This window comes from Typha latifolia, chromosome 10 (assembly GCF_019914945.1).
Source record: "Typha latifolia isolate L0001 chromosome 10, TyphaL0001v2, whole genome shotgun sequence".
In the NCBI taxonomy this organism is placed as follows: domain Eukaryota; kingdom Viridiplantae; phylum Streptophyta; class Magnoliopsida; order Poales; family Typhaceae; genus Typha; species Typha latifolia.
Genome location: NC_133095.1, coordinates 6,906,701 through 7,050,879, shown reverse-complemented (window position 1 = coordinate 7,050,879; position 144,179 = coordinate 6,906,701). Strand labels below are relative to the sequence as shown.

Sequence of the window (144,179 nt, the reverse complement as noted above, 5' to 3'; positions counted from 1 at the left end):
TATGATATTGAGGACGCTATAATTTAAAAGAATCAATAAGCTGTCAAATACAATTATCACAATATTGCCTTGAATTTTAAACACATTGATGTCCCTAAGATCAGTGAAGAGAGAGAGTTCTCTATTGCAGTAACAAAGAGGGAGAGGAACCGAGGATGAGAAAGCGAGGAAGAGAAACATTTGGCTAAAAAACAAAGAAATATAGTATCTTGCAAAGGGTTAAAAAAAATCAAAAAAGCATATTGATAGCGATATTTTTAAATTTTTATTCTACAATCATATTTCTTTCAATATAGCTAATAGTTTTTATTATCATACTATGGTGGATGCTATAAAATTAGTAAAATCTAGTGTTTTGCCTCCTAGTTCAAATAATATTGCTATTAAATATCTTCAATCGGAGGTAGATAAGCTTCACAATTATATTAAGATATTTAAAAAATATTGGGATAAATTTGGTTGTACACCAATGTGCGATGGGTGGAACACATAATAGGAGAAATATAGTTAATATTTTAGTGTACTTGGGAATGGGAATTGTATTCTTTAAGTCTGTGAATGCTACTACTTATTTCAAATGTATAGATTATATATTTTGGTCAATTAATAATATAATAGAAAAAACAAGTGAAAAAATAGTAGTCCAAGTGGTTACTGATAATGGGACAAATTATAAAACTATTAGACAATTAGTTATATTGAAGAGACAACATTTCCATTGAACATCACAAATTACACATTGTCTTGATATGATGTTAGAGAATATTGCCAAAGATATAGATATCAATATGGTGACACATAAAGATTAGAGATTGATAAACTATACATATAACTATTGTTGAGTTATTCATTTACTTAAATAAATGACTAATGATAGGGAAATCATAAAATTAGGTATTGCTAAATTTGTCACTAATTTTTTATCATTGAAAAGCATCATCTGCTACAAGGATGACATGATGTGAATACTTGCATTATATGAATCGTCTATAAAAATTAAGAACAAGAAATCTAAAATTCAAAGATTAAAATGAGCATAATTCTTAGAAATGCATTTAAGGATAGTATTAATTTTGCATTGTAATATTTAGCCACTTGTTAAGGTATTACGACTTGTAGATGATAACGATAAATCTAAGATGAGTTTCTTGTATGAGGCTATGGACATTGAAAAAATCAATAAAAGAATATAGACAGGATTTATATAGCAAGTGGTGGACTGACTTTCAAATGGAACAAACAACTGCATTAAGATATACATGCTAGTGATAGGCATGCTTTTAATTTACTAATTTTATTTTACTTATAAATACTTTGAAATTTGAATGCTTTCAAGTTTCAAATGACAATTTCTATAAGGTATTTCCTTAATCCATATAGTCCAAATATGGACTCATATGGTCCAAGATACTTCATCACCTTTATTGATAATTATTTATGATATATGTATTTTTACTTGCTTCATAAAAATGACAAAACATTAGATGTCTTTAAGATATTTAGGCTGAAGTTAAGAAATAATGCAAAAAGCAAATTAAGATTGTGAGATCAGATAGAGGTAGAGAGTACTACGATAGATACACTGAGGATAGACAAGCACTTGATTCGTTCACTAAGTTTCTTCAAGAGCATGAGATAGTAGCACAATACAACCATGCTTGGTTCACCGAATCATAATTGTATGGCAAAAAAAAAAAAACAAACATTTTTGGACATAAAGTATGTTTAGCAACTCCGATCTTCCTAAATCCTTGTAGACCGAAGCACTAAAGACGACATTGTATATATTAAACCGAGTTCCAATCAAGGCTGTCTCAAAGACACTTTGAATTATTTGAAAGGTTGAAAACTAAGTTTGCGACATATGCACATTTGGGAAAGCCCATATGAAGTAAGGATCTATAATCCACAAGAGAAGAAGCTGGACCCAAGGACCATTAGTGGGTATTTTGTTGGATGTGCCAAAATGTCTAAAGGTTAAAAATTCATTGTTCATCTCATAGCAGTAGGATTGTGGAATCAAGAAATGCAAAATTTCTTGAATATGACTTGATATCTATCACCTGAAGTGAAGGTTGAGACTCTGAATAATCAGTATCAGAAACAATATTTTTGATTTGATCGCTCCCACTGAGATATAGGTCACGACTCAATTAAATAATTTCCTCTTTGAACCACACGAAAACATGTAATCGATTGATAATTGAGAGATTAATTAAATTTTATGTCACTACAATATGAGATTAGAGGAGAAAAATTTAAAGCAGAAAATGATCAACTAATTAATTTAAATAATATTTTTGATGAAAAATATCTCTGATAATGAGTTAGAGAACTAGAGAATGGATTATTAACTTTTCGTTGGAGAAGCCATTATAAGAGGGGAAGAGTGCGATGAGGGAAGAGACTGATTGAGTCTTTTAGCAAGAACACATAATACAGCTATCAGTACTAGAGATAACCCTTATAATCCGAATGATGATATCGTCTCTTCCGCATTTGCTGAAAAAATGTCAAGGAGGTATAGCAATTGAAAATAGATAAACTGATGATGTATGTATAAATATATATATATATATAAGTGGAATCGCTCTGAGGATGTTGCTCCCTATAATTATAGTTCATTGAATATTTATTGTGCGCAACAAGATCCATATACAAATTATTATCCTTAGGCACAACAATATTCACATGCTAGTTTTTTTTCTTCCTCAGTCACAATAAAATTCATTTGATATTACTAGTATAATGCAATCACTCTTTCAAATATCAACCCTTTATTATTTATAAATTTATGGTGATCATAAAAAATATCGAAAGGAATTTATAAAATCTAACTTAGTATTCATCAAAGTTGAGTTAGTGAATACTATTTTTAGTTTTCAAGCTTCATATATAAGTAATTATCTTTTTATTTTGGTCACTTTCTAAAAAATTTCAAAAAATTTCATGCATTTTAAATAATATTTAGAATTTTACATAATTAAAAAATAGTTTGATCTTATATGTGTTGTTCTTTTTGAGCTGATAATCCCAATTTCGAGTTTCGAAACCTTGATTATTACCTTTTATGTGACATAAAAATTTGGAAAAGTGCTAATTTTGGAGAGCGTAGTCTCAACTAGTTATGCTCAGCCTAATTCATTTTACTAGTTGTTTAGACAAAGTACAATAGATTGCCAATCCTCAGTTGTCGCATGGCCATCTTAAGTTCTTAACAACTTTCGTTCATCAAACTTGCTCATTTCACTTTCCAATTAGCATGTTGATGGTTTGTATCATGGATGGCCGTGCCGACTGGCACATGGCACGAAGTGTGCCGCACGGCACCCCTCCTAATAACTTCGCCATCGATCACGTCATCGAGCTTGTCGTCGCCTGAGCTCGCGTCGGGTGCCCTAGCCCGAGGGAGGGGAAGAAAGAGATCGAGAGAGAGAGAGAGAGAGAGAGAGAGAAAGAGAGAGAAAGAGAGAGTTTATCAGTTTAAACTTAAGTTTCGAATCCGGATCACTTAAGTTTCGGATCCGAAACTTAAGTTTAAATTGATAAACTCTCTCTCTCTCTCTCTCTCTCTCTCTTCCCCTCCCTCGAGCTAGGGCACCCGACACGAGCAAGAGCAAGCGGCGACGGCGAAGGTGTTACCTTTTTCTCCCAGCATGTGGCATGTTATGCCATGCCGGCCGGCGGTTGGCACAGGCCGTGCCTGTGGCACGACCATCGTTGGTTTGTATAACTCCGGTTTTATTTTGCGCAAAAAAAACTATTAAATTAAATTAAATTAAATTTTAGACAAATTGTGAAAACCTCCTCTATTTTACATATTTGCAAATCGACTCATCCTTTTATAGATATATTCAGTGATGGCCGTGCCAGTGGCAGGCACGGCACGTGCCGAGCGGCACGCCTCGGCACGCCCCCCGTGCCAGTGGCACACATTTATAATATTTTTAATAAATTTTTTATGATATTTAGATATATTTTTTGGTCTTTGGTATGTCAATATTTAATTTTTTTTGTCTAAATATATGTATTAAAATTTAAAATCTAAATTACAATATTTTATCTTCAGATTATTTTTGTAAATAACCTATTATATCAAAGATAAAACAACAATTGAATATAAATATTATTCAACACATAATATGATTGAACACATTCATTAAAATTAATATTAATGATTAAACACTCCATAATATGATTGAATACTCCATAGTATAATTGAACACATAATAACATTCCATATATAATTGATAATAGTTCAATAATTAAAACTAATATCTAGTTGAACGTAGAATGACGAGGAGGATCAAAGACTTCATTTGCTGGCACAAAAATAACACTAGAATGTTGCATTAAATACTGTCGATATTCTTCAAAACTCATCTACTGATAATATTGTTCGTTATAACATCTCACATAGTCTTCATACAAATAAGAATTTTGTAATTCTTCGATGATATAATATGAATATTGAATATGCACGGAAACGACCGGCACCGGCACAGGCACAAACACACCATAAGCATATACAGATTATGGATATGGAGTATAATAAGGGTGTTGCGGCTCTGGTAGGTGTGATTGATATGATGGTAATGATGATGAACTCATATCATCATGTGGGCGCACCTCTTTTGATGTCCTGCTACCTATAAACTCAAGTCATTCCCTCATCTGACTGTAATCATATTGAGCTTGAGATGGTCCCTTTTTTTTCTTCTGTCTCTAGTAAATTCGGTTTTGTGGTTGTCTAGGTCTAGCAAATGAGTTGTTATTCCAATTTTAAAAAATAACAAATAAGTTGTCATTTCAAAAATGACAAATGACAAAAGTTAATTGATGAAAATAAGAAAAAGTTTAAAAAAATAGGTATCACATGTCATATCATGGTTGTTAAGAAAATAAGTAAAATTAATTTAATAAAAATTGATAGAAATAAAAAAATAAAAAAAAAATGTCTTTACATTGGCACATGACCGACACGAGGCCGTGCCAGACCGGCACCAGGCTAAGCCGGATGGCACATGGTCGTGCCAGACCGGCACGGCAAATGTGCTGATCGGCACGGCTCGGCACGGGGGTGTGCCACTAGCACACCCCGTGCCAAGTGTCGTGCCTCTACTGGCACGGGGCGTGCCGATCGGCACGGCCATCCTTGGATATATTTACAAGGACCACCTCTTTTTCAATATTTGAAAATATTCTAATTTTTTGACAAAATTATCTTTTAAGAGATAACCACTTCCTACTATTACAAATATCAAATCCAGGGACAACGAGAATTCAATATCCCAATTTTTTTTCAAGTTTTGACATCCTAAGGAAAGAACAATATTGGTTGGTAGGATAGGAGGGATAAGCCCCTTCTATCAAACCTTATCCCAGGCTAGATGTTGTCTAACCAGATGGATGTCAAGTGATCCGAAAAGAAAGATATTTAGGTTTTGGCAGTTTTGCAACAAAAGGGGTAAAGCCCCAGAGTATTTCAAGTTTTTCCTTTCATAATTTCATTCTTTTTTTTTCTTTTAACCTAGTAGATAAAACAATATGAGTTGTTTAGAGGCATACATCCACTCTATAGCATGTTGTTTTTTGGATAAATAAAATAACTAAAATCTCTTTTTCCACCGGCCACCTCATTTTGGCTTCTTCTAATCTACGGCAAAGATCTAGTATAGTAGATAAGGAGGATACAATTTCCTTCCTCTATTCTAATGGCATGTACTCTCGTTTGCTTGTTTTCCTCAAGGTTTCGAAACTCGGTATCGATCATATCAACTGTATCAACTGTATCGGCCGCTCGTATTGAATTAGACTATTTTTAATTACGTAAAATTCTAAACATTATTTAAATGCAAAAATATTTCTAAAAGTTTATAGAAAATCAAGAAAATTTAGTCATATATGAAACCTAAAAACTATAAAAAAAAAACTCACTCAAAACTATAATAAATTTCAACTTTAATTAGATAAAATTTTATACTCATAGATTACTAGTGCAGAACAACATAAAGAGAGATCTCTCTTCATTGTTGTTCTATAGTAGTAAGAAAAGATAAGTTAAAAGGTGGATAAGAATGAGGAAAATGAGAAATGAGAAAAGGAAATTCACCCGAATTAACCAAAGTGTGGACTAGCTGAAGGAGCTCACCAGATTGGTCGCCAAAGGAGCTCATCGGATTGGCCGCCGAATGTGCTCAGTGAAGTGTAAGAGTAGGAGGAGAGTGCGTGTGAGAGATAGAGAGTAAAAATTAAAATTTAAAAAGAAGGTAGTTTATGATATCAATTACTAATATCTCCTAAGTTAGACACATTTTAAATTCACCACACTGGTTTCAGGTCCGGATCAGGATCAGCTGATTTTGGGATCCATGGTTTTCATATTCCTTAGTGTAGAAGTCCGTACCTACCCACAAATTTGTCGAACCTACTATAACCATCTATAAATTGCTAAGGTATCACATTACCTATGATAATCCACAAATTTCTATCAAAAAAACTCCTAATGCTCCAATTTAAAGTTACCATGACTGCATACTATGGCAATCCCTCATATGAAGGTGACTAATAATCAAGTATATCAAGGTTCCAATTATCAGATCTGTCATTTGAAAAAACGATATGTATAAGCCATCTCAGCGGTACCGGTCGTTCATATCAACCTGTATTTTAAAATAACTTTTAAAATACAAAAAAATTATAAAAGTTTTAGAAAAAATAATAATAAGACATAAATATAAATTATTCATATATGAAGTCTAAAAAACAAACATGAAAATATTATTTTCTCAATCTTAATCTCTCTCCCATTCTACTACTCACACACTCTCCCCCTCACACAAATAAAAAAAATTTCTTATCATCTCTCCACTAACACTATCTCCCACTAATTATCTCTCACATTAACTCTCCCATCTCCTCCTTATCTCTAATCTCACTCTCACTTCAAAAGAGAAAATTGATCTCTCTCCCCCTCTTGACTCCCTCTCTCTCTCTCTCTCGCACACTCACTCCACCTCTCCTACTCCTTTCTCCTAAGTTGATGCTTCTCCGACATAGTTTCGGCCTCTTTCAATGTCTGGCGAACTCCTCCAATATAGATTCGGCTCCACCATCCTCTAACAACCTTAGATATCCAATTTTTTTCCTTCATTTTTTCTCTCCCTCTATCTCCGACAAGCTCCCTACCCTCTATTTCTCTCTCTCACTCTCCTCTTTCTTTCTCCCTTTCTTTCTTAATGTCCTCCCTCTCTTTCTCCATTTCTTTTTCCCGATTTCAGTTCGCTTATACCGAAATGTACTCAATACAAATCAGGTATCGGTCAAATCGGCCGATACACCACCAAAACTAGTTTGACTATCTCGAGATGCAATCAGGATTGGCTATAGCCGATACTAATCCATTTTGACCGATACGGATCAATATCGGCCGAAACTAGGAACCTTGAGTACATTCTTTAATTAACTAATCTTGGGATTGACACAGTTTACAAATACAATACAATGATAAGGAACAATTCTTTTAATTCAAGAAGCACAATTCAACATAGGTATAATGGAATTTTTCGATGGGATTAATTGTTTTCAAGAGAATAAGATTAATTAAAATCAATAAAACAAGAACAAAAGAGAAGGAAATAGAAAACCAACCTTAACGGTGTCAAAGGGATGGCCCGTGACAACGGTGGCGAGTCCTGCAACGAATCCCGCCATGTATTCTTTGGCGGCGTCGTCACCGCCAACCATTGCGTTTGAATTGGTTGCTTTTAGTCTAGTCCTCACCACTTTTACCCTTTTTTATGCTTCCTGTGAAAGAATTGTAGTTAAACTTCCAAAAAAATACCAAGAATAAATAATAGAGTTTTTGATCAAACTAGCCTTCTTCTGAACTTTATTTATAAAAATGGACCACACCTCAAACTTAATACTAGAAGAGATTTGTTTTACTATAGTTATTATCAACATTTTATCTAAAAGATAAATCGCTAATAAGTTTCAGTGTCCGTTTAATAGCGATTCATGTGCGGCAACCAAAAAGAGAACTAAGACAACGACTTAGTTAAATTAGTTTGTGTTTCATCTGAAAATTAAAAGATTTTAAACCCACTAATAAGTCAGCAGTTTACATAAATAGATCACTGATAAGATCTATATTTATTTCGTTAACTTACGAATGTAAATGCTGAACTAGTTAGTATTTTCGTGTAAAAGTAAAATGTTGAATTCTTCAGCATTTTATTGACAGCTTGATGTGGGCATCATCTTCAATTTGATCAAAATAAAGTTGCTTGAGTCCAATTTTGGTCTAATTGATCTAATTAGGCTCAACTTATTTTTATATTTAATTTGTTGAGTTGATTGTTAATTCAAATGATCAATTGAATTAGTCAATTGATAGATATGATAAGCCTATATGCGAGGGATGTCCGTATTGAGTTATTACCTAAATTGGATTAGTCAATTTAGATAAGACCTAATCAATTAGGATCCTATTAGAAAATAAATTCCTATTAGAATCTCAATTGATAGTTATGGTAAGCTTATATGTGGGGGATATTCACATTAATTTATTACCTAAATTGGGTTAGTCAATTTAGGTAAGATGATCAATTGAAATCCTATTAGGAAATAAATTCCTATTAGAATCAGTTAAAATCAAAGTTGTTAACCTATTTAAGGATTATTGCATGAGAAACAAGATACGATTGAGTAAGATTTATTTGAATCTCTCATTTTCTCTCCTGTGGTCTTCTTCTCTCTCCCTCTCTCTTCCTTTCTCCTACTCTATCTTACGATTCTTCTATAATCTCGTCTACTTCCTCTCTAAACCTCTCTCTTTCTTCCATCTCTATTTTTCATTGGTTACTATTGCTATCCAAAGATTCCATTAATGAAAAAGCATTTTGGTGCCCAGACGTGAAGAGAAAGACTTGATTCCAAAGTAAAAACATTACTATTCCATTTATTGGTAAATCTAAACTCTATAGTCTTTCTTTACACCATATTTCAGGCCTTTCTACCGTCAACGTACATATTTGAGAGTTAAGGAAATTACTGCCTTATCTGAATAGTTTTCTCTTACTTGTTTGGATCGATTGTTTTCCAAAACATTGCATTCATACTAGATTTGCATTACAGCTATAGTAAAGCAAATCTCTTTTATTGTATTAAATTTGAGGTATTGTCTATTTTGGTAAATAAAGTTTAGGAGAGTGCTAGTTTGGTCAAAAACTCGAATAGGAGACCCCAAACTTAATATCCATATAAACTTTCTTTTGCCAGTTGCCAACTCATTCACTTAGAAAAGAATTACTAACATACAATAAATGAAATTGCGTAGTATTAATGTACATCTCTAAATCTAATATACTCTATCTTATACTAAATAAGTAAATATTTCCTAAGAAAGTATTGAGTGCTATAGGCCTCGATGAGGTTAACCTTCCTAAACATGATTGGGCACGCCCGACTAGCAGCAGCTGACTAATTTCTCCGTGAAAGCTCCACAACAAGGAAGGGACCAAAATAGTAAACACTATTCGACCTAACTTAACAAGAGTGGGAATAAGGGGCTAACAAGAGTGCTCCAGAATGAGGTGAAAAGGGGAAAGAAGAAGAGAAGAAAAGAAGAATAAAGGGAGAAATGAGTGGTGTACAATGAGATAAGTGGCGCTTGAACAGCATGTGTAGAATAGCAAAAGAAAATTTTGAATCATAATTGAAACTTAGAGTTTCTTTTAGTGGATTCTCGTAGTACAAAGTATAAGTATTTCTCATCTCTATATAAGTGATTTAGAAGCTTAGAGGGAGTCATCCAACTCATGGGAGCTGAAAGCAAATCATCAATAAATTCTAGGATCCCTCATAGATAAGGGTGAAAATGAATCAGATAGTGCTCAACCCATATTCCGATTCATATCTTTTCTTTGTATGTGGATTCGAATACAGATATTAGACGGATAGCAAATTTTAAAATTGTATTCTAACAAAATGGATACGAATCGGATCTTAAACAGATAGCGATACAGATCGAATACGGATCCAATCACAACTAGATACGAATTGGATCTTTCAAAAGTCTACATGTTCCTCATTCTACTCATACAATGTAGTTTCATAAGAGGGCGTATGTGATATGAAGTGTTCTTCTTTGTATTTATTGCAGAGATTTACATGTGCTGCAACAAAAGAATAATGTAAGTTCCTTTACTTGTGGCTGCTTAGGAGAGACATGCATATAGAAATAACAAAAAATACAAGAGATAAGCAAACGACTTTAAATAGCAAACAGATGTAGAGATGCAATTAAGCAGAGGACAAAATCAAACATAGAAAATTAAAAATGAAAAAATTTTGGTTTCCTCTAAGGAATTACCACTTTATTGAACTCACTTCCAATCCCTACAATGGTATGACAGGTTTCCACCATATCATTTTTAATAGCCCACTGGAGAATTCATGGTTCTCTACCTTTAAGCAAGATCACAAGTCACCTTTAATCTATCCTCTTTCATAAATGAATGGTCAAAGATGGAACGAGAGTTTACCTGGCATAAAATTCCAATAACAGAATGAATAATGTCAAAAACCTCTGTTCTTCTGTCAAACAATATCAAGGAATATAGAAGTTTGGAGCCCAGACTGAAAATTGTGGACAAAATAAATGCAGAAAATCATCAGTAAATTGAAAATCATGAAGTTAGACACAAGAAGAGAGAACAAAAATTGCCAGGTTTTCCATTTCCCACAACTCCAAATCTTAGTTAGGCAAAATCATTTCCCAATAATCATGAAATTCAATTCTTACAGTCAACAAATTCTTCCTCGTCTCTCCATTAGCCGCAACACTCTGCAGAAAAGTAAACTTACTTACAAGAACAGTTATCATGAAAGAGAAAGCAAACATGAAGTTTAAAATAAAGCTTACCTGAAAGACGGTCAGAAAATTTCTATAGCAGTCCCTCAGAGCTTCTTCTCCCCAATGCAGTCCCTTAAAGCTTTAGCACTTAGGCTTGCTTCCACCTAATCCAAGCACATCAAAACAATTAGACATCACAAGTTAAGATAGAATCCTAAACATTGAAGTAAGAATACAAACCTGGCATATATCCAAGAGATTCTTCAATCCATTCGCAAGATCAAAGATTGATTGTTTGGACTACCAGCATCAAGGCAGAAGAAACCATCAAGACACAAACGTTGAAAGAGAGGAGGGTTCGGGGATTCGAAGGACGACGAAAAGAGAGATGGCGAAAGGAGGTAGAGATCGGGGTGGCCGCCGGTGAAGATCTAAAGAGACGGAGGTGGTGGCGGATGAAGAGGGAGAGAGATGGAGGCCACCGACGCCCCGGTGATGGAGGCCGCCTTTCCAATTTATTGATCGAACCGGGGAGATTTGACGGAGGCTTGTCACCTTCTTAAATTATTATCCTAAGCAGGTAACCGGATATGGATCCAAATCCGACTTGCTAATGTATAAGAATCCGGAACCGGTAGCAAATATGCACCCGGTCGGATTCGGGTACGGAATTGAGTTGGGTCAGAGTTAATCAGACATATTTTCATCCCAATAGGACAAGAACGGAAGAGATAGGAATTGAAAACCAACCTTGACCACCTAGAAGGGATGGCACACGATGACGGTGGCAACTCTTGCAGCGACAGGCATCGCCACCGCCAACCATCATATTTGAGTAGATCACTTTTGGTCTAGTTCTCGCTACTTAGCCCCTTCTTTATAACTTCATGAAAAACTATGATTAGGCTTCTAAAAAAATACCGAGAATAGAGAATAGAGTTTTTGGCCAAACTAGCTATCTTTCGAACTTTATTTATCAAATTGGACCTCATCCCAAACTTAATACTAAAAGGGGATTATTTTACTATAGTTGTTGCCAACATTTATCTAGAAGAGAAATTGTTAATAAATTTCAACGTCTTATATGATATGAAGTCTTTGATTAGCATTTCGTATGTAATGCCCCCGCCCGATATAGGCACATACACGCCCACATGGCCACAGAGCATGAGCAACGCACACGACAGGTTAAGTGGAGCCGCCTTGCATAAATACACCAATGTGCTCACATAATCCGTCATAAAATAAATTATAATATAATCAAATTAAACATGTTAACATATCCATATTCATATCTATATCCACAACAATTATACTAGGTAGTTACATAATCTAGCAAGGCCCAAATAGGTCATAACAAACCATCAATATACAACTAAAACCACTAATACACAAATATAATATAATCCGACATGTATTATATAATTCATCGTCTAATACAATGGAGCACAATATATCCAATAATGGTAAAACTCAATATTTATATAAACTATCTTCTATACCATCTCACATTTATAGCTTGTCTTATCTTTGCTCTAAGACATCTTTTTAAGATATCTCAATCGTTATCATGTATCACAAATCTAAGGGGATAGAAAAAAAATAAAGAGAGCCATGAGCTAATGGCTTAGTGAATAGATCTTACTTTGAATTAATGATACCAAATAGAGAGTAAATCATATATTAGATAATGTGAATCAGAAAAAAGCATGATGTCATATGTGAGCATGTATATATGTATCATCGATAATATATATATAAATAAAATTAATAATATCTCATGAATAGGTATATTATATCATTCACTAAAAATATATCTCATGATGAAATTATAATAAAACATTATCGAATATAACAATATATGATGTATAACGATCATAATCTAGTGATACTAGTCACATTAATGATGCATAATGCATGTCAATCACTCGATCTCATATATATCAAAGTCAGATATAATCTACATATCTCTCACTATCATAGTCATATGTCTTAACTCTAAACATCATCCACCATCCTAGACCACGGTACCTAGCCCCAAACTTAATACAAATCATGCTATAACCTCAAAGCATACCCTGTCATATGCTAAGGGTATCTCTAAAGATATACTCTGTCATACGCCAAGATATCTTAGTAAATAATTATACATTGTCATACACTAAAAGTATATCAAAGATAATTGTACTCTATTATACGCTAAGAGTACAATCATTATTCATCACTATACTCTGTCATACGTTAAGAATATATTCAGTATCAGTCCGGACCAGATACCGTTACAACCATCATACTATATATGCATAATGTATTTTCATGATTTCTTAATACATAATAGATCATATGCATATATCTAGTACTATAATAGATCATGCAACTCAAGAATTTATTTGGTAAAGAAGCTCAGACAAAAAGGATGTAATACAATCTCCAACCATATAATATCATCTTTATATATCATTAGCATACTCATATTCCTAAACAGTCTAATCAAATGCATGATAGAATATGCTCAACTAAAATCATCTCTAGATAAAATCATATAATCATATTGGAGGCGAAAACATATATATACATAATTATAATATATATATATATATATATATTCTAATTTGAGAAAGACATCTAGGAGATAAGACTACTCACATCTGATCAAAAGACACGAACCACATATCTCTCATATCCATCAATCGAGTGTCAACTCATTGCTAGCAGGGTCTACGAGGTCTCAAATAAGAGGGTTAAAATCAGAAAATATTTAGGTAACATGAAGTTAGTCATTTATCCAATTTAGAATTCATTAGTGTAAAATATAGTAATTTATTAGATTTTATTAAATAACTGAGTTATATATATATATATATATATGATAACCTTATTCTAACTATATATTAAGCATATAATAATTAATCTCTTTTTGATATAAAACTATTAAAGAATCAAATATTCAATAATATAATTAAAAGTACATGTTTCTATCCCTCTCCTTTTCTTCCTCTTTCTATCTCAAGTTCACTAAAACTAAGCCACCGGCGAGAGGCTGGCCGCCTGCTGGCCAGTAGCAGCCGAGCCCCTCCCCGGTGACCTAGCTCCTCCTCTCTTCCCTTCCTTTCTTCTTCTTTTCTCTTCTTCTTCTTCTTCTTCTTCTTCTTCTTCTTCTTCTTCTTCTTCTTCTTCTTCTTCTTCTTCTTTCCTTTTTCTTCTTCTTCCTTTCTTCTTCTTCTTCCTTAGCTTCTTCTCCTTCTCTTTCTATAATAGTGCTAGGCTCGACCCAGCATCGGTGGCAATGCCCTTCCTTTTTATTTTATTGTATTTCTCTCTTAATTAATGCAAATATATTTTTAAATATTAATTATTTTAATAATATATATTCATCAATATGATTATCATTAATTATAGTTAGTATAATTAATGATTAATTATGTTACAAGCCATTACACATAAAAATAGGTAATATTCATATTTATTTATTTACATTTCTATTAGATTAATAGATAGATTCGTAAATTATAATCATTAAATTTATAGATGTATACTAATATTCATATGATATACATTTTAAGCAATTATAGTAATTTATTGTATATTATTTTGTAACAAATGAGATACTAGGCTTATTTATTTATTTATTTTTATAAAGTAAAGAATGCATAATCCCTAATTAATCAAAGTCGAGTGAGAACCACAATTTAATTATAGTTAGATATATATATATATATATATTTATATATTTATTTATAATTATAATTATATATATCTATTCATATATTCAATATTTTATTTTATATTGTCATAATTAGACTATTTTTATTTATTTAAAAAGGAGCAACCCTTTTATTCTTATTTTATAACTGACCTTTTATAATAATAGTATATTCTTAACATTTAAAAGTCTATTTATAATGTAAATCTAACTAGTTATAAAAATAAGTAGAAACTTTAAAACTTAATAAATTATCATATTTTACACGAATGAAATTTAATTAGATAAATGACTAATTTTATATTACTTAAACATTTTTAGATCTCGAACCCTTATTTGAGATCCCGTGGACCCTACTAGCGATGAATTAACACTCGGTTGACGGATGTATAGATTACGTTGTTTGTGTCTTCTAATTAGATGTGAGTAGTCTTATCCTCTAGATATTTTTTTCAAATTATAATATATTATAAAATTATATATATGTATATTTTGGCCACCAGCAAGATTATATGACTTTATTTAGAGATAATTTTAGTTAAACATATTTTATTATGTATTTTGTTAAACTAATCTAGGATATGAGTATGTTGGTGATATGTAGAAATGATTGGAGATGACTATATTGTTATGGTTTTATGTCGAGATGATCTTTAGCATAAGTATGCATGTGATAGATTAGTATGAAGATGCATTTGTTAGATATAGGGTTGGAGACTGCATTATATCATTTTTCTCTTAGCTTTTTACCACCTAAATTTCTGAGTTGCATGATCTGTCATAGTACTGAATATATGCATATGATCTATCATGCATTAGAAAATTATGAAAATACATGCATATGTGATGTGATGGCTGAAACGGCATCTGGTCCGGACTGGTACTAGACATACTCTTAGCATATGACAAAGTATGATGATGGCTGATGATTGTACTCTTAGCATATGACAAGGTAAAACTATCATTGATATATCCTTAGTGTATAACAAGGTATGATTATCTTCAGAGATACCCTTAGCGTATGGCACGATATGATTATCTTCAAAGATACCCTTAGCGCATGGCAGTGTATGCTTTAAACTCGTGACATGATGAGTATCGAGTTTGGGGCCGAGTACTATAGTCCAGTATGGTGGATGATATTCAGAGTTAAGACGGATGGCTGTGATAGTGAGAGATATGTGGATTGTATTTGACTCTGACATATATGACATCGAATAATTGGCATGCATCATGCGTACATTACTAGTGTGACTATTATCATTGGATCATGATTGTTATACATCATATTTTGTTTTATTCGGTGATGTTATATTATAATTTTATCATGAATATATTTTTGGTAGATGATATAATGCTCATTCATGAGATAATATTGATTTTATTTATATGTTATCGATGATACATATATACATGCTCATACATGACATCATATTTTTGTCTCATTCATTATTATTCGGTACATGATTTACTCTCTATTTGACATCACTGATTCAGGATAATGTCTATTCACTGAGTTTTTAGCTCATGACTCTCTTTATTTCTTTTCTAAGCTCTCATATATATGGTACGTGATAGCGACTTGAGATATCCTAAGAATATATTTTAAAGTAAATAGGAGGTGAGCTATAGACGCGAGACAGTATAGAAGATAATTTATATAAATATTTAATTGCACCATTATTGAATATATGTACTCTATTATATCGGACGATGAATTGTATAATATATATCGGTTTATAATATACTCACATATTAGTTATTTTAATTATATCTTGATAGTTTGTCGTGACCTATGTGGGCCCTGCTAGATTATGTAGTTGTCTAATATAGTTGTTATGAATTTAAATAAAAATATGTTGACAAGTTTAACTTGATGATTTCTTGATTTACTTTGTGATAGATTATGTGAGCATATGGGTGTATCTGTGCGTGACGGGCCCCGCTCATCCTGTTGTGTGCGTTGCACATGCTTGTGTCGGGCGGGGCGTTAGAATATATATTAATTAAATAATAATTACTTATCTAATTTATCTACTTTGCATTAATAAATAAGACAAAAACGGAAAAAAAAAAGCTCTCCATTTTGGTTAGTAGAGAGGGGAAAACGAATAGAGGAAAGAAAAAGAAGTAGAAGAAGAGAAGAAAGAGAAGAAGAAAAAGGGAAGGAGAAGGAGAAAGAAGGGAAGGGAAGGGAAGGAAGGTCGGATTTGTGTCGACGAGCCCGAGCCTAGGTGTGAGAGAGAAAGAGAGAGAGAAGAGAAGAGAAGAAGGAAGAAGAGAGAGAGGAGGTGGGAGGATGCTCACCGGCACTCGATAGAGGTGGCGGTGGTGGGTTCTAGGGACGACAGCAGACCGACATTCGCAATGGAGAGAGAGTGTGAGAGAGAGGAGAGTGAGATAGACAGAGAGTCAGTGGGGGGGTGTGCGACGATAGGGGTCCACTACGGCCAGACAATGCATGGCATGAGGTCGGCCACAGCGTGGCCGGCTATGACGTCCCATGCACATTTAGTTAATTCTTTTAATAATTTTTAATTTTAATTTATTTCATATATTATTATTATGATATATTATTGTGGTAATTATTTTATTATCACTAAATAATAATAATAATAATAATAATAATAATAATAATTATTATTATTATTATTAGGTTTGAGTTATTACATCATATGCGTTAAACAAAAAGTTAGTTGAATCAGTTAGTGTTTCATCTAAAAAAATTAAAGTGATTTATCTAAACTCATTAATGAGTTTAGCAGTTTACATAAATATATCTCTGATAAGATCAGTATTTTAGTTTATTAACTTACGGATGTAAATGCTAAACTAGTTTGTATTTCCATGTAAAAATAAAATATTGAGTTCTTCAGCATTTTATTGACAGCTATAATAAAATAGGGCATTTTTGTATTAAGTTTGAGGTGTTTTCAATGGGTGAATAAAACTTGGAAGAGGGTTAGTTTGCTCAAAAACTTGAATACTCAACCCCCAAACTTTATATCTGAATAAACATTTTTTGGCCAGTTGCCAACACTTTCGCTTAGAAAAAATTACTAATGTATAGTAAATAAAACTGAGTAGTATTAATGTACATCTCTAAATCTAATATATTATATCTTATACTAAATATTTCCTAAGAAAGTATTGAGTGCTATAGGTCTCAACAAGGTTAACCTTCCTAGACGTGTGGCATGCCCAACCAGCGGCGGTCGACTAATTTCTTCGTGAAAGCTTCATGATGAGAAATGGACCAAAATAGTAAACACTATATGAGGCCTAAATTACCTGGAGCAAAACTAAGTGGCTAACGGAGAGTGCTAATGAGGTGAAGAGGGAAGAAGAGAAGAATGAGGGGGAAAATGTGAGGTGTACAAAGGGATAAGTTGCGTTTGAACGACGTTAACAGAAATAGAACATTTGCCCAACATAGTTTTTCTGAAATTGTTATTTGCTGAATTATGGAAATAGGATAAGTGGAGAAATCTGAAAATTATATGAAATTACTATTTGCTGAATTTTTGAAAATCTGAAATCTGTTTTTAAAACTTTCTAAAAGAATTTGATTTGTTTTTGGGCGTATTTTATTGATCTTATTATTTTAGCCCTTAATTGAATTTTGTTAATTTCATCATTTGGACTTGGCCAATTTTATTGCCATATGTGATGGTTGAGATATTTTGTTCCTTTTCTTTTCAGAGTTTCTCCCATTTTTGAGTTCTTATTTCATAAAAGTAAAAAATTGTAGAACCTGAAAAATAAAAAAAATACTAAATTTTTTTTGATAAAAAGTTGAATTTTGATTCGTATTTGTTACCCATCTATTTGATCTCTAAATTCTAGTCCAAATATGTTACATATTGTCATATAGAAATTGTCATATTTGATTATTTCATGTTAGTTTGAGCGCACATATTCTATAATTGTAACCCCCCTTGCCCCCAAAAAAACAATCGCGCCCTTCGTCTTCCTCACCAGGCTGAGGTGGAGCAGTGCGACCACACCGTTCACTGCAGACTAGGGGAGAGGAGGGGTCCTCTCCTCTCTTCAAAACCCCTTCCTCTGTTCTCCTTTTCTTCTTCTTCTTCTTCTTCTTCTTCTTCTTCTTCTTCTTCTTCTTCTTCTTCTTCTTCTTCTTCTTCTACTACTATCTCTCATTCTTCTCTTTATTCCTCTATCTTTGCTGCCACCCTCGCCGACTATTCGATGATCTGGGTTGACCGTCAAAGCCTCGCCGAAGCAAGGAAACGGGTCCATCTGAATCACCGTTTAGTCATCTATATACTCGCAAATCTAATTTCATTTTAATGCCATAACTAGACATAATTAGCCGATTCCTCTTTTCGGCTCGGTAGGAGAAATACTCTGGCCGGTGACCTCGAGCCATCACCTTGCCGATACGAGGAGCTTCCTCAAGTGAAGATCTTCTCGTCAGTTCCCACCTTTGGGTTACCAGGGCCTCTAGGGAGGTTGTACCATGTGGCCTTCTGCCGCCGACTGCCAAATTCAATTTCGGTCGCCTCCAACGTTCTCAACCAAGACTTATTAGCCTAGAACATTTCCCTCTGTTGTGCAAATACTCAAATGAGTGAGGGAAGCGGAAACAAAACCTTTCACCCTCAAACAAATCTAAATAGAATAATAATAATTTGGGGCAAATTAAATATTAGCAAAGCTAATATCAATATCAATGTGAGAACTCCAAATGCAAGATGCTAGTTGTAGAGAACTTCAAATACCCAAGGTAATCACAAATATGAACACCAAATCAATGCAAACCATAAAGAGAAAAGAGGGAGAGACATGATTTACGTGGTTCGACGATGTGCCTACATCCACGGGCGCTGTAATCTTCAATCCACTATGCAAATCTTCAAATACAAAGAGATTACAACTCTAATCTCTCTCTAAATAATGGTGGCTCTCCCCTATAAGCTTTTCTCTCTTGCAAAATGCCCACATAAAACCCCAAAATCCAACATTTCTATTTATAGGGCCGGTTCAGATTGGGTTTTTTCGCGTCGCGTTCGAACGCTCTTGGGGGCACGTTTGAACGCACCTATATCAAAGCAGCAGAAACAAAGGGGCATTCGAACGCCCGCTGGGCACGTTCAAATGCGCCTAGTGCAAATGCAGATTGGCGTTCGAATACCTGCAAAAATAGTTGCTCTCGGGTTGGCTCGTGTTCGAACGCGGCTAGGGCCGTTCGAACGCCTGCATCATAGATTGCTCTCTGTTTGGAGCTCGCGTTCAAACACCCCCAAGGCCCGTTCGAACGCGTGGTACAGAAATGCTGATACTTGCTAAATTTTTAACTGAAACTGAATTTGAGCCAATTTTTAATACCCTCTTCACGAGGACTCTTCTAAAAAATAGCTTAAGTCTCTTTACTTGGCGTTTTGCCAAAAGAGAGGTGGCCACGACCACGGGCCTTGAGGGTGGTGACACGACACCCTCCGGCTGGCGACGTTGAAGGGTTGACGAGCTTCACCACTTCAAGCTCGTCGATTTCGACCAACCATACACCGTTGGTGAGGGGGGACGAGTCTTCGGCGAGACTCGATTCCACCCCTCCCCTATTATTCCTCGTCACATTCATGAGGAAGATGAGATGGAGTGGATCCGTGGCCCACTCCACCCTCTTTTAGTCTGTTTAGATCACCACAATATCCACAACCCAATAACCTGTTAACCCATTAAACAAATTAATTAGTAGAAAGAATGTATATTCATAACTATTAATTATTAGATAAATAATTGATTTAACAGAGATTAATTATCAGGAAACCTAGTTATTTATTTTAGAAATTAAGGAATTAAATATTAATTGAATTAAAATAATGTTATAACTTATAAAATATTTCTTCTGCCACTAAATTATTCAACACTATTAAATAATTATTTTAACTAAATTATGAGATTATAAATTTTGAATGACCCATGAAATAATGTATATAATAATTAGAGAAATAATATAAATGATTTAAGATTGATCAAAAAATATATATAAGTATAATAATTTAAGGAGATAATTCTATTCGGAAATACCAAATAAGTTGTGACAACTTATAGCCTAAAACATTATGTTCAAGGAAAATAGATAAATAACTTATGTTTCGATATTACTACTTGGTAGATCTATTATTATCTAGAGAGGATCTCGAGACACAAGAGGAGATCGACGTTTGAGGAGAGTGAATCTTCCATAGTTTAGAAATGATGTGAATCTTAGTTTGTTACTAATAAGTGTTATATTAATTCAGTTATAATTATCATACGTAGTATTTACTTCACTATTATTTTTATTTACAATATGCTATCACTATATTTTGCTCATACAATTTATGCATTTTAGAGACATGTGATAATGATTAAATTAATGATGATATGAGCCATTGTATGTGAGGTTGAGATATTAGTACTAGTGGTACCTAATGACGTAGTGTTAGGATGTCTTTTGAGCTACGTGCTTCTTATTCTGCTATGTTCGATGATATAATTATATGGTTATGGTGTAATAACCTAGATAAAAAAATAAATAATAATAATAATAATAAATAATGATAATAATAATAATAATAATAATGTATCTTTGGATATGTGTGATCTCTTATATTGATTTGTTTAGTAATGGTTTAAACATTTGAACAACGTATCTTTGGATAAGAGAATTTCTAGTAATGTCTAGGATCAGAATAATTCCTAGGTATTTGATGATACTAAAGTAGTTATGAGTGAAAATTGGGATAAAGGAGAAATGTATTTTGGAAAAGAAATTAGAATTTAGTATTCGATCATTCCATGGTATAGTGTATATTTACCGTTATACCCAGTATTAGTGATAGTATTGAGGGATAATAGTTTAAACATGTTTGAGATCAGAGTATACATTCTGTAGATCTTGGAGATAATTTATTTAAATAAGTTGTATTGTATTATTATAGATAATTATGTCAATTTATTGTTATATAATACAATCTCCCCTTAGGCTAAGTTTCGATCTCTTCCAATTCTCTGATCTGGACTAGATCTGGCACGGAACTTTAAAATAAGATCGTAAAAGATGCATCAGATTGATGTGAAATTTGGATAAGTTGTAGCTCCAGAAAAAATGTTTCCAACAAATCAAATTTCAGGCAAATCGGATATGGGGATCTCGAGATATCATCCAATTAGTGGACAAACGTCAAGGTGGTCTGTTTAGGATCAGTGGATGAAGACACGAGATCCTAGAATAATGGTGGTTGGAGGTGGACCGGTGTTTGTGGGGTGGCACCGGTGAAAAGTGGTGATGAAAAGGTTATGGCTGTTGGATAGATTAGAAGAAGGGGAAGAAGAGGGCTGCCCCTAAGGGTCTAGAGTGATTGGCCGGTCAAAGGAGGTTAGAAGCGGCGTCAGTGGGGATTGAGAGAACGAGAGTGAAGAAGACGAAAGAGGCAAGGCAAAACTTAATTCTTTAATAATCTTTTGGTTGCCATCCATATCCATTTTAGAGGCTAACCCAAACAACTCAAAATGAACCCTAAACAATAAAATTTCCTCGACCGCGTTCGAACGCGCCTGACCGTGTTCGAACGCACCGAGTTCGCTATTCTCTGGATTTGCGAACGCGATGTAGGTGTCTGAACGCGCCTGTTTCCCACTTCTCTATATTTGCGAACGTGATGTAAGTGTTCATAGTGCGTTCGAATGGGGCATTTGAATGCACAATGCACACTCTCACAACCCGCTCACAATCGCATTCGAACTCACTCCACCCGCGTTCGAACGCGACTTATAGAAAACTTATTTTTTTATAAATTAAATATTAAAACAAGAAACAAAGACACTCCTAACATAAATCCATGCTCAAGATGACATCGGTGAAGTCCAAATCGTATCAATCCCCCACGTTTCCGCAACCTTGTCCTCAAGGTTAGAAATTAGGGAAGCGATCCAGGATATATGACTCTAGCTCCCATGTAGACTCGTCAGTAGGTTTGCCCAGCCACTCAATTAGCACTTCAGTCTCCAATCTGGATCCATGACGTCTTCTCCTACGGCCTCTGACTCGGACCGGTTTAGTGGGGCCATCTTTCTGCATTGGTTCGGGTAAGGCCGAACCCACCACATGGTTAGGCCCGATCTGGGCCTTCAATGCCGATACATGGAAGACCGGATGTATTCTGGTTCCTTCAAGTACGTCCAACGGTAAGCTTACTGGACCAATTCGTTGTAGCACTCGATACGGACCAAAGTACTTGTGACCCAACTTCTGGTTCAAAATTGGCCTCAATGTGGATTGCCGGTACGGTTGAGCTTGAACAAACACCAATTGATCCACCTCAAACTCTTGCTCATGCCGGCCTTTGTCATGAGTCTGCTTCATGCAATTTTGGGCTGTTGCTAGGTGCATCTTGAGCCATCTCAAGGTTTAATCTCGATCAGCAAGTTCCAAGTCAAGCTCGGTCCTATCCTCCGTCGCAAGTCTATCGTAGGCACGCAAGACAGGAGGAGTGCGCCCATAAATTGCTTCAAAGGGGGTCATGCCGATGTTAGAGTGATGAGCGATATTGTACGACCACTCGGCCCATGGAAGGAATTTGACCCAATCCTTTGGTCAATCCGCCATAAAGCATCACAAGTTTTACTCTAGTCTGCGATTCACCACCTCGGTTTGGCCATCCGTCTCGGGGTGATATGCTGAACTAAGATTGATTTGAGTCCCTTACAATCTGAAGAACTTGGACCAAAACTCGCTGATGAAGATGCGATCCCGGTCTGACACAATTGTCGTAGGCATCCCATGCAAGCCCGCCACTTCCCGAACAAAAATTTCAGCAACCTTTTTCGCTGAAAATAGGTATGTCAATGCTATAAAATGAGCATATTTACTCAGTCTATCCACCACAATGAACACCACCGATTGTCCTCGAACTTCTGGCAACCCGTCGATGAAGTCTGTGGAAATGTCCTCCCAAATACGCTCCAGTATAGGCAATGGTTGCAGCAACCCGCTGGGCTTGAGTGCCTCCGATTTGACTCATTGGCAAATTTGACTCGTTGGTAGATTTGATATTCACGCACATACTTCTTCATGTCCATCTTCATCGCTTGTCCATGTACGTTTTGGGCTAGCCACTTGTAGGTACGTAATACCACTTCATGACTTGCTATAGGAGTATCATGGAAATGTGCTATCAATAGTCTCCGTAGCTCCTCGTTTCGGGGTGCCTTGATCCGCCTGCGCTCTAGTACTAACCCATCGCGCTCCTCATGCTTGGGGTGGCTTGAGGTGTTCTCTCTCAGCTCCTCCATGAGTCGTACTAGATCACTATCCTCTACACTGGCTCTCCGCAGATCTGAGAAAAAAAGGAAAGGTGGGTGCCGAGAAAGAAGCGAGCTCCCTTGCGTCCCCTTCGTTTGGAAGTTCCAGCAGTGGTAGACTTCCATCCAGCAACACTCTCTAGTCATTCCTCCAAAATATCAATGTGAGGCTTGTAAAATTAAATGTCACAGGTCCCAAGCTTTGAAGCCATTAAGTCCCCAAAATAATGTCGGCACCTCACAAGGCCAACGGATAAAGGTCCAATGTGAAGAATTGGCCTTGCACCTTCAACTCCACACCTCCACAAATAAAATTTGCCCGTAATGTGGTGCCGTCTCCAATTGTCACGTCGAACCCTTCTGTGGGTTTCGATTCAAGCCCAATCTGCTTAAGGAGCCTCTTATCAATGAAGTTGTGGGTGGACCCGGTGTCGATCAAGATTCTCACTATAGATGTCAAGTCCACCCTCAAAGTCCTTGGTGTGGCTGTCCCGGAATAGACATGGAGGGAGATCTCGGCCATCATGTCCTTCGTAGGTCGCTCCTCAACGACTCCTCCTTGCTGCCTAGCCACGCTCTCACCTTCATATGCAATCTCGTTCTCAGCCTCCTCGAATCCGTCAATTAGCATCACCAATCCCATTGGTTTAGCGCAGGGATGCCCGAGTACAAACTTCTCATCACAACGAAAGCATAGGCCTTTGGCCTTTCGTTCCTCCACTTGAGTAGGTGTGAGTGCTCGTCCCGGACCTCTAGGTGCGTACTTCACATCTTGGGATGGCTTCAAGGGCGCTCGAGGAGATACCACATTTATCCCATTTAGAATTCATTAGTATAAAATATAATAATTTATTAGATTTTGTTACATAATTGGGTTTATTATCTATATATACTCAGGACGATTTTGTTACATAACTGGCACCTCCCCACGCTGTGCCCCATTGCATGGGCACGAGGCCGGCCATAGTCCATTTAGAATTCATTAGTATAAAATATAATAATTTACTAGATTTTGTTACATAACTGGGTTTATTATCTATATATATTTAGGACGATTTTGTTACATAGCTGGCACCTCCCCACGCTGTGCCCCCATTGCATGGGCACGAGGCCGGCCACGTCGTGCCCATGCAAAGATTAAATTTTTTTAAGGCTAGGTTGTTATATTTTCCTTCCCCCCTTATAAAAATTTTGACCCCGAAATTTAAATCACACTGGTATTGTAAGAAAATGCACATATCTAGTTTCACCACCTTCTACTCAAATCGACAATTGTACAATCTTACTTTTTTCAAATCTATAACTTATATCACCACAAGTAACTCCCTTACAAAATTAAAATTTCTAGATCTAGGTCAGTCAGGTAATCATATCATGTCTATACACATCAATAATACCACTAGTCTGCTAGACAAATGATCTCACTAATCTAAATATACTCAGTATCATTCGATATCCTAATAAAATTTAGGCGATAGCACAAACTCTCTTATTTAAAGTGCACTGCTCATATGCTTAAACCATTATACAAATTACTAGATAAATTAATATAAGAGATCATACCTTTCTATATCAGACTATAATATCAATGTGTATTCATAATACATTCTTTAGAATAACATACAATGCATCAAATTCAACCAATCAATATAAATCCTAATACAAACTCAATCGAAATTTATATCTTCGCCTAATTCTCCACATTATCTTCCTTCTTAATCTGCAATATCTAAAATGTTAAATCCAAACTATCTCAAGAAACATACATGAAAAACTTTATAATAATCCTTCTATCAATCACTTCTGTATCCAAACTATTCATTCCTCGATTCCCATAATTCTATTTTGATCATTATCTATTTAATTACTATCACTACTAGTATATCCACGAAAATATCACTTAATGATATCGATATTCAAATCCAAAGACTATCCACTGAGTTCTATTAAGTAATCCAATAATCTCTTCCATATCTCGACAGATATAGTATTCAATTCATAATATTAATCTTTAATCCATCATACTTAATCTTTAAGAATACATAAACATATTTTAGACAAATCCACAAAATCATTATACATGAACTAAAGCTATTAAGATTAATCTCCCGAATTGGTAAAGCTATCATGATCTGCTAATAAAATAACTGACACTAACTGCTTCATGTAGATTAGAACACATCCAAAAATATAAATTACATCCTTACTAATATATCTTCCATTTTACTTTAGATCAACTCACAACCTTAACTTTGCTATTCATTAAAAGATCAAATTTCGACAAACTATAATGGAATCAATCATGAAATCATTATATCCCAATTATGAAATCATTATCTCTAATCAAATATCTTTATCTTAAGACTTAAATGTAAACCTGCAAGTCTTTACAATCATTAAGATCAATCTTATCATTCTAGAGGCTCGCTCAATAATCTTCAGTAATAATCGAACATGTAAGCCAATGGTTAAACAAATATTAATATAATCATTTTCCTATACATTATTATCTGTTTATCATATAGCAATATAATAAACATCCATCGATACACTGAATATGATTCCTTCTATGAATAACCATATCTATAGGCCCTATGAATAACTCTATCAAATTATCTCTCCAATTAGTATCAGCAAAACAACTAACCTGTAAAAGCACATAATACCTCAATTTAACATGTACGATTAAAAACCAGCATATTTTATTTCTAATTAAATCACTTAAAATTTTATATTTCTTCAAAAGTCTTAATTTAATATTCTATCACATCCTCTATATAAGGTGCACCACATATACTGAACAATTTAATCTTATAGCATCATTAAAATCCTTCTATAACATTATTAATATCACCTAATAATCACGAATAATATGTATGTATATTTATAATGAAAATTCATCACCCAAAACACACGATCATCATACTATAATATTCTTATCCTCTAAATCGATGTCCAAAACTAAACCAATAATCGACATATATCTTCAATATCATACAAGATAGGTCATGAGGCTATCAACTTAGTATTTTCATCACCTTATATAACTCATTCCACTATTATTCCTTCCATCTAATCATATTCACATCATTAGCAACTTCTAACCAAACCTATTATCATGTCATCCAAAACTATATGCATTACGTCTCAACTAGGGACATCACTCACAATCCATGTCATATTTCCTATACTCATTACACTATTTGGTAATCAACTCACATATTTAAGCGAGACGTTAATCCTCTAACAATATTGTTAGATACACATATCCCTACTAAATCACCTATCTTATCGATATAATCAAAATTTCATACCTAGTAACACAAGTATCTTGCAAACATAATTTATCATACTAGTCATCCAAAAATTCTTTTCTATATACAATTTACAATCATCTATATCTGTAACAAACCAATCTAAAAAAAAATATGGGCACGATGCGACTGGCCACACTATAGTCGGCCTCGTGCCCATGCAAGCTACGCATGCAGCTTGCGTGGTGGGGGTGCCACGTGTCCGCTGCCGCTGTCGCTGCCAATGGGCTGCGGCCAGCTGGCCGCGACAGGCCGCGGCAGGCCCCGATGCCACCGCAACCCCCTCCATCGCCTCCTCTCTCTCTCTTTCTCTCTCTCTCTCTCACTCCACTCTCTCTCCACTATCTTTCGCACTCCTCGTCGCCGACGTCGGCCCACCGCCACCTTCCCAAAGCCGCCGCCACCAGTGAGAAGCTCTCTCTCCCTCTCCCTCTCTCTCTCTCTCTCTCTCTCTCTCTCTCTCTCTCTCTCTTTCTCTCTTGCCCGAGCTCGTCGGAGCCGAGCCGCCGGCGAGAGGCCGGCCGCTGGCTGGCCAGCAGCGGCCGATGCCCTCCCCCCGCCGCCCGGGTCCGTAAGCTCCTCCCTCACCTTCTCTCTTTCTTCTCTTCCTCTTCTCTTCGTCTTCTTCTTCTTCCTCTTTCTTCTTCTTATTTCTTATTTCTATTTCTTCTTCCTTCTTCTTCTCCTTCTCCTTCTCCTTCTCCTCCCCTTCTTTTCTTCTTCTTCTTCTTCTTCTTCTTCTTCTTCTTCTTCTTCTTCTCCTCCTCCTCCTCCTTCTTCTTCGCTTTCCTTCTTTTTCGTCTTCCTCCTCGGCTTCTACTTCTTCTTTTTTTTTCTTCTCTACACGGTGCTCGGCCGAGCCCAGCACTTATGGCATATTTAATTAAGTTATAATTAATTATTTTATTTATGTTATTTATTTAGGTATTTTTCTTCTTAATTAATGCAAATAGAGTATTTAGACATTAACTATTTTAATAATATTATATATTCTTCAATATAATTTTATTAATGATAATTTTATAATTAATGATTAATTAGGTATAAATATAGGTAATACTTATATTTATTTATTTATTTATTTATCTATTAGATTAATATATAGATTTATAAATTATAATTATTAGATTTATATTCTAATACCCTCATCATTATCTATTTTTCACTTATGTATTATTGATGAATATTCATATACTCATTCATAGCATGATGCTTTTCATGATTCATATTATCCAGTACATGATTTACTCTCTGTTTGACATCACTGATTCGGGGTAAGGTTTATTCACTAAGTCTTTTGCTCATGACTCTCTTTATTTCTTTTCTAACCCCTCATATACGTAGTATGTGATAGTGACTTGAGATATCTTGAGAAGATATTTTAGAGCGATGATGAGGTGAGCTATAGATGCGAGACAGTATAGATAATAATTTATATAGAAATTGAGTTGTATTAGTATTTGATATTTGTACTCTATTGTATTAGACGATGAATTGTATAATATAGGTCGAATCATAGTGTACTCTTATATTAGTCATTTTAGTTGTATTTTGATGGTTTGTTGTGGCCCGTGTGGGTCCTACCAGATTATGTAGTGGTTTAATGTATATTATTGTGGATTAGAATATTTATATGTTAATAGGTTTATTTGGTTAATAATATGATTTGATTGCTGATGGGTTATGTGATTATGGATATGTTAGCAGGTAGTATTTAATGATGGCATGATTGTATGTGTACAGGAGAGTATCTGTGCGTGACGGGTCCCTGTCGCGTGCGGCCGCGCGTGCCGTGTGGGTGCATGGGCGTGCATGTGCCCGTGTCGGGCGAGGGCGTTACAATATCACAACACATAATTTTTTTTCCACTATACAAAATCATTATATGTCTTACTCATCCATCCACAATCCATAATTATAACCCTCATAAAGATTAAAATAGTCTCTATGTGCATATATCTCTTTACATCAATCTCCTAATATCAAATATATCCATAAAAGATCAATAATCCAAAAATATACTATATTTGCTCAGGATAACTTCAAATCTACTTATAATAATCCTTCTGTACAAAATATATATCTCCACATATTTACAAATTTCTACACTTTATCGCAACATATAAACAAGTCTATATATCCAGTATTACGTTCCATAGACTATGACACCTCAATATCTATAACATCAATCCATGATTTTAGTAATACCTCTTCATATTCATTAGTCTCTTAGATAAATTGTTAGTACACCAACATCTCAAATTATTTCAATCCATATCACCAATATCTCAAATTATTTCTATCAATATCACCAACGTCTCAAATTATTTCCATCAATATCGTCAAATATCAAAACATAATAATCACAACATCATAACCTAGACTTCTATCACAACCAATTAATATCAAACTCATTGAGATGGACTACTAACATAACCCTAAACCAAATCGACAACTAGTGTACTTGATGGTTTGCCAGATCATCATTAAACCTAAGCTCTAATACCACATGAATTGTAACGCCCCTACCCAGCATGAGCACGTGCACGCCCACGCGACAAGTCAGGCGCACGCGACAAGTCGGGCGGGGCCTATCACGCACATATATTCTCCTGTGCACATATAATCATGACATCATCAAATAAAACCTGCTAACCTATCCCTAATCACATAATCCATTACCAGATAAATCATACTATTAACCAAATAAACATGTTATCATATGTATATCCCAGTCCACAATAATATACATTAAACCACTACATAATCTGGCAGGACCCACACAGGCCATAACAACCCATCAAGATACAACTAAAACAACTAATACAAGAGTACGCCATAATTCGACCTGTATCATACAAATCATCGTCTAATATAAAATAGTACAAATATCAAAATACTAATACAACTCAATTTCTATATAAACTATCATCTATACCGTCTCGCATTTATAGCTTACCTCATCTTTGCTCTAAAATATCTGATTATGGTATCTCAAGGCGGTATCACTTGATAAAATCATGTAACCCGGCCCCAAACTCGATACACATCATGCACAAGCTCAGAGCAATGCCGACTCTAACCATGTATCTAACAAATGTATACTCTTGCTAGTCTATCACATGTATACTCATGATAGAGATCATTCCGCATAAAAACTATAAACAGTATAATCATCTCTATATATCATCAATGTACTCATATATGAGATCAGCTTAATCAAATGTATGATAAAATATGCTTGACTGAAATCATCTCTAGATAAAATCATATAATCATGCTGGAGGCCAAAACATGCGTGTACATAAGATATAATATATCCTAATTTGAAAAAGGCGTATAGGGGATAAGACTACTCACAGTCTGATCAGAAGACACCAAGCATGCATCTCTCACGTCCGTTAGATAACTGAGTGACACTCATCGCTAGCAAGGTCCACGGGGTCACAAATAAGGGGGTTCGGGATCTAAAAATATTCAAGTAATATTAATTAGTCGTTTATCCAATTAAAATTAATTCAAGTAGAATATAAAGGTTTATTTGGTTTAAAATCACTTCTTTTACTTTGTACATAACTAGATTCACATTATAGGTATTTTCAAATATTATGACATACTAATTATGCCGGAGGCCAAAATATTATGACATTATCTCTATATAAAGTCATATAATCATGCTGGAGGCCAAAACATGCGTGTACATAAGACTACTCACTCTCTAGGGGATAAGACTACTCACTGTCTGATCAGAAGACACAAACTATGTATCTGTCACGTCCGTCAGTCAAATATTAACTCATCGTCATGGTCCACAGGGTCTCACATAAGGGGGTTCGAGGTCTAAAAATATTTAAGTAGCATGAAGTTACCCGTTCATCTAATTAAAATCCGTTCATGTAATATATGATGATTTACAAGGTTTTAGAATTTCTACTTATCTTTATAACTAGCTAAAATTTTAATTATAGATAAAAATATAAATATAAATATAGATGAAAACCTAACTATAATTATATCTTGATTAATTAGAGATTACTTTATAAAATAATAAATAAATACATAAGCCTAGTATTTTATTTGTTACAAAAATAATAATATATAATAAATTAATAGAATTACTTAAAATATATATCATAAGAATATTAGAATATAAATCTAATAATTATAATTTAAAAATCTATCTATTAATTTAATAGACATATAAATAACTAAATATAAGTATTACCTATATTTATACCTAATTAATCATTAATTTTAAAAATTATCATTAATAAATTATATTAAAGAATATATAATATTATTAAAATAGTTAATGTCTAAATAATCTATTTGCATTAATTAAGAAGAAAATTACTTAAATAAATAACATAAATAAAATAAATAATTCATTCATTCATTCATTTTGCCATCAGTGCTGGGCTCGGCCTAGCACTATGCAGAAAGAAGGAGAAGAAGCCGAGGAAGAAGAAGAAAAAGAAAAAGAAAGAAAGAAAGAAGAAGAAGAAGAAGAAGAAGAAGAAGAAGAAGAAGAAGAAGAAGAAGAAGAAGAAGAAGAAGAAGAAGAAGAAGAAGAAGAAGAAGAAGAAGAAGAAGAAGAAGAAGAAGAAGAAGAAGAAGAGAAGAGAAGAGAAGAAGGGTAGGAAGAGGAGGTAGGTGCGAACCCGGGCCGATGGGGAGGGCATCGGCCGTTGCTGGCCAGCCAACGGCCGGCCTATCGCCGGCGGCTCGGCTCCGACGAGCCCGAGCTCGGGGCAAGAAAGAGAGAGGGAGAGAGAGAAAGAGAGAGAGGAAGAAAAGGAAAGAGAAGGGGAAATAAGGGAGGTGGCGACTTCAATGGAGGTGGCGGTGGGCCGACGTTAGCAACGAGGAGAGGAAGCAGTGCGAAAGAGAGTGGAGAGAGAGTAGAGTGAGAGAGAGACCGAGAGAGAGATAGATAAAGAGAGAGGGAAGGTGGTGGAAGAGGGGTAGCGACGGCGCCAGGGCCGCCGGTTGGCTGTGGTAGCGGCAGTGGGCGCATAGCGCCCCACCACGTCGTGCCCAATTTTTTTTTTTAAGGTTGGGTTGTTACATGTTGGCTAGCCTCTATAAATATGTGGATGCAACCAACTTCATAATGCTATTGGATTATTGATTTTTGTCTCATATCTTCTCTCTAGACTCCTCCCTCTTCACCATCTTTCTACATCTACCGTTGGCAAGGTTTCTCCTCGCTTCTAATGACCCCTCTTCTTTGGGTCTCGACCACTTCGTTCCCTTCATCTACTTCTCTTAATCACTTCCATAATCCACCCTCATCTCCATACCCATCCATAACCCTAACATCCACTTCACCCGTCACCACCATCATCACCATCATCACCCACGTTATTCCGTATTTTAGTCCCTGCTACAATTCGAATATGCGAAGGGCGTAAATACGAAAGTTGTAGATCCGAAAGTTAGGGATCCAACCCAATTAGTTGCGTAATTTTCTAACTACTGGAGAATATCTGACGAATAGTTTCCCATAGTTGTGAGGAGTGCTTCCTACAATAAATTCAAATCTTAAGGAATTGTTCCGTAGCCGATCTTTTGGTTCCAGATCTCATCATTTGGTACAAGAACCTATAAATTAGTATCGGAGCCTATTAATACTCAGTACCCGATCTCAACATTATGCCCGAAAGCTCAGAGCATACTCTACCATCCGCAAAGAGTATCTCAAATATAATCATACTTTGCTATCCGCTAAGGGTATCAACATCCATCCAGATCGGGCACTCTTCTAGCTGATAGAAATCTCATGATAATAACTCAAAATATATAACCTAGCGAATGACATGTGTCCGAATGTCTACTGTGCACATAGACTAACGACCTCGGACATAAGGCCAATAGGATTGCGACTATGTCAAGCGAACTATCATCCACCAAGCGCGTCCTAACCCTCGCGCCCACTCGAGTATCCTCATGCTTTTTATCAACTATCTTATTAATCATATTTTATGATTTCTTTCTAAATGACAGATTATATGCATATATATAGTACGATAATAAGTCAATGCATAATAGAAATTTAGGTAGAATAGGAATCAAGAGAAAAATAATGCAATGTAGTCTCCGATCATGTAGTCGACACATGCATACTCATGCTAATCTATCACAACATGCATACTCATATTACAAATCAACTGGACATAAAATTATAATAGTATAGTAATATCTAATCATCTCTAGATAAAGTTATATAACAATGCTGGAGGCCAAAATATGCATGTATATAATATATAATATAATATAATTTGAAAAAGACGTCTAGGGGATCAGATTACTCATAGTCTGATTAGAAGACATGAACCACGCATCTCTCACGTCTGTCAGTCAAATATCAACTCATTGTGAGGGTCCACAGGGTCTCATATAAGGAGGTTTAGGGTTTGAAAATATTTAAGTATCATGAAGTTAGTCATTTATCTAATTAGAATTAATTCAAGTAAAATATAACTGTTTAATAGGTTTAGAATCACTCGTCTTTTATTTTTTATTACATAACTAGGTCTATATTATAGATACGATTCAAATACAATAATTATATTATTATCATAAAATGCTAGTTATAACATAAGAAGAAAGGTTTGTTTCTTTTTATTTATAATATTCTAAATATATAATTATAAAGTAAAAGCTAAATAATTATAAATGAGATATAAGTATAGATAAGATCTATTTATAATAAATTTATAATTCTGAGTCTATTTTGATTAATTAGAAGTTATATAGTATTTACAAAATTATGCAAAATAATTAATTAATTAATAAGACTAGTATCTTATTCTACACACGATATTATATAATAAATTGTTAAGATTACTTAAAATGCATATATTATGAATATCAGTTTATAAATCTAATAATTATAATTTACAACACTATCTATTAATCTAATAGAAATATAAATACATAATTAAATAAAAATAAGTATTACCTATATTTATGCATAATAGTTTATAACCTAGTTAATCATTAATTATACTAATTATAATTAATAATCATCATGTTGAATAATATACATTATTATTAAAATAATTAATGTCTAAATAATTTATCTGTATTAGTTAAGAAAGTAATACCTAAATAAATAAATAAATATAAAATAAAGTAGATAATAAAAATAATGTCACCAGTGCTGGGCAGCAGTGGGCTGGGCCCAGCACTGTTGCAGAAGCATAAGAAGGAGCTAAGAGAGAAGAAGAATGGAAGAAGAAGGAAGAAAGAAAAAGAAGAAAGAAAAAGAAGAAAGAGAAAGAAGAAAGAAGGAAGAAGAAGAAGAGGAGAGGAAGAAAGGAAGGGAAGATGAGGACTTGGTGCCGGCGGGAAGGGCACCAACCGCTAGTGGCTAGCCGCGGTCGGCCTCTCCGCCGGCGGCTCGGCTCTAGCGAGCCCGAGCCCAAGAGTGCAAGCGAGTGGGAGAGAGAGATAAAGAGAGAAGAGAGAAGAGGAAGGAGGAGGCTCATCGCGTCAGTGGAGGCGGCGGCTGCTGCAGGCTGACGTCGGCAGGGGGAAAGAGAGAGAGAGAGAGAGACCGAGAAGAGAGAGAGAGAGAAAGAAGGAGAGATTTAGAGAGGGGGAGAGAGGCAGTGGGGAGTTGGTGGCGGCGCTGGGGCCCGCCGTGGCCAGTTGCCGCAACCAGATGGCTGCGGCGATGCTAGGGGGTGCGTGGCGCCACCAGGCAACTCCCATTTTGCGTGGGCACGAGGCCGGCCATAGTGTGGCCGGCCACGTCATGCTCATAACAATTTTTTTTTTTAGTTCTAGGTTGTTACAAAAAGTGATAATTTCTTTTATGTAATGTGAGAAAAAGAAGATGAGGAGTCGTGGCTCACGAGTAGGATTAGTCAATTGATATATCTAATACTTATTAGTTATAACTCAGACATATAATTAAATATTATATTAAATATACTATTTTACTCTAGCCCACATGCTTGGTCCAAATATAGATCAGGCCTTTATAAACGAAGCCCCACCCCACCCATACTTAAATTGACTTGAATTGAAATCAAATAAGCCACGCTTTATTATACCTAAAATACATGAAAATACTCTCTATAGCGGCGCAAGAATAGCCTTGATAAAGGTAAAACTGTAATAAAAAACTGAAAAGTTTATAGATACTGACCAATTATTTTTTATGCCTATTATTATTATTGAGCGGCTCGTTAAAGGTTACAATATGCTTAAAGTTCACTTGAATTAAAATTAAATAGGCCACTCTCGATTATAAACTCTACATTCAAAATCAATTTCAAGCTAAACATCATCGCATCTACTAGGCCTGGACAGAGCTCGACTCCAAAATCCACTCACTACACTCACTACACTCACTGCACTCACAGTTGAAAATCAAGTGCAGCGCACGTGCCTGCAACCATCCTCCAATCTCCATAGCGGCAGGAGCACGATAAAACCCAAAACCCACACCATCCAACCCGTATCTCCGCTCCATCCTCTCGGACTGAGAAATGGAGCTCGCGGCAATCCCTTCCACACTATCCCCTCCATTTTCTTCTGCTTCCCTCTTCTCGAAATCGTTCCCTTCTCTTCCGACCCAAAGAAGAAGAAGGAAGCTTTCCTGCAGGAGGAGGTATCCTCCCCAAGCTTCCGCTTCGGGAGCGGGAGATGGCCCGGCACGGTTCTCGTGGCGAAACTTCTCCGAGTCCATTCGCCTCGGGTCGGAGCGGTTCCGGTCAAGATTCGGCGAGTACCTACGTGAGGAGACCGGAATTGATCTCGACGCCGCGAATCTCAAGGCCGGCGAGATGCTCGGCGGTGTTCGGGATGCCGTGGAGAAGAGCCAGGCGGCGGTGGATCGGTTCAGGTCGGAAGTGTTTCCGGAGTTCATAGAATGGAATAAGTGGGAGAATTGGAAGGTGCGTTTCTTTTTGGTGGCAGTTTTAATTCCTCTTGAAAAGATAAGTTTTTTGGATATTAATATGGAAAATGGAATGAGATTTTATGAGTCTGTCATGTTAGCTCCATTCTCATTCTTGTCTGAGAAATAGTTCGCGCATTTCCAGCGCATATCTGAGGGCAAGATAAACTATTGGTTTAAGTCGGGCGATGGTAATATGATTTACTATTAGATTGCATTGAAACATTTTTGCAAAAGAAGCACATATACCAGTCTATACAATGCATAAGTTGCACTTGTCTCTTAAAAGTAGATATTATCCAATCAAGGAAGGCAAATATATCAGCAAGGAGATCTGGAGCATGTATATACCTCCTACACAGGCACAATTGATCAGCTTAATATATTTTGTACCGCATCAGTAATTGATGAGCCATAACCAAATAACCAGCTACTTATATTTTTCAAAATCCTAGTTGTTCTCTATTCATGGGTATGAATTATCAATCTCCTCAATAAGATCTTCTTGACCCTTACTCAAATGGTCCAGTAGCATAAAGCAAAGGTTAGGGGTGAAAACAGATCTAATACAAATCAGATAGTGCTCAACTCACATCTGAATCTATATTTTTATTTCAGATACAAATTGAATAGTGCTCAACCCACATCCGAATCCATATTTTTGGTCCTAATACTTGTATCTTTTCATGGCTCATTTTTGCTATCGATTATCAAATTAAAAGACTAATTTTGCAATCTAATCGTTATCATATCTAGGAACTCTCCCCTACTATTACCAAAAGAACAAATCACACCCTTGTACAGTGCAAATCCACAACCAATTTTGGACTTCAAAGAACTTTGAGTTAACCAAACCATGTTAAAATGGAAATTGTGCTTAACAACAACACTTGCATCAAAGCAAAACTTAACTCTTAGGTACAAAATAAGGTGATCAAACATAGGTTCAATACATTAATTGTAACACCCAAATCGATCACAACAAGTCCTCACTTCTTAAGCTACAAGCAAATGGGCCAGGTGCTCTTCTAACTCTATTTTAAAAATTTGAACTTAAACAAACACCTCTCAAGGCCTGAATATGAGAAAAGAGGTCATGGTCTGAATATGTAGTGACAGCATGCTTTTATTTTTGTAAATGCCAATATCACTTAGTAAATGCAACTGGCTTGAGAAGTGAAAGAAAATGGTAGTACAACTTAATAATATACATACCTGGGAAGTACTTTTCAAATGAAAAAAAAACAGTGAATCTCCTATCCAAGTGAATTGGTGGTGTGGATGGTGAATTAAAGATAAAACTTCCTCTGTTAAAATTAAAACAAAATCTGAAAAAAAAGAAAATAAACATTACTTAATAAGGAAGCAAAGCTAAATGAAAACTCCTAAAATTGAAAACTACAAGGAACCTCTCAAATCTTTTTAGGCTAGAGAAGAGATCTTGAACAAGTAAAATACTAACTTAACAATCAAGCTACTGAATTAACAAGGATTCACTATTGTGATGAAAACTAGGCCAATTTAAATAGAATCAAGCTACCGACTTAACAATCGAGCTACAAAAGTAAATTGCATTAAGTTGGAGGCAATCATATAGGTGGAGAGGTTGGAGAGGTGATGGCGACGGAGGAGTTCAAGACAATGATGGCGATAGAGGAGGAGTTGAAGACGGTGATGCCGACGGAGAAAGAGTTGAAGATGATGATGGTGACAGAAAAGGAGTTGAAGATGATGATGGCAACGATGGAGGAGTTAAAGATGGTGAACGACCGATCGAGTAATGGCGAGGAGAGATTTCTGTGGAGGTGGCTGTCGATTTGGGAAAGAGATGGAGAGAGTTAGGTTATAATCAGTGAGTTGAGGGTTAGGTAACTTAGATTATTGAATTGGTAGGGGTATTTATATTAGCGGTTAATCGGATATCCGCTATCTGAATCCAAATCTGAATATATTAGTTATACTCGTATCCGTATCCAGATCCAACTTTTTCTAAAAAGACTTATGTATCTGGATCCAGATCCAGATATTTAACTAAAAGCCTATCCATATCTGGATCCGGATCAAAAAAGATTTTTTCATCCATATCCGATCCAATTCGGATTGGGTAATGGGTTGGGTCGAACTTAAACTGACCCATGTTCACCGCTAGCAAAGATGGATTCTAAGAAAGATAAATGTTTTGAATGGCGCTTGAGGCGGCCACCTTGGCGGGGCGATGCATTGTCCACCTCGCAAACATGAGTTTGCAGCCAAGAAATGGTAGATAGGTTGGGGAGAAGGTAGGCAGAGGAGATGAAAGGGCCTACGATGCTGAGGTTGGTGAGGTCAGGGGAAGTTGAGGGCTTATTCTGCCTGCAACAAGTGGAAATCTTGGTTTAGAGAGGAATGAAGTGGAAAAGGAGGAAGAGTGGAAGGATATGAAGAGTTCTCTCATGGTGATTTTTGGCGAGGAAGAGAGAAAATGGAGATGTGAGAGTGTCTAATCATTAGTGGATAAGAGATTAGGTAATTGTTTTACTTTTGAAAAGAAAAGAGTAATGAGACATGAGGGGAAAGGAGAGAGAGCAAGTGGGGAGATTATTTTGAATTTTTGTATACTATATTAGTATATATTAAAACATATTCTATATTAGTAGTTTTCTATGTGAAAGTATTTAGTGTTAAAGAAGTATTGTTTCCATTCCTTCACATATCATATTGTTGATGATTTTTCTGAACCATCTTAATTACTTCTGGATTTTTCTGTCGGTTGAAGCAAGTTCTCAACCACTTGCACCCTGTTTGGACCAGTAGAATTTAATTGCTTCGGAATTCCAGTTTCACCAATTTGCTTTCTCAGGGATTCTAGGATATTTTGCATTGAATGCAGAATGTATATTATGCAGTATGTTCTCAATGACTATTTGCTGGTTTGACAACCAAAGATTGTGCCTCTGCTATTCATATTTTCAAATAATATAATGTAAATTCACCAAACATAGCTTGACATAATAGTTTGTTTGCATCGCCCGTAATCTTCATGATTCTGGTTGTCTGCCAAAATGGATCAATTTCAGGGACAGATGGAAACTAGTCTGGATCCAGGAAAAGGCTAGGTTTGATTCTAACTCGAGTTTAATACTGAGTTTCACTGGTTTTAGCTTGTTTAGGGTGAGCTTCGTCTTGTTTAGGTTGTGTTTCAGCTTGTTTTGACCAAACGAAGATAAAGTATAGAAGATAGTGTATTGGTCAAAATTTAGTTGTTTTAGGTCAGGCGATATGCTAATGTGTCACAGTTTCGACTTTCGAATAATTATAGTCCACGGCCAATACTTTAGCTATAGAACCCATCTTTCCTAACCTATGAGTCATTCTCTCAGTCTCTCTGAAATGATCAGATTTACTTTTGGAATAGAAATGTTACAATCCTAGGCAAGTAAGTGTCCTTCAAAATCACAAGCTCCACTGAAATAAACTGTTGATTTTACAGGATTTTGTGTTTGCAGATAACTACTGAGAATGTTTAACCATTCAGAAAACTGCTGATATTATAGTGATTTTGAGAGATGTTAGAATGGTAATATTTAAGAACTACCTCTTTGCATATGCATTTTTCTGTAATGTTTATAAAAGAACTTCCTAAAATCTTTGATTGCTGCCCAATTCACCTCCTGGCTTGGGTCTATGCATTATGGTTGGCAATTGAGAAGCTATTGATGTTGATCATGCAGGAATTGACATACCATAATGCTAGGTACATAATTTTCTGATTTTTCACAATTTTATTCCTTTTTCTCTCATCTTTCTATCTTTTTTGTTCTTTTGTTCTTTTTTTTTCTCCTGAGTTTTGGTGGATCTCTGCGCCCAGTGCTAAAGCCATTGCCTGCTACACAGCTACTGCCTACTGCAGCCACCTCCATTGTGAGACAACTGAGCAGTCATCTCCTCCTTTTTGTAGATGTCCTTGATCACATCCATCTATTTTCTGAACGCTTCTTTTTTAATGCCAATATGTATTATCTGGTCAAACCTGATGTTTTTTCTACACTTTTTTTTTTTTTCAGAAATCTACTTACAACCAACCTATGAGTTTCCTTTGTTTCGACTAGTACAAGCCTTAATATTTACTTTTTGTACATGTCCTTGATCATAGCCATCTATGGAGATTTCTTTATTAATGCCAATATGTATTATAGGATCAAACCTGAGGGTTTTCCTACAAAATTCCTTCTCTACTAACAAAAGTATGAGTTTTCTTTGTTTTCAGTCTTTTGACTAATACAAAGCTTATCAGATAACCCTTTATTATCATTATTTTATCTATTTACTTCTTCATCCTTCATTCATGAGATAAATGCAGTAGTAAAGTATAGGTGGTTAACATCTCTTACAGTTTTCTTAATTTTTAAGTCTACATTTTTTTTCCTTGTTATTTTAATATGTATATATGTCCAATTTTGTTATTCTTAGGACTTTGAGAAATTGGAACCAAGACGAGTTGGGGCCTTGGCATTGTATCTTACTGTTATTGCTATCGCATTTTGGAAAAGCTATGCAGCTTTTACTTCAATAATGGGTCATCAGCGCAGAAGGGAATTAACAGAGGCATACATGGAGGCATTGATTCCTGAGCCATCTCCGACTAATGTTAGGAAGTAAGTGCATAAGAAATTATTTGAACTCAGCCTTCTCATCTTTCTTCTGTTGTTACTTCTTACTTGCAATTTCTTTTTACTGAAAATAAAGAAATTAGTGAATTGCTGCAGTCTTTTTTGAGTTTAGACTCTTGTGTGGTTCGCTATGAGAAGATGGGGCATACAACTGAAATGCACACTGTTTCATTTATGATTTCAATTATAAATCAATATTGAGAGCTTTTTTTAGAAGAAGCTAGAATTCATTGGGAGGTTTGATAAAATTTAAGGTGTTCATCAAATTATATCTTGTGTTTTCCATGAATGAGTGGTGGATTCTCAAACAATTTGATAGCTTCTCTCACGCAGAAACTTAGCACAGAGAATAAGGGACTATACCATGGTTCTAAGTTGGGATCAGCTGAAATGGATCGGGATCCAGGGCAGGAACCAGTTTAGTGACTGGTTTCAGCTAGGTATCGGCCAGATTGGCTGATCTCGCCCGATACGGCTCTCCTTCTCTCTTCTCTCTTCTCTCTTTTCTTTCTCCCTCTCTTTTCTCTATTCTCTCTATTTTTTTTTTCATTTCTTCTCTCTATAGCCTTTCCCTCTCTCTTTTTCTTCCTCTCTTTCGTTCTATCCTTTCTCTCTCGCTTTGGATCTTTGTTACTGCAGCAGATTTTAACAGAGAGTTAGATAGAGAGACGAGAGAGAGTATATAAAGAGAGAGGGAGTATAGAGAGAGAGAGGGAGTATAAGAGAGAGTGGGAGGAAGAGAGAGAGAAAAAGAGTAGGGAGAAAGAGACAAAAAGAAAAAAATGAGAGACAAAAAATTGCCCTCAGGCAATAAGAGAGGAAGAGAGAGAGAGAAAGAGGAGGGAGAGAGAAGAAATGGAAAAATAAAATCAGAAAAACAAAATTTGCCTTGCATAAGAGAGAGAGAGAGAGAGAGAGAGAGAGAGAGAGAGAGAGAGAGAAGGGAGAGAGAAGGGAGAGAGAAGGAAGGAAAAAATTAGATTTTTTTTTGCCTTGGTAGTAATAGAGAGAGGGAAGAAAAGAAAGAGAGAGGGGAAGAGAAAGGAGAGCTAACTCAGTATTCATTAAAATTAGTAAGTAAATATATTTTTTAATTTTTAGGCTTCATATGTGAGTAATTATTATTTTCTTATTTTTTGTCATTTTTTCTAAATTTTTAAAATTTTTTCTGTATTTTAAAATAATATTTAATTTTTTTGTAATTTAAAAATAGTCCGATCTGATACTGATGGCTGATACGTTTTGTTTTTTCGGAGGCTGATCCCAATCCCGATACCGAGTTTTGGAGTCTTTGATTGTATTAAACTATGAAACCTAAATTGGGGATGAAGATAAAGTCAGGCTTCAAAGCCTGTACTTAGTTAAACAGAAGGTAAATACCTGCTGCAACTTCTTTTAGCAAGTGTATCAGTCATGGTCCTGTGAATCTGGAATCATTTATGGAGACTGGGAAGAAAGATGATCCTTCAATACTACAATATACCTAGTCCTTTGGAGTAGATATAGATAATACAGAAACTAGAGTAAACATAAAAATCAAATAGTATAAAATCAATATGAAAGGATTGGAGTAGATATAGATAATACAGAAAGTAGAGTAAACATAACAATCAAATAGTATGAAATCAATATGAAAGGGATAGCACCATGGGCTACTAGAGATGCCTTGGCATCAAGACTCATACAAATGAATTGGTCTCATACCTTCTTCAGGGGAACACACTAGGTGGAAGCATGAATTCTTTATTGTTCTTTCGATTTAAAGAACCTTCTTTATTTCCATTTAAGGACAAGTAGTAGTTCATTGAGGTTTACTGTTCTCTAAGATTGCGTTCTTAACAATTTAGTCTTTACATGCTTAACTTTTGATTGGATATTCGTGGCCATCCTAGATATTCATTTGCAGGAGTAAGTTATCTTGCAGTGTTCCCTATGTAGAATTTATTTTCTGCAACCCAATTGTAACAATTAATATGCACTATTATTAGTTCTTTTTAAGCACACTAATCTTGCTGGGGTTCCTAAGTTGGATGTATGCAGTTGGATCTGGTTCTCTAATGAGTTTCTATTTATATCCATATACCATGTTGCCTTAGACGATAAGATAGATGGCTCACAATGTGTACTATAGTAGGAGTAGGTTGTTGTGCTAAAAGCCAGAATTGATTGGTGGTGGAAGCATTTAAAAACAAAGCAAACTAGCATAGAAGGAAATAAAGATGATTGAAAAGAAATTACAAGACTGTCGAAAGAAAAGAAGAATACCATGCCTATGACATGACAAACACCAAGTTGTCTTGCAAGACATGAGATCCAACATATGATCTTTGTGTCAGATCTATCTCCTGGAGCCTAGGAAGTATGAACACTTAAAATAGCATGCCATATCTGTGTCTGACTGTTGTCAGATATTGACACTCATTGGACACGAGATTTATCATATGCTGCAGAATTTAAAGCAGAAAACAGAACTCATCTATTTCAGAATTTTCTGCATATGCTGCTGAAATGCAATGCAGAAATCACAAATAGTGCATCCGAGAAAATTAATGTTAGTTTAGATTAGTGCAAAAATCACAGATCTGTAATTTGTCCATTATATTAATAATTTGCAATCTTACAAGTTACAACCTGTAAATGTAATGTGCAAAGAGAAAAATGATGCTACTCAATACTCATTTATTCTCATAAATCATTATATTGAATTGTATTGTCATGCATTAGCATTATGATATGTCATTTGTTATGAGATCTTTGTGGTATTGTGCAAACTTTGATTCTCTCTCATTAGTAGATTATGCATGCCAGTGTGTGTACATTATAATAGCAAAGTATTTCTGTAGATGTATATATATAAACTTATATTTTTAATTATTTATTTTGTCGTGTCATAATTTGTCATGTTTTATTTTTTTAAGATTTGCAATATTATCATGTCCTTATCATGTTGTATCCGTGTCCCATGCCTGTGTGCTTCTTAGGATGAAGCTAAAACTATAATGACAGGTTTTCTTTGAGAGGTGACTTCTCATGATAGATTATCCTGGAAGACCATTTGCTAATGGTAGATCGTCCCATAGAGGTGGTCTGTTAGGAGTCTTGGTGATACCATGATTGGCGTGCCTGAGCGAGTTGGCTCCGGCTCAGGCTCGGCTCGAAAATAATTTTGAGCCTTAGAATTGGGCTCAGGCTCGGCTCAGCTCAACTCGAGCCAGGTCAGACTGAGCCCGAGCCTGAAATGAGCCTATTATCAAGCCTCATTCAAGTCAAGCCGGATTGAGTTGGACTGAGCAAGATCGAGCCCAAGCCGAGCCACAACCTATTTTAGTTGAAATAAGCTTGAAATGAGCCTATCTCTCACCTCTGTCTCTTTCTCTATCATGGCGTCCAGAAGACTCTTCGTGCCAAATAATACACTAAATCCTTCCTTTATCTCCTCTGAACCCTTGCGATCTCAATTCCGTTAGGAGCCTCATTTCTCACCCTCCCTTCCCACCATCGCAAGACTCTCTTGGTGACCCCCGCCTCAGCAGGGGAAGGAGAGAAGCCAACAGTCTTGATCTCGGAGAAGCTCGATGACACGGGATTGGCCGTGCTGCACGAGTTCACTATAGTGGATTGCGCCTACGGTCTCTGCCCTGCCGAACTCTGCTCCAAGATCGCCCTCTACGATGCCCTAATCGTGAGGGGCAGGATGAAGGTGACGAGGGAGGTGTTCAAGGCTGGGAGGGGGAGGCTTAATGTAACAATCCAAAATTTTAAAACATAAATAAATAAATAAATAAAATATAATTAAACATTTAGATAATGAGGAATTTTATTTTATCTCTTATATTTTAGGATTTAGATTAAATTAAATTAAATTTTTAGGTATATTTTTAAGATATTAGAATCCTTAGGACTCTTATTATATTTTTTTTAACTATAAAAAGGGGGCTTAGAAGAAAACCCTAGAGGGGTCTTTTTAAGAGAAAAGTTAGGGGCAGTACTGTAGCAGTACCGAGAAAAGAAAAAGAGATTATTCTTGAGAGAGATTAGAGAGAAAAAAAGAATAGAAAATAGATGAAAAAAAATCTTATTATAGCAAAGAGAAGAAAAGAAAAAAGAAGTCACCTAACTTTTCTTATTATATGACTGGAAACTTACTTTGATCGCTCAATCCAAAATAATTTGATTTTCGCATCTTAATCGTATCTGCACGAATTCCAATGCGCTCCATTATTGACTTCTTTTTTCTTTTCTTCTCTTTGGTATGATAAGATCTTTTTCCATCTATTTTCTATTCTTTTTTTTTCTCTAATATCTCTCAAGAATAATCTTTTTTTTTCTCGTACTGTAGCACTGCTACAGTACCTCACCTAACTTTTCTCTTAAAAAATCCCTCTAGGGTTTTCTTCTAGGCCCCTTTTTTATAGTAAAAAAAAAATATAGTAAGAGTCCTATTAGAATAAGGATTCTAATATCTAAAAGATATACCTAAAAATTTAATTTAATTTAATCTAAATCCTAAAAATATAAGACATAACCTCATTATCTAAATGTTTATTTATATTTTATTTATTTATTTATGTTTTAAAATTTTGGGTTGTTACACTTAAGGTGGTGGGGAGAGCAGGGTTGGGGATCGACAACGTGGATCTCTAGTCGGCAACGGAGTTTGGATGCCTTGTCGTGAACGCACCTACTGCGAACACCGTCACAGCAGCGGAGCACGGGATCGCGCTTCTTGCTGCCATGGCGAGGAATGCAGGCGGATGTGTCCATAAAGGAAGGTGAGGATGTGTTCTATTTTTCCACGAAGGAAGGCAAATGCATCCACGAAGGAAGACGAGGCGGCACTGCGGCAGCGAGCATGGGTGCCAAAGGAGGAGGAGGAGGCAGGGATATGGGATATGGGAGTTAGGGTTTTCTCACCCCTTTTATATCGAGCCTATCAAGTCGAGCTTGAGCAAGTCGGCTCTAGCTCATGCTTGACCCGATATTAATTTAGAGTCGGTTTCAATGGCTTGGGCTTGGCTCATCTCTAGCTGAGTCGAGCTGAGCTTGAGCTTCAGCCGCGCTGAGCCCGAGCTGAGCCGAGCCGAGCCGCTTGTTTCTTTTGACAGCCCTACTAATCGACATAGCTATCCATGACCACTCAATTACCTATGAAAGAAAGTTTTCCTCTATACTGGATGCAAGTCTGCGTACATCTCTGAGTTTTTGGTGTGGTTTTTAACTTTTTGTCATTTACATTTTGGTTATTTTGAGGATATGTGAATTCAAAATAGTCTAGAAACTAAAAGGGAAAGAAATATTGATAGAGGCTCTATTGTTATGGACCTCGTGTACAACCTACTATAGTGACTTGATGAAGAAAGATACTGGAAATCCCAATAGTTAGAAGACAGTGCAGAGGGTGTAGCAAAGGTTTAAATTTGACCATCACCATGTATTCTTTTGTCCTGAGGTTACTGTACGTCCATATAGACCTCATAAATTGTTATGGACCTCGTGTACAACCTACTATAGTGACTTGATGAAGAAAGATACTGGAAATCCCAATAGTTAGAAGACAGTGCAGAGGGTGTAGCAAAGGTTTAAATTTGACCATCACCATGTATTCTTTTGTCCTGAGGTTACTGTACTGTATGTCCATATCCACCGATTCATCATAAATTCATAACCATATAGATACATTGTCGAGGAGCTAGGAGAATGTTGCTGTATGGGCTATGGAGCATGTGGAATCCTTTTGCATAAGTCTAGTCTTATCAAGGAAGAGTACAGATGTTTTCAGAAATTTGATCATTATTTTTGTTTTGTGATTTTGTTCAATGGTCATTTCACCTTTAATTTTTTTCTGCAATAATTTTCCTCTCTATATATTTCTATTGTTCTACAGTTAGCTTCCTGTGGATGTACATTTTAAGTATGTTGAGTTTGTACCTTGTTTTGTACGCCAAAGGAGTAAAGCATACTAGCTTTTCTGTTGGCTAGTCTTATTAGACTACTTGTTTTTGTCATCTTGTTACCTGTGAAGAAGTTGTACATCAGAACATGCTCCTAATCTGTCTTAAGTTCTTAACATATCTTTGTCTTTGTTTATGAAGATTCAAGAAAAGCATATGGAGGAAGACAATGCCTAAGGGACTGAAAATGAAAAAGTTTGTTGAAGGGCCGGGGGGAACACTCGTTCAGGATACTTCTTATGTCGGAGAAGATGCATGGGAGGATGATCAAGAAACTTCTGAGAATACTGTGAATAAAATGATTGAAAATGACACAAGGTTGAGCATTGAACAAAAGAAAGAACTACAAGGAAGCTTAGGTATCTCAGCTTGGGCCACTATCTTCAAGTAACAAATGCTTAATTTTAGTGATGGAAATTTTGGAAACAGTTCTTTTGTTCTGACAAATAATATGTAGATCAATGCGTGTCTTGATATGCTATGGAATTGAGAATAATAAATAGTTAAGAACTTTTTCTGAAATTCTTGAGCAAGCATTGCAATTAAACCATGTAAGACTCTATGTATGTGATAGTTAAGAACCTTCCCTTGTCATAGTTGGTACACTTACAATCAATTATGGAAAAACTGGTTTTGCTTGGCAGAAGGATAATAGAACTTTTGTTCTTGTTCCCCTCTGCATATGCATCAACTTTTATTTGTGTTATAATTTGTTTTGATAGCCCCAGATTTATGCAGAATATTCCTTGGCGAGAAACAATCTAGTTAGGAAAGTGATTCTAGCTTGTGGAAAATGTGGTATGCTACTTATCAAAGAGCATTCTCTAACTATTCCACCTTATGGAAAATCCTCCATTTGCAATGCAAGGGTTTTTTCTAATGGGGAAACCTCATGAGGCGTTCTTGATTTGCAATTTTTCTCATGTGACCACTCAAAAAATGATCTTGTACATGGCATGCTTAAGACATCTTATAAAGTAAAAAATGTAGAATAAGTAGTGGTAGGTTGGATATGTAATGACTAGAGTTTTGAAATATGATATCCACATTATGAAATTTTTTGTCTCTGGTAGTAGTGGGGAAATATGGAATTTTGAGGTTCAAAGAGGAGAAATCGAAACATCCCAACAATCTTCAATTGGTACTTTATCATTAATCAATTTTAATATTATTCTTGTGCTGGCAAATGAAGCCATCATCATCAATATGATTGAAGATTATCAGTAATATTTAACACAACATTCTTATGTTAGTGTTAGTACATTAAGTCTTTGATCCTCCCATCATTCTACATTCAACTAGATATAATTTTTAATTATTTAAATTATTAATAATTAATATTATGTGTTTAATTATATTATGGAGTATTCAATCATTAATATTAGTTTTAACAAATATATTCAATCATATTATGTGTTGAATAATATTAATATTTGACTATTGCTATATCTTTAATAAAATATGTCATTTATAAAAATAATCTAAAAGTAAAAGACTGTAATGTAGGTTTTAATATATATATTCAAATAAAAAATAAAAAATTGACGTGTCGAAGGCCTAAAACCATCTTTAAATATTCTATTTTTTTTATTAAAATTATGTTAATGGTGTGCTAGTGGCACGTAGGGATGTGCCGATAGTGGTACGGCACGACTATCATTGTCATAAACTATATTAGTCAACACTATCCTTTCTCGCAACTCTTTTAGTTTATTTTGTTTTAATAAATTAGTGGCCTTATTTCACTTCATGAGTTTTTTTCTTTTTTATGTTAGTTTGTCGAGAGATGTCAATCAGGCTGCAGCTTTAGTGGCTCTCCAGTTAATTCATTTTGCATTTATTCAATTATCCCTCCATTTCATTCAAGTTTGGATTCTATCACTTGATGAAACCAGGCTGAGATGCCAAGCAATTTAGCCCTGAAATCTATTGTGCATATCTGAAAGCATTACTGGTTTGGGGCATGGATCAGTTCATATGTTGCCGAAGCCTATCCTTTTGGCTGAAGTGGGCTGGTTTCAGCTGATTTTATACACCACTCTAGTGGGCCTTTACATTGAGTACTTATCCTTCGTGTCAGCTTTTCTTGTCCTTTTCTTATTAACGAACACTGTCATTGGCAATTTACTTGCCAGTGGTTAACTATATATATATATATATTGTCATTATATATTTATAGTTGGTTTGTGCATTATTTGAATTGTTTATTCTTTGTGCACATCCGTGGTAATATAGTCATGTGTATTATTGGGAGTTATTGTTTATAGACTCTTTTATCATTTCATATATGGATGGATGTCCAGGAGTTGCTAATGTCAATGTAGCAAAACAAGAAAGTGGAACAAACTGGCGTGAACGACTAGGAAAGTGGAAAGAAATTTTGCGAAAGGATAAATTGGCTGAGCAGATCGAATCAGCTAGTGCTAAATATGTAGTTGACTTTGATATGCATGAAGTGGAGAAAAGTTTACGGGAAGATGTATTAGTGAAAGCGTCAAACTCTAAAGGTGGCAGAGCACAGTGGATTTCAAAGAGATGGTGGCGCTATCGTCCAAAATTACCTTATACATATTTTCTTGATAAACTAGACTGCTGTGAGGTATGTATTTTGCATATCAACTTCCTTTGTGAGTTATTTTCTTTTGGCAGAATTTGGTGAAGTACCTTTCAAGTCCTGTTTCTTTTATTTCACATCATATTTCAAGCCCTTAGTACTTAAGTTAGTGGAGGGCAAAAGTGATGGTCTCTTGTATAATTTGTTATTTCAGATAATAATTTAGAATCTTTCCTTATCTCATCTTTCAAAAATGAGAAGCGGTAGGACAGCAGTAACAGTGTAACATTCCCTGATGAATCTGATTCACCCTTTCAAGCTGTTTACCATATTAGGGTCTGATTGAATAAGTAAAATGGAATTCAAATCATGCTTCAGTCAGTAAGCTTTCAAACAATGATGCTACTTTTGAACCTACAGTAGCACTACTGATTCTTCAAATTTACTCTTTGAGAAAAGTTTTATCAAGGATTGGTGTGCTGCTAGCATGACCATGCAACCATAGGTTCCAAATCATTGGATAGCAACACATTGACTTTGTGCATGGAGGGAGGGGGAAGGGAGGGAAGATAATGAAGAGGATGTGGGTGGCTATTTCCTCTCTAAGATCACAAAAAATCATGTAGTGGAAGCGATTTGATAATAATGCATGAGGCTCCTGCCTAACAACAGGGCAAACATCATTATCACACCAAATGACACCCTCTAGTGGAAGAAGTTTCATGTGACATGACATTTGAAAGGATGTGGAGTCATTGTATTGTTATATGATGTAGTGTTAGAGATGAGGTCAAAACTCTAGAAGTTTGATAGGATGACTTCTACTCATGGAAATCAAGTTTGTCAGCTTAGTTTATTTAACTAAAGTGAAATTAGATCAAAAGAGGTCAAAGAAGAATGACAAAGAGGAGAAGGGCAGACTTAGATCATGATGATAGCTTGACCACTATCCCTTCATCATCTCCTCCTCTTTTGAGGAGATGGTGAAGGGATAGTTACGATAGCTTGACTCTAAATAATGACGTCTCTTGTATTTGGTACAGATGTAATTTTTTGGCTAAATGTGGAGAGAGTAGAAAGAGGAAATCTCTAATGAAAATGAGAGAATGGATTGATTGATGGGAAATTCCCAAAGGTAATTAGTAAAGAATAATACTTGGGATATCCTAAAAAAATTGTATCATATAAAATTTTCAATATTAAAAATAAGGAATTTTTTAATTTTTAGGCTTAATGTGTGAGTAATTTTTAATTTTTTTATCATTTTTTCTAAATTAAACTTTTAGAATTTTCTAAATTTGTAAATAATTTTTAATAATTTTATATAATTAAAAATAGTTGATACTGTATCGGCCGAAATATAGCATTTTTTCAAGCGGCCCATCCCGAACTCGATTTCAATACTCAAATCTTGTTTTAAATAATATGTAGTTTTAGAATTTAAACTTGGGGTTTCTATTCTAATACCATATTAACTCATCAGCTATTCTAAAAGCTTGAGCTGTTAGAGAAAGATGACTTTTATATTTTATATTTTAACAACAATTTTCCTTTAGTGCATGTCTTTATTCATGTGTTTGTATGCATGCGGACCCATGCATACGCGTGCATGCAAATATGCATCTATGTATGCATGCGGGCAATGTGTATGGCAGGCACAAAGTGTCTAGATTGTCCTAGTTTCTCTCCGCCGTCACTATATGCAAATTTGTCATTTCATAGAGTAGAAGAAGATTCTGATCTCACCTTACAATTAATTTTGTTCATCATTGCTACTTCAAATTTTAAGTCTGTTTTATTTTGCAAATTCACATATTAGCTGTCTTTGATTCCATGATACTTGTCCAATTAACACTATCATTCATTGTTTCTGGTAGTACATGCAACTTGCACGGCATGGTTATAGCTATTCAGATGCAGAATGTGATAAACTGCAAAACAGGAATTAAGCTTATTTCTTCAGTTCCATTCAGCAACACTTAGCTAGTCACTGTTTATCTCTAAGTTCTCTTGAAAAATCTTTCTGATAAAACAGGTTGCTGCTGTTGTCTTTTCTGAGGACCTGAAGAAAATATACGTGACTATGAAAGAAGGATTCCCATCGGAATATATTGTAAGTCCTAAATGTTCATCTTTCACTATCTGGGTATATGATGCCTGATGCCAGACACAAAGAATGGCCAAATATGAATAATTGCTATCTTCCCGTTGGATATATAAGAAAACATGATCATCAACAAAATTTTGTTTTGTAGGTCAATATCCCTCTCGATCCCTACTTATTTGAGATTATCTCAAGTTCTGGTGTTGAAGTGGATCTTCTTCAAAAACGACAAATCCATTATTTCCTCAAAGTTGTGGTTGCATTAGCACCAGGATTGCTTATTTTGTATCTCATACGAGAATCTGTGATGCTTTTGCATGTAACATCACGGCGCTATCTCTACAAGAAGTACAACCAGCTTTTTGACATGGCTTATGCAGAAAATTTTATCCTCGTGAGCATTGCAATCTCAACTTTATTTCTTCATTAGAGTTGGTGTATTTATGCTGTAATATAAGACTTCTTGTCTCTAAATTGGTTCATCTGATACAAGTGCATATGTTCAGCCTGTTGAAAGTTCTGATGAAACAAAATCCTCATACAAGGAAGTTATATTAGGGGGTGATGTTTGGGATCTTCTGGATGAGATAATGATTTATATGAATAATCCAATGCAATATTATGAAAAGCAGGTGGCATTTGTTCGGGTAATCTATTCCAAATTTTATTTTCATATTAATCTACTCATATCTTTCTTTACTTACTATAATCACCTAACTGTTGGAATTATAAAGTATCCCATGCTGATCAGTACCTGCTTGTGTGCTAGGGTGTACTTCTCTCTGGACCACCAGGAACTGGAAAGACACTATTTGCACGTACTCTTTCGAAGGAAAGTGGCATGCCATTTGTCTTTGCTTCTGGTGCTGAATTTACAGATAGCGAAAAAAGTGGAGCAGCAAGGATTAATGAGATTTTCTCAATTGCCCGAAGAAATGTATGAATTCTATTTTCTTTTGTTCCCAACAACTGCATTTTGTTTAAGCCTTTGAAGTTAGTACTTAGTAGTGAACTTATATTTCACTGTCACTCTTTTGTGTCAACCTAGTGTATTGTATACGAGTTCCATAAGACATGATACAATGTAGTACATTTTGCTAAATGGTGTTATGAATGCTCATCAATGCATTATGGATCCATTTGGTTTTGATGTTTTGGTTACTTGTATTTAACAAATGCTTAAATTCAGGGGACCGATGGTTTGTCTTTTGCATGCTATAGCCAATCAATTGCTTAGAACATATGCAAAAACTGTATTAATTGGAACTGATAATATCATAATACCACTGTACTAGTTCCCGATACCATTGATGAACTGATGAAAATTTTGTGAAACCAGTATTCCAATGGCCCTCTTCTAGTTTTAAAGTTTTTATTTCTTTTTCTTTTTGTAAATAAATCATTGACCATTTTTGTAGGCACCCTCCTTTGTCTTTGTGGATGAGATTGATGCTATTGCAGGAAGACATGCAAGGAAAGATCCCCGGAGGAGGGCAACATTTGAAGCTCTGATAACACAGCTTGATGGAGAGTATGTATCCTTTCTTATTCTTATCTTTTAAATTTTCTCTAATATGACAGTAAGGCATAATTCTCGTGTTCATATGCTTTTGGTGAATTCGGATCAGTTTTTTGTTCTCATTTTTTTCCTCCTTTCTCGCCCACTTTTTAACTCATCTTTTCTTACTACTATCTCTTCATGTTGTTCTGTAGTAATAATTTATGAGTAAAAATTTGTTTAATTCAAGTCGAAATTCATTATAGTTTTGAGTGAGTTTTTTCTTTAGTTTTCAAATTCATATGTGACTAATTTTTAATTCTCATTTTTTTGTTATTTTTTATAAATTTTTAGAAAGTTTTCTGCATTTTAAATAATATTTAGAATTTTGGGTAATTAAAAATAGTCTGATCCGATACGGGTGACCGATACGACCGATACGACCGATACTACTGATGCTATCGTTTTTCTAGCGGTCGATCTCGATTCTGATACCGAGTTTCAGAATCTTGGCTTGAATACTCTACTTGTAAATGCATCTAATGTTTTAGTGAATGAAATAGAAGTGATGACTTCATCAAGAAAGCTTGTCTTTTCTAAGTTATTGAAATCTCTTTAATTTTTTTTAACTTTTACACAATTTTTACTCTGAGGCTATTTCATCTTGCCAAGAAGGTAAAGTGTTGCGCGGACCAGCAAACTGATAAAAAAAGGTTAAGTCTGTGACAATGTGCCTCATTGAGCTAGGCCCGCATGCCTCATGTCACTAGCACTAAAGTTTTTGATTGTACTTATAGAGTAGATAGAAACAATGCTCATAAGTTCTTTGATAGTTTTTCACCCTAGTTGTGTCAATAGTTATGTGTTAGACAGCCTTACACTCACTATAAGAGAAGTTTGTTCATGGTATTGTCTATGCAAATTTGGATAACGCTCACTCAAGATTCCTGTCCCAATTGTTAAATTTCTGAGGTAAAATCTCTGCCTTAAGCTAACCAACCTTTATTTCCATTATTCTGTGGAAATGTTTGTCAGCTCTACTCTGATTATCTAAAGGATCAACTAATTCTTTCAATGTAATTGATATATGGTATATTATGATATTTTTTAAAGGGAAGAGTAATATTCTATTTCTTTGAGCTGATGAAATTGAACTTTTCGTTTACGATTGTCACCATCTATAACAGTTTTTGTATTTATGTACTTACGTATAGTAGAAGTATATAACCCTATTTTTCCAAATATCTTGTCCGAGTCATGGTGGAAAGAAGAAAAATGGTATACTCCATAATTTGTTTGAGCTCATTGTTTCTTAAATGGTAAATGGGCCGCAGTTTGGCTTCGGGAATACAAGCAAGGAGATTCTATGGTTGTGTTAACCACAATTTTTTGGTTATCAAGTTTTAAGGTCTTGAAAAAAGAGATGTTTACCATCCATATCAGCCTCATTGTCACGACCCAAAATAGGAATCATGACCGGCCATGCATCTCAATATGCTTGAGATGCACGAAGCCTTATTAATACTCTCTACGTTTACGATGGCAAAATAAATAAACCAAATGAGAATGTGCTTCATTAAATTGTATAACTAATTGCAATAAAGATAAAACAATGTTAAAGTTTTTGAGTCTCTAAACTAAATGAATAAAACTTCTAATTTAAAGCATAAAATCTAAAAGAGCGGAAAGGTAAATAGGTGAATCCTAAGTGGAGGTGGAGTCCGGGTACATCTCGCTCAGTCACCCTGCTAACTATTACCTGAAATAGATAAACAAATACAAAAACAATAGAATCCATGAGCCAACAACTATAGCTCAGTGAGTGGAATCCACTCACTAACCAAAATTTTTTTAAATCATATTAATACTGAATAAATTAAACTAAAAGCAACAATATTCATAACGATATGCAAAATGCATGCTCTCTAAATAATAACAATGATAACAATGGAGAGATGTCACAACTTGTAACATTGTACGGTTTCAATATTTATGCTGTCATATGTCTCAATGGGTCTAAACCCTGTGGATCCACATCAACTAGAAGTCACCTCGAGATGACGCTCGGGATTTTTCTTCATAGCTGATCCGGTTAGGGTCATCAGAGGGTATCACCCTGTGATCAATACACTCTGTCTTTTCCTCTAACCGTTGAGAGAAGTTAGAGTCACCTAGGAAATTTTCTCATTCATCCTAAGACTGTTCCCTAACTCCGCCAGAGTCACCTAAGAAAGTCACCGCAGTGATCTAATTTAGGACTTTCCCCTGGACTTCCAGATAGACTTGAGTCACCACGGAAAATCGCAAGCGATTTATACCGGGACTATTCTCTAAGTCGTACCAATACTAGTCTCATTTTTTTCTTTTCACAAATTTCAATATTTGCACGAAGTATGGTGATGCACTGAATATAATAATTAAATGCACACAGAAAATATAACAATTAAATTTTCGCATGTACGGAAGAAATAAATAGATTTGCGCACAGAAATTGCAATAATTTAAATTTTTTTTACACGTAGGGGTGAAATAAATAAATTGCACACAGAAAATTTACATGGTCTGACTAAGATACGAAATACAATAAAATAAACATGTGAGTGAACCCACTCACCTGAGTCTAGGTAAGACAACCGAAATCTCAAATCTCTAGCTCACGTGTTAAAAATCACCATCTTAAATAATAAATAATAATCAAATTTTTAATTAAAACAAATATTAAAATCTTTCTATAATTTATCCCAAAAAAATAATTAATTTGGGCTAAAATAAGCCAAATCAATTAGGCTGGGCTGCAGTTGGCCCGCACGCAGCCCACCCAACTAACACCTAAATGGATTGGGCCAAGGCCCAATCCAATTAGTTAATGAAACCGGGTCGGGTTCTTTGGATTCGGATCCAACTCAACCCAAATCCAAACACTAAAAGAGAGAAGATCAGACTCGGGTTGCCCGAGTCTGTCTTCTCCAAACCGAAGAAGAGAGAGAGAGAGAGAGAGAGAGAGAGAGCGAAAGGAAAAGAGAGAGAGAGAAAGGCGCCGGCGGCCACCGCGGCGACGGTTCGCCGGCCGCACCCTCAGCTCCCCAACACCCATACGGTGCCGCCATCATCGCGAGGTGGGGGGAAAACCTGCATACGGTGGTCGATCCCATGACCGACGGCGACCGGAGCCACGAGGGCTCCAACGGCGAATGCCCACGGCACAAGGCCAACGGCAAGATGCTTCCAGACGGAATGGTGCGACCCGAAGCCGGCCGGCTGGCTAGATTTGCCGGTGGAGCCGAAATCCCAAATTAGGTATTTTCACTAAACCCTATTATTCTTTAATTAACTTTGATGGGTGGGAGAAGGCTTACGAAGGAGTCACGTAGTGATTTCTGATGGCTCCGACGACGCTTCGGCAGGCCGATTCCACGGCGTGACTCTGTTGGTAAAGGAGGAAGAAAGCGAAAGAAAGGAGGAAGAAGAGAGAGGAGAGGGCTGAGATGGTTAAGCAGAGAGAGAGAGAAGAGATTAGGGTTTTAATTTATAGATTAGAAAATAATCAAATCTAATCCGATTCGGATTAGATGAAATCCATCCTTATCTGCGCTCCGTCGCGTGCCGGAGAAGGAGAGGGGAGGGGTTGCACGTGCAGAGCACGTGCACCCTCCTCTCTCAACCCCAATTTTTTTTTTTCGATTCTGACACTCATAGTTATTTTTCAATGTTTAAACTTCAAACAAGCATGAAGTAAAACATATTCAGACAATGCTCAGATATTATAGATGTTTCATTCCCTCTGAAGCACCTGTTATTGAAAGATTTGGACCTTGACACCTTGTGATTTAGAGAAATGTATAGCATTGAAAATCTGCGCGTCTGTTGATAACTTCATGGCAAAGAAAATCTGAGTGTTCATGGTCTTCTAGGAATTCATTAAGTTGATGATGTTGTGGCTTTTAGCTAACCCCTTAGTTTTTCCTTTTACTATTCTATAGAAAATATAAGTTCTTAAAATACATATATGATCATAGCAAAGATGCCATGTCAAAGCCCTAATATTTAGTGTTGTTTGATGTTTATTGTTGCTTGGTAATAATTTTTATTGAAGATGGATGTGGGTCTAAAATTATACATATAGAAAATGAACATATAAGAACTTTTGTTACCTATGTCTTACCAAAAGTAGTTGGCTTAAGAATGATATAAAGCAATACAAAAGTTAGAGCATCTTATTAGGTTGATGGTATCTAATGTTCACTGCAAAGAATTATATGGTACTGCTATATGGTTTTAACAATTATTGTGACATACATACCTACTCCAGAAACTCAAGTAGTAGCTCAATGATAGAAGCCTTCATACCATTTGCGTTATTTTAATCTCTCCAAACGAAATAAACACAGAATGGAACCTTAACTTTAATGTCATTAAGAGATACTTATCTTGAAACGCAACAGCTGCTTTCTTAGAGGATTGTGACCTCCGGCTTCAGATTCGTAACCAAGAGTCTGATAACTATCCAGTGTCTCCATGTCCAACTTCCAATTTGTGTTGAGAATTGAGATGGTCATGGTAATCTGTGAATCGGTAAGTTCATCTACAGATCAGATATGACATATCCACAACGCCAACAGATAGCTTAAGTAAAATTTCTTACCATGAACATAATCATCAATTCATCACCATCACCATCACCATCACCATCATCAATTGGTTGTGAAACATTTGATGTTCTTATTGCATGCCACTACTAGTTTGCAGTGGATTCATTTAGTTCAAAATTATTACAAAATCATTCCGTGCCTAAGCACAGAGAGTGCAGGTGCAAAGTTTCATGGCTGTATTGTTCTCTCCTCATCATTCCATTTGTTCAAAATTGTCCGGAATGGTTGTGTTTGTATTGGAAACAATAAGGGTTTTCTATTGACATTCTCTTGTTCTAAACATTTTATTGTCTGCAGGAAAGAGAAAACTGGTGTTGATCGTTTTTCTCTCAGACAAGCTGTAATATTCATCTGCGCAACAAATCGACCAGATGAATTAGATCCTGAATTTGTCCTCCCAGGACGTATTGATCGCCGCTTGTATATTGGTTTACCTGATGCTAAACAGCGTGTTCAAATATTTGGTGTGCATAGTCATGGTAAGAGACTTGGAGAAGATGTTGACTTCAGAAAGGTACCTAACTACCTATGTATTTCCTGCTATTCTGATTTGCAGTAGGACATGAAGTACATAATGTACTGTAGAACTTGCATTTTTCTGCTATAGCAGAACTAGAATGGAGAGATGTATAAAAACTGTGTATCTTAAATCTTGATTCTTTACCTGTATCTAACATTGTTAACGTCAATGACTTTAGGCAGGTATTGTTTAAAGACCAGGTCTTATATCATAAGAAAGTACTTGAGTAATAATAAGTGCAGGAACTAGGAAGATTATTCACACTCCATTCAGCTTCACAAGTTTAATCTTTCTTCCCAATAAATATGATTCTTCAAGAGAATTCAGTATTAATCAAAGAAAATAATATATATTTTTGTCAGTCCTTCAAGAACTTGATTGAGTTTAGTATAAGAAACATAATTAAGAAGAAATACACAAATTACAAAGAAGATTCTTCTATTAGTATTTCTTAGTAGCAACTATTGTACATCCTTTTGAAATTCGGAAGTAACAAGGAAATACTTTATTCTTGATACCTTGAAATTGTTTAAGGATTGATAAGAAAATACTCTTTATTAACTTGTTTACATTATTGATGATTGCCATGGTGGCCACTATGAAAGTCTTTCATGTTTCACGAGCCAAAAGCAGGTGGATCTGAGTCAGTCATGTCACTATAGGTGTGTCACATCTTGGTTATCTTTCATATTCTTTAACGGATAGTATCTTGTGGAATTTTTAACTGCAGATCCGCTGGATATTCTTTTAGTATTTTTGGTTAGGGACGTAGAGGAGGAAGAGAGGAAGATAGGAAGAGTTTGAGCTATAGAAGAGGGGGATCGGAGGTGGGACGAAGACGGCTGGTAGAGAGGGATGTGGGAGAAGAGCAAATGGCTAGAGGAGAAGGGAGAGGAGAGTTAGGGTTTGCTCTAATTAACTTAGGATTCCAAATTAGGGCTGCACTCCGTATTTATACGCAGGCTAACTGAACTGACTTGACCCTAGTCTACATGGACTCAACTGAAATAATTGCAATAAGCAAATCTAATTGAGCCCCTACATAGGTCCTATATGGCTATACCCATGCGCCTAAGTCACCCTCTACTTATTTGGTTCGCATCAATCCACCACGCTTCCGTTTATCTTGTTCTTAAGGTGTCAAATCCGAATAGTGGTCCATAAAGTCGCTTCATCAATTGCGCTCCCGTACCATTCCACTTATATCTCATTCACTAGTTTTCCTTGGACCCATGTGTGCCTCCTCGCAAGGATTCGAGCTAGAATAAGGTCAATTGGTTCAACCCTAGGCTCGGGTGGGACTGCACCTGCCGACTCAATTGAAGGGATCTGAGCCTTCAGATTGGACACATGGAACACCAGGTAAATGTGAGCCTCCTCAAATAGTGCTAGCCAATAGGCTATAGGTTAGAGTCGTTCTGTCATTTAGTATGACCGAAGAACTTAGGCACCAACTTTTGGTTAAGGATGGGGTCTCATCGTACTTTGTCGATATGGTTGAAGTTTCACGTAAACCCAATCCTCATCCGGTATTGGGCTGCAGTCAAGTGCACTTTGAGCCCTCAAAGAACCTCGTCTCGGTCGCACAAGATCTTGTCCTCCTTGGTTCAATCAGCACCGGCTGAAGGTAAGTAAGCCTATAGAGTCGGCAGCGGGCGTTTGCATGGCCTCAAACATAGTCATGCTAATGGTTGAGTGATGTGTGGTGTTGTACGACCATTCCACTTAAGGCAAATAGGTCAACCATTGCCGTGGATGCTCACCCACGAAGCATCTCAAGTATCGCCCAAGCAACAGATTAGCACTTCGGACTGGCCGTCTGTCTAGGGATGATAAGCGAAACTCATCTAGAAGTTGGTCCCTTAAAGTGCGAAAAATTTCTGCCAAAATTGACTAATACAAATGTGATCTCGGTTAGAAACAATCGACTTGGGTATACCGTGCAACTTGGCCACATCGCACACGTAGACCTCTGCCACCTTCTTTTGCCATGTATGGATGGGCCACCACCATGACCACCATGTGCCCATGGACTGATGGTAGACCGTCGATGAAGTCCACTACAACATCCTCTCACATGCGCTCAAGGATCAGTAGCAGCTGGATCAATGTGGCAGATTTGCTTGAGTCGCTCTTTGCTTTGGTACACTTTGCAAGCTTGCACATAGGCCTGTACATCCATCTTCATTCTAGTCCAAGTGCAGCTTTGGGACAACCGTTTATATGTGTGAAATGACCCCTCATGTCTAGCCATTAGCGTGTCGTGAAAATGTCGCATCATCTCTGACTGCAATTTGGTGTTGGCTGGAACTACCACCCTTCCATAGTCAGATTCTTTCCGTAAGGCCTTTCATTCGTGGTAAGGTTATCAGGCTCATCCCGTGGCACTAAGACACTACTGTGTGTTCTATTTTACATGTCCATTTTCCCTACTTTCGATTTCTCGTATTATGATGTTAGAGATCACCTTTTGGGATTTAGCACGATCATATGTGCTTGGAATTTCAATAGGATTATATTCTAGCTTGTTCCAGCGGTATGCCTAGCTTGCTGCTTAGATTAGTGGTCTACCCTCTTGCATCAATATCGCATCGATGCTGACCCTCGCGGTGTCTCACTCGATGATGAATGTTTTCTCGAAGTTAGGCAAGGCCAAAACAGGGGCCTCAAAGGCAGCTTATTCGTCCATATGAACTCTTCCTTTTGCAACAAGGCCGTGAGTGAAGCCCTAGGAACCCGCGTAACTCCTTTGTCGTCTTTGGCATAGTTGTCTTTGAATCGATGGTAGTAACCAGAGAGCCTAGGAACTCGCGTAACTCTGTCATCTTCGGCAGCAGCCATTGCACCATGCTTTGCACTTTGTTTGGATCGGCTTTCGCTTCGTCTTTGGATATAATGTGGCCTAAGTATTCCATCCTTTGCTGCTCCCACGAGCACTTTGAGTCTTTCACCTTCAACTGGTGCGGTCGCAAAAGATCAAGGACGATGTGGATTTGTCACAAATACTCCTCCCATGAGTAGTTGTAGATCAATATGTCGTCAAAAAATATCAGCACATACCAACCATAGTAAGGGCCTAAAAATGTCATCCATTAGGCTCTAAAAGGTGGCCGGGGCATTGATGAGACCGAAGGGCATAACGGGAAACTTGTAGTGCTTATTATGAGTTCGATACACTATTTTGTGCATCTCGAATGGATCCACCCTCATTTGACGATATCTCATCTATAAGTCTAGCTTGGAGAAGTAGTATGCACTTGCCAATTTGTTTAGCAACTCTTTAATAAGCTGTATTGGGTACCAATTTTTGACGATGATGGCATTTAATGCTCGATAGTCTACACAAAAAATGCCATGCTTTGTCCTTCCTCATGAGCAAGACAAGTGAAGAGTAGGCGCTCGATAACATCTTGTTCACCATCTTAGTTATGGCTTCCTTTTGGATGAAGGGGTATCCATAAAGTTGTACATTCTTTGGACTTGCTTCTGACATAATCTCAATTCGATGGTCTTGCATCCTAGGAGGAGGCAAGCCATGCGACAATTAAAGTACATCTGCGAATTCCTACAAAACAGCTTTCAAGTCAGCTAGTAAAGGATATGTAACATTATTACCAGTGGGCCTCCTGATTATTTGCATGAGAAAATTGCGACACACCACCTGTGATATCCTCTCTAGTGACCGCAAGCAGCCCTCGGCTTCCATGGGCTGTGCTCCTACCAGCTGGACCCACTCGTCTCCTCGGTTGAACTCTATCACCATGGTAGCAAAGTCAAAGATGATCAAACCTAGTCCACAAAGTTACTACACGCCTAGCACCAAATCGGCTCCTCGAAGGGCCAACAGATAGAGATTGATCCGGAAGAGATGCCCTTGGATTTGTAGCTAGACTTGGCGGCACATTTCTTCCTCAGCACCATGCCATCTCCTATGGCTACTCGAAGCCCGCGGAAGGCTCCGGCTCTAAACCCAATCGCGACACCATTCGCAAGTCTAGAAAATTGTGTATGCTCCTTGAATCAATAAGGCTCCTTGAATCATACCTTCCAGCTGAAGGGTGTTTGGAGTGGTCTCACCGGCGAAGGTGTGCATGGACAGCTCCACATGGGCATCAATGTCACTGTCCTCTTCGGCTTGGTAATGATCCTCTATTGGGCAATCCTCCATATTGCCTTTGGTTTCATCATCGGCTGCCTCCTCTATCAACATGACGGCTTTGTTTGGCGACAATTATGCCCCGGGACAAAGCATTTGTCGCAATAAAAGCAAAGACTCTTATAGCGCCATTCTTCCAATTATGCTGGAGTAAGGCATCGACCCATCATCCTCCACTGCCTCTTTGGGAACAAAATAAAAGAACATTTTTTAGCTTTATCTAGCTGAATGAGAAATAAGGTAATTCTCATTCCTAGCTTGCTAGAGTGCAATTAGTAATATTACCTTCAAAAAATCACATTAGAGAGCATCTTATATCTACAGTAGTCTCCTAACAATGATATAAGAACTTAAAATCTGCATAAAATAGTTTAGAAGATAACCCTAAAAATAATTCTAGTTGGAGTATTCTTTCTCTATATTTCATCTATGAAACACTACTATCAAATTTAGTCTTCTAAATCCACATAGAAAGCAATAACATAAAAGCCCCAAATTCTAGTTCAAGTTCTTTTTTCCTATACTAATCACTGAAAACAACATATTGAGATTAAGAGAACATAGAAATGCATACCTTTACTAGTAAGAAGTCTTAGCTCCTAAATATTTCAAAAGAGAGTTTGTTTCTTTTCTTTCTCTTCTCCTTTCTCCCTTCTCTCTTTTTTTTCTTCTTAACTATTGGCAAATTTCAAGATTGGATGTCTGCCAAGTGTTCTTATCCTCTTCTAAGCAAAATAGCATGAGGTGTTCATTATTCCACATACCAATTAAGCAACTTAGTTCTGTTAAAAATATTAAACACTAATACAAATAGAGTTCTAAATTAATGAGACACTCACTCTCATAAACATCAAATCAATTAGCTCACTAATAAGATCATTAGTGCTAATCAAGTCATTAACCAAGAAATCTAGTTTAGCAGAACATAATATCCTTGAAAAATATTAGAATTTCTTTTAGTTTTGTCATGATAATTAATTATTTAGAATCATATAGCAAGATTATTTCAATTAGAAGATGACCTTCTCCTTTTTTTTCTTTTTTTTAAATCCAAGTAATATGAACTACAGAAGTTAATTCATAAATTCCCCAAGAGACCAAATAAAATTTTATGTAATGTTTGACTATCACAATGGTCCCCGAGTATGTGTGTGACGATACTCCGCTCGTACGTCCTCCTTGTACTGGTCCATGATTTGCTCGTAAGTCTCCTGAACACTCTCCTCCTTGTACTCCCCGTCGTCTTCGCATACTAGTGATCGGGTGTCAAGCGCTTGTCACATAAAAAGTGAACACTCTTTGCCCATTGCTCCTCCTCCACCTGCATAGGTGTGAGTCCGGACAATAGGTGGATGATCTTTCATGTCAGCTGAATGCCGTAGTGGAGCTCTCAGACCTAGAAAAGCCGCTGCTGATCTTGGTATTGCAGCAGAAACCGCCCGTCGTTGCGGTCGGCTGAGCCGAATAGCAGCTGTCCTATCCAGTCCATAGTGCCTTGTGTTGGCTTTTCAGCTCTCTATGCTTCCTCTCCATCAAGATGGCATGCTGAAAAATGTGCCATCCAAGGTTGCTGGTCAAAGTGCCTACTTGACGTCTACTTGGATGTCTCCCTGCCGTCCTGGTACAAAAGTGTTCCGGAAGCTCCTTTACAACCCTTGACCCTAGAGGAGTGGGTATTAGAGATTCATGTGCAGGTCCTAAATGCTTGGCTGGGGTACTCGTTGGTGGAGGGCTTAGTAGTGGAGGCTCCCGGCGTGGGGACTTGGCGGCAATCGCCTCAGCTAGGAGTTCAAACATTCTTTCTTGCGATGCTCGGGCTGCCTCTTGTGCTTGCCTCACGGTCCGCACACATCTCCTCTAGCATTTGAAGGAGGAGTAGGTCAGTGGGGATGGAACTAGCCTTCGGTTGGTCTAGTCCAACTGATGATGGTTTCGACCAGCTTGGGATGACCAAGGTTGGTTCCGACCTTCCTCCAGCGTGGCTTGGAGTTTCATTGAAGAGGTCTTTCTCCGGTCCCACATGATCTTTGGTCCTCTTGCAGCTATTGACCTTGTGTTAGCCATAAATGGTGGTTTGAGGTTGGCGTGCTCTGATACCACCGGTACGGTCACGTCCCATCTAGCGATCTAAAGATATATTTCGTTTTCCAAGATCGAGAAGAGTTTGAATATACCTTCGGATCTGAGTTTCGATGTTTGTGGTGTAAATCAAGTTTATCACATATACTTGAGACCAGAAGATCTTAAGATTTGACAGTTATAACGTCTTGGTATTTTAAAGGGTGGTAGATCGAGGGCAAAGGTATGAATCTACTGGAGTGAATGGTGTAATGGAGGCCGATAGGGTGGTGGTGGTCGGCCTTAGTAGAGGTGCAATGATGGTGGAGGCGGTGGCGGTGGAAGGTAGGGCGTATCTATAGAGAAAGTGAAAGGAAGGAGTAGGGGCTGTCTCTCTAGGTCGAGAGCCGTTGGCCAGACGTAGCGGTAGGCAGCAATGGGCCCTAGGTGGTGCTTGATCGGCTAAGCTTGGTCTAGTCGAACAAGGGAGGAAGAAGATGATCTCAGTAATTGATTAATCCAAGATAGGTTTATTAGTTGTGGACCACAAGTATTTATAGTGGCTACCTAACTGGACTCCAATTGGCCTAGCTTGATGACCGCAGGTCCGACTAACCTAATGAGCAAATAGGTGCAGAAATTAATTAGACTCTAGGGTCCAATCTGAATTATAACTTAAATAAGCAAATGCAAAGCTAAAAACAAAGAATAAGTCCAGGGTCTTTATTGCATTTTCTAGATTTGACTTTGGGTGCTGAACCCAAATGTCTCCTTGCCCCTGACATGGCTTGGCCTGGTTGAACCGTATCATCGATTACATAATTTGTTGTATCAAAATTATCTATAAATGGTCAATAAAATAGTCTGTGACAGACCTCGTACATTTTACTTCAATGAACTATACATCTGTCTGGCACTAAACAACATGTATTGAATATGAATGGATACTGAACCTTTTCATTTCAAATTTTATTCCTCAAAATTCATGTGTTATACAATTTTTTTTTCTTTTGTTCTGCTATATTTATCTGGAGTGTTGTATTAGTTGCCTACAATTTTATCTTTCACATCATCTTATATAAACCAGCTGGTGTTTCGTACTGTTGGCTATTCTGGAGCTGATATCAGGAATCTTGTCAATGAATCTGCAATTATGGCTGTAAGTAGCAGTTTCTAACTTCGTGCAATTATGATCATATTTTTACGTTAATTGATTGTAGAATTTTTTTGAAAACTAATGACCTTTTTTGCTTACTTTGGTCCATCTCTTTTACCACTTGAAGCAATCAGTATTAAACCCTAATTCCTTGATCCACTGCCTTTTGATCAAGCACTGAAGATAAATGAGCATCACTTTTCTGTCGTTCATGAAATTTTGCAAGAAGCATCTCTTCCTTTTCAAGTCCATTATTTAGTTTTGTCCTACCATGCTGGGTAAACTACATACAAACTACATGCATAAAGATACTTCCCAAAATAACTTGCAGCAAATATTCTTTTTTTTTGGATTCAATGCTGAATTATGATTAAATGCTACCATATAGCTTAAAAGTGTTTTGAAAGGCATCTAGGCGGTTACCTTATCGGGGGCAGCCTATGGACTGCCCAGCATAGGGCATACGCGGCTGGCCTAGCTAGGCAGCTAGACTGCATACACGGTTTTTGCCGGATTGCTAAGGTGGCTTGGCCGCCATATGCTTGTTTAGGTAGCCATTTGGTGGTTAGGTAGATCATGTTAGATGCTAGTGTGTTCTTTACTTCTTTGTTACTTGATTAATTACCATTTGTATGTTGTAGTTTTATATATTTATTAAAAACATGATGCTACAATGTTATAATATTGTTCCGGACAGTGGATATATCATTTAGTAGATTTATACATATATTATTTTATTTAACCAAATTATATAATATATATTAACTAAATATAATCTTTTTATATACTAAAACACTAGACCCCATTGGCGCTTGCATATTACCTATGCGCTATGTGGTGCAGTGGCTGCTCGCATACCGTGGGTGCTTTTCACAACATATTGCTCACGTACTGCAGGTGCTTGTCACAACATATTAGCTTTGTTTTATACATAAACCTATACATGTAAACTGTAAACTTTGAGCTCTACAGCTGTTAAGGCTCGTCAACATTGGCTCATGATTCTTCTTAGCCTCTAGATTTCTTAATAAACAGTTTCTTAATAAAAATGTGAGCCTTGGCGAGCTATTGCTTGCCTTTTGCCTTCAACCACGGTGGAGATGTTCTAGGCCCAGATCAATGCATGAGCTCCTTGATGTAGGATGGATATAGGGCAGGATATGTTCAACAAAAAAATGTTCTAGGACATCAAATTGTACAAATAATGGATATGAAACCATGGCTGCTTTTAATGAGCACAGGTGTAAGGTTCTTTGCTTGGTTGTAGGGTTTCATTTCAGTCATGGAGGACAAGGATTTAATGGCTGGTAATTGTAGACTTTAAACTATGGCCGACCTAAGATTCCTGCAGTTAATTATTTTTGTACAGCAAATATGGTTTTTCCATTTAAATGGTGATGGCTAATTGGCTTCTATTGTTGAGGATATGTTTCAAATGTGAGGAAAAAATGTTGGTACTTAGGACTTTCCAGGAGAGGATCTAAATGGATCTTCGTCATCGAGGAGTGGTCAGCATGATAACAAGCAAAAGAGGGACCACTATTCCACCTTTCTTGAAAGCAAAGAAACTATTTTCAACAGAAACATCTGTGAAACATATGCAAAAAGTACTTGTCGTACATCAAATAATGCAGACTTGCTCAATATGTGGAATATATTATTTAGGTTGTCCTTTTAGTTATGAAAACATTATGTGGTGAGTTAGAAGAAGACACTTAATTTTTACATATCATTGAGATAATAGAGACAGACTGTCCAGTTTATAATATATATACTGGAAAAGCTAGGTACTATTGTTGGTGAAGGTCTGAGTTTCGACATGACTATTACATTGTCATATTGAATATAGTTTGTACGTATATGTTGCATATGCATGCCAAAAGTTACATATTTGTCTTTTTATAGGATAGTGGCACTTGTGTGATCAATTTGAAAGATTGTTTGTCATTTTTCATCTAATCCAAATGACATGAACTGCAAGTTTCTTCAAATGGTATAATGTTATGTCTATCATGTCAAGGATTGTTGTGTCAGCACAGGACACAGATGGCCATGTGGGGAATCTATTGAACTGCTCAAGCCTCTGGAGGTTTCTGCAGATTTAGTTGGCATTCTACTTTGAGTAGACAGTATGTTAGTAACATAAGAGTGAAGTGCAGAATTCTTCTATATCTTTTTAAATGGCCAGAACTAGTTTCATCTTTTAGGTGCTCAACATGCAAGATGAGATGCTTCCTAGTTTCTATGTCACGGCGTTATGACCTGACTTGAAGGGGACTAGTTAGTTAGATTGAGTCATTTTATTTTATTTCCTGCATTGTTATTTTCTGTATTAGTCTGAGTTGAGTTATGAGATATTTGGTTGGGTTGAGTGATGTGAAATGTTTGGATCGTTAGCATTTTAGTAACGATGATGGTGAAAGAAAGAGAAAAAGAATGGAGTTTTACACTTACATTTTCAACAAGGGTTTCATATCTAAAACTCACATTGGAGATCTCAAAAATTTTTTATTTCTTTATTGATCTCGATTGAGTAAATAGTTGGCTCATATATAGACTTTACAAATGACAATAAGCAAATAACATCCTAAACAATTATGAAAAAAGCAAATATAACCTTAAACACTATAAATAACAAATGTATAATAAAAATAATTGACTTAAGACTAATTTTCTGAAATAGGAACTGTATTGATACATGTGCATGCGCCTGTGTAATATGTTCGCATCATACTCCCCGAGTGGAAGAGAATTCGACTTTGTCGAGTGTGTCCCCTGCAGCATTTAGATTGCTCAAGTCTAACAATTTCCTGACACTCCAAGTCACTTTGATCAAGTCAAATATCATCAGTTTCAAGAATAGGTTTCACACCTCCACCCTTAAGCAAGGGTTTCACATCCAAGTTTTTCTAATGATAAGACTTGTCCTTAGTGACTTCGAGTAGTTGAGACTTTCCTCGTACTGCTCTAGCCTGTTGGGTTCTTACCGTTCTTAGTCAAGTCAAATATCATCATGCTTAGGGATATGTTTCACACCTTCACCCTCAAGCTAGGGTTCCACACCCAAATCTTTATGATGTTAAGACTTGTTCTTAGTTTCAGAAAGGATACCGATCATGGGGACGATAGAAGAAGTCGATGGGGATGCGACATTGATGGATAGGGGTTGGCGGCTACAAGCAGGTGATGATAGGAGGCGGAGTTAAGAGAAGATGGCATTGGCGGTGACGGAGAATGGGGCTAGTGATGTCAGCGTCGGTGGAGAGACTTACTGGTAATGACGGCATTAGTGGAGAGCACTACTAGCAGCGACATCGTCGATGGAGAAGTTGCTGGCTATTGGGAGTCTAGTAAAGGAAGGAATTGGATTAGGATTAAGGTAGGTTTAGATATGTTGAGGTTGAAGATGACTTAAGGCTAAGGTGGTGAAAGTGAGAATTTTGGTATTTTTGGGGGAAGTTAAAATTCAAAATTTTGGTAGATATGGTAAGAAAGAAAAGAAAGGGAATTTTGATATTTTGGCAGGAAAATTTTAAATTCGAACTTTGAAATAGGCTTGGTTAGTTTTTGGATAGTTAAGATTTGTTGAGAAGGGTAGGAAAAAAAGAAGATTTGTTGAAATCTCAAGGAAAGGATAAGCAACTAGAATTTAAAATTTTGAAAAATTAAAAATTGAAATTCTTCAAATTTGAAATTTAAAATTCTTTGGGATGTGAATTTTTTTTCTTTTGCTCACCTATGGCAAAGAAGAAGGTTGATTTAAGTCATGATAGACTATTGGATGATGCACGAACCATGGTTAGTCGGATCTGTCGAACCCGATCCCAATCGAGGCTCGATCCGAACTCTCTCCCTCTCTTTTTCTCTTTCACTCTTTCTTCTCACTCTCTCTCTTACTCTATTTCTTTCTTTCACTCTTCCTTTCTTTTTTTCTCTTCTTATCATATAATCATTATTTATCTTACGGAGAGATCTAGCTCTGCCGATCACTATCGAACTCTAGCCAACTCCGACGAACTGCAAGATATAATTTTTAAATTTTTTTCTTTATTTTTCTCTCAAATTTTTTAATTTCTTCCACTCTCTCCCTTTCCTTCTTTGTTCTTGTTCTTGTTCTTCACTGTACCATGGTTTTTCTTTCTTTTGTTTGAGTTTCTTCCACCCACTATCTTTCTAATCTCTTCTTTTCAATTTTTATTGCACCATAGTTTTTCTTATTTTTGGTAAACTTTTTTTCTAAATTTTTAGAAGTTTTCCTGCATTTTTAAATAATATTTAGAATTTTACATAATTAAAAAGTCCGATCCGATCTAAACGACCGATATGGCCGATTCGGTCGATACGTATCATTTTTTTGGGAGGTCAATTCAGGCAACCGATATGTATCGTTTTTTTGGGAGGCCAATTCTGATCCGAATCCCGATCCGAATTTTCAAACCATAGAATGAACACGCTATGTTGGGTCGGACCTTGCTTCACAATTCCGGAATGATAACTGATTCTTCTCGTTCCTCCACAACAGTGATCTCATATGATAATGATCCGATATTCATGATGCAAGTGTCGAATGAAGGAGAAGTGTAGAGCGGCATAGAACCTAGAAGGCGAGCTATCTATACATTGTGGAACTAATGATAAAGGTTGGGGAAGATGGGTAGCACGGGTTAATTAATGGGTGAAGGAGATAGAAAATATGGTTTGGAGGAAATTTGAATCCCAAAAAACCATTGCTCTGATACCAAAATGATGTGAAATGATTGGATCGTTAGGATTTTAGAAACAATGATGGTGAAAAAAAAAGAGAATGGGGTTTCATACCTCCATTCTTAACGAGGGTTTCACATCCAAAACTCACGTTGGAGATCTCAAAAGAATTTCATTTCTTTATTGATCTCAATTGAGTAAACAGTTGGCTTATATATAAGCCTTACAAAATGACAATAAGCAAATAACACCCTAAATAATTGTGAAAAAGTAAATATAACTCTAAACACCATAAATAACAAATGCATAATAAAATTAATCGACTTAAAAATAATTGACTTAAGACTAATTTCTTGAAAGTGAAACTGCGTTGATACATGCGCCTGTGTAATATGTCACTGATGTCCGCATTATTGTGCGGAGCCATGTTATATTTTGCACTATGTAATTGGGCTCCTTAGTCATGGGCCCACTTGACTTGGGTGTAGGGTAACCATTAAATAGTGTGATGAGCGTACATTGGGATATTGGAGAATTATCTAATTTAGCTTTTACTAATTAGCTCTCTCACCGCCTTTCTCTCTTATCCCCTCTCCTCTATTCGAGGCGCCGCCTCCCTCCCTCGTCAGTTCGGGCCCCGTCCCCCCCCTCGAGGACTAAACCCCATCTCTCCCTTCTTCCTCCTCATTTTTCCCCTAAACCTTCGTTCTACTACTTCCATCAATGAAATCCTCAAAGAACACTAGAGATCACCTCGAGCTGGTCTGCCATCATCTGACCGGTGTCCATTTTTTGATCAATATCTCACTATCTAACCGTCTGATTCTCACGATCTTGGGTTCAACGGAAAGCTCTCTTTGAGAGTGACAACATACCCAAATTTCACGTCCATCCAACGACTAGATCGTCTAGAATCGACTCCAAATTTTTGCCTAAAATCTGTAACGGCCTCAAACTGATTCCACCATTGCCAAGCCCCTTCCACCTTCCTCGCCAAGTTCAGATCGTGACACATGGATACTTCATGGTGCGTATTTCTGTTTCCAATAATAATCCAATCCTTTTCACTGGAGTATTAACATATGTGCTGATCGGTATGCAAAATTCTGTAACATCAAGTTTGCTTCAAGGACTCCAATATTGGTGCTTACAAATTTAAATTTTGGTAGATGAAGAAAGAGTGGAATTTTTTTCTGTTTTCTTAAGCAATGAATTGTGATTGCCCTAGAAATACATCTATTAAATATGTGCTTTTGTCTTTATTGATCTTCCCCTATTTAGAAATCTAACTCATTCATCCTGACTCAGGTTAGGAAAGGGCATTCAGTGATCAGCCAGCAAGACATTATGGATGTGCTAGATAAACAATTGTTAGAGGGTATGGGTGTATTGCTTACTGAAGAAGAGCAACAAAAATGTGAAGCAAATGTATGTTGTTATGTTACTACAGTTTTATCTTTTATTGAAGAAATTTTATCGTATCACTCAAGGTTTGTTTGACACAAATCCAATATGATAGGTTTCTGTGGAGAAGAGAAGATTACTAGCTGTGCATGAAGCTGGTCATGTCTTGTTAGCTCATATATTTCCTCGATTTGATTGGCATGCATTCTCTCAGCTACTTCCTGGCGGCAAGGTATGTGGTTTGAGATACTTCCCACAAGCTTTCTACTGGGAACACTCGGATCTTCTACTGATTCCTTTTTCTTAATCAAGCTTATGTGTTGAAACTCCTGCTGACATATTTGTCAAAATGTGGTCAGGAAACAGCCATTTCTGTATTTTATCCTAGGGAAGATATGGTAGATCAAGGTTACACAACTTTTGGATATATGAAAATGCAAATGGTAGTAGCACATGGAGGACGTTGTGCGGAACGAATTATCTTTGGCCATGACATTACTGACGGAGGAAGAGACGACCTAAAGAAGATCACTAGAGTATGTATAACTTTGTTGCTTTTAGGAAATTTTCGTAAAACGTCACATTTGCCTTTTCTTGCATGAAGTATAAGAGTTATAGGTGTAAATTTGAACTAGCTATCATTAGTTATCACTTTGAAGTTATTGTGTTCAAGGTTCTAAAACTCGATATCGGAATTGAGATTTGCCGTTAGTAAAATGATATATATCGGCCGTATCGGCTGTATTGGTTCATCGGCCGCGGGTATCTGATCAGACTATTTTTAATTATATAAAATTTTAAATATTATTTAAATGCAGAATTTTTTTAAATAATATAAAAATAAGAAAATAAAAATTATTCACATATGAAGTCTAAAAACTGAAGAAAAAACTCACTCAAAAGTCAAAAGTTGAAACTATAATGAATTTCGACTTGAATTTGATAAATTTTTATATTCATAATTATTGCTATAGAATAATAGTAAAGAGAGATCTAGGAGTTAAAAAGTGGGTGAGAAAAGGGAAAAAAGGAAATGAGAAAGAAAAAAAAATCACCTGGCTCACCAAATTGACTGCTAAATGAGTTCGATGAAATGAGAGGAGAGTATATGTGAGATATATAGGGTAAAAATACGAAAAAAAAGACAAGTTGAGGACATCAGTTGTTAATGTCTTCTAAGTTAAATACATTTTAGATTCGACCAATACGCCGAGACGGATGGGCTGATCCGACTGATACAGCCAAAACTACATTTTAGATTTGAGTCCAGATCGGATTGGCTAATTTTAGGATCCATGATTGTATTGTATTTTGATCATAGCTTATTTTTCTCTCTAGTCTAGAAACTTTTTCTTAATTAATTTTTATCTGTTATTTTGCTAAACAAAATTTTCTAGGTTACCCAAGATTGTTGTGTTAGTGGCATCCTCCTGTGCAGAACCTTGATTGGCACGACACGTGTGTTGTTGGCAGCTGACACGAGAATAAGCGGGTTGGCACTGCTATAACACCCATTTTTTCCCATTACTTTCTATGTGTTGAACCTCTAAACTAACTAAATTGTATCTACTATATATTGTTTTTTTCCTCATCCACTAAAATGGCAACAATTTTTTGGGTTTAGGGATATACAAATTAAGAATATATCATACAACAATAAAATTACATTAGAGCATTACGTAAGTACACTAATATAAGAGATATTTCCATAGATCTATGGTGCAGATCTATTTCAATTATGGTAGATATACTTAAGTTTTTTATAGTTTTCTAGCATTTTGGAATTTTGAACAAGAAATTTGGGGGCAAAACCAATCTCAAGTTACACTAATTTAAGGTATATTTCTCATAGAGCCAGCATGAAATTGGTTGATCTGTGGAAGATATACTATTTTATTAGTGTAGATCTACCTAAATGATGGTAGATTGACCCCAATTTTGCTCTTAATTTTTGGAATTTTGAGAATTTGGGCAAGATGTTTCAGGCAAAACCAACTTATCCAAAAAGTTCACTAATATAATGTATACTTTCTATGGAAGATAAACCTTTTTAAGTGTAGATCTATATCAAGGGGTAATAAAATTGATAAAATGTGCTATGTTGCCTTTAATAGACAGTGCAGGTGAGTTTCTTATTGGCTTGGATAGCAGACGTTCTAAAAAACTCAATCAGAGGGTGCACCTGTTTCATTGTCAGTGCAAATAAGAGACTAATCGGGGGTTGACAGAAAGTGGCTTTTTACTGCAGTGTATGGTCCTTGTCAGTTGGGGGACAATTTCTTTTGGCAAAATCTTAGGAACATCAGAAATTCCTGTCAAGGAAGTTGGGTTCTAGGAGGAGAGTTTAACTCTTAAGGTTTGCTGAGGAAGACCTCAAAGACCTTGCAACTCTTCGCGCTTATCCAATAGAGCAAATCTCATTTGCTTAAAGTTTGAGAATAATGTAAGAGGATTGGACCTGCATTAGTGTTTTAGAAATTATGTTTTTTCCCTTATTAATAAAATTTAACACTTTTGTGCTTTTGATATAATTGTTACTTATGTTGGAGTATTTAGGAAACTGAGTAATCTGCTTTTACAACTTTCTTTTTCAATTTTCTTGCACACTAGGAATCAGCATCTGAGACAATTGGAATTCCTTTTAAATGATAAACATATTAACATGAACATATATCATTAGCTAATATGTGAATATATAACAGATTGCTAGAGAGATGGTAATTAGCCCCAGAAATTCAAGATTAGGCCTTACAAATCTTTTGAAAAGAGTCGGGATGATGGATCGACCAGACAATCCTGACGGCGAATTGATCAAATATAAGGTTGGCTTCCTTTTGATGCATCTACGTATGACAATTGTAGTTTGTTCCCTCCTGATTAACATTTTCCTTCTCCAGTGGGATGATCCTCAAGTGGTTCCTGCTGATATGACTATTGAAGTTTCTGAGCTATTTACACGAGAACTTACAAGGGTAATTTCTTCTGATAAACTATGCTAATATGATATATCATTAATAGTAGAAGTCATACCGTCCAACCAATGAAGCACAGACACGGACTTGGACATGGGACACGGACACGACATGATATGGACACGGTGACATGGCAAATTTTGAAAATATAGGACACGAACACGGCATAGGACACGGCGAAATAAAAAAATAAAAAAATAAAAAAATATATATTATTGATACATCTAAAGTAAAAGTTTGCAATCTAATAATGTTAAATACACATACATCAAGCTATAAGAACTAAGAAGTATCATTCAAAAAACTAAGAAGTATACATCAAGCTGTAAGAACTAATGTAAAGATAAGAACAAAATTGAAAGACAATCAAAAGTGTACAAAATTCTAAAAAAGGTATCAGATTATTATTACAGGCCCCAAAATTGCAAAACATGTCCAATTGTTCAAGTAACTGAGTTTCACAGAAGTTTAAAAACTAACAATTATTACAAAATAGCAACATAAGGTAGATCATTCATCTTCAACTGCCTCATTGCCTTCATCAACAAATATTATAGTCTCCAAATCTAGTTCATCAATTGAGAGATCAGAAAACTCCAACATTCCTGCACCATTAAAGGAATCATAAGAATCTCCTCCGACATCCCACATCTTGGTCTTCTCTCTCAAATGATCTGGAGACCTCCTTGATAGAAGGCGAAGATTAGTATGCACATATACTAAATCTTTAGCTCTCTGTGGAATTATCTTGTTCCTTTTCAATAAATGGATGAAAGAATAGGTGCTCCAGTTCCTTTCACAACCTAAAGAAGAGCAAGGTTGCCCAAGTAACCTAAGTGCTAAATTCTGAAGAATAGGAGCAGAAGCATAATGAGCAACCCACCACATGTTTGGATCAAATTCATTTCTATCTGCTATCAAATCGTACTCAATAAAACTTTTGGTTGATGTGGAGAAACTAGTATACTCTTGGTATGCCATTTTTCATTTTTCTGCATTGGAAATAACCTTTTTAAGCATTTATTTCTCATATTAGAAATTTCCAAATCCTTACGCAGTGGTACACGATTTGGATCCTCTTGAATCCATGATAGAGCTATAATACCTATTAACATAATCATCTAATTAGTAAACAATAGCAATGAAAGAACAATAAAGTTTTTAATCATAAGGAAGAGGATTATAGAAATTAAAATTAACCTTGGATTCAAAGAATGTGCTAAGCAATGTAATGGTGTATTGCTTTTGTCCTATCTATCCACTAGGATCTTGTGCACCACTGAATAAAAATAGATTCTTCGCCTTCTTTCTTGTTTTCATGCATAAATATGACTGTCTTCACCTTTTCAATCATTGTATCTCATATTTCATATATCAAATGTAAGCATGGTTTATCTGTGTCTGCAACCCGTAGCATACTTTATATAGGCTCTGTGAAGGCAAGTATATATTCAATTTTATCCCACTAAATGTCTTCGAGGACTTTATCTTTGCCAAATTGTGCTTTGCCATTATCATCTTCCCTATAAGAACTCTATTTATCACTGATTACCATTGATTGAAGACCCTTCTTGATCTTTCTGAATCTTTTCTACATTATAATCACCGAAGCAAAGCGAGTCTCCACAATAGCAAGCAATTTTAAGTTGACAAATTCATTAAAATTAGCCAACCTCATTGAATGTTGCATGATGAAATTTTTTATGCACATTACATCCTCTGGCAATTCTGAAATCTAGCTACACTCATCAAATATAATCTCATTTGCCTCAGTGTTTTTTGCTACACATATGAGATAGGGAGAAAGGGAGGAAGAGATAGAGAATGAGAGAGGAAGGGATAGAGGAAGAGACAGGGAGAGAGAGACAGAGACAGGGAGGGAGGGAGGGAGGAAGAGACAGAGAGAGAGAGAGACAGAGACAGAGAGAGAACCTACGTCCTCGCCGTGCTCAGCTCGCCGTGCTCGCTCAGTAGCCCGTCGCGCCTTGGATCGTCGCTTAGTAATTGCTCAAGGGTTTTAGGGCTTCGATCGGACGATTCGTCACTCAACAGTGAAGGTGAGAAAACAATGATTTGAGTTTTAGGTTTTATTATCGGGTTTGGATCTGGGTTAATAACATTTGATCGAACCCGACTCGACCGTTAAACATTATCTAAAATATCGCCCGTGTCCCCGCCCATGTCCCAACAATGCTCGATATATATTTTTTTTTTGGAAACTCTAGACACGTGTCTGACGCGTGTCCGTGTCCGACATGTGTCAGACACGGACACCTCCTCCTAGGAGAGGTGTTCGTGCTTCATTGTGTCCAACTATTGTTTATTGTTTAGCATTTTGTATTATATGCAATTGTTGGTTATAGAAAGTTGAACTTAGGAAAATGCATTCCAAGCTTATTGTGGTACATAAATTATGGACTAATCTTCATTTAACAATTTGCATGAAAGAGATATCTTTCTCCGTCCCTTAGATGATTTGCATGTTAAGAGGAAGTTTGGAAGGGTTGTTTTTGAATTTCATTAGTCTAATAGAAACTAAGTATATACACCCTTGCCAATGACCCATCTGCACGAGATATGCGAGGTGACATGGCTAGTGTCTTCTGACAATAGCCTAAAGGATAGATAGAGGGATTGAATGAGTGATGTTGTGAGTAGATTCATAGAGGGAGGGGGACTATTGATGTTGAAGGGAGAACAGTCGACGCATGATCAAACCATAAGAATAAAAAAGAGAGGAGCAAACACTTTCCATACTTCATGGGTGCAACATCAACAAATTCGCTCACGATCAAGTTACAACGTAAGATCTATGACCATATTATGGATTGAGATTAACGTCTCCAGAAGACCAATGGCTGGAGAGATTCGAAATGGAGGGGTAGAGAAGATCAGACACCTTACCATGGAAGAAGCTAGTTGATGAAGCATAGGAAAACGGAGCCAGAAGGTCTGCCGGTTTGAAGGAAAAAACTGTCCGCTCGACTCATTTCCATTAGATAACTTATGAACCCGGTTGAGCAAAGGGTTTCTTTTTCTTTACTCAACTCAGCCTGACCTATTTAACTAATCTTCTTTGTATCCTCCATCCAACAAAACCCTAGTCCATCGGCGGTAGCAATTACTCTTTCTCTCTCTCGGCTCCCCACCCTCTCCCTCCTCCCCGTGATGTGTCTAACTTACTGAGCTGGCAGTATTGACATGAGATGGATTGCCTAATATGCACAATGCGTTATGACACAACTTGGAGGGGACTAGTTAGTTGGATCGAGTCCTTTTATTTTATTTCCTGCATTGGGCTGGGTTAAGTCATGAGATATTTGATTGGGTTGAGCCACGTTAAATTCTGCACTATGTAATTTAGCTCCTTAGTTATGGGCCTACCTGACTTGGGTCTAGGGTAGCTATCAAATAGTGTGATGAGTACCTACATTGGGATATTAGAGAATCACCTAATTTAGCTTTTACTAGTTAGCTCTCTCACCCCCTCCCTCTTATCCCTCCATCCTAGCCGCCGCCGCCAGCCACCATTGAGGCATTGCCCTCCCTTCTTGTCAGTCCAAGCCCCCTCCCCCTCCTCGAGGACCGGACCCCACCAACCCCATCTTTCTTCTTTCTCCCCTAAACCTACCTTTTACTAGCTCCACCCGCGGAATACCTAAAGAACTCTAGAGATTACCTCGAGCTGGTCTATCATCTTTGACCAGCATCCACTTTTTGATCAATATCTCACTATCTAACCATTCGATTCTTGCGATCTTGGATTCGTTGGAAAGCTCTCTTCGAGAGTGACAATGTCCTATGCCGCCGCATTTCTTTTAGTGCTTCGATCCAAAGCGATAGCTTGACGCGTTTTCAGTGGATAAGATACCCAAATTTTAGATTCATCCAACGGCAAAATTGTCCAGAATCAACCTCTAAAGTTCCACCCAAAATTTGTCTCAACCCCAAACTGATTCCACCATTACCAGGCCCCTTCCACCTTCCTCACCAAGTCTGAATCACAACAGTGGTATCAGAGCTCTCCTTTTTTGGACCATGACCACCACGAGGGGAGTGGCCAGCCAATAGGTTGTTGCAAAGGTTCTTGTCGAGGGTGGACCACCGATAGGTGCTGCAACATTGATGGAGGCCAAAGCCACTGCGAGTATGCCGGGTTCAATGCAAGTTGGAGGAGCTCCACCATCGAAAGCCCCTGAATGCACCACCACCCTCCTTCAGAAACTTCTGTAGCTGTAAGAGAAAATCTATGAGGAGATAAGAGGATTGCGAGAAGATATCTGGGCCCTCGTGTTCGGTGGGCACGCGTTGGACTAGAGGCCACCAGCCACGACCAAGGTGACCGCCGACCAACCGAAAATCCTCTTTCCTCCTAGTCATCTGCACAGGGGGGCGATGGAGTTGTGGCCATGTCACGGCCCTGGAAGCGCATAGGAGCCATGCAGGGCGACGGAGCCTTCGCGGCCACCTGTCGTGGTCAGGACTGCCATCAACCATGCTGAACCACTCCTCCACCTTCTATGCCGTAGGGTGTTGTACCAGCCCATAGTTGGACAATAAGAAAGGGAAGATGGTTGGGGGGCCGCATGGCACCATGGGCATGCATAGAAGGTGTGGCATGGGCCGCCACCACCCCGACTAGACCACCCCTACCTCACCCTTCTAGCCTGAGACCACCTCACTAGCAATCGGGGATAGGCTAGGAGGACCCAAGTGTTGGCCCCGATTGGACTCGGGACATGAGCTGGAGCAGTGCACAATACCGAGGCCGCCGCGGCCACTAGTAGGGGTAGGAGTTGTAGTTGCCCAACCAGTGGAGCCCCCACCTCCCTTGACGGCGATTGGAGCCACAACAGTTATGAGGATAAATGTGGAAGAGATTTCGATCGCCAAGCGGCCTTCTATCCAAACCCAGCTCGCCCCCCTCGTCGAGCAGCCTCCCCCTCCAATACTATATCCATCGACCACTCTCTTGCTTCAGCACCATGCCTACACCAGGCTGAAGTTATGCCCAGCTCAGCTCTTCTCTCTGTTTCCCGGCTGCACCACGTTGTGCGCTCGAGCTCCTCTATCCACGTTGCCAGCCACCACACTCACGCTATGCAATCATTGCCTTGTTCCAGCCATCACACTCATGCCGCGCAGCCACTGCCTCTTCTAGCTACTCATGCAGCCAAGCTTGCGCAGCAGCTTCGCCTAACCTCCCAACCACCACCAAGTGTTGGAGTGGTCATGTTAGAGCATTTGACTGAGCCCAAAGCCTTTGACACCTCAATAACACGTCCTGAGCATTCATTGCTTAATTGGGACACTCAACTGCACTACATGGATTCATTAGCCTTGATGGATGATCCAGCTCTCAGGAGACTAGACTGATACCCTTATGAGCAAGGGGAGAGCAAATTGGCTCGGCTACACGAAGAGTCGCATGGCAAACCTCCCGATGGGGGAGATAACGGGACTCAAACTTAACCATGTCAGCTGCTTTTATAATTGAGTAGCTTCAGGACAAGGTGACAGAAACGTGGTGAACTCTTATGACCCGACTTGGAGGGGACTAATTAGTTAGATTGAGTCCTTTATTTTATTTCCTGCATTGTTATTTTCTGTATTAGGCTGGGTTGAGTCATGATATATTTGGTTGGGTTGAGCATGTTAAATTCTGCACTATGTAATTAGGCTCATTAGTCATGGGCCCACCTGACTTGGGTCTAGGGTAGCTATCAAATAGTGTGATGAGCACCCACTAGTTAGCTCTCTCACCCCTTTTCTCTCTTATCCTTCCTGTTTCATCCTAGCTGCCACCGTTGGCCACCACCGAGGCGCCACCCTCCCTCCTCATTAGTCCGAGTCTCCTCCCCCCCTTGAGTACTGGACCCCATCTCCTAGTTCTTCTTCCTTCTTTCTCTCCTAAACCTACCTTCTACTACCTTTACCCACAGAATCCCCAAAGAACTCTAGAGATCACCTCGAGCTGGTCTACCATCTCCGACCAGCGTCCACTTTTTGATAAATATCTCACTATCTACCCATCTGATTCTCATATCTTGGGTTTGTTGGAAAGCTCTCTTTGAGAGCGACAATATACCCAAATTTCAGGTCCATTCAGTGGCTAGATTATCCAGAATCGACCTTTAATGTTCTGCCCAAAATCAGACTCGGCCCAAACCGATTCTACCATTGCCAAGCCCCTTCCACCTTTCTCACCAAATTCATATCACAACACAATGTCAGACAGCATTAATTCACTGCTCTCTACTACTGTTACTACTTTGGCAGATGGGATTGGGCGACCATAACCCCACTGAGACTGTCACTTATTGGAATAAAAGAATTAAAGAAAAAAGCAACTTGCCATATTAAGCTATATATTAGACAATATTACAGAGTAATCTGCAATTTTACATCTATGTGAACATTAAAATAAAAAAAAATTACATATATTATTTACAACAACATCAATAGCACTATGAAATGCCTTGGTTTTAAATGGAAATGCAACCCACTAGGGTCTAGTAGGTTGTAGGTGCTTTTTGTAAGGTAGGGTATGAGAAGTAACAAACTAGTAAGTTACACAAAATTACATCTAGATTCTATGTCCTCATATTTTTAAGAGCTATCTGGAATTGAAAGGGGATAAAAATGATTAGCTCATGGTGATAGCCCAACCCAACAAGTAACATCTTAAGCATAGTTTCTAGTTTTGGCCGATCCCGAGTGGGATCGGCCGAAACGGATCGGGATTGGCTATAGCCGATCCCGATCCACCCGGTTTCGGCCTGTACAGGTGGCAGCAGCTGACAGCTGCTGCTGTCAGCAGTAGCTAGAGAGAGAGGGAGAGAGAGAGAGAAAGAGGAAGAGATTGAGGGAGAGAAAGGGAGAGAGAGAGAGGAAAAAAAGGAAGAGAGAGTGAGGGAGAGGGAAAGATAAAGAAAAAGAGGGTATGAGAGAGAGAGAGGGGGAAAAAGGAAGAGAGAGTGAGGGAGAGGGAAAGATAAAAAAAAAGAGGGTGAGAAAGAGAGAGAGAGAAAGATAGAAAAAAATGAGTGTGGGAGAGAATGGATACTTCAGACTAACAGTTAGAGAGATAGGAAAGAAGAGGGGGAGGAAAAGAGATTTTTATTTTTTAGGCTTTATATGTGAGTAATTATTATTTCTTATTTTTTTATAATTTTTTCTAAATTTTTAGAAATTTCTCAACATTTTTAATAATATTTAGAATTTTATTTAATTAAAATAGTCTGATCCGATACAGGCGGCCGATATGGCCGATACAGCCGATATGTATTATTTTTCCGGACGGCCGATTCCGATCCCGATACGGATTTTTGGAACCTTGATCTTAAGAACTTCATACATGAGTGAAACCATGTCAAAACTTTTTGAATTTTCAAAATGAAGTTTCAAAGCATACAATATAAAATCATTCAACTATTTTTAGATCATCCAAATCTCATAAGAGAAAAAATCCATGCATACAAGTCAATTCAGGCACTATGGCCCGACAAACTCAATTCACTTTAATTCTTATCTTTAGCAAACCTAGCCACCGGTAAGGTCCACCCTTACTTTACCATATGGTAACGAGGTTCATCTTGTTTATACTCCTATAGTTTGTAGATTTTATTCCAATTTGATCTTATTTTACTCTTTGCACCTAACCAAGCCCATATAACTTAACAAATGATTCTTGTTTTACCATACTACTGTTGACTTTAGAGCCTATTTTCCATCATATAGTTCGTTTAGAAGCTTTTATTTCTCATTTAGAAAATCAGAACAATGTTGAATCCTAAAACCAAACTCCCGCATAAATTACATGTGACAACATTCGTAGCGAGCAACAAGGACCACATAGAGCAGCTCATCACAAATCTGAATCTCATAGTTGCGAAACATGTTTCACATAATGAACACCTAAGTATTGTGAGATCCAATTCAACTCTTTGGAGAGTAGATTAGACAAACAGATTTAACCTATACTCTCGATACAAAGCTCTACTTACAAAAGCCTTTAAATCTTAACTTGAAAAACTAAAACAATAATACTTATACCAAGGATGGCCATGCCGGCCGGCACGGGGCGTGTTGGTTGGCACTTGCCGTGCCGGCGGTGTACCAGCATGTGGCACGAGGGTGCCGCACGGCACCCCTCCTAATGCATCGTCGCTCACCATCAACCACGTCGCCGATCGCCGTCTGCTGCCTGCCATTGTAGTCGTCGTTGTCATCGCCATCGCTCGCCGATCGCCAATTGCCGCTCGCTTCGTGCCCTAGCCCCCGAGAGAGAAGAGAGATCGAGAGAGAAGTGGGCGGCGATCGGCGAGCGATGGCGACGGCGACGACGATGGCGACTATAATGGCAAAGGTGAGTATCCCTTACCTCTTTCTCTCATTCTCTTACCGCACGGTCGGCAGGTGCCACGGCACGTGCCGTGCCAGCCGGTGGTCAACACGGTCCGTGCCTGTGGCACGACCATCGTTGACTTATACTACTGCTTGAACACTTCAGCATCATCAAACTTTATCCATGAAAAATTTTGGGGGAGAGATAGGAGTGATACGAACCGTTTTAAGGGACCAAATTAGGAAATGTCAAATCTGGAGTTGATACTTGCGAAACTAGGGCAGAGTGTAACTTTTGATTTCGGAGGCAGATTTGGATATGTAAGTAGTCAAAATTGATGAGAAAAACGAGAAGAAGATGGTGGTCGTGATTAGGTGTAAAGAGGTGGATATGTAGATGATAACTTAGGGTGAGGTTACGTGGTAGATGATGGTATATTGCGAAAGGATTGGTAATGGAGTGTGTAGTGATACAATTAACTATTGTGAGGTAAAGGTTGAAGAGAGAGAAGTGGGTTGGCCTTAGGGACGAGGGGAACAATCAGATGAAAGAGATCTAGAAGTTAGACGAGAGAAGAGGGAGAAAAACATGTGAAGATAAAAGTCTGAGTCATACTCAGCCTTGGGCATTCGAACAACCCCATAGGTTTTGAACGGCTGAGGTAGCCTTCTAGCCTCAAGAATTTACATTCGAACGCCCTATTAGGCATTCAAATGCCAATTCTAGAGTACCCTTTTTTCGTGATGGTTTGGGTATGTATCATTTCACCATGCTTTCTTTCAACTTGGCGTCAAGGTGTCAATGCTGGAGAGCGCTCCATGAAATGCCAGCCTCCTCAAGAGCATCCAAGTCGCTTCATCTGTAGTACATCCCCACCACTGCACCAATACTTCAGTCACTAGTTGTCTTTGGACTTGAATGCGTCTCCTCACCACAATTCGTGCTCGCGAATAGGTTCACTTGGCTCAGCTCTTGGCTTAGGTGAAACAGCTCTCGTTGGCTCGGTAGGAGGAATTCGAGCCTTAAGACTTCAAACATGAAAGACTAGATGAATGCGAGCCTCCTCGGGTAAGTCCAATCGATACGCCATGGGGTCCAACTTGCTCGATCACCTGATATGGTCCAAAAGATTTGAGGGTTAATTTCTAATTGAGAAAAGGTCTAACTAAGCTTTATCGATAGGGTTAAAGCTTGACATAGACACAATCTTCAACCGCAAAAGACCTATCTTGATGCTTTTGGCTGTAGATCTATTTCATGTGATTTTGGGCAGCGACTAGATGAACCTTGAGACTTCGCAATGCCTCATCTCGATCATGTAACACCTCGTCCACCTTCCTTTGGTCGGCTTGGCTCGATGGAAGGTAAATGGACAATGTGGGTGGCGATTGGCCATACATGACCTCGAATGATGTCATACCAATGGCCGAGTGATGTGTCGTATTGTATGACCACTCAGCCCATGACAAGTAAGACAACCATTGTAGTGGTTTGTCTCCCACGAAATATCATAGGTATTGCTCTAAGCAACTATTTAGCACCTCGGATTGGCCATCCATTTGTGGATAATATGCTAAGCTCATGCAGAAGTGCATATCTTGGAGAGCAAAGATTTTTTGTCAAAATTGACTAACAAATATAGGGTTACAGCCAGAAACAATTGATTTTAGCATACCAGGCAATTTGGCCACGTTGCGCATGTAAATATTTGCAACCTTCTTTGTCGTGTACAGATGTATTAAAGCCGAGAAGTGCGCATAGTTGCTGACAAGATCTACCATGACCATGATCTTTGTGTGACCTCTCACCATGGGTAGACCTTCAATGAAGTCCATGCCTACGTCTTCCTGAACTTACTCGGGGTATTGGTAGTGGTTGTAACAAGCCGGCGGGCTTTGTTGATTCAGTTTTGGCTCTTTGGCACACTTCACAAGGCCATTCATATCCCTGCACATTTTTATTTATACCTGACCATATGTAGCTCTGGGAAAGTCATTTATAGATGTGTAACACCCCTTCATGACCAGTTGATGGTGTGTCGTGGAAGTAGCTCATCAACTCTACTTGCAAGTCAGTATCCGCTGGAACAACTACTCTATTGTAGTCTAAAATGAGTCCATCTCTCACTATAACCCCTAGCTTACTATTTAGTTCTTCAATAAGGTCGGTCATCATCTTCATGGTGTTAGGATCTTGCTTATATGCCTCATGCAGCCGCTAGAAGAAACGAAAAATTGATGCTGAAATCGCAGCTAGCTCGGCCGAATTTGGTTGGCAGGAAAGAGTGTCAGTGGGCACTGTTTTCGATCCCCTTTTTAAACACTAATTCATAGTCATAACTAAGAAGTTTGATAGACTTTGTTGATCGGTGCATGTAGTAAAGTGACATCCAATGAGATATGGTCTCCACTTGGTTATTACATGAATGATAGCGAGTATCTCCCTTTCATAAGTAGATAATAGCTGTAAACTCTTTGAAAGGGCCTTGCTCATATATGCTACGGTCTGCCCTCTTGCATTAGAACATCCAATGAGATGCCAATTCATTTGTACTCAATAACAAAGAGTTTAATGAAATCGGCCAATGCTAGGATCAAGGCTGAGGTCATAGTTTTCTTCAATTCATCAAATGCTACATTTGCCTTGTTCATCCATATGAAATCACCCTTTCATAACAGGGCCATGAGTGGGGCCGCTATCTTGTCATAGTTCGCATGAGGCTTAAGAAGCCACATAGCACTCTAGTCTTGGGCAACGACTATTCTACCATGCTTTGAATCTTCTTTGCGTCATCGTCAACTCCATTTTTAAATATGATTGACCTAAATAGTCCACTATTTGCTACCCCCATGAGCACTTGGAGTCCTTGGCTTTCAAGTAGTGGTACCCTAATATATTAAGGACAATCCTTAGATGTTCTAAGTGCTCTTCAACATATTCTCGGCTGGTCATTTAAAGAATTGCCCATTTGATTAATGAGGTGTCATATTTACAACAAGCTAGATGTTAGTTGGAAGTAATTTTTGCAACTAAGCACCTCATGTTGGTAAAATATAGTAACAAGCAAAAATAATAAAGTTTAGAATCATTTAGTGTAACATGATTACCTAGAAACAAGGATGGCCGTGCTGGTCGGCACTTGTGCCGGTGGCGTACTGGCACATGGCACGAGGGGTGCCGCACGGCACCCCTTCTAATAGTTCCGCCACTCGCCGTCGATCTCATTGTCGATCGCCGTCGCTAATCGCCGTCGTCGTCGCTACCGCCGTCGGGTGCCCTAGCCCGAGGGAGAAGAGACCGAGAGAGAGAGAGAGAAATTGAGAGAGAGAGAGAGAGAGATATTAGTTTCTCTCTCACTCTCTCTCGGTCTCTTCTCCCTCGGGCTAGGGCACTCGACGGCGACGACGGCGGCGACGGCGATCAAAGAGCGGCAAGCAGCGACGGCGATCGGTGAGCGGCGACGGCGAAGGTGAGTATTTATTTTTTTTCTCTCCTCTTATGGCATGGCCGGCAAGTGCTGCGGCACGTGCCGTGCCGGCCGGTGGTCGGCACGGTCCGTGCCTGTGGCACGGCCATTGTTGCCTAGAAGAAACATTACCATTAGTTGGTCCCTTTTGATGCTTAACCATCTCTTTTAAGGTCGAACTAGTGTGATAGTGACAACTAAAGATGAGTGTATGTTTTCAACTTTCCGTAATTGTTTAATATCTTGAGCATGAATTTTATGGATTTCCTTTTGCAAAATTACGTACTAGAGTGTGTTTTAAGTTTCACTTGTTTTGAATTTTGTAATTATGTCATCAAAAGATATTCTCAAGTTTTCACATCTTTGACATGACAGTATATTGATGAGACGGAAGAAATGGCCATGAATGGCTTATTGCAGAACAAGCATATCTTAGAGATGATTGCCAATGAACTCGTGGAAACGTCTAGAATAACTGGACTGGTATGTGACATCAGATATTTAGACTCATTCTTCATCTTTTGAATCTCGTTTTTCTTTAGTTTTGTGACTAATAGCAAATTGCAGAAAAATTCTTCATTAAGTATCTAACTGCAATAGGTTCTCAGATAAGTTATTTGTTTCTATGTAGTTCTATCCTTATTCTTCTCAAGAAAATATGTTTTGCAGTGGCTATACAAAGGAAATATCACAAAGAAATGAACTGTGGATGCTGCGAAATAATTTTGGCCGAGAGTAATTGAACAGAGGCTAAGATGCAGAACTAGTGTATCTAAACACCAGTTTAGTTTTTATGCAAGGTTGATTGACTGTTAAATATATGTACTTACTGAGACTAATGATATAGAGATATCTAGGGGAATTGGGGAAAATGATTTATTACATACAAATTTGTTTATCTAGAAGAAGCCTATGATAGGTTTGTAAGAAAAATGTGGTGGGCTCTAGGGAAGTAAGCAGTATCTAGTAGATATATTAATTTTGTCAAATTTTATGTAGGATGCAATTGCCACTAGTATGAAGGTAATCAAAGGAAAGAAGCAATTTCCGTAAATTCAAAACCATAGTCCATAGTATTGCACCAATATTTGACCAAGGATGGCTGTGTCGACACACGGCACGTGCCGCAGCACTTGTTGGTCGTGCCTCAAAAGAAGGAGAGAAAAAGAGGAGGGAGACTACTCACTCACCTTCACTCTTCGACCTTGTTGTCGCTGCTCGTTGCGGACCTCGTCGTCGCTCGTCGTTTACGTGCCGCCTATGGTCGACGGCGAGCGGATCACTGTTAGGAGGGGTGCCGTGCAGCACCCCTCATGCCACATGCCGGTACACCGCCGGTATGGTAAATGTTGATGGGCACGCCCTGTGCTGGTAGTGAGTAAACCACCCGCACATGCATTTCTTGATCTCATTATATGGTCAAACTACATATAAGCCGCATAACTAGACAACATATGCAATATGCATTCGCATGTACTCCATGTTGACCTCATACTATTGTACAACCAATAGATATGGACGTACCCACAAATATATAAAATACTAAAACATTTGATTATTGATATATCTATTGCCTTCTTTATTATGCTTTTAAATATTTTATATGTACTTGGATATCAATAATCAACATGCGACATTTGTTAGAAACATTTTTGTTTGCTTGGGTAAACATATGATAAAGAAATTTTACTACTTTGCCCATTTGTTACTAACATATTGATGTGATTCGGCCCGGACCGAGCCATCTCGTGCACTTATACGACTTTTGATTCAATTTCTTGTTTCAATTTATTAATATTCTTGATAAATAAGAATTTCTAGCTGGGGCATTTGAACGTCATATAGAGACACTAATTTGGGCGTTTGAACGACAAGAAGGGCCGTTCGAATGCCTGAATCGTGCTCCCACATACAGAGGCATTGATTTGGCCGTTCGAATGCCTTCGGCGAGAATGATTGTATTATGATTACTTTTTTTAGTTGTTTGGTAGTTAGGCTAATCTCTAAATATGTGGAAAGCAGCCTTATTAGTTTTTCATCAAAGGAATTATCATTTTGAATTTACCTTCTCCCCTCTAATCTGAAGCTTCTCCCTCCTTACTCAATCCCTAGCCGCATGTCATCTTGCCGTCGGTTACCTCTAGGCTCTTTCGTCCATCAAAACCCTCCATCCTCCTTTGGGCAACACCTTCTTTCCTACCTTCCTTCACCCTATAACACCTCGTGCAAACCCTATCTATAACCCACGTCCACTCCTCCATCACCTTCACCACCACCTCGTGCAAACCCTATCTATAAACCTTCCTTCACCCTATAACACATCCACCAGATCTTTGCCAATTTTTGCCCTAACTATAGTCTAAATCTGTAAAGGGAGTAAATATTAAAATTATAGATCAAGAAGTTACGGAGCGAATCCAACTGGCTTCCTAATCTTTTGGTTATGGGAGAATATCTAGTGATTATACTCCTTTGACTACGTAGACTGTGTCTTTCGTACAGAGCTTGAACTGATTATCGAAATCGGGTCATAACTAGTGGTATCAAAGCCACCGTTCCTTGGACACTATGCCAACAACTAAATTCATGGTGTCGAGACCCAATGAAGGCACCTCTATTGAAGGATTGGCCACGGATGACGAATCCCAGCACACCCGCTCAGACTTCTCCTTTGACTTCTTTTGTCAACTTAGATCTGATGAAGATGTTCACGGACATGATGGAGACGCAGCAAGATATACAAGCCTCAATGGAAGCAATGACTCAAGTACTCATGGTGCACCAAGGAACACGGCGGCAATCGAGCTCCACACTCGCACTCAGGTTGCACCACCGATGGAACCACCCCTTCATCAAAGGACTCAGCCTCCACCACTCCGTGCTAGACCTAAAGAAGACTATGAGGGCTTCATGGGAGGGCCAGACCATAAGCCCCTTGCTACCCATGCCGCAAGAAAGGCGTACTGAATCGGCAATGATTTTTCACCAAAATCGAACACTGGTTTTGTCTCGCCACGAAGAGGATGATGAATGGGCGGACTATGAGGAACCAGCGACCCCTCGATATCATCCTAGGGTTGCTGGAATGAATCCAAGAGAAAAGAGGCCCAAACAACATGAAGAAGAAGAAGATGGCATTCGTGCGGGGATCGTTCGTCTCAACTTTCCACCATTCAACGGAGGTGATCTACTCGATTGGGTCTATCGAGCTAAATAATTCTTCGAGTACCAGAGAACACCTAATGCATAAAAGGTGTTGTTAGCATCCTTCAACCTTAAAGACATCGCTATTCGATGGCCAAGCCACAAACTGGGTTCAGCCCTTTCGGTCGTAGAAGGAGTTCGCCAATACTATTTGCATTTGATCTGGGCTCTCCAGTTATGAAGATTTCTAAGCTGCCCTAACCAAGCTGACTCTAAGGACTATGGTGAGGGCGTATCAAGAGGAGTTTGAACGTGTGAGCTTCGATTTCGGGGTTAGACGGATTCTTGACTCTAGAGCACGTTCATTAGTAGCCTTTAGCAGGACATGCAAGCGGAAGGAAAAGCCGCCAAGCCAGCCACCTTGCTTGAGACTTTTTCCACAGCTCAATGTGATGGAAGAGAGGCTTAGAGAGCTTCTAATGACAGCAAAAGGGGGTTGGAGCACCACGAAGGCCAGAGAAATATCTCAGCAAAATGCAATCGTACACCATGTGCTGGCGGGTCTACCAAGGACAACGGATGCAAGGCCATTTCTATGGCCACAACTAGAGGTGAGAGGACCTCCTTGAGCCCTCATGAGAAGACTAACACAAGCCCTAGTTGAAGAAAGAAGAACAAAAGGGATGTGTTTCCATTGTGATGATAAATTTACCCTAGGGGACAAATGTGCTCGACTGGCAGCCTTGGTAATTGTTGTGGAAGAAAGGTGAAACGGTGGAGGATGAACTAGGGGACCTTATTGAAGACCAAGAGCCTTTGGAGAATAGTGAGGAGATCCATGCTGAGATCTCCATGCATGCCTAAACCAGTGCTAATGCACCAAGAACGCTTCGGGTCGACGGCACCGTGAATAACCAAACGTACGGATTCTCATCGAACACCGAGAGCACTCATAATTTCATGGACGAGTATGTGGTGGAAAGGATAGGCATGGCTACAAAGGCTGCCTCTGGGTTTGATGTAGACATGGAGACGGCACAACACTCCAAGCGGACGGTGTATGCTGAGAAGTTCTTTTGAAAATTCATGGCAATTCCTTTACTTTGGATATTCACCCTTTGGCCTTACAAGGGGCTAATATTGTGTTAGAAGCCCAATGGTTGCAAAGTTTGGGTTTGGTGACCTTCGACTTTTCAAAGATGTGGATGGATTTCAAACAAAATGGTAAATTAGTGCGGTTTGATGGAATATGATCATGACTTGGAGCCTAACTCCAATTGATGGTGGGGCTGCCAAGGGCTGACTGCCATGGCCTTTTAATGCAACTCGTCAAGAGCCAAGTGGACCGCAAAATGGAGGAAGGAGTGCCTGCTGACCTGACCAATTTGTTGAAGGAGTTCAGCGAGGTGTTTGAAGAAACACGTGTCATGCCACTGGCTTGACCCTAGGACCACCGCATTTAGATCTCTCCTGGAGCTGAATTGGCTAATGTAAGACCTTACCGGTACCCATTTGTGTAAAATGAGGAGATCACAAAGCTTGTTAAAGAGATATTGGACAGTGGAATTATCCAATCAAGCCGGAGCTCGTACTCATCACCGTGCTCCTAGTGCGGAAGGATAGCACATAGTGATTTTTGCGTAGATTACCATGCACTCAATGCCATGATAGTAAAACCCTATTCTTGTCATTGAGGAACACTTCGACGAGCTTTCGGGAGCCTCTTACTTCAGCAAGTTAGATTTGCATGCCGACTACCAACAAATTCACGAGAGTCTTGAGGATGTGCACAAGACCGTATTCTGCACACATAACAAGTATTATGAGTTCAAGGTTATGCCCTTTGGACTTATTAATGCCCCTTTCACCTTTCAAGGGTTGATGAACGACGTCTTTAGGACATTACCATCATCTCTCATAACCCTAACAACATCATCAACTTCCATCATCCACGTCCATTTCGTCATTTTCTGATATTTGATCATTATTTTCTCCATATCTTTTGATCTACTTACCCGATTGATGAGATTCCGATTGCATTGGATTTATAACTTCTAAAGGAATAATATATCTGAATCTCAGATCATTTCAATAGTTGGATCAATCTCTATTGCTTTTAAAAGTTTCGTGTTAAGTTCTGTCCAGAATAGCAACTCCGATCAACATTCATCTTGCTCGAGAGCGATTGCAATAGGCATTCCTTGCTCTAAGTGCGCTTAGGCTCTTCTTGCTACTTTTTATCTCATCAGTTGAATTCCTTCGTCTATCCTTGTTGGTGTCTCCACTTATGAGCATCTCTATGGTATTTTACCATCTTATGGTCAATTTCGTGTTTTTGGGTGCACCTATTTTGTTCTTTCCTAGGTGAACTCAACAAGTTGTCTTCTTGAGCAGCTAAGTGCATATTTTTGGAATATAATCCTAAGCATAAGAGTTATCATTGTTATGACACATTTGCTTATCGTCTTAGGATGTCCCGCCATGTCACTTTTCTAGAAGAGATATCTCTTTTTACCTTCGATGTCTTGGCTCCCCAGACGTGTATCCTTTCTAGATCTTCTTACCCCAATCTATCTCCTATCCTCTTTGATATCCTTGGTCCTCACCATCTGCCTCCCATATGCCTGATATTCCTCTACCTATGGACATTCCTTCACTACCTCTATTTGATCCTTTGGGCTGCCTTCTCTTTGTGTCCCGAAACTTTCCAAAGGAGTACCCCTTCCATGACAACTCTACCATACTTCTACACTTGTAGGTGTCCCCCTCCTATAGTTGAGCTCTTACCTCCTAGTAGTGACCCTTTGAAAGTCTCAACCTCTATTGCGACGGCTCCTACATTCGCTTGTCACTATCTAGAGAATGAGCATCGCCTATCAAAGTAGTACGGTTTTCTGATATCTTTCGTTACATAATCTCAGTTTTACACCTTTGCAGCCATCCATACTATATCTCAGCCCAAGTGCTATCATCAGGCAGTTCAGGTTCCAGAATGGCAACAAGCCATGACAGATGTGCTCCAGGCTTTTTGGCTTTAATACCTACTTGGGATGTTATTCCTTGTCCAATATCATGCCTATTAGTTATAAATGGATCTTCAAGTTCAAGTATCGACCTGATGGATCTATTGCCAGATATAAGGCTTGTCTAGCTGCTCAGGACCTTACTCATGAATATGGGATAGACTGAGGAGACTTTTACTCCTGTTGTCCATATGACATTTGTGTGTACTTTTCTTGCTGTTCTTTTTGCTCACTTGGTTAATACAAGTTCCTCGATCAGCTCACTATGCTTCTCTCATGTGTATTATTCGATGCCTTCATAGCACTATCACTCATTCTCTCTTTGCGCCATCGGCTTTCATCTTGGCGCTGCAGGGTTATTTCGATGCAGATATGCTAGTGACAAATCTGATCAGAAATCTACTATGAGCTTCTGCATTTTTTAGGACTCTCTGATTTCCTAAATGTAACACCCAAATCCTAAACACGTGCATGGTACGAGCCCACACGGCACGTGCAAGGCACTTGACAACTCGGTTAGATGCTGACAATCAAATAAACTGTATCAACACCATAATTTTATCCACAACGTCTAAGCCAAAAATAACTCAAGACTTCCAACAGCATACAGATAATCCCTAATAGGGCCCCACATAGACTACAACACATCATCAATAGCATTTCGCTATTACCTGTATACAACAGTGGTATATACATAATTTAACAAGTACAAAGCCACCTACTAAAACATAAGACAGAGGTAAAGACATTCTGAAATGTCAGTTGATACACCATATAACATAACACATCTAGCGTATATCACTAACCATACTCTACTCTTTACCCGCTAGCAAGACCTCTAAGAGAGTATCCTGCTCCACTCGCTCACCTGGGTTATTGGAAATGAGAAAAACAAAGAGAGTCATGAGCTAAAGGCTTAGTGAATAGATCTTATCCCGAATCAGTGAAGCCAAACAGAGAGTAAATCATGTATTGAATAATATGAATTAAAAAGAAGCATTATGTCATGAATGAGTATATGAACTCACATATGATGCATAATGACCACTTGAAAATTAGGTATATTAATGATAGTAAAATCATATACATTTCTCAACTTCTCAATCATTAATGTCATCTCTAAATGTCATCATCATACTAGACCATTGTGCACAATGAACATTCGGTACCCGATCTCATAATCCAGCCGGAAGGCTCAGAGCATACTTTGCCAACCGTTAAGGGTATCTCAATCATATAATCATACCCTACCAACCATTAAGGGTATCATCATCATCCAGATCCGGGTACCCAACTAGCTGATAGAAACTACATGAGGATAACTCGCCACATATGCCCTGGCGAACGGTATGTGTCCGAATGTCTGCTACGCACACAGACTATTGACCTCGGATGTAAGGCCAACAGGATCGCAACTATGTCGATAGATCAATCATCTCCATGCACGCCCTAATCTTTGCGCCCACTCGGGTATCCTCATGCTTTCTACTAACTATTCTATCAATCAGATTTCATATTTTTCTTCTAAATGACAGATTATATGTATATATCCAGTACAATAACAAGCCAATGCATAATAAAAATTTAGGTGGAACAAGAATCAAAAGAAAAATGATGTAATGTAGTCTCCAACCATGTAATCAACGCATGCATACCCATGCTACAAATCAACTAGGCATAAAATTATAACAATATAGTCATATCTAATCATCTCTATTTATCATAATCATACTCATATCCAAGATCAGCCTAATTACATGCATGATAGAAATATGCTCGACTGTAATTATCTCTAGATAAAGTCATATAATCATGCTGGAGGCTAAAACATGCATGTACATAATATAATATAATCTAATTTGAGAAATGTGTCTAAAAGATAAGACTACTCACATCACTGTAATTACCAAGCAACCACTCGTTTATGCTGCTACGACAACGGTCAGGCCTCGATAGCTAAGTCCATGGGGTCTTAAATAGGGGGGTCAGAATCTAAAATTATTTATAACATATAATGTCAGTCTTTCCACTAATTAGAACTAATTTGACTAGAAAAAAATTTCTTCTTGTAATCATATACTCTTAATTCCTATATTTGTTTTGTTATTTATTAACCATAATCATATCATCTAATAATGTATATAAAACATAATTATCTGTCTATTATTCTCTCTGATAATTAAGAAAATAAGAATTAAATTAGTGCAAATAACTACATATGAATATATGTACCCAACTCTAATAATTACTATACCTAGCTAGTATTGATATAGTAATTTATATTACGAGTATTTTGCTAAACTTGATATAATTAGATTTATTTACTAACCATGACATAATTAGATTTAATTCATATAAATTAAATACATTAGATTAAGGGAGGGAGAGTTAGAGAGAAAGGGAGGGAGACGAAGGAGAAAATTAGAGAGAGAAAAAGAGAGATTGAGGTGTCACGCGGCAGCGGTGGAGTAGCTGGTGGGCTCGGTCACACCTCCACGCGTCGCCACAACGTGGAGAAAAGTGGCTCGATGGAGGTGTGTGGCACCTCCACCGCTGCCATAGCATGCACAGCATGCACAGCATGCTGGGCACGAGGCCGACCACAGCGTGGCCGGTTACATTGTGCCTAGCTAAAGATTTTTTTTTCTACTTGGGTTATTACACTAACACACCAAAAAGTAGAATGTTGTCTCTTTCTACGGCAGAGTCTAATTATCGTAATATGTGTACTACAACAAAGGAGATTGTTTGGCTCTGTTGTCTCCTTAGTGACTTGAGTATTCTGTTGCCCCTCCCAACTACTCTTCATATCGACAGTGACAATGCTAGAAAGCTCGTGAAGAATCTTGTTTTTCATAAAAGGACAAAGCATATTGAAGTTGATATACGCTAACTCGTTTGGAGTACCGAGCTAGCATCGTCATCGCCACAATACTGAGGAGCAGATTGTGGACTTTTTCATGAAGTCTCTTCACGTTTTGCTCTATGAGAACCTAGTTATCAAAACTCCCAGTTCATGATCCATCTTAAGTTTAAAGGGTGGTATTAGAATTATATTTATTCATTTATTTATATATATGGTGGCTATGTATAAATAGGGTTAAGGCTCTCTTACATTTTCACCAAAATCCTCTCTTGTCCTTCTCTCTTCTCCCTCAACCCATTCTAAGGTTAGGTTTTGTATTTGTTTCAATGTCAAACAAATTAGACTAAGGCAAATGATTCTTTAGAGAAGATAAAATATGGAAAGTTGTATGATTTGATAGTATCTAAATTGTGATTGGTTTGTATTTAAGAGATTTGAGATTTTTTACTACACTATTGACAAAATTATATAGAACAGAACAATGTTGGATGAGTCGTCATGCTACCAAATCTTGGAATGGAATTTGATAGAAGTTACGACTTGCAGTGCTAGATGAATATGTCTGGAATTTTTTTTTTCTTATGGATAGTAGTTGACTAGTGCAGTCATAGATATTCTAGCACATTTTTTTAGGGGTTTAGTCTTTATTTACAATTATCTAACTACTTACGATAATGTATTTCTAAGGCAAAGGTTTCCACAATGCCTGTTTCTCAAACTGAAGAGTCATGACCCAAAATTAAAATCATGACGGGCCATGTACCTCAATGCACTTGGGATACACGAAGCCTTAACTAGTATTTTTCTAAGTCTTAAAATGATAAGAATTTAATTATGAATAGCTAACTCAAATAAATATAATCCAATAATAAAGAAAAGACCATTATCATCGATAATATGTCACCAATCAAACTAAAATAACAAATAGACAAATAGTTAAGAATAAAATGTCTAATACAACCGATGGACAAAATAATAAAATCCTAAGTGAAGATGGAGTCCTAGTGCAGTTTGCTCAATTGCCACGTTGATCAACATTTGAAATATTAGAAGAGGAAACCCAGGAGCCAAAATTATAGCTTAGTGAGTAGAATTCACTAAAAAGCCAAATAAATCTGAATTCATAAACATAACTTTAAATAAATAAAAGTTCAATAATATAAAATGAGAATCTCACTAAGCATGTTTATGATAACAACAATAATAACAATACAAGTAATAACAGAATAAATTATATCTCATAACATGGTTCGTGTCAATATGCTGAATTTCTCTTAATATCAATAATAATGTCATGTCTCAACTTGGGACTGTGCACGAGAATCCATATCAATTAGAAGTCACCTCGAGATGCACTCGAGTCTTTTCTTTATAGTTAATCTAGTTAGGGTTATCAGGAGGTATCACTATATGATAAACTTACCCTATTTTTTTCACTAACTATAGAGAAAAATTAGAGTTACATCAAGAGAGATTTTTACTCTAGCCTGAGATTGTTTTCTAAGTATGCCAGAGTCACCTAAATGGATCATATACTGATCAGGTATAGGTCTGTTCTTTAGTATCTCTAACCATACCAGAGTCATCTAAATAGATCATATGCTGATCAAGAATAGGTCCGTCTCCTAGATTTCAAGGTAGTCTTAAATCATCACATAGAGATCCACGAAAAATATCTAACATGTGTCTGTTCTTAAAGTCCCACCACATATCAATTATATTTTTCCACTAATATTAATGATTATATGATACTAAGTATAGCAATGCACTGAGTCTTATATTTTGCATACAGAACATAATAATGCACAAAAATATAATAATGTAATTGCACACTAAATTATATGAAATATGATAAAAAGCACAAAATATAAGACGAATAAATAAAATAAATACGTGAGTGAATTTACTCACTTGAGTCCAAGTGAACATCTAGCCCAGGTGCTAAAGTCACCACCTCTAATAATAAATAAATAAAATGATTTTTATTTAACCAACATCATGATTTTTGAATTTAAAGAAAACTAATTAAATTGCTTAAATGGGCCTATTCAGGTTCAATTGGTTGGGCTAGGCTGTTGGCTAGCCATAGCCCACACATTTAGTGCCACAATTGTTTGGGCCTAAAGCCCAAATACAAATCTCATGGACTGGGCTACGTGTTAACCCGAAGCCCATACTTGTTAAGTCAGGTCGGGTCGGGTCTTTTGGATCTGAAATCTAAACGTGAACCCAAATAAGATAAATGGGTTGGCTCGGGTCGAGCCTGAGCCCATCTATGCTTCCTTCCTCGAGGGGACTGACAACCAGAGAGAAAGAGGGGGAGAGAGAGAGAGAGAGAGAGAGAGAGAGAGAGAGAGAGACACCGGTGATCACCGTCGCCGGAGATCCATCGATAGTACTCGAGGGCTTCTCACCACCGCAGCAACATGCTCGAGAATGGAGGAGGTTGGGGACGATTGTCGACGATTAGAGTGAACCCCAAGGCCGGCGGCGATCTGAGCCACGAGGGCTCCAAAGGAAGTACCCACAGCATGAGGCTGTGGCGCGAAGCTTCCGAAGCAAGATTGGCACCCAAAGCTGCTAGCCGGCAGGCTTCGCTGACCCGCAAACGCCAAATAATTAGGTATTTCTCTTCTAGGCTATTTAATTTATATTAACTTTGAGGGGGTGGAAGAGCACTCACAGACGAGTCGAGTTGCGATCTCCGATTGCTTCGGCGGTGCTCCGGCGCGTCGATCTAAGGAAGCAACTTCGACGAGAAATAGAAGAAGAAGAAAAAAAAGAAGATGCGAGAAAGGGGAAGAGGAGGGGGCCTGTGTGTCCTCTCCAATTTAGGGTTAGGATTTTGTTTTATAGGGAAAATCCTGATTTCAATTAGGATTCGGCCAAGGATTTCACGGCTACCTCCTCGTTGCAACACGGGTGAGAGAAGAAGGGATCACACGTGTCATATACGTGAGCCCTTTTCCTTTTCTGGTTCTTACATGAAGCCACTCATATTGCAACAGATAATTCCATAATTGTGCTTGCAGTTCTCTTTTCCTATAGTTTTTTTGTGGCTGTTTTTATCATCACACTTTATTAGAGAGACGATTTCTTTTCCTCATGAAGATTTTAGTTTTAGAACATATTGAATACTAGAACAGTAATTTCTCACAGATTTAGTGCCACTATTGTAGTCACCTTCAGTACTGTGTTTGTAGCTACTAGAGCTGCAGGTAGAATGTTGACAATTTTCTACATTGAGTTTCAATTAATGTTAGTGAGGAACGTTTATTATTTTCAAGATTGAAGGCTCTTGTTATGAGATCACTCCCTAGTGGAGTGTTAATGTTACGTAGACAAAGTTGCATGATATGCTAATTGAGGAGTGTCGTCAACCGTTTCCAGAAAAGAAAGAAAAAAGATTGGGAACTTCCTAACTTGTCCACAGTTTGTTTATCAAGTCATGTCAAATGCATGCATATTTTTGACCGACACATTACTTTCTGTTCACTTTTTTGTGGCATTTTATGAGGTTTCACCAACCCAAGAAACTTTCTTCATATCTTGTTTTGCTTATTTCTCTTTTGTTTATCTTTGCAGGAAGTAGAGGAAAGAATGAAGCGATTGTCCCCTGTTATGCTGGAAGATCTGGCAGAACCATTCCAAATAAACTCGGACGAGGTATTCTTTCACTAATTACTGAATAATCCTTTTTTTATATTTGTAATGTAGATATTTCAGAGTTTCTTGAGTTTTGTGTCATTGAAAAGTATAGCTTTATCTAAGAAATCTAAAATTAATATTAGGAGTTCAAAATTAAGTCGCTAGAGAGCAAGCTTTCATCATCATCCAAGACTCTTGATATGAAAACTAAGATTGATTATATGTCCTGGGTTAAAACTCAAATCTCATTATGTATCACTTATGATTGATCTGATTGCATGTTATATTATCTACTTGCTTGGTTATGGTTTTTATGGTTGTTCAGGTGTAATTCATCATTGCATTCATATTTGAGGATTCCATATTACTTCTCCTAGATTTGAGTTTCTTGTCCTCCCAGAAGCCGCATAAGCACCAAGCTGAAACATCTATTATAAATCTAGACAGATTAATGCCCTTTCTCATTTGTTTTACCACAACGCTGGTTGTATATCGCTTAATATCTCAAGTGTTAATTTTTATAGATCAGAAAATTTCATCTTTTTCACCATGTCATTCCCATTCATGTCCCCTTTCACAAGTATCTCCCTGTACGGACGTATTAAGCCCAGAAGTCCTAGCATTATCCATGATAATATAGACTGTTCAGTGAAACTACTGTTATGATTTTCGTGATGCCTTGATATGTATTCTTCATTTTCTGTTTTATGTATTTGCTCCCATTCATCTCTGCTTCTTTCTAATAATTAAGCATGATCATGTTGCATAATAACCATATATTTCATGCAGTTGAGTCGCATGTATCTTTTATTGCCAACTACTAAATGAGGAAATATTTGGTTCTACACAAGTATACATTAATGATGTTGAATTCTTATGTCAAGTTGTAAAACTGTTAGTTTCTAGTGGCCATTTTCTCTCCCAAGACTAGGGGTGCTCTACTGGCCTGCTAGACCAATCAGACCTAGCCTGTAATCTTCCTCCCTCCTTAGTCGTCACCTCCTCTTCTTCTCTCCCTCTCCACCACCACCCTCCTATCTTTTCCTCTCTCCTCACCCTCGCCTTTGATCTCCTCTTCCTCCACCCTCTTCTTGTGTTGCCACAGCGTCTCTACCTCCAGAGCTCTCCTCTTTCCTGTTTCCCACTTTCTCGGCCACAAAATTGGGTCAGGGTTCCCTACTCCAAGGCCTAGTCCGAACAGTTTTGGCATGGGCCAGGCCTAGGCCCATAATTGGCCCGAACCCATCCCGGCCTGGTGCATGACCACCCCTATGCAAGACCTCTCGTAGGTGGGAGCCTTATTTGTTGGAATGCCCTCTGTTTAATATACCGTAGCACCTGGCTCTTTTTATTTCTGTTTTCTGCAAAACGAAATAATTTATGTTATTATTACAATTGCATTATTTAAATGTCATTGAAGCCAACAAATTATTGTTAATCTAACAGGTTGTTGTAGTGAATTTCATGGTTTATTGCATGACTGGCTTTAATTTTTTTTTATCAGGATGGACCATTGCCTGTAAATGAGCGTGTGCGCTATCAACCATTGGATGTTTACGCTGCACCTCTCCACCGGTGTTGATATTTCTAGTACTAGGTTAAATAATCATTTCCCTCTCCCTCAGATGATGGCATTAAATTTCTTATATTAGGTTAAATTATCAGCTCTCTCTCCCTCAGATGATGGCATTAAACGTAAATGCTCTTGGGCTACTTTGCTGCATGCGTGGTCAACATCCAAATAGTTAGCAGTTTTTTATCGGCAAGCTGCAGTTTTTCTTCCTGCAGATTGACATTTTGAGCTTGTCTGGAATTCTTTGTCTAGCCAGACTGAAGTTTTTGCGGCCAGACTACTCAGAAGCTTCCGTGACATGCTGATTTGCATGTACTTACTTTTACAAGATGTCTCATCAAGCGTGCTTCATCACCTCAGCGCCCTTTGAATTCAATCTGGGTCCTCCAATATATTTCTTTTTATTTTTTTGAGAGAAGTGGAGAGCTCATTTATATCTTATTAATTAAAGACGAAATGAAAGGGTTACAGGGAGAGAGAAGTCAAACGAAATATTTTTTCTCTTTCTAAGAATGGGTCTTCCAGTTTGTACCGCATGTTCAAATATTTTTTCTCTTTCTAAGAATTAGTACATAATTTAATGCTGCTTTTTTCTGATTTATTTATGATGTTCGCTGGCTGGTAGGGATTGTTTAGTCATTAGATGCTAGTTCTTTCGTTAGTTTATCTTCATATTTTTTGCCATTCGATCGACAGAAGAGGGTCAAGACCTTTACTTGGTCACATTGGTTTCCAGAATTCTTTCGTCACGCTAACATTTTCGATGTGGAGTTCATTTAAACTGGCTATCCGCATGCACTATCACCTTTGTTGGGAGATGGAACTTCCGAATGCTTGTGGTGATCGAAGAGTGTTGTGAAAATTGAGAAATCTGTAGAAGAATCTGACCAAGATTGACCTGAGCTTGCTTTTACCCCAGGGAGACTTGGTCTCGTCTAGAAGAGAAGTGAAAGTTTACTTGACGGAGTAGCGGAAGCAACAGTATACTTCTGTTCACCTCCGACAATCAAGCGTACGACTTATCGCGATCTGCCATTGTCCTAGCAGATCATCAGAACTATCTCTAGTTAAATATATGAAATTATGAGGTGGCGGTGATGTTCAACAAAGAATGTAGGACACTTTCTTGTCCCAGCAATAGGTGGAGAATTCATTTTCAAACCTATATGTTTGTGAGAACCACGACTTGGTTACAATTAGTTTTTTTATCTATAATTATATGTTTGTTTATAATTATAAGTATATATATATATAGCCTTTTATTTTATAATGTCATTCTTAAACTATTTTATCTGAAAAGAAGCAACCCTTATATTCTTAATTCATATCTGACATTTTATAATAATTGTATATTCTTAACATTAGACATTTATTTGGTTATAAAGATATGTAGAAATTCTAAAACTTAACAAATCATCATATTTTATAAATGGCTAATTTAATGTTACCTAAACATTTTCAGATCCCGAACCCCATGTTTGAGACCCCAAGGACCCAACTAGCGATAAATTAACACTCGGTTGACGGATGTGAAGGATACGTGGTTCATGTCTTCTGATCAGATGTGAGTAGTCTTTTTCCCTAAACGTCTTTCTCAAATTAAAATTTATTATATAATTATGCATATACATGTTTTGACCTCCAACATAATTATATAATCTTATCTAGAGATGATTTCAGTTGAGCATATTTTATCATGTATTTGATTATACTGATCTACGATATGAGTATACTCATGATATGTAGAGATGATTGAAGATGACTATACTGTTATAAGTTTATATCAAGATGATCTCTAGCATGAGTATGCATGTGATAGACTGGTATGGGGATGCATGTATTGGATACATGATTAGAGACTGTATTGCATCATTTTTCTTTTGGCCTCTTTACCACCTAAATTTCTGAGTTGTATAATCTGTTGTAATACCGATAAAATGAATATGATATGTCATTTAGAAAGAAAGCATGAAATTTGATTGATAGGATAGTTGATAGAAAGCGTGAGGATACCCGAGTGGTCGCGAGGGATAGGACGTGCTTGGTGAATGATTTATCGCTCAACGTAGTCGCGATCCTGTGGCCTTACGTCCGAAGTTGTTAGTATGTATACACAACAGACATTTGGGCATATGCCGTTCACGAGGACATATATGGCGAGTTATCCTCATGTAGTTTCTATTAGTTAGAAAGGTGTCCAATCTGGATGGATATTGATACCCTTAGCGGATGGCAGGATATGATTATAATCGAGATACCCTTTTGTAGATGGCAAGGTATGCTTTGAGCCTTCGGGCATGTTGACGAGACTAAGTACCGAGTGTTGACTGTGCATAGTGGTCTAGTATGATGATGATATTTAGATATCACATTGATGATTTAGATGTTAAGAAATACATATGATTTCATTATCATTTGATATATCTGATTATCGAGTGATCAATATGCATCATATGTGATTATATTTGATATCATAGCATGGTCATAGTCGGCATGCATCATATGTGTCATATTTGAGAGAGAGTTATGATAATGATATGACATAGAGATTTGTTTTATACATTATTGAGAAGTATATACTTTGATCAGCTATGACATGATATCTAACTTTCATTTATATAGTATTGATGATACATTCATATACTAATTTATGACATAATGCTCTTATGTGATTCATATTATCTAGTACATGATTTATTCTTTATTTGGCATTACTAATTTGGAGTAAAGTCTATTCACTAAGTCTCATGACTCTCTTTATTTTTTTTCTAACCCTCTCAGATATATGGTATGTAATGGGTGCAAGACGGTATAAATGATAGTTTATATAAAAATTGAGTTGTATCATTGTTTGTTATATTTGTATTTTATTGTATTAGATGATGATTTGTATAATATAGGTTGAAATATAGTGTACTTATGTATTAGTTATTTTAATTGTATCTTGATAATTTATCATGGCCTATGTGGACCGTGCCAAATTAGACTTGCTAGATTATGTAGCTGTGTAGTATGATTGTTGTAGATTTAGATATGAATATGTTAGTAGGTTTTATTTGATGATGTCATAATTTATTTTGTGATTGAGTATGTGAGCTTAGGGCTTATCTTTGCGTGGTGGCCCTGCTCGTATTGTCGCATGTGCCACACGTGCTATGTGGGCGCGTGGGTGTGCACGTGCCGATGCCGATGCCGGGCAGGGGCGTTACAATATTGCTTGCCAAAATGTAATGCATTATATACGTACTTGTACAGAATGTATAGGTACGCTCTCACCATAGTAATGAGCGTTGGTAGATAGGTAAAGCATGGTAATGGTTAATATTGCTCGCCAAAATATAATGCATTACATACGTACCGACACATAATGCATAAGTATGCTCAGCGCTGGTAGATAAGTAAAGCATAATAATAATTGATATTGTTTGCCAAAAAGTAATACATTACATACATACTAGCACATAATACATATGTATGCTCCTAATATAGTAATAGGCGCCGGTAGATAAGTAAAGCATGGTAATAATTAATATTTCTTTTTAAAAGATAATGCAATTATACGTACCAGCACATAATGCATATGTATGCTTCCACTATAGTAATACATGTTGGTAGGTGCATAAAGCATGATAATGCAATATTTCATGCATGCATTGCATACTTATAATATTATAAGCTTCTCTCCCTCTTTCCCATTAATCTATTTTAAATCAAATCAAAGGGTACAGTTATTTTTTCTATTATTTCATTCACTTTATATCACATCAAAAATAATTATTACACTCTTATTCCATGATACAAGTAAATATAAGAACAACTATTCCTAGAATACAACCATCATTTTAGGAATAACAAATTAGGTTTTGCTATTCCTATTCCTCCCTATTCTAGATGTGAACAGGGCCTAAAGGAAGACATATTTTGGATAACTCTCCATCACCCATGAACTCATACATTGGCTGGCATGGAGGAAATCAGATGACTTGGTGATCAAACTGGACTTCAACAAAGCTTTTAATTTAGTGGACCAACGCCTTCTCCTAAACCTTCTTGAAGCAAGAGAAAATCAGATGACTTGGTGATCAAATTGGATTCGATGTGTCAGCAGTCAGCAATAAGTGCTATGATCATTACTGGATACCCATCAACACTTTTCACAAAGAGCAAAGAGCAAAGATCCGAGACAGGCAATCCTCTATCACCCATGCTCTTTATTCTTATTAAAGATCTACCACTATGAATAATTAAGCTAGCTAAGAAGCTATCTTTTTTTGAGAAGTTCCAAACCTAAAAAAGAAAATATCAATCCTATAATTTGCCAATGATAATATTCTTTTCTATAAGACACAAAAGGGTTTGATCACTAATGTTGTGACAAATTAAATAATACTCACAAGTGCACAAATCTATAGAGTAGATCGATAAGCAAGGTACTTCTTGAGGAGTTTCAAATCAAATACTTCTTTCAAAAACTATCAAAGTCCAAATCCAAAAAATAAGAGATTATACAAAAAAAAAATTAGAATTTAAACTTTGCCGACTTACAAAGATTGAAAATTTTATCAAATGAGTTCTATTGTTGCCAATTGAATTGAAACAATTGCAAGTTTAAATGTTAAAATTTAAACTACAACTCCACTAAAAAAAGATGAACAAAAGTACCTAGAAAAGACATTCCTCTATAACTCTCAATCCCTCTATTTTTAGACTTTGTGGACAAAATCTAATGACAAAAATCTTGGTTAATAAACTGGAGCATTAGGTGGGTAATTTGTTTTGCTGAAAATTGTTGCTCAAATAGAAATTTAAAATATATTTACCATTGCAATTATTGCTGGAATTTGTTGCTGAATTGGAGTACAAGAATCTGCTGTATTAGGTGAAGATTCCTTGCTATAATTTTGCAGCTTGATAGAGATTTGATTGTTGAAAATAGCTAGGCAGAAGAGAATGCTGAAAATCTATTGCTTGATGGAAAAGGAAGGAATTTTAACTCATTATGATTTAGATAAGAAAGAAAGTGATTAGTGGATCTTGGTTTAATTTAAGTATGACTTGAGAGATGAGAGCTAGTTTGAGTTGCTTAGTATTCACCAATTAAATTAAGTGACTAAGTCCAAATCTAGTTTGAGCCCAAATTTGACTATTTTTAGTGATTTAATAAGATTCAATTGATCAAAGGTCTACATATAATTAAAACACATTAATTTGTTAAAATAAAATATAAGCAGTTAATAATTTGGGATAACAAATATGATAATTATTAACAACTAACATTGAACATATTCTCTTTTTTCTCAATATTATTTAGGATTGTAAGTCAATTTTTCAAAATCTTTTATAATCAATTGGCAGGGAAGGACCTAACAAGATGGACGAAAATCTTATAGTCCACGGCGGAAAGCATTCATATAAAAGATCTTAGCCTTCCTTCTAGGATTGTGTCACTCATCTCAGCTGACTATTATCTATAATTTGCAAACTCCATAAAAGCTTGGTAGCTGGACGACCAAATCTCTCTCAATTGGGGGCATCTAACACTACTAAACATGGTTCTATTGACGTTGCCCTCTTCATTTCCAGTAGGCTAGCATTCTCTGTAAGATTGATTCTATTATGAAAGCATTCTTTGGGCAAGGTAAACAAAAGATAAAGGGGTTCCAATGCCTAGTCAATTGGGAAAAGGCGCAAAAGCAACAACAAAAGGAGTTGGGCATACAAAAACTCTGGAACCAGAATATTACATTATTAGCAAAATGGTGGTGGAAATTATTAGATGATAACTGACTATCTCCTTGGAAGGATCTTATCCTTATAACATACTACCAAAGAAGAATACCTTTAAAGGAAGAATGTTATGAATCGATTTGATTTGATTCATAATTATTTATAGACAAATTTTAGGATAGAACTTTCATGAGTTGGTTGTAGGGATTCTGTGGGTAGTCGCACAAATTCCTAGATATCGAATGGAGGTGATGATGGCGTGGAGGCTGAGTAGTTGATAGAGGTGGCTCGACAATAGATGATGGTGGTGATGTCTTGCAAATGTGGATGCGATAGATGGAAGCGTGATGGGTGGGGGGGGGGGGGGGGGAGAAGAGGGGAGATTAGAAGCTAGACGAGATCGTTCGGACTAGAGAGGTGGCATTGATTGTTGAAGAGGGAAAAGAGAGATGTTGAGGTCGGCAGCCAAGTTGAGAGGGAGATACTAGGGATGCAGGGGTAAAAGTTAATTAATCTTTTATTCTAAGCTTGTCTATGATACAAGCCATAAGGCCTTATTTATAGAGAATAAATATACGAGTCCTAAACAAACTATTAAACTTAGCTAAACCAGTATTCTTTATTTATCTTGAATTAGTTCTTTGTTCTACTACAGATACAATCCAAATATGAGAAAACTTTAAATAAAAAAATTGTAGATCAGGATGTTCCCGATATTATCCAAGAGGTTTCGTATTATTTAGACGTTTCTTGAATATGTTGCAAATATCTTTCCAAAATTATGCATAGTTAGATTTAACTAATTAAATATGATTCTAATCTGCTAACACTTTAACTAAACCACATAATCATGATAAATAAGATAACTAGACTCGATCCATCAAGCCCAATGTCTTTCGTGCTAATTCGATCTTATCTGAATCACATCAAAGAAACACTCATTTTCTTGTAACTGTGCTTAGATAAGCTTCTTAAAGACTAAGGCATCATTTCAAATCAGAGTTAACTACATCGTGGAGGATGGAAAATTGATTGATTCTTTACGAGATAGATAGACTATCCTTCGGGGAAGAAGATTCAAGACATTCAACTCATTCTCAAGGATAAATATATCACAACAAACTAAGACAGAATAACATGGATTAGGACCTTCAACAATATCTTCATCTTTCAATTTGCATATGACACTATTCTCTTTTGCAAGCACAAGGAAAGTCCAGTAACTAATCTAAGAATCATCCTAGTGCTCTTTGAGTTTGTTTCAAGTCCAAGTCAGGTATGCTTCGGGTGAGGAATTAAGACCTCTGGTTTCCTCTCTTGGATACCAATGGGGCAATTTCTAATCAAATACCTCAGGCCATCACTCATTGGGGGCTCTTTCCAAGGAGAATTGGTCCCCTAATATTTCAAGAATCAACAAGAAGTTGTGGAGCTAGATGACTAAGATGCTTTAATAGTGGTCAATCCTTACTGCACTACTTCTACTTTCTTTTGATCTTTTGGATCATTTCTTTCATCCTTTACAAGATCAATTCTATTAGAAAGGCATTCCTATGACAGAGAAGACAAAGGACCTTGGTTTTTCATTATCCTGTAAAATAGGACATTGTGTGCCTGGCATTATTAACCTCAGCACTCGAAACTTAGCTGTACTCATTATATGGTGGTGGAAGTTGCTTAGCAATGACTCTCCTTTCCTGTAGAAAGGTTGTTTCTTGATTTCTATTATAAAGTATAAACAACATTTTCCCCTTTAAGGACCATTATGTCTTCTCCTACTAGCATGTTTGGAGAGGTGTTGTTAAAACAAAGCATTGGTTTAAGTGTGGAATCAACTGTATTTTGGGCTCGGCTGATTGGATCAATCCTTGGACAAAAAGGTGGGCCGGCCACCAATCTCTCCTTCGCCAATCTCTATACTTTGGCCTTTTCTATTTCGATGGGGACTAGGTGGACCATTGCGGAGGGCCTTCAGCAATTAGATTCTATGAACATTTGGATGCCTTCTTTACACTTCAGTTACAAGAGACTCTCTTTGATTGAGGGGGCTCCACTACCGAAGATCAAATCATTTGGCTATCTTCTCATAATGATACTTGAAAAGTTAAATTTTGTACAATTTCATCACCTTTTCGGGGTCTAGAGATCACTTGCCACCAACCTCATCTAGAAGAAATCTGTCCGGATTAAGGTCAAGGTCTTTCTTTGGTCGGTCTACCGAGACAAGTAGCATACAAGCACACATCTCATCAAACAGGGATATCAAGGCCCTTTCTTTTGTGTTCTTTGTGGCAAAAGGATCAAGAGTGCTGATCATTAATTTTTTTAGAGATAATTTCTTTTTCACCCCTAAACTATCACCTATTTTCACAATGACTCCTTGAATTTTTTTTTTGTACACACTGACCTCCTAAACTATTAGAAATACCTCACTTGACCCTTTCCGTTAGGGTTCTGTTACCCATTTTCGTCTACAAGATGTCATGTAATAATCACCTGACAAATATATGATAATTTTATCCTCATATATGTGCAAGTCACATGCTAAGTCATGAGAAACTTTTAGGTGGATGAAAATACCCCTCATTCTCTCCCCCTATTGCTACGGTCACAACCTAGCCCACTGCAGCCTCCACGATATTACCATCATCGCCTCTTCCACAACCCACTATCATAGCCACTGTGTCCACGGCGTTGACCACCATCACCTCCTCCACAGCCTACCGTCAGTTAAGAGCGGTGTGCTCGAGCTCGGATCCACCGCAAGATCTGCTTCCTCTTCGACTTCAACTCCGTCGAGGACCACGTCAGAGCTAGATCTTGGATTGGCGCAGCTTCGGCAACTACGCCGCCATCTTTGGTGATTGCAGCCGATCAAGGTGAGATAGGCTCACTGCTTTAAGATCTGCAGCCAATTGCCGCCCTCATCCTCCTCACCGTCGCCCTCTTCTCCAAGCTCGGCATCACCATCACCATCTTCTCCAAGCCCTCTTCAAATGTGTAACAACCTATCCAAAAAAAAAAAAAATATTTTGCATGGCACGACGTGGCCGGCCTCGAAATATATCATAATTTTGCATGCCATGCACCCTTAGCCGCCGGCCCGGCCTCTGGTGGGCCTACCGGCGCCGACGTCCCAACCACCTCTCTCTCTCTCTTAATCTTAATCTCTCTCTCTCTCTCTCTCAAATAATTTGAGATTGCATCATATTATTTTTCTATTAGCTTCCTTACCACCTAAATTCCTAATATGCATGACTTATTATAGTACTAAATATATGTACATGATATATCATATAAAAGGAAATGCATTAATCTCATTGATAGACAAGTTAATAGAAAAAGCATGTGGGTACTCGAGTAGAGGCCAGGGTTAAGGGTGCCTGGTTTGATGATTATGGTTGCTGATATGCAATATCTCGTAGCTTACATATGAAGTTAGTTGAGTCTGTGCACACAGATAATCGAACACCTGCCATTTGCTAGGTCATGTGTATGGCAAGTTACCTTCATGTGATTTCTATTAACTAGTGGGGTACCCGATTTGGATGGATTTTGACTAAGATACCCTTAGCATATGGTAGGGTATGATTATGACTGAAATACCCTTAGTGTATAGCAGGGTACACTTTGAGCCTACAGGCAAGATGTTGAGATTGGGTACCGAGTGTCGACTGTGCATAGTGGTCTAGTATGATGAAATTTTAGAGATGACATTGATGACTAAGATGTTGAGAAATACATATGATTTCATTATCATCTTATATACCTGATTATCGAGTGTTCAATATACATCATACGTGGTTGCATTTGATATCATAGCATAGTTATGATCGGCATGTATCATAAGTGTCATATTTGAAAGAGAGATGATAGTATGACATGGAGATTATTTATACATTATTGGGAAATATAAACTTTGATTAGTTGTGACATCATATTTACATTTTATTTACATAGTATAAGGATACATTCATATCCTCATTCATTACATGAAGCTCCTATGTGATTCATATTATCCAATACATAATTTACTCTCTTTTTGGCATCACTGATTCGGGGTAATGTTTATTCAATGTGTCTTTTGGTCATGACTCTTTTTTTTTTTTTTTCTAATCCCCTCAAATATATGGTACGTGATAGTAACTTCGGATATTCTGATAAGATATTTTAGGATAATGAATTGAGCTATAAGTGCGAGACGATATAGATGATAATTTGTATAAAAATTGAGTTGTATCGTGGTTTGTTATATTCATACTTTATTGTATCAGATGATGATTTGTATAATATATGTCAGATTATAGTTTATTTATGTATCAGTTATTTTAGTTGCATCTTGATGGTTCGTCGTGGTCTATGTGGGCTCTAATAGATTATGTAGTGGTCTAGTGTATATTATTGTGGACTTGGATGTTTATATGTTAACAGATTTATTTGGGTAATAGTATGATTTATTTGGTGATGGATTATGTGAGCATAGATATATTAGCACTTCTTATTTAATGATGTCATGATTATATGGGCAAAGGAGTGTATCTATGCATGGCGAGCTCCGCCTGATCTGTCGCATGCGTCGCACGTGCTGTGTGGGCACGTAGGCGTACACGTGCCCGTGCCGGGCAAAGGCATTACAATTCAGGTGGTGTCAGAGCATAGGTTTAAGGATGATCTAGCAAACCATCAAGTACACTAGTTGTCGATTTTGTTTTTAGGGTGGCGCTAGTAGTCGATCTCGATGAGTTTGATATTAATTGATTGAGATAGATGTCTAAGTTGTAACATTGAGGTCATTAAGCTTTAATACTTGACGATGTTGATAGAAATAATTTGAGATATCAATATATTGAGAATTTATTTGAGCTACTAATAAATAGGATCAAATATTACTAAATCATGCAATGATGTACTATAGAGGACATGTATTGATGCTGATGTGTTATAATTTGTGGAACATAATATTGGAGATGTAGATATGTTTATATTGTGATAAAGTGTAGACATTTGTAAACATATGGATATATGTATTTTGTGCAGAAGGATTATTATCAATAGATTTGAGGTTATTCTGAACAGATATTGCATATTTTAGATTTTTGATTCTTTTATGGATACACTTGGGATTAGGAGATGATGTAAAAATGCATATGTACAAAGAGACTATATTGGTTCCTTATGAGCGTTATAATTATTGATTATAGATGGATGATTAATATGTTTTCTAGGTAAGAATAAAACTAGTGATGATTTTATATAGTGAAAAAGATATAAGGTGATATGATAGATGATTATGGATTGTAAATATAAAATAATTTTTAGAAATTGGTATGATAGATTATTTGCAAGATACTGGTAAGTTTTGATCGTACTAACAAATATGTGGCTTAATAGGATATATTTGTCTAATAATATTACTAGAGGATTAATGTTTCTTTTAAATTCTTAACTTGATGATTACCAAATCAAGTAATGAGCATAGGAAATATGACATGGATACAGTTGTTGGATTATGAATGATTTCAGTAGTTGAGACTTAATATATATACTTCTGGATGACATGAAATTAGGTTTAGTTTAGAAGTTGCTAATTAGTGAATATGATTAGATGGAAAGAATGAGAATGAGATGAACCATATAGGGTGATAGTATTTTGCTAAGATGGTAGCATTATTGATATACCTTATATGACAGTGAAAAATTATTTAGTTTTGACATCGATTTAGAGGATAAGAATTTTATAACATGTTGATTGTATGTTTTTGATGATGTGGGATTTGAGTCAAAAATATGTAGACTTATATCAATTTACGGTTATTATGTGGTACTGATGATGTTGTAGAATAATTTTAAGCAATGCTATAAAAATTAAATTGTTCAGTATATGTGGTGGACTTTGTATAGAGGATGTGATAGAATATTAAGTTGGAACTCTTGAGGAGTATGAGGTGTAAGTGATTTAATTAGAAATGAGATATGTTGGTTTTTAATCATAAATGTTAAATTGAGATATGTGCTTTAACATGTTAGTTATTTTGCGTGTGCTAATTGGAGAGATAACTTGATAGAGTTATTCATAGAGTCTATATATATAATTATTTATTATGACTAATAGATGATTTGGAAGTTGGACTAATTGCTTCACAGGGCAGTAATGAAAGGATTATGGAAGACTATAATATTTCATATTGTATCAATGGATGTTTATTATACTGCTAGATGATAAATAGATAATGATGCATAGAAAGTGATTATATTAGTATTTATTTAACCGTTGGCCTACATGTTTGATTATTACTAGAGGTTATTGAGCGAGCCTTTTAGAATGATGTGATTGATCTTAATAATTATAAAGACTTACAGGTCTACGTTTGAGTCTTAAGATAAAGATATTTGATTGAGAGATAATGATTTCATAATTAGTTCCATTGTAGCTTGAGAAAATTTAATCATTTAATGAATTGCAAAGTTAAGGTTATGAGTTGATCTTAGGTGAAATGGAAGATATACTAGTAAGGTTGTAATTTATATTTTTGGATGTTTTTTTATCTATATGAATTAGTTAGTGTCAATTATTTTATTGGTAGATCATAATAGCACGACCAATTCGGGAGATTAACCTTAGTAGCTTTAGTTTATTTACAATATTTTTGTGAATTTGTCTAAGTTATGTTTATGTATTTTAAAGGTCAAATATGATGAATTAGTAAATAGTTGTGTGGTAATGGATTAATATTATCAATTGAGTATTATATCTGTCAAAATATTGATGAGATTATCGAATTACTTAGTAGAACTCAGTAGATAGTCTTTGGATCTGAATATCATTATCATTAAGTGATATTTTGATGGATATACTAGTAGTGATAGTAATTAAATAGATAATGATTAAACTAGAATTATGTGAATCGAGGAATAAATAATTTGGATACAAAAATTATTACTAGAAAGATCATTATAAATTTTATCATGTATGTTTCTTGAGGTAGTATGAATTTAACCTTTTAGATATTGTAGATTAAGAAGGAAGATAATGTGGAGAATCAGAAGGGTGTATAAATTTGCTTGATGTTGCATTATGATTAATATTAACAGGTTGGAACAGATGTGTTGCATGCTATTTTATGTAGTCTTACATGGATAGGTGTGATCTTTTATATTGATTTGTTTAGTAATAGTTTAAACATATGTGCAGTGCACTTATAAATAAGAGAGTTTGTACTATTGCCTAAATTTTATGGGGATATCGGATGATGATGAGTACGTTTATGTTAGTGGTATAATTTGTCTAAAAAGAGAATCATGAATTAAATATTTCGGATGTTCTTGAGATAATATGTATTTACCATTCTACACAATATTAGGGATAATATTGATGGATGATCGTTTAAGCATATTTAGATATTAGAGTATACATTTAGTAGATTGGAGATAATTTACTTAAATACATTGTATTTTATGGTTATAGATAATTATGTCATTTCATTACTATATGGTTGTAGTTAGTAGAAGTGATAGATTTGAACAAGTTAAGGTATTTTGGACTAGAACATGATACAATTAATAGATGACAACATTTTCTATATTGCAAAATTAGTGTACGATCTTTCTTGTAGGCCAGTGGTATTATCGATGTCTGTGGATATATAGTATGATTACTTGACTGACTTAGATCTAGGAATTTATTCTTATATGGAAGTTACTTGTGCTTGTGTAATGTTAGGAATTAATAATTAAATTAGTAAATGAATTATGAGTTATGGATCTGAAAAAGTGAGATTGCACCATTGTCGATTTGATTAGAAGGTAGTGGAACTAGATATGTTGATTTTTTTGCAGTACTAGTGTGATCGGGGACGGAAAATGTAACAACATATCTCTAAAAATAAAAAAAGCATTTTGGATGGCACGACGTGGTCGGCCTCGTGCCATGTTGAGGTGGCGCGAGTTGGAGGTGCCATGCACCCCCAGCCCTCGGCCTTGCCAACCAGGCCGTGCCATCTAGCTCCGGTGGGCCTGCCGGCGCCGTAGCCGCAACATTGACGTCCCCACCACCTCTCTCTCTCTCTTTCTCATTCTCTCTCTCTCTCTCTTTCTCATTCTCTCTCTCTCGCAAATATGTGTCGCCGCTGGAACCCACTGTCGCCACCTCCACTAAGCGCCAATCCCAAACCCCTTATGTGAAACCCCGTGGACACTATTAGCGATGAGTTGTCACTCAGTTGTGATACGATTCGGACGTCACCGATGTCGTCTCGAGCATGGATGCACTTTAGGGGTGTCTTTTATTCTTGTTTTAGTGTTTATTTCAAAAAAAAAGTTTTCTGTATGTCGCATTCGAACGCGGGTGGAGTGCATTCGAACGCGTTTGTGAACACCTGCATCAAGTTCGCAAATACAGAGAACGCAAAATGTGCGTTTGAACGCGCTCATTCGAATACGATCAACGAAAATCCATTGTTTCTAGGGTTAACAATTATCATTTTTGTATTGTTTGGTTAGTCTCTGAAGGTATGGATGGCAACCAAGGAATCATTATTGAATAAGTTGAGTTTCAGCCTTGTCTCCTTCATATTCTTCTCTCTCATTCTCTCGTTCCCCTGTGATGCCGCTTCTAATCCCCCTCGACCGGCCACTCACCCTAGTCCCTTAGGGCGGCCCACTCCTCCCCCTTCTTCCAATCTATCTATCACATTGCCCTAACCCCTTCTATCATCCATAATCATTTCATCTCCACTTACTCACAAGTGCCACCCTATTATCGCCGGTCCACCACCATCCATCAACACCTAGGATCTCGTGCCTCTATCCACGGATTTATATACTTATTTATGACATAATACTCTTATGTGATTCATATTATCCAGTATATGATTTAATTTCTGTTTGGCATCACTGATTCGGGGTAAAGTTTATTCACTAAACATTTTGCTCACGACCCTCTCTATTTCTTTTCTAACCCCCTCAGATATGTGGTACGTGATAATGACTTGAGATAACCTAAAAAGATATTTTAGGATGATGAGGTGAGCTATAGGTGCGAGACGTTATGGATGATAATTTGTATAGAAATTGAGTTGTATTGTGGTTTGTTATATTCGTACTTTATTGTATCACATGATGATTTGTATAATATATGTTAGATTATAGTGTACTTATGTATCAGTTATTTTAGTTGCATCTTGATGGTTTGTTGTGGCCTGTGTGGGCCCTACCAAATTATACAGTGGTCTAGTGTATATTATTATGGACTTTGATTTTTATATGTTAACAAGTTTATTTTGATAACAGTATAATTTATTTGGTGATAGATTATGTGAACATGGATATGTTAGCAGGTCTTATTTGATGATGTCATGATTATATGAGCACAGGAGTGTATCTGTGCGTGATGGGCCCCACCCACATGTCGCGTGCCCCGCACGTGCCGTGTGGGTGCGTGGGCGTGCACGTGCCCATGCCAGGCGAGGGCGTTATAAAATGCTTAGCGCCCCTTGCCGCCCTCATTCTCTTCCCCGTCGCCCTCATCTCCGAGCCTGGTATCCTCATTGCCCTCTTCTCCAAGCTTGTTGTCACCGTCACCTTCGTCGCCAAGCTCTCTTTCTCCAAATGCCTCACGCCCTCTTCTCCGAGCCTAGCGTCCCTCTTCTCTGAGCCCAGCATTGCCATCGCCCACTTCTCCGAGCTCGACATCGCCGAAGAGGTCGCAAGAGCAATTGGGGAGGAGGAGGGAGGGATCGAATGACAGAGATGAAATTGACGATGAGGTGGGATGTGGTCATAGAGGAGAGGAAAGAAGGATTGTTTAGAAAGGGGATTAAGGCAGAGGGAGAGGGTAATGAAGGAATTAAAAAAATTAAAATATAAAATATTAGTTAAGCCACTTAATTATCTCGTCATTATAAGTGGAGGGGTAATTTTATTAATTCATTAATTTTGTCAATAGTGTCGGGGGGTGAGATAGTTTTGATAGTTTAAGAGGTTAGTGTATACAAAAAAAAATTCAGGGGATCAACATAGAAATGAGTGATAGTTCAAGAGGTAAAAATAAAATTATCTCATTTTTTAATTCATTCATTGTTCGTATGCCAACGAGATTGCCGTTACTCTTCTCGCCTTGGGATTGCATCTTAGTTGTCATCTTGGTCAAACCACTACAGTCCTGGAGGACTACTGACACCCACTTCTATTTGGGCGCGTACATGCTGTTGGAGGTTATTTGGTGAAAGATCTAGACGGAACGTAAAAATACATTTTTCGTCATTCAGTTCTTACTATCTCCATGTTTTTATTGGAGCTGTTAGGGCTTTATAGGAAGTGTGACCCTTCCTGACTAGGAGCAAGACCCCTTTCCCTATTTTCTCTTATCTCTGTAACATTTAGTTCTATTTTCCTCTCACCCTGTTCTCTCTTATACATTCTTCTCCTTTTCACATAATTGGTTTCTATTATTTTTTCTTGAAAACAATATCGCCAAATACCTTATTCCAATCTTATAAGACAACAAAACCTTTTAATCAAGATCTTTCCATAGAAATGTTGATCGAGTCAACCTTTGCAAGTCTAGCCATAGGAACCCTGAAGATAGAAATGAAGAATAAGGAGATTGAGGAGAGAACCGAATTGAAAATAGTAAGTTGTCACTATTCACTAAAACTTAAGGAGTTTGAAGGAATAGTTCGATTAGGTTTGTTAACCCTATGATTTCTATTATTTAGTATTTGATATTGATGATAACAAACAAATGAATTAGCTACATTATTTTGATTATATCAAACAAGTTAAAATAGTGATTGAGAAACATTTTCATTTTAATATAATAGTTAAAAATTTTGACCATGTGTTAGGATTTTGGGCATAACTTTTAATTTTTATATGATATTATTGTAATTTATTTTAATTTGAAAAGAAGACTCATTTATCTATATCTTTGTTATATAATAAGATTTTTAATATTTAGGTTTTAGTTTTCAAACTTATGTCCCAATTTAGATATTACAAAACTGTATTTTTAGCAAATAGATTTTTTACACCTGTCCAATTTTTTTTATTTATAATTTTCTTACAGTAATTTGATAAATATGATATTCTAAAACTTTTATATACAAATATTTTGAAATTCAGACATTACCTATGTTTTGGGCCTATACATCTTTTGAACATAGTTTACTCTTTCTCTTTTAGCCATAACTTTTGAAACAAATATCTTTTTGATATAATTCATGTAAGATTGGAAAGACAACTTAAAGATCTTCAATTTATCTTGTGGTAAAGTCTAATTTGACCACTTTAGTTATCAACAAGGTGCTATAAGGTAGAGAAAAAAGTTTGATCAAAATCTACACACATTAAGTGCTTTGCAAAAATTTCATTATTTCATATTATTTCTAATAAAGAAGAACATTATTAAGCCTATAAAACGAGGTCCATATCTCATGTTGAAGAGAGAGTTTAAAATACAAATCAAAGGATACAAAATATAGCAAAAAAATAAAAGTTCTAACACATTGGAGAAGAAGAGAAGTTTCTACTTGACAAGTTTTTTTCTCTCTTCTTTTTCTTAATGAGATTTATTTGTACATTAAACTTATTAGGAGTTATGACATACCTTGAGTATGTTTATCATTTTGATTTGATTTGTGAAGAAAGTGAAAAAAAACCTTCGTTGTTGGTAGGTGAGAGATTGAGTAAATCTCTAGAAGAAGTTGGTGGACATTTTTACTCAAAACAAATGCTATTTTGAGAAAAGAGATTTTAGGGGATAAATATCTTGTATAAATGTTGCTTACACCTTAGCTAAACTAGTGTTGTATGTCTTTTAGTGCATAGTAAATTCATAAGAAATAAATCTTGAGGAGCAACTTAGGCATTAGCCAAATCATAATGGTACATATTTGCGTTCTAAACCAACCCCCCACCACCCCTCCCCTCCTCCCCCGCCACACGCCCTTGCCCTAGGCCAACCAAAGTTAATTAGTCTGAATTGCTTAATGCAACATTCTCTTCGTAAAGAGATAAGAACAATAAAAGCTTTGCCCTGACTTTAAGGGAGAGCTCCTCTATTAACAATCGATTAAAAACTTTGGTTAGGTCATATTTGGTAATCTCTCAATATTTCTAAGGGAATGAAGTTGGAAATAGCCATCCGTTCCTAGAGCTCATTCTTGCTGTTTCAAATATTACCTTTTTCTATTCCTTTTCAAATTCATCAAGTGAGTGGAAATTCAAGTTAGGCTGACTGAGAATTTTAGGTGTTAGTTTTTATTTCTAAATACTTTAAAATAAAATATTTATGTACAAAATAAATCTAGTTTTGTATTTTAGAATAATAAAATAAATATTATTTAATATAAATAATAATAAAAAATTTAGAAATTCTGGCATGTGAGGCACACCAAAGCGTAACTACCCTAAAGGAAAGTAGCACCTTTGTGCAAAGTTACCCCCTCTCCTCCAATGTACAACCCAGAATCTCATTCCCACATCATCAGATAGCACAATCGTTTGACATTTTTCTATGAGAATCGCACTCCTCCAATTCGAATAAAATAATATGAAAAATACCTAGACACACGTTTTTATCCAAACCCTAGGCAATGATATCACTCATTTGCTTAAGTAAAAAGCAAAAGAAATATTAAAAAAAGATGAACACCAAGATTTTAACGTGGAAAAACTCAAACAGGAAAAAACCATGGATCCAAACTCTGATCAAAACCAATCACTAGAATAGTAGCAGTTACAAGATTGACTCACAAAACAACACGTCAATCCCTACGACTTTGTTCCTCTTAATCTTGCTCGTTAAAACCCACGATTCACTGCTTCTCGTGATTAATATCCAACCTCAGTAACTCTCGAGATTGATCTTTCGTCTAGATAGCTCTTAAGGCGAAAGTTTAAGCCTTGTAGAAGAGTCGGACCTTGTTAGTTGAAGAGACAATGTAGCCTCAAAAATTCTCCTTCAATTGCCTTCACCAACCACCTTAGAGTTAGGGCATCACAATGCTTATATATGTTCTCAAGATAGAGCCAAATCTAAGTCATATCCAAACTCATGAAAGTCCAAAATTTGTATATTACGTAGGTGCGTTCGAACGCGGCCAGAGTGCGTTCGAACACACTGACTTGTTCTCAGGTGCGTTCGAATGGGCCTAAGTGCATTCGAATGGGGTGGCTTGATTTTCACAGATTACGTTCGAACGAGCAAAAGCACTCCTCTATATATGTGAACATGCTGTGAACGTATGTAGGGTGCGTTCGAACAGTCCTTGATTGCATTCAAACAGGCGCAAAAATAACACTCTTTATTTGTGCGAACGCCTATGCTCGCGTTCGAACGCACGCAAAAACAACACTCTCTATTTGTACGAATGCATGTGCTCGCATTCGAACGCGCGCAAAAACAACACTCTTTGTCTGTTCAAACACCTAAGAGCGCGTTCGCAGTGTGAACGCAAAAACTTTTCTCCTTTAATCTTGTAATTCTTCAATTCAAATACTTTCTAGACTTGTATAAATGCTCATGTACATGTATAAAAATACTTATAATATTTTGTACACAATTGCCAACACTAAAAACCTAACATAATATATAAGAGAAAATTGAAAGATAAAAGTAGCCAAAAAAAACTTTCTATTTGACTACAAGTTATTTTTATATTATTATTTTCTCATGAACAAAGGGGTATTTATAAGTATTTGAGGCCTTTTAAATTTTTTCAAAACTTGTAACCCCCAAATAAATTTAGCCCATTAATTATTTTAAAATGACCACTGTTACAAAACTTTTGAAGTTGCACTTTGCAATAATTATATTAGATTGAGGATCAATGGTAGGAGAAGTACTTTGCTCTCGTGCAGGGTCGTGTTATTTATAGCCATGCGCTTGCCTTGATTTCATAAGAGTTATTAGGGATTTACCCAAGTCCTACAGTCGCGACATCACAACAGCTCTCACTTAGGTGAATCCTCAAAAGGTGTTTGTAATAGAACACACATCTCAGAAAATAATAACTGCATTGGACTCTTTGATTAACTCAACCTGGTCATCACATAGAGAACTTCACCATAGGGATGGGAAAATTACTCGGTGCTCCTCACTGTGTCCATCAACAGTTTCATTTCTACCAAACTTCACTTTTGGATAAATCTAATCATGTTTCATGTTGTTGAAATTCACTGTTGGGACAATTATATGAGCTTTACTATCCTCTTCAATGAAAATCTTGTAGCAATGCTAGTCTTATGACCTCTTCCCTTTTCAAGGCTATTTTATCTTTACAAGTAATTAACTTGCATGACATGCCAATATAAAAGTCTTTAGAATTTAAAATTTTAATTTGGAGTTCACAACACCCACATTTATAAATAATTTCATGTATTGCATGATGATAATTATCAAGTATGCATGTATAACAATGATTTAAATAATCACATTTAACTTTTATAGCACTTCAATAATTTTATTGTTAACTATAAAAGAAAGTATTTCACATGGTATAATATATATATCATGGAATTAATATACACAATTTTATTCTCATTTTTTATATATAGATTGAAGTATATAATTACCATTAATAGTAATTAAATGAATAGCACATGCTATTTTTCATAAACATGCTTAATATTTTGCTATCACATAGCAAAATAATATTTAACATTTAACACCCCCATATTCTAGTCTACATTTAAGAATAAGATTTATTCAAATATAAAACATGTCCAACATGGAATCTTAATTCTTATATTTAAGAATTAACATATTGAATGTAAAAACATTTGCATTAAATTTATTAATAAAATTAAATATTTAAGGGACTAGAAGGTAATATGTTACAAACAAAAGGGTTTTTCTATCAACATGGTAAAGCTAATAATAGCAATGATGACAGTAATAAAGAATTATTTTTTCTAATTTATGATCTCATTTTTTTTAATGTCTCATTTATAACTCTATTTTTTTATGCTAATATAAGTTATCATAATGTCAACCATTTCTTAAATCGTTATGTGAATATCAAAATTATGATATTTTGAAAACTGCAGAAAAGATATATTATAAGTATGTTTGCATTAACACTTGTATCGATTAAATCATAAATAATTGAAATCCAGTGTTTAAAATATAAATTTAGTCAGCAATTTATTTGAAATATAATTCAAATGCAAGATTAAAAACCGCAACTATATATATGCTGTCTACTTGTAAAAAATAATTTAAAAGTAATTTCAATAAATACTGGTTTTAAACACAAAATAAAATTTTTTTTTCTGTCCAATATAGACAAATTTCAGAATAGTAGGGTCTGAAATAAAAATTCAACATGATAAGAGTACACAACTTTAAATGAGTACATCAATGAGTCAATTAAATAAACAAATCTCTTTACTATAACAAATTCAAAATATCTTCTTTTATTAAATTATTGGTTTATTCGGTTTGGATTCAAAATTTATTTGAATTCCGACAAGATTTAATATTCTTGTAATTATTATATCTGAATTCAAATCAGTTTTTGATGTATTAACTAAAACCTTTCAAATAAACCAAGAGAAAACTTTATTTTAGGTAAATATGATCAGTTATCCAACATAACATGCATTTAAAGTATACGTCCAAGAATAGAAAATCATAAATTTCTATATAGCATAAGGACTATTTTATAATTTGCTAAAATTCTAACGACTAAAATGTAAACTTCCTAATTGAATTAAAAAGCAACTAAAAGAAGTGTCTACGGCATTAAAATAGAAACAATTTAAATTGATTTTCAAAAAACTGAAAATTTTTCATAAATGACGTCTTTTTTTAACTTTATAGCATTAATTTTAAACTTTTCAATATCCGAAATGTAAATTATCATTTGAATAATAAAATGTTTCAAACTTACATTTTGTATAATAAGGTCAGAAACATATTAAGAATTTCTAACAGATTAATAAATGTACGGACTAAAATGCAAACTATTTAATAGAATGCATATATGAATTACGTTCTATTTATGAACTTTTCTAATTTTAGTAATTACAATTCTACAAATAGCAGATTAAACATACAATCAACAAATGAAGAATTAAAAGATAAATAATAGTTTATTATCTGTTTTGAAATATAAGTACACTTTTTTTTTAATTTTTGTTTTTAGATTTCCAAGATACTATAAAAATTATTGTCTAATTCATATAATTTAAAATTTTATATTTCAGAAAATAAGTCCTGAGATGCAACAATATTTCTAATAAATTCGTAAGTATATGAACCCCCGCAAGAGTCATATAAATACTAGAATATCACTTTTTTTTAGATTGTTAGTTTTTATTTCTAAAATATTTATGCAGTTTATATTTTAAAAAAATAAAATAAATATTATATATATAAATAATAAAAAGTTTAGTAATTCTAGTATATTAGGCACACCGAAGCATAGATGCCCTAAAGAAAAATGGCGCCTCTATGAAGGGTTACTCGCCTTTCTTTCCTCTAATATATAACCCAAAATTTCATTCCTATATCGCCGGATAGCACATTTTATATGACAACTGCACTCCTCCGGTTCAAATAAAATAATATATAAGAGAAAATTGAAAGATTAAAAGTAGCCAAAAAAACTTTCTATTTGACTTGGAATTTTTTTATATTATTATTTTCTCATGAATAAAGGGGTATTTATAAGTATTTGAGGTCTTTTGAATTTTTTCATAATTTGTAACCAAATTCAGCCCATTAAGCATTTTAAAATAATCAACCGTTACAAACTAACAATTGAGTTTTAAATTTCTTTAATTACTAATTTTAAATTTAATTAAAATTATGAAATTAACAACACTAGGATAATAGATTCTTCTTCCTCTCTTTGAAACAAAATTTATTATGTTTTCCTACCATTGTTTCATGTGAATCTATAGAAAATTCAGTATATTTGACTATTTCGTCAATCTCAAATCAAAACAGATGCTGATATTTAAGGATCTATCGGCCGATCCTTGAAACCTCCGGCTGACTATTATCGTTAGGTGGGATTGGCATAGAACAGCCAATGGCATTTTTCTCGCTTCAAAAGAAGAATATAAATGAAGAAAGAGAATTTGAAAATAGAAAAACTCATGTTGCTACAATTGATGCCATTTGATTGTAGTTCACTTCTCCTGCCTCCTCAATGATCCCAATTGTTAGTTGTTCAGTTCCAGCATCCAAAATTCTAACATCTTCCTCTCTCTCTTTCTTTTCTCCTCTATCTTCTTCTTTAACGTACCAGCCGTGTTGTATCGTATTCAACACGTACGGTGTCGGCCATTGATTGGCATGACAACCCTTGTCAGAAAATACATGGGGGATCTCTATGAAAGGGATAATCATAATTTTTTTCTCTGGGAAGTTTCAGTTATTTTCTTGCTTGCTTCAGTTTATCTGCGAGATGATGCCAACAGACAATGAGTTCCTCTAATCAATGGAAAAGTACAGGATTTGAAGCACGTTGGTCTTCATAATTTTTCAGTATTACATAACATATAGGAGATCTCAGTGTAAAGATTAATCATAATATTGTTATCTTTATAAACTTAATTCCGCTGATAATTCTAGTTGCGATATGTGATAAATTTTGCCATGTTGCAGCAGTAGCCAAATCACCATTAGTTCAATAACCTATAAATCTTGATCTGCAATTATATATGTCTATTTTTTGTTGAAATCATGAGTGTCTGTAAGAGTTTGCAGCAATGACTCCACATGGAACAATTTTGATGCATATCCCTCAAGATTTAATTTCAATATAATTTGAATATGGCTTGCAAAGCTAGTCTCCAATAGTAACTTCTTTAATCTATAGTTCTTGTATCACAATATTATTCGTATAGAATTAACATAACCAGGCCTACCCCACTCTCTCTCAAAAACAGAAAAGGAAAGGAAAAAAAAAACCATTATTCAAAACATAATTAATGAGAGCTTCAAATGATCACTACATCACTCCTTCAGTACTGGTTATAACCTACTATACTTTTAGCTGGTGATACTCCTTCGTCGCAAATTCCCACCATGCGGCACAAGTCATTAGCTTTCATCTTGTCAAGTTTTGCCAGTATCAGAGGAACATATTTCTGAACGTTTCTCTTGCACTGCAAAATTAAGGGGAGAAGAAGAAATTAACTATGAATAGCTTGTTCTAGTGATGGCCAAGATTTTGGTAATTTAGGAGAAGAAAAAAAATGCTTACTTGGTGTCCATCCTCATCGACTTCTTCGCAGTATGCAAGAATAACCTTGATTATTTTTGACTGGTAGAAGGTAGAGTAATAGATAATGTGAGAGAAAGGGAAAAGAGTAAGAACACAATCAAACTTTTTTGTATAATTTCATCAACAAATCACACTATTACCCTCATTTTAGGCGTTGTTACTTCTGTGATGATATCTTTCACTGCTTTTCGGCATTCTAAACAAATCTTCTCATCTACCTGATAAAGAAGAATGAACTCAGTATTACGGCATGTTTGCTTTAAAAAACAGAATACACACTAATAGAGAAATTAATTTGCAATGTATATAGCAATAAAAAGTATGCAGTAGTTCATGTCATTCTATGCACCTCAGGAGAAAACTTTTTGATCAAATCTAGACCCTTGTTACTTGAAAAGACTGATTCACGAAAGCCTAACCCTGTATCATATAAAGACCATTAAACGTGCATATACTTTGAAGTATGCAACAACAGAACAATACTTGTAATTAATGTTGATTGTTGATATAATTTACCTTGCTCCATCGATATTGGCTCAATACCATGCCTTGCATGCACATAGCCTAATGTAACCAGCAAGAGAAGTATAACAGCAAGATTTCGTCCTTTCTCCATTCTTCACTCACTCTTGAAAGAAAAACAATCAAACCTACAGAGTGCTGCCATATATCTTGTTAGATAGCAGAATAATAAAGAGTCGCAAAAGTGTCAATCTGTTAGACCAAAATTCTAGAGCATGTAGATGTACCAAATGCTTTTACCAACTTATAACTCGATGTGCAAGTTACAAACATTAGAGTAGAAGATCGTCATCAGAGACATACCAGTTCAATTTTCTGAAGTGAATGCTGGATGGATGGGAAGCAGATTAGGTAAGGGAGCTATTTAAAACCAATTGATAGCAGTCGGCAGTGGGCACAAACTAACACTAAAGCTAATTATGAGCTTGTTTTTCTCATTTGCTTCTTCTGAAGGACAAATAATTGTTCCTGCTTAAAAATAATTAGACTTGCAAAATAATGAATGGAGAAGAAGTTATTTATCGTCCCACAAAATTCCTTGGATCTCTCATGTACTAGGAAGACAACAACATACATGTTAATGTACCTTCACAACTACTTGGAATGCCACTTTTTTCTTATCACGGCCTAACTTTATTCTTCTTAAAGGTGCAAGTTGTAAGCTTATTAGATACCAAGTAACAACTTCTGCTAGAGTAAAATCGAGAGATACTTACATCTGGAACTCTTAACATTTACGTATTTTTATATAGCCCCCTTATTTATTTTCCATGATACATTGACCTTTGACCACGTAAAACTTCTTAAAATATCATTTTCTTTTAGTTGTCTGTTTGTTTGTTTTTCCTATTATATAGTGTTTGTCAGATGATCAATCAGAGACACTTTGACAGCCATTTTATCATTTTAGAAGAACGAAGAAAAAAAGTCGACGATAAAATGGTCATTTGCTATATATTCTTTTAGATGGGTCAGAGTCTAGGTATAATTAATCGTAAATTAAAACAAAAAGCTCTGAGACAATCAAATAATATATCATTTATGCTGGTACATAGCATAATGTAATATTTTTCCACCAGCATTAATGATTGAGATAGCATTTTCCATGCATCACCCAATAATTTGCTATGTGCCCTGACATATGAAAATGCTAGAGCTTACTACTGTAAAACGTGCAAATATTTGTCTTTGGATGCTTGTGCACGTCTCCATTATGGATCCTATTGCACAATTTATTCAATCACTCTCAACTTGTTGTTGTTGCATTGAAATATGAACTTAATTAATGACAGAGATATAGGACGGATAAAGGTATCAGGGCACAAAGTGATAACGGTGCACAAGAAGATAAGGTTGTTAAACCACATGATAAAGCTAGCTTGAGTTCATATGCATGGTCAAAAAGCATGCTTGTTAAGCAACCTATAAATATACTAAACAAGGTATAGTAAACTATCTTATATACACACAAATAAGTGAATAACACTGTTAATGCAATTTTATGTAAATGGCAATTTCATGGACAAATACACATGCAGAACATTGAATCATGCAAAATAGATGGAGTTTGAACCAGAAAAGAAGTAATTTCAACAACTGTATTAGATGGCATTTGAATGCACCATGGTCATTCGAACATTGCCACTATTATGAACTCGGCTCGAAGGGTAGATCTAGGGTAGTTGCAGAATATCTGGTCCGCATAGTCTTGAGAGAATAATCACAAAGTATTCTTCCAATGTCGGTTAATTACAAAACTAAATTGATTCACTTTGTAACTTTCTAATTTAGATTTTTCGTATTTGAACTTTTTTTTTATTTGGAATTTATTTGTTGTCAAATTGGGATCTATACCGGTACTGCGATGGGAGAATAGGTTGGAGATCATGGTGGTGATGGTGGAAGATGTTAGTGATGGCCGACAATGAGATGGTTGTGGGATGGAGGTGCCAGTGGAGAGTAGTGGTGGAGGTGGTTGGTCGAAATAGAGAGAGAAGACGGAGGAGAGTGTAGATGGCCCTATTGGACTAGAGGGATTGCTAGATGGGGGGCGGGGGAGGAGCTAGTTGGCAGCCAAGGTGGCGGCAGCTAGGGTCTAATCGAGGTCGACTAGCGTTAGAGAGAGAGAGAGATAGAAAATTGATTAGATTCTTCAATAATTGATTAGATTACAATCCACAATATTTAAGGAGGCTAACTTGACTTGACTCTAGTTACATAACATGACTTGACTTAAACTTAACTAGATCCGACTAGACTAGTAACTCATTTAAGGTTGTGTTCACTTGCCAAATAAGGCCTATTCTAGCATTAGTATTCTAATTTTTAATACCAAAAGAAGAGAGCTAATACTAGTATAAGCTATTCTACTATTTAGTCAATACTAGTATAAAGAGTAATAATTATATTTAATATGACATAAATTTAATATTAAAGTATTAGAGAATAGTGAATTTGTATTAGGAATTAGTGATATTTTATACCAAATGATGAAAGTACCTTTTATTGGATATAAAGTAGTAGTAATAATATATATAATTTTGAAATTATAATATTTTTATTAAAATACGGACTTTAAATGCTCCATATATCCCCATTAATTATAAATGCGAACTTACAAATGCATGGCTATACAATGTGTGACAATATGAATGCTTGGCTATAAAATGGCAATGCGTGGTAATGCATGGCTATGCATTGCAATGCGTGACAGTATGGATATTATGTGACATGACTATTTTTCAAAAGAAGAGAGAGGAGAGAGAGGAAATTTCTACTGTAAGTGAGGTGAGTGTAATTAAGTGATGTTTAATATATGGTCAATATAGTAATTATATATTAATATTAAATTATTTTATAAAAGTTGTATAGAATAAGATGAGAGAGAATGTTGAATTAATATACCAAAATAAGCTAAATTATTTTTTAGTTACTACAACAGAATAAGGAGGCTTATCTTAGAATAAAGCTATTCCTATTCCATAATTGAATGAGGGCTTATGATACATTTAGTTAGGATATTTACTTACTGCATTAGTTATTTATTTTCCTTAAAATAAATTCATGTAGGTCGCATTCGAACGCAAGAGGGGTCACGTTCGAACGCCCCTAGGAACATCTACATCACATTTGCAAATACAGAGAACGCGTAATGCGCATTCAAATGCAGCCGAGCGCATTCGAACGCCTACATCGCGTTCGTACATACAGAGAACGCCTTTTGTGTGTTCGAACGCGATCGGGCACATTCGAATATGATCGGGCGCGTTCGAACATGATCGGCGGAAATTCTCTATAATTAGGGTTACTTATTATTTTAGGACTTGTTGGCTAGCCTTTATAAATATGTGGATGGCAGCCAAATTCATTATGCTATTGGAATATTAATTTTTGCCTCTCTATTGTCTATCTATCCTAATCTCCCTCATTCCTCTTCAATATTCTTCCACCTCTACTGTTGGCAAGGTTTCTCCTAACTTCTAATCTCCCTCGACTGTCGAGTTACCCCTCTTCTTTGGGATCTCACCACTTCGTTCCCTTCTTTTATATCCCTTAATCACATCCACCATCCACCTCCATCTCCATACCCATCAATAACCCTAACATCCACTCCACCCGTCCCACCACCATCACCCACGTTATTCCATATTTCGTCTCAGTTTTAGTTCGAATCTACGAAGGGTGTAAATATGAAAGTTGTAGATTAGGAAGCTACAAATCTAATCCACTTGGTCTCATAATGTTCCGACTAAAGAAGAATATTTAATGAATATTTTCCCACGATTACGCAGACTACTTTCTACAATAAATTCAAATCTTAAGGGAATTGTTCCATAGCAGACCTTTTGGTATAAGAACTCATCAATCTGGTATCAGAGCCAGCAAACCTCAGACCTCCATTAATGGTTGAAACAAGGAAGATGACATCAACAATGATACCTATGGAGTGCACATCGACAAGGGAAGACTCAATCCACGATGACCCTAACCGTGAGGTCGATTCCTTTGGAGTGACCACGGTAGGACCGAGTCAACCAACATCCATGGGTGTGAATATGGGCTTGGCGGATGAACTTAGGGGCATGCTCCAAACATTGCTGCATAGAGTTGATGCAATTCAAAAGGATCATAATGATTTAAAGGAATATGTCATGAACTGATTAACTTCATCATCTCCTCAACAATTATCGAAGCTTCAAGAAAGACCAGCGGTGGGACCTCATCGAACCGATACCCCATAGGTCCAGGTGCGTCATGTGAGTGTCAATAATCCCCTTTTACCTATGCCTACACATTATCCCCCACCTCTGTTACAAAACCCAAGACCGACGGCGAGAGGCGTGCAGCACCTATGCGCTTCGTCGATGAGGAGGATTGACAATTTGAGGATGAGGTTGATCCCTTTGAAGATGGTGATGGATGTGCTCGAGAATTTAGAGAAGGTGATCAACATGCACAAAGGTTTAGACCTAAACCTAGGATCTTTCGCGAACTCGACAATGCTATTCGGGGGAGAATTGCACGCTTGGACTTTCTAAAATTTCAAGGCGGTGATCTAACGGATTGGGTGTTTCAAGTTGAATAATACTTTGAATGTCAAGGGACAGCGGAGGACATAAAAATCCAGATGACAAGCTTTCACCTCCAGGGAATGGTATTGCATTGGTATAGATCGATTATTCGTGGAGGAGGATTTATCGGTTGGGCTGATTTTTTGATAGGTTCTCAAACTAAAGATACGCTACGCAACGATTCCTTCAAGATCTGGATATATTATAGGAATCAGTCAGCGTGACCATGGGAAAATATTTGTCAAATATTCCTCGGTAGTCCAAAAATTAAGAAACAAATTGGGTTAGATCCATAACTTCCTGATCTACAACTTTTGTATTTACGTCCTTTGTCGATTAGAACTTTAGTAGGGATGAAAACACAGAATAACATGGATGATGGTGGTGGTGACGGGTGGAGTGGATGTTAGGGTTATAGATTTGTATAGAGATAAAGGTGGATGGTGGATGTGATTAAGGGATATAGACGAAAGGAATGAAGTGGTCGAGATCCCAAAAAAGAGGGGGGCTCCACAGTCGAGGGAGATTAAAAGTTAGGAGAAACCTTACCAATAGTAGAGGTGGAAGGATGGTGAAGAGGAAGGAGGGAGAAGTCTAAAGAGAAGATAGGAGGCAAGAAATCAATAATCTAATTGAATAATGAATTTGGTTGCCATCCATATATATATATATATATATATATATATATATATAGGCTAGCCAGCAAGTGTTAAAACAATATGAAACTCTAATTCTAGAGGATTCTCGTCGATCGCGTTCGAATGCACCAAAAAACGTTCTCTGTATGTGCGAACGAGATGCAGGCGTTCGAACACACCCGACTGCATTCGAACGCACAATATGCATTCTTTGTATTTGCGAATATGATGCAGGCATTTGCAAGGGCGTTCGAACGCGACCCCTCCTACGTTCAAACATGACGTACGGGAATGTTATTTTAATAAAAATAAACACCTAATGTAATAAGAAAAGATCCTATCTAAGTGTATCCCATGGTCGGCTTGGCATCCAAACCCAATCTCCTCCCTAAGCTCTCATCTAGAAAGTTGTATGTACTCCCCGAATCGATGAGGATGTGCACACAATTCTTTCTAACGAGTCCGTCTACTCATAACGTTCCCGGCGCGGAAGTACCCAAATATGCATGTATCGATATTTCAGCTTGGATATCTTCCTCTACGCCCTTCTCAACAGTCCTCATGGACCTCCTCTAGACACTCTCCATCATCAACAACCTCATCATCTTCCTCGAGACCGTCGATGAGCATCAAAGTCTCGATCGGTTTAGAACACCATCAAGCCGCACATCTTTGTTTCCTTGTTAATATTTCATCCACATGCTCTGAAAATCAAATGTGACGGGTCCCAAACTCTGTAACCACTAAGCACCAAGGACAATGTTCGCTCCTCGCAATGCCAATGGATACAAGTCCACAATGATATCGTGCCCTTGCACCCGTATACCGACCCGGTGACACAAGCCTTTTGCCCTAAACTTCGTGCCGTCTCCAATAGCAACGTCAAATCCCGTGATCGGCTCGGCATCTAAACCCAATCTCCTCACTAACCTCTTATCTAGAAAGTTGTGTGTACTCCCCTAATCGATGAGGACGTGCACACAATGCTTTCTAACGACTCTGTCTACTCGTAACGTCCTCGGCGTAGAAGTACCCGAATATGCATGCATCGATATTTCAGCTTGGATATCTTTCTCCACTTCCACCTCAACGGCCTCCTCTGGACACTCTCCATCATCAACAACCTCATCATCCTCCTCAAGACCATTGATGAGCATCACACTCCCGATCGGTTTAGAACACCGATGACCGAGGGTGAAATGTTCATCACATCGAAAGCAAAGGCCCTTCACTTTTCGCTCCTCCACCTAGGCAGGTGTGAGAGTTCGCCTCCTCTAACATCGGAAGAAGGTATCAAAGGTGGTCATGGTCTAGTACTCGCATTCTCTATTTTTAAAATTGCAGAATTTCCAGCCGGCATTCTAGGTGCAAACCACCCATCTCGGTTGCCCCAATTGGTTTTCGCTGCCATCTTTAGAGCCTTATATTTTTGCTCTATCCTCACGGCCTTCTCAAAGGCCTCCTCAAGAGTAGTGGGACAAAGAGCACGAACATCTGCCTAAATCTCATCCCGTAGCTCTGAAATAATGTGCTCATTAATGTCGGTTCGGGCCAAGATGGCTCACAACGACTACTAACTCTCTCAAACTCAGCTTGGTGCTCCAATATGGTCGTCCTTTGAACCATCTTGCTTAATGTGGCAGCAAAATCTTCATATGCTACAGTCCCAAATCTGCGTGTAATCCTCCTACACTACAAAAATCAGCCCATCTGGTAAATCCTCCACCACGAATAACCAATCTATACCAATGCAATGCCATTCCTTGGAGGTGAAAGCTTGCCATCTGGACCTTTGCATCTCTCGCTGTACTTTGACAATCAAAATATTATTCAACTTGAAACTGTTGGATCACCGCCTTAGAATTTTGGGAAATCCAAGCGTGCAATTCTCCCTCGAATAGCATTGTTAGGTTCACGAAAGATCCTTGGTTCAGGTCTAAACCTTTGTGCAAGTTGATCACCTTCTCTAAATCCTCGAGCACGTCCATTACCATCTCCAAAGGGATCAATCTCATCCTTAAAGTGCCAATCCTCCTCATCGACAAAGCGCATCGGTGCCGCATGCCTCTTAGGTTCCACCACCGCTGGTCTTGGGTTTTGTAATGGAGGGGGGGAATGATGTGTGGGCATAGGTAAGAGGGGATTATTAGCACTCGCATGATGCACCTTGACTTGTGGGGTATCAAATCGATGAGGTCCCACCACTGGTCCTTCTTGAAACTCTGATCGCCATCGAGGAAATAATGAATCAAATTGGTTCATGACATATTCCTTGAAATCATTATGATCCTTTTGAATTGAGTCAACTCTATGCATCAATGTATGGAACATGCCCCTAAGTTCATCCATATTCACACTCATGGATGTTGGTTGACTCGGTCCTGCCATGGTCGCTCTAAAGGAATCGACCTCACAGTTAGGGTCATCGTGGATTGAGTCCTCCCTTATCGGTGCGCTCTCCATAAGTCTCCTTGTTGATGTCATCTTCCTTATTTCAATTATTAATGGAGGTCTGAGGTTCGCCTACTCTGATACCAATTTGATAGGTTCTCGAACTAAAGATAGGCTACGCAACGATTCCTTTAAGATCTGTATGTATTACAGGAATCAGTTTGCGCGATCGTGGGAATATATTCGTTAAATATTCTCCGGTAGTCAGAAAATTATAAAACTAATTGGGTTAGATCCGCAACTTTCAAATTTACTCCCTTCACAGCTACAAACTGTAGCAGGGATAAAAATACGGAATAACATGGCTGATGGTGGTGGTGATGGGTGGAGTGGATGTTAGGGTTATGGATGGGTATGGAGATGAAGGTGGATGGTGGATGTGATTAAGGGATATAGATGAAAGGAACGAAGTGGTCGAGATCCCAAAGAAGATGGGGGCTTGACAGTCGAGGGAGGTTAGAAGTTAGGAAAAATCTTAGCAATGGTAGAGGTGGAAGGATGGTGAAGAGGGAGGAGGGAGAAGTCTAGAGAGAAGATAGAAGGCAAGAAATCAATAATCCAATAGCATAATGAATTTGACTGCCATCTACATATATATATAGAGGCTATGTAACAACCTATCTTTAAAAAAAAATAATCTTTGCTTGCGCACGACGTTGCCGGCCACAGTGTGGCCAGCCTCATGCCCATGCAATGGGGCTCAGCGTGGGGGGAGGGGGGGTGCCACGCACCCTTTCGCGCCGCCGCAACTAACCGACTACGGCCACTGGCTGCGGCGGGCTCCACCGCCGCCGTAGCCACCACCAACTCCCCACCGCCTCTCTCTCTCTCTTTGTGAGCCTCCTCCTTCTTCCTCTTCTTTCTTCTCTCTATCTCTATCACTATCTCTCTCTATTTCTCTTTTTCTTGCTTTGGGCTCGGGCTCGTCAGAGCCAAGTTGCCGACGAGAGGCCGACCGCGGGTTGGCCACCAGTTGCTGGTGCCCTCCCCACCGGCCCGGGTCCGCACCTCCCTTCTTCTTCTTCTTCTTCTTCTTCTCTTTCCTCGGCTTCTGCTCCTTCTTTTTCTGCAGAGTGCTGAGCTTGGCCCAACACTAATGGCAGTTTTTTTTAATTAATTAATTAATTATTTATTTATTTTATGGAAGTTATTTATTTAGGTTTTTCCTTCTTAATTAATGCAAATAGATTATTTAGACATTAATTATTTTAATAATAATCTATATTTTTCTATGATTAGTATTAATTATAATTTGTATAATCAATGATTAATTAGGTATAAATATAAGTAATACTCATATTTATTTATTTATATCTCTATTAGATTAATATATAGATTTGTAAATTATAACTATCAAATTTATATACTAATATTTTTATGAGATACATTTTAAATAATTCTAATAATTTATTATACATTATTATTTTGTAACAAATAAAATAATCGACTTATGTATTTATTTATTATTTTATAAAGTAATGACTACATTGTCCCTAATTAATCAAGATATAATTTAATTATAATTAGGTTTTTATCTATATTTATATTTTTATTTATAATTAAAAATCTAGCCAATTATAAAAATAAGTAGAAATTCTAAAATCTAATAAATCATCATATTTTACTCGAACGAATTATAATGGGATAAACAACTAACTCAATGTTACTTGAACATTTTCAATTCCCGAACCCCTTATTTGAGACCCCGTGGACCTTGCTAGCGATGAGTGTCACTCGGTTGATTGGCGAATGTAAGGGATATGTGGTTTGCGTCTTCTGATCAAGGTGAGTAGTCTTATCCCCTAGACGCCTTTCTCAAATTAGGTTATATTATATATTATGTACATGTATATTTTGGCCTCCAGCATGATTATATGATTTTATTTAGAGATGATTATAGTCGAGCATATTTTATCATGCATTTGATTATGCTGATCTAAGATATGAGTACATTGGTGATATATATAGAGATGATTGGAGATGATTCTACTGTTATGATTGTATACCGAGTTGATTTGTAGCATGAGTATGCATGTAATAGATTAGCATGAGTATACATGTGTTGACGATACAGTTGGAGACTACATTGCATCATTTTCTCTTGATTCCTATTCCACCTAAATTCCTATTATGCATTGACTTGTTATCGTACTGGATATATGCATATGATTTGTCATTTAGAAGAAAAGCATGAAATGTGATTGATATGATAGTTGATATAAAATGTGAGGATACCCGTGTGGGCGCGAGGGTTAACACGTGCTTGGTGGATGATTGATCGCTCGACATAGTCGCGATCCTGTTGGCCTTATGTTCGAGGTCGTTAGTCTGTGTGCATAGCAGACATTCGGACACATGCCGTTTGCTAGGGCATATGTGGTAAGTTATCCTCACGAGATTTCTATCAACTAGGAAGGGTGCCCGGTCTGGATGGATATTGATACCCTAGCGGGTGGTGGGGTATGGTTATATTTGAGATACTCTTGCTGGTGGCGGAGTATGTTTTGAGCCTTCGGACATGGTGTTGACTTTGCATAGTGGTCTAGTATGATGATATTATATCGAGATATTGGTGATGATTGTAATGTTGAGAAATGCATATGATTTCATTATCATTTGGTTACTTGATTATCGAGTGATCAATATGCATCATATATGGTTGCATTTGATATCATAGCATGGTCATGGTCGGCATGCATCATGTGTCATATTTGAGAGAGCGTTGTGATGATAGTATAACATGGAGATCTGTTTACTCATTATTAGTTATGATATATTATTTACTTTTCATTTATATTATTGAAGATACATTCACATATTTATTCATGACATGATGCTCTTTCTGATTCATATTTTCTAGTACATGATTTATTCTTTGTTTGACATCACTGATTCGGGGTAAGATCTATTCACTGAGCTTTTTGCTCATGACTCTCTTTATTTCTTTCTTTTTAACCCCCACAGATATTATGGTACGTGATACCACCTTGAAATACCCTGATGAGATATTTTAGAGCAAAGATGATGTAAGCTATAGATACGAGACAATATAGATGATAGTTTATATAGAAATTGAGTTGTACCAGTATTTGATATTTGTACTCTTTTATATTAGACGATGATTTGTATGATATAGGTCGAATTATGGCGTACTCTTGTATTGGTTGTTTTAGTTGTATCTTAATGGTTTGTTGTGGCCTGTGTGGGTTTTGCTAGATTTTGTAGTGGTTTAATGTATATTATTGTGGACTGGGATATTCATATGTTAACAGGTTTAGTTAGTTAATAGTATGATTTATCTGGTGATGGATTATGTGATCATGGATAGGTTAGGAGGTTTTATTTGATGATGCCATGATTATATATGCATAAGAGAGTATCTATGCGTGACGGGCCCCGCCCGACTTATTATGTGCGCTGCGCGTGCCGTGTGGGCGTGTGGGCGTGCACGTGCCCGTGTCGGGCGGGGGCGTTATAATTCAGGTGGTATCAGAGCTTAGGTTTAAGGATGATCTGGCAAACAATCAAGTACACTAGTTGTCGATTTGGTTTAGGGTTATGTTAGTAGTCAATCTGAATGAGTTTGATATTAATTGGTTGAGATAGAGGTCTAGGTTGTGATGTTGTGATTATTATGTTTTGATATTTGACGATATTGATAGAAATAATTTGAGACGTTGGTGATATTGATAGAAATAATTTGAGATGTTGGTGTACTAACAATTTATCTAAGCAACTAATGAATATGAAGAGGTATTACTAAAATATTGAGGTGTCATAGTCTGTGGAACATAATATTGGATATATAGACTTGTTCATATGTTGTGATAAAGTGTAGAAATTTGTAAATATGTAGAGATATGTATTTTGTATAGAAGGATTATTATAAGTAGATTTGAAGTTATCCTGAGCAGATATAGTATATTTTTAGATTTTTGATCTTTTATGGATATATTTGATATTAGGAGATTGATGTAAAGAGATACATGCACAGAGAGACTATTTTGATCTTTATGAGGGTTATAATTATGGATTGTGGATGGATGAGTAAGACATATGATGATTTTGTATAGTAGAAAAGAAATTATGTGTTGTGATATAGATGATTGTAGATTGTATATAGAAAAGAATTTTCGGATAACTAGTATGATAAATTATGTTTGCAAAATACTTGTGTTACTAGGTATGAAATTTTGATTGTATCGATAAGATAGGTGATTTAGTAGGGATATGTGTATCTAACAATATTGTTAGAGGATTAACGTCTCGCTTAAATCTTTTAGTTGATTACCAAATAGGGTAATGAGTATAGGAAATATGACATGGATTGTGAGTGATGTTAGTAGTTGAGACGTAATGCATACAGTTCTGGATGACATGATAGTAGGTTTGGTTAGAAGTTGCTAATTATGTGAATATGATTAGATGGAAAGAATAATAGTGGAATGAATTATATAAGGTGATGAAAATACTAAGTTGATAGCCTCATGACATATCTTGTATGACATTGAAGATATATGTCGATTATTGGACATCGATTTAGAGGATAAGATTATTATAGCACGACGATCGTGTGTTTTGGGTGATGAATTTTGATTACAAATATACAGACTTATTTTTCGTGATTATTAGGTGATATTAATAATATTATAGAAGGATTTTAATGATGCTATAAGATTAAATTGTTCAGTATATGTGGTGCACCTTATATAGATGATATGATAGAATATTAAATTGAGACTCTTGAAGAAATATAATGTTTTAAGTGAATTAATTAGAAATAAGATATGTTGCTTTTTAATCATACATGTTAAATTGAGGTATTATGTGCTTTTACAGGTTAGTTGTTTTGGTGATACTAATTGGAGAGATAATTTGATAGAGTTATTCACAGGGCCTATAGATATGGTTATTCATTATGACTGATAAATGATTTAGAAATTGAACTAATTGCTTCATAGAACGAATCATATTCGGTGTATCGATGGATGTTTATTATACTGCTAGATGATAAACAAATAATGATGTATAGGAAAATGATTATATTAGCATTTGTTTAACCGTTGGCTTACATGTTCGATTATTACTAGAGATTATTGAGCGAGCCTTTAGAATGATGAGATTGATCTTAATGATTGTAAAGACTTACAGGATTACATTTAAGTCTTAAGATAAAGATATTTGATTGGAGATAATGATTTCATAATTGGGATATAATGATTTCATGATTGGTTCCATTATAGTTTGTCGAAATTTGATCTTTTAATGAATAACAAAGTTAAGGTTGTGAGTTGATCTAAAGTAAAATGGAAGATATATTAATAAGGTTGTAATTTATATTTTTGGATGTCTTCTGATCTACATGAAGCAGTTAGTGTCAATTATTTTATTAGCAGATCATGATAGCATTACCAATTCGGGAGATTAATTTTAGTAGCTTTAGTTCATGTACAATATTTTGTGGATTTGTCCAAGGCATGTTTATGTATTCTTAAAGAACAAGTATGATGGACCAGTAAATATTTGTATGGCAATTGATTAATATGATGAATTGAATATTATATCTGTCGAGATATTGAAGAGATTATTGGATTACTTACTAGAACTCAGCAGTTAGTCTTTGGATTTGAATATCGTTATCATGAAGTGATATTTTGGTGGATATATTAGCAGCGATAGTAATTAAATAGATAAAAATCAAACTTGAGTTATGTGAATTGAGGAATGAATAGTTTGGATATAGAAAGTGATTGATAGAAAGATTATTATAAATTTTATCATACATGTTTCTGGAGATAGTTTGAATCTAACCTTTAAGATATTGCAGATTAAGAATGAAGGTAATGTGGAGAATCAGAAAGAGGATATAAATTTCATTTGAAGTTGCATTAAGATTTACATTGATAGGCTGAATTTGATGCACTGCCTTAAGAATGTATTATGAATACACGTTAATATTGTAGTCTTATATAGATAGGTGTAATCCCTTATATTGATTTATCTAGTAATTAGTATAATGATTTAAGCATATGAGCAATGCACTTTAAATAAGAGAGTTTGTACTATCGCCTAAATTGTATGAGGATATCGGATAACACTGAGTATGTTTAGATTAGTGAGATTATTTGTCTAGAAAGAGAAGCATGAGTTAAGTATTTCGGATGTCCTTGAAATAACTAGTATTTATCATTCTACTTGGTATTAGTGATAGTATTGCAGGATAATCCATTGAGTATGTTTGGGATCGGAGTATATATTCAGTAGATTGAAGATAATTTACTTAAACAAGTTGTATCGTATTATCATAGGTGATTATGGCATTACGATGTGTATTGTAGCAGAAAAAGTGATAAATTTGGATAGCTTGAGGTATTTGGGAGTAGAATATGATTCAAGTAATAGATGACAACACTTTTTATATTGTAGAATGAATGTACTCTTTCTGGCAGACCAGTGGTATTATTGATGTGTATAGACATGGTATGATTACCTGACTAACCTAGATCTAGAAATTTTAATTTTGTAAGGGAGTAGTGGGACAAAGAGCATGAACATTGCCTGAATTTCATGCCGCAGCCCTGAAATAAGGTGCTCATCAATGTCGATTCGGGCCAAGTTGACTCACAATGACTACTAACTCTTTCAAATTCTGCTTTGTAATCTAATACAGTTGTCCTCTGAACCATCTTGCTTAATGCGGCAGTAAAATCTTCATAAGCTGCTGACCCAAATCTGCGTATAATCCTCCTACAAAAGTTTGCCCAACTGGTAAATCCTCCACCATGAATAGCGGATCGATACCAATGCAATGTCGTTCCTTAGAGGTGAAATCTTTCCATCTGGACTTTTGCGTCCTCCGCTGTCCCTTGACAATCAAAGTATTGCCCTCCACTTAGAACACCCAATCCATCGGATCACCATCTTAGAATTTTGGAAAGTCCAAGCGTGCGGTTCTCCCCCGGATAGCATTGTTGGGCTTGTCTAAGATCCTTGGTTTAGGTCTGAATCGCTGTGGTTTTTGCTCTCCTTCTCTGAATCCTCGAGAACGTCCATCACCATCTCTGAAGGGATCAACATCATCATTTAAGTGCCAATCTTCTTCATCGACGAAGCGCACCGATGCCGCACACCTCTCGGGTTCCACCATCGTCGGCCTCGAGTTGTGTATCGGAGGTGGGGGATGATGTGTAGGAATAGGTAAAAGAGGATCATTGACATTAACATGGCGTACCTGGACCTGTGGGGTATTGTTCAGTGTGGTCCCATCACTAGTCCTTCTTGAGGCACCGATCTTCGTCGAGGAGATGACGAAGCCGATCGGTTCATGACATATTCCTTCAAGGCATTATGATCATTCTGCATTGCATCCATCTGATGCAGCAATACTTTGAACATGCCCCTATGTTCATTCGCCAAGCCCATGTTCACACCCATGGACGTTGGTTGACTCTTCCCATGTCGTGGATTGAGTCTTCCCATGTCTGTGTGATCTTTATTGATCTCCTTGATGATGCCATCTTCCTTGTCTCCACCATTAATGGAGTCTGAGGTTCGCCGGGCTTTGATACCAATGATAGGTTACGAAATGATCCTTTCAAGATCTAGATTGATTGTAGGAAGCAGTCCACGCAACTGATGAAAAATATTCACCAAATATTTTTTCATAGTGAAAAAATTATGAATCCATCCCTTCGCATATTCGAAATTCAACTGGAGTGAAAATATAAAAGAATGGGGTTGATGGTGGTGGTGACGGGTGGAGTGGATGATAAGGTTATGGATGATAATGGAGAGGGTGGATGATTGATGTAGTTTAAGGGATAAGGACGAATGGGGAGAAGTGGCCGAGATCCCAAGGAGGAGAGGACTCGACAGACAAGGGAGGTTAGAAGATAGATGAGACCTTGCCAACGGTAGAGGTGGCTTGTTGGTGAAGAGGGAGGAGGGAGATTAGGGTAGAGAGACTAGAGAGAGGATAGAGGAGAGTTAAAACCAATATTCATTCATCATAATAATTTTGGCTACCATCCACACCTTTATAAAGGCTAGCCAACAAGCCAAAATAATAATTATTAACCCTAATACTAGTGGACTCTCGCCGATCGCCTTCGAATAGGGTTGACCGCGTTCGAATGCACAAAAGATATTCTCTACGGATGCAAACTGATGCACGCGTTCGCAAAGGCGTTCGAACGTGACCTACAGAAACTTTATTTTTTTTGAAAATAAATAAATAATGCAATAAGAAAAGACTCTAGCAAGGTGTATCACAGAGGTAGTTAGAAGAAGTCTAGGGTGGGTGGCTGGTCAATAGCGGCAAGAGGCGACGGAGTTAGGGTGGTAGCTGTTGTCGAGGAAGGAGAGAACAAGCGAGAAAGAGAGGGTAGAAGAGTAGGGAAAGAGATTCAATTCAATCGATAATTGATTACGGTGTGCACCTATAGGTGGTGATACAGACCAAAATTAGCTTGAACTACCACTCTATGGTCGAGGCATTCAAACGCCTAGGCAAGGTGTTTGAATGCAAATTCCCAAGAGCAGAAGGTTGTCTTAGCTGTTCGGACGCCCGAGATTGAATTCAACCCAAACTTTATTTGTTTTTATTGCTTTAGGACTCCTTCAATTGCTTTAGGATATGCTGAATTACTTTAGGACATGGGCTATCTTCATCTCTCTCACTCTCTTTCTCTTTAGTTCATCTAACTCGAAGTTTTGGCCAGTCTAGTTGATCAAGAGATGCCATTGCTTCCTTCCTCCTCGACTGCCCCTTTATCCCTAAGGAACAATCTAACTTTTCCCTCATGCCATCTTCCATTCTACCAAGTTATCAACACCAATACAATCTACTCTAGATTGCCACGTAACACTAGATGTGATCAAACGGCCAGCCCACTCGTGCTCGGCCCGACCTGGCCCGGTTTGGACTGGGCTAAGCCCAGCCCGGACTCGGTTTAGGCCCGACCCGACCCAAGCCCGAATTACCCATGGCTAGCCTGATCTCTCACGGGCCGACGGGCGATAACGGGCTAGACTATTCTAGCCCATTCCAAACCCGGCCCGGCCCGAGTGATTGGTGGGTCAGGCCATGAACAAATACTTTAGCCTGGTTGGTCTAAAAAGCCTAGCCCGCCCGATGATCATGTCTACGTAATACTTACCTAGGGTTATCATCTATTAAACTATGTCCTTTTCCCAAATCGCCTATCAATGCATTCCTCTCGTTCTTCTCATTGATTTAGCCTACTCAAACACCCAATTCCACCATCAATATCATATTCTACATGTTGCCCTAGCCCTACTACATATAATTTTTGGAATTAAAGTCAAGATAGATTGAACCTTACAAATGTACCAAGTGGTATCAGAGCTTGAGTACTCCTAGGCCGGTTCATATCAAGTGGTATTAGAGATTGAGTATCTTAGGCAGGTGATAGGCTACGGAACGATTCCTTCAAGATTTAGATTTATTACAGAAAGCAGTCTGCGTAATTGAGAAAAATATTCACCAAATATTCTCCCGTAGTCAAAAAATTATGAAACCAAGTGAAATCAATCCGTTTTGTATTTACGCCCTTTGCAGATTCGAACTGAAATTATTGCGGATGATGGTGGTGGTGATGGGTGGAGTGGATGTTAGAGTTATGAATGATAATGGAGATGAGGGTGGATGGTTGGTTGTTTAAGGGATAAAGACGAAGGGGAAGAAGTGGTCCAGATCCCAAAGAAGAGGGAGAACTCGACAAATGAGGGAGATTAGAAGTTAGGAGAGACCTTACCAACGGTAGAGGTGGTAGGTTGGTGAAGAGGGAGGAGGGAGATGTCGAACTCCTGCTCCCTATGGCTGTGATTATAAACTTGCTTCATACGGTTTTGAGCAAGTTTTAAATGGGCACACAACCTTCTCAATGTGGCGTCTCTATCTATCAAAGCTAAGTCCACCTCCGTCCGATCTGCAGATGCCACTGGATCATAAGCGCGTAATGTCGGAGCCATGTGCCCAGACACCACCTCGAACGGAGTCATGCCAGTGCTGCTATGGTAGGCAGTGTTATAAGACCACTCCGCCCACGATAAGAACTTCAACTATCATCTCAGCATCTCTCCAACAAAGCACCTCAAGTACTGCTCAATGCCTCGATTGACCACCTCGGTTTGATCGTCCGTCTATGGATGGTAGGTTGAACTGACATTCAATCGAGTCCCCTATAATATGAAAATCTTCATCCAAAAGTTGCTCATAAATACACGATCACGATCTGAGACAATCGTGCGAGGCATGTGATAAGCTGTGATACCAAATGTTAATCTTTGATACCAATTGATGGGTTATCGAACCAAAGATAGGCTACACAATGATTCCTTCAAGATATGGATGTATTATATAATCAGTCTGCGCGACCGTGGGAATATATTTATCAAATATTCTCTGATTGTCAGAATATTACGAAACCAAGTGGGTTAGATCCAACTTCCTGATGTAGAACTTTCATAACTTCCTGATTCATAACTTCCTGATCCGTAACTTACGAAACCAAGTGGATTAGATTCATAACTTCCTGATCTAGTACCAAGTGGATTCGAACAAAAACTGGGACAAAAACATAGAATAACATGGGTGATAGTGGTGGTGACGGGTGGAGGCTAGCAAACAATGAATTTGGCTGCCATCCATATATATATAGAGGCTAGCAAACAAGTCCTAAAACAATATATAACCTTAATTCTAGAAAATTCCCGCCGATCGCATTCGAACGCGCCCGATTGCGTTCGAACACACAAAAGACGTTCTCTGTATGTACGGACGCGATGCAGGCGTTTGAGCGTGGGAGTTCAAACTCACCCGATCATATTTGAACGCACAATATGCATTCTCTGTATTTGCGAAACTGATGCAGGCGTTCACAAAAGCGTTCGAACGCGACTTACAGGAATTTTATTTTAAAGAAAATAAACAACTAATGTAGTAAGAAAAGATCCTAACTAAACGTATCCACCCACCACGCTTCCCCCACCTTGCCCTCAATGTGAAAAGTCGGGAAAACGCTCCAAGATATCAGTCTCCAACTCCCATCTCGCCTCATCAGATGACTTGCCAAGCCACTCAACTAGAATCTCCATCTCCAATCTAGTTCCATGTCATCATCGACGTCTTGAAAGTACTCGAACTGGCTCTACGACCTCTATCGTCTCCAATGGCTCCGGTAGAACTGATCTAACAATCTCGTGATCTCCAATGCGTTCTCTCAATAATGAAACATGAAAAATAGGATGCACTCTCAACCCCTCCGGCAGCTCCAAACGATATGCAACCGGACTAATACGCTCCAATACCCAAAATGGACCAAAGTAGAGATGTGCTAACTTTTGGTTACACATCGGACGTAAGGTCACCTGTCGATACGGCTGCACCCTCACAAACACCCAACTACCGATGTCGAACTTCTGCTCCCTATGTCTACAATCATAAACTTGCTTCATATAGTTTTGAGCAAGT

General features: G+C 37.0%; 3 protein-coding genes across 23 annotated transcripts in view; 1 reads left to right on the top strand and 2 right to left on the bottom strand.

Moving 5' to 3' along the window:
- The window catches only part of LOC140796759 (mitochondrial arginine transporter BAC1), a 38,019-nt gene extending 26,611 nt beyond the window's left edge, over positions 1-11,408 (bottom strand). For 2 of the 15 annotated variants that reach the window (XM_073149862.1, XM_073149869.1), the window contains exons 1-4: positions 11,099-11,408; positions 10,928-11,022; positions 10,808-10,849; positions 10,393-10,641 (exon numbers count right to left, since the gene is read on the bottom strand). Coding sequence is in view for 11 of the 15 variants with exons in the window: in XM_073149855.1 (XP_073005956.1) it covers positions 7,651-7,746 (96 nt within the window). In the remaining 4 variants the exon portion in view is untranslated. Of the gene's footprint in view, positions 1-7,650; positions 7,807-10,375; positions 10,642-10,807; positions 10,850-10,927; positions 11,023-11,098 lie in introns of all 15 variants that reach the window. The other 13 variants (XM_073149855.1, XM_073149858.1, XM_073149866.1 and 10 more) reach the window with 13 other exon arrangements.
- A 24,241-nt stretch (positions 11,409-35,649) lies between these two features.
- LOC140796863 (ATP-dependent zinc metalloprotease FTSH 12, chloroplastic) lies at positions 35,650-102,075 on the top strand. Of its 6 annotated transcripts, none has more exons than XM_073150013.1 (20): positions 35,651-36,093; positions 40,545-40,729; positions 46,837-47,054; positions 48,999-49,294; positions 51,285-51,362; positions 51,505-51,747; positions 51,860-52,000; positions 52,123-52,290; positions 52,772-52,884; positions 57,798-58,014; positions 65,322-65,393; positions 71,403-71,522; positions 71,614-71,730; positions 71,858-72,034; positions 74,201-74,320; positions 74,396-74,470; positions 86,659-86,766; positions 98,902-98,982; positions 100,469-100,561; positions 102,000-102,075. In XM_073150013.1, exons 1-19 carry the CDS (start codon positions 35,686-35,688, stop codon positions 100,544-100,546), a joined length of 3,015 nt encoding a protein of 1,004 aa, XP_073006114.1. In that variant the 5' UTR covers positions 35,651-35,685; the 3' UTR covers positions 100,547-100,561; positions 102,000-102,075. The 6 variants fall into 6 exon arrangements, with proteins under 6 accessions (XP_073006116.1, XP_073006117.1, XP_073006114.1 ...); XM_073150012.1 differs by lacking the exon at positions 102,000-102,075 and adding an exon at positions 100,645-101,138 and having other exon boundaries at positions 35,652-36,093; XM_073150011.1 differs by lacking the exon at positions 102,000-102,075 and having other exon boundaries at positions 35,652-36,093; positions 100,469-101,138.
- Positions 102,076-124,004: 21,929 nt separating this feature from the next.
- LOC140796872 (uncharacterized) lies at positions 124,005-125,517 on the bottom strand. 2 transcript variants are annotated; one of them, XM_073150029.1, is made up of 6 exons: positions 125,329-125,517; positions 125,020-125,153; positions 124,853-124,923; positions 124,644-124,721; positions 124,483-124,542; positions 124,005-124,384 (listed from the first exon to the last, which is right to left on the bottom strand). In XM_073150029.1, exons 2-6 carry the CDS (start codon positions 125,117-125,119, stop codon positions 124,241-124,243), a joined length of 453 nt encoding a protein of 150 aa, XP_073006130.1. In that variant the 5' UTR covers positions 125,120-125,153; positions 125,329-125,517; the 3' UTR covers positions 124,005-124,240. The 2 variants fall into 2 exon arrangements, with proteins under 2 accessions (XP_073006130.1, XP_073006129.1); XM_073150028.1 differs by having other exon boundaries at positions 125,020-125,163; positions 125,329-125,515.
- Positions 125,518-144,179: the final 18,662 nt, after the last annotated feature.

Bases quoted from the DNA above. Each gene is read 5' to 3' on its own strand.
- LOC140796872 (XM_073150029.1), bottom strand. From the start codon at position 125,119: ATGGAGAAAGGACGAAATCTTGCTGTTATACTTCTCTTGCTGGTTACA. The intron at 124,924-125,019 runs GTAAATTATATC...TATATGATACAG, and splicing joins GCCAATATCGATGGAGCAAG to GGTTAGGCTTTCGTGAATCA. The intron at 124,385-124,482 runs GTAAGCATTTTT...TTAATTTTGCAG, and splicing joins TCGATGAGGATGGACACCAA to TGCAAGAGAAACGTTCAGAA.
- LOC140796863 (XM_073150013.1), top strand. From the start codon at position 35,686: ATGGAGCTCGCGGCAATCCCTTCCACACTATCCCCTCCATTTTCTTCT. The intron at 36,094-40,544 runs GTGCGTTTCTTT...TGTTATTCTTAG, and splicing joins ATAAGTGGGAGAATTGGAAG to GACTTTGAGAAATTGGAACC. The intron at 51,748-51,859 runs GTGAGCATTGCA...GCATATGTTCAG, and splicing joins ATGCAGAAAATTTTATCCTC to CCTGTTGAAAGTTCTGATGA.